The sequence below is a fragment of the Panthera uncia genome, assembly GCF_023721935.1.
Source record: "Panthera uncia isolate 11264 chromosome A3 unlocalized genomic scaffold, Puncia_PCG_1.0 HiC_scaffold_11, whole genome shotgun sequence".
NCBI lineage: Eukaryota > Metazoa > Chordata > Mammalia > Carnivora > Felidae > Panthera > Panthera uncia.
In genome coordinates this window covers 30,699,999-30,840,857 of record NW_026057578.1, presented here as the reverse complement: position 1 = coordinate 30,840,857, position 140,859 = coordinate 30,699,999, and the positions used below count along the sequence as shown (strand labels likewise).

The following is a 140,859-nucleotide window of genomic DNA, read 5'->3' as shown; positions in this document are numbered from 1 at the left end:
CCCCTAAAATTAAAAAAAAAAAAATCTGCTTCCATCCCTTCCATTCAACCTGTAGTAGAAGTCAGCACAATAAGACAAGAAAAAACACGTATGCATTATAAAAGGCCATTGCCCTTGTTTGCAGGTAATATACTGTCTACACAGAAAAACCGAAAAAATCTAATAAAAACACATAGAACTAATAAAAGTGCACAACAAGGTAGTTGGTTACAAGATTCAGAAACAAAAATCAATACTAAACTTGATAAGTTTATTCCAAAATTCAAGCCAAATCACCTTTTTTTTTTTTTTAACGTTTATTTATTTTTGAGACAGAGAGAGACAGAGCATGAACGGGGGAGGGTCAGAGAGAGAGAGAGGGAGACACAGAATCGGAAACAGGCTCCAGGCTCTGAGCTGTCAGCACAGAGCCTGATGCGGGGCTCGAACTCACTGACCGTGAGATCATGACCTGAGCCGAAGTCGGACGCTTAACCGACTGAGCCACCCAGGTGCCCCCCAAATCACCTTTTTGAAGGGACTTATTTTACCAGAGACCAGTATTTCTTACAAAGCTATAGTCGTGAAAATATTGAGGTGTTGGGGCGCCTGGGTGGCTCAAATGGTTGAGCATCCGACTTCAGCTCAGGTCATGATCTCACGGTCCATGGGTTCAAGCCCTGCGTCGGGCTCTGTGCTGACAGCTCAGAGCCTGGAGCCTGCTTCAGATTCTGTGTCTCCCTCTCTCTCTGACCCTCCCCTGTTCGTGCTCTGTCTCTTTCTGTCTCAAAAATAAATAAACGTTAAAAATTAAAAAAAAAAAAACAACATTGAGGTGTTCAGGGGCATGATAGATAAACAGCCCAATGAAATAGAAGATAAAGCCCCAGATACAGATGCATGTATATCCGGAAGTTTGCAAAACATCAAATTGTCTCCAAAATGTGCAAATCAAGACTCAAGAACTAATTTAATCTGTTACAGAGACATAAAGTGAGATTTGACACACTTGACTTTTTTTTACTGAAACTTTACACCTCCAGTCTACTCCTATACTCAGTTGTGGAGGTGCTGAAGGAGATAAGGGCACAGAACAGAAAAGGGAAATGTATTCTGCACCCCCCTTCAGGCCCGTGTGAATGCCTGGGAGAATGGTGTCCAGGCCTTCCTGGGTCACCTGCAGCAAAGTGAGAACAGGTGGGAATGAAGCCATGATGCTCAGCTTACTTCCAGGTAGATTCCTCATGAAGGACTGAAGAGCAACTCCCCTACATGAGGCCAGGAGGCTGGGAGGCTTGTCCATGGATGACTCTACCCAAGTCTAGTCAGTATCATGTATTACCAACAGAATTCCTCTACCATACATAACACACCAGCAACTCACTTCCTAAACAGACTGTGATCTCCCTTCCTGGCACCGGAGAGAGTTGCCCACTTTTATAACAATGCTTTCCTTTCCCCCCTAACATCACTAAAGGGAAAGCCAAAGCTACATAATCATGAGCTATGATTCTGCCACCAGACATTTATCACCATGTAAAACAGAAAGTGTGGGCTTCTGTTTTATGTGTCCTTTCCTACCTGTCCTTTCCTGCCTGTCTCATCCCTACTCAGACTCCTCTAAGACCATGAGAGTAACCCTTAACCTCCCCCACTTTCATCCTTATTACCTATGCCAGTTTCTCTGGTGGAACGGGCTCATGATTCTCAGCCTGTTGCCTGGTTCTGGGCTTATGCCCAGCTCTGGGTTTCCCATCCCATTGGGACTGAGCCTTATTGGACGCAGAAGGATTTCCCAGAGTGAACTAAGTCCCCAATCTCCACTGCCCAAGATCCCTGCCTCTTTCCCCCCACAAGCACCAGCACAGGCCAGGAACAATAACCTATAATTAAGAACCATGTGACCCACTTTGTTCAATTCCTGGGTCCTGTCTCACATGCCCCAAGTTTATTCCACCTCCTCCCCTCTAACCTGCATCACTGCTGCCTCAGAAAATCAATCCCACACAAATTGGGACACTTGGTGCCTTTACTCTTTCTCCAAGGGGCCAGTCAGATGGTTCAAAGGAGAAGAAGATTTTAATGGAGGGGCTATTTATAAAAAAGAATCCAGCTGGCATGTGAACCCCAAAAACTGCCACCCCTAGGGTCAGTCTCCGAGCATAAAGCAGAGCAGAGCAGAAAATGAATCTAGGGTGGACAAACAGCACAAGCATCCTTCCTGTCATGGTAGGTCCTTCATTTCCCCTGTGACGAGAGTTTCAGCTCTATCATGTGGGCTCTTCTGGTCTCTAGAGGGGAGTTTCTCCGACTCCTTCATGAGGTGTCCACCTGGTATTTGCCAAGGCGTTACGGCTCCCACGATGCTACTGCAACTACTCAGCTCTGAGTGAGGCCATCTCTTTGACTTCCCAGGAGTGGCACCACGGATCTCTGGTACTTCTCCGATGCCAGGAGCTACTGCAAATTTACAGACAGATGACAGGGAGGGCATGGCTCCCACCAGAGAGCTCCCAGGGGAAAAGCAGGCAGGTGGGACAGAAGCAAAAGCGAGGAAGAACACAGGACTTCAAAGCTCAAGCCAGGATCCTTTGGTCCGATCCCTTGGGTCATTTGAGGGTGACAGTCCCTTCTCTCCTGCCAGGGGCTGCCCAAAAAGCAACGGAGTAGCACAGGCAGCCTGACAGGAAGGGCTATGGACCATGTAGCAATGCCTTTTCCAAGTTCACACCCTCTGCTCTGTCCAGACCAGGCACAGATTCCCAGCCCCCACTCATACACAGTTGTCCTTTTCTGACTTAGTGTGCATTTTCCTGCATCTCGTATTCCCAGCTCCTTCCTCTCCTTTCTTTCTAGGTTTATTTATGTCATCCCATCACTTCGTGTTGTCACCTAGTCCCAGTTCCATGTTCTTTGCCAGCTTTTAGTGACTTTAAAAAAAATCTGGTTGCCATAACAACACTTGCAAATTCACGGGCTGGCTGCATTATTTAGCAGTTGGTATGTCCCACCTCGGACGACATCCTGGTAAAACAGAGGGTGTGGGCTTCTGTTTTATGTTAACATTGAGACTCAGGGAGGAGAACCAACACTCTCGCCACTGGCTGGCAGGCACATACACTAGCTCATTTGACTCTTCAACTACCCTGTTAGGTACAAACCAATATTAGTCCCATTTTATAGATGAGGAAACTAAGGGTCAGAGAGGTTGAGCAACTTGTCCCAGGTCATGCTGCTAGTGAGGGTCAGAAGTAGGACAGGAGCCCCAATCTGTTCAGCTCTAAGACACATGTTCTTAACCAGTAAATTAAGTCTTCTCTATAAATCACTTCAAAGACCTTGAAGTGATGACACAAACATGAGAGGTTGTGATACAGACCCCCCCAGGAGCCCCTGTTCCTAGCAGGTTCCTCCTGCCCTAAATGAGAATTCTGCTTCTGGTTCATGGCTGGTTAAGGCTGATGCTCCCCTGGTTCCCCTTCTTCCTGAGAACCTGGAGAGTTAACTAGAATGTCCTCCTGGGGTTCAAACACTGGTTGTCCAGCCCCCTGTAATCAGATCAGAATCTGACCCTGAGACTGGAGTTCAGGTGTAAGTGGTCCATTACAAAATAAGTTCCCTAATGAATCAGATGATTAATTAATTAAGGAGAACCCAGTAAGAAAATGAGGGAAGCAGTATATGAAAGGAGAAGAAACCAAGGAGGGGAGCGTTTCTGGTGGGGCCCCAGGCTCAGCCAGATCCCAAAGGGAGATCTGGAGCATACAGTACACCTTGGGCTTTGTCTACCTTGAGGAGCTGAGCTCTGTACTTCCACACTTGTCCTTGGTTATGAAGGGAGGAGTTGGGGGGAGGGACATGGAACTCCCAGGCCCCTCTAGCTCTTGTCCCCGCCCAAGATGATTTTCCGAATGGCACAGGTACCAGCATTCACAGCCATGGAAACTGGAACTACACAGGGAGAGCTGGGCAGAAGGACCTCAGGGGACCTGGGTGGTACAACGACAGGGTCGATGACACACACCAGCTCCCCTCCTAAAACCAAGAGCCAGTACTGTTCTACTCCAGAGCGACAGCCAGCTCCGCCCTCCTGATGCCATAGCCCCGTCTTCCAGGTGGTTCTGAGAATGTGCTGGTTGGATTTCCAGCCCTAGCATGAGCTTTGTCCAACCCCACTCAGTTAATTCTCTATCTTGCTGAATGTCCACGGTGCAAAAGTGAGGGAAAAGAGCAGCCTTTTGAAGGGAGGCACTTTTCTCTCCATTTACTGCTTTCGTTTCTCTGGCTTACCCACAGATTCTGTATATATCTGCCCCTCGTCTTTACCTTATGTTTCAGAACCAGACTGAATGGATGAATAGCCAGGGCTGTCAAAAGCGGCCTCCCAAATGGGGCTACACGAGCCGTAGGTAGCTCTGGTGGGAACTGGACTCCTGTCGTTGGACCTTTTCAAGCTCAACTCAACAGTCTGCCATTGTGTCTTTGTTCCCTTTTATTCCCGGAACAGAGAAAGGAACTTTCATTTTCTCCAGGGAGTGAGGAGAGATGAAGGTGAGGTCATTCAGACAGAGTAAATGGAGACAGAAATGGGGCAGGACCTCTCACTGCTCCTCACCCCCCCACCGTATCTGCCAGTATTGGAGTTGCTTCCACACTACAAAATTGAAAAAGCATGGCTGTTAGCACTTAACAAGCCATTTCCTGCATTACCTAGGGCAGTCTGGGATCTCTCATTCATCCCTCAGCACACACGCACATGCACACACACACACACAGCTCTGGCTGGGTGCAGAGTGGACAAATGACCAAATGCTCCTGTCCTGATTGTACTCGGAAGCTAAATCCATGTGTGATGCATGAGTGGTCCATAGAACCCTCAGCCCTCTTGTTTTCTAAATAGGGAAATCGGGTCCAGAAAGGCACCCTGTCCTATGCAAAGTCACAGAACCTGTTGGGGACAGACCATGATCTAGAACCCAGGTCTCCTGGTCCCCAGTGCAAGATGTTCACACTGGGCCAACCCTACTCCTTTCCCTCCATGGGGGCTAGCTGTGGAGAGTCAAGAGCAGAGTCCAGCTGGGCCCAGCCTGCCATGGCTTACTTCAAGGTGAGAATATTTGTAGGGGAAGAGGCTCTTGAAAAGTGAGAAATGAGTCCTTTGGTCTTTCTTGTGGCAGAGAGAGCCCTTCCCAGGTAGGACTGCCAGATTCACAAATTAAAATACAGGGCATCCAGGTAAATTTGAATTTGAGATAAGAATGAATCGTGTTTTGGAAAAAGTATGTTCAAATATTGCAACTCCGTCTACTCCCAAGGTTCAGATGGGGTGGGGGGCAGGAACACCATAACTGCCACCGAGCCTTCCTTGTTTCCTGGGGTTGGGGGGTGGAGGGTGGGCAGCTCAGGCCCTCAGGGCTCTGACTACAGCAAATTCAATCGGTCCTGTTTTCTAGGTTCAGTTCTGGTCGGAAGTCAACAGAGACTAGGAGGCAACTAGAAAAGTTAGAAAATACAGATTCCGGGGGCGCCTGGGTGGCTCAGTTGGTTAAGCATCTGACTTCAGCTCAGGTCATGATCTCACAGTTTGCCAAGTTCAAGCCCTGCATCAGGCTCTCTGTTGTCAGAGTGGAGCTTGCTTCGGATCATCTGTCCCCCTCTCTCTGCTCCTGCCCCAAAAATAAATTTCTTAAAAAAAGAAAATACAGATTCCAAAACACTTACCCCAAACTACCTGTTTGATTTTCTGAATTCTTCTGAGAGTGAGAAATAGACGTATCATGCCACTCTAAGGGATGTCACTCTAAGAAAGATGCTGAACAGATGACCCTGAAATTAAGCAGAGGCTCTTCACATACTTCTTTTCCTTTAAACATATTTTTAAATGTTTATTTATTTTTAAGAGAGAGAGAGAGAAAGAGCACGAGCAGGGGAGGGGCAGAGAGAGAGGGAGACACAGAATCTGAAGCAGGCTCCAGGCTCTGATCTGTCAGCACAGAGCCTGACGTGGGACTCGAACTCATGAACTGCAAGATTATGACCTGAGCCACAGTCAGATGCTTAACGGACTGAGTCATCCAGGCACCCCAACCTCACATATTTCTTGAATGAGTGAGTGAATAAATAAATGAATGAGCAAACAAGGGCCAGAGAAGGGTGTCAGGAAGGCCGACATCTGAGAGACAACACTCTAATCTTGAATTGACACCCCTTCTTCTCTCCCAACTCAGGCTTGAGCTATCTATCTTTCAGGGCTCAGTGGGCTCCCCTACTCCTCTAAGAGCAAGAAGCTCCTGGATATCAGGGGTCTGGCTCACTCATCCAAGACCCGCATGGCCTATCTCAATGGTAGGCACAAAGTATGAAGCCAATTAAAAGTTGAATGAATGAATGAATGAATGAATGGCAGATCTGACCACAAGGACCTCACAAGTCCAAGACACTAGCAGGATTTGGAGTGCACAATGATAGGAATCCATTATCACCAATTCTGAATCCATTCATCTATTCAATATTAAATATCCTGAGCTTGTTGAGGTGTAAGCAGGAAATAGCTTCATTTATCCATTTTCCTTCAAAATTGCTCAGTCCCTACCCTTAGAAAACGTCCCAGGCTACTTGACCACTTTCAGCAATAAGAACAGCCTCATTTTGATACTGACTCATTGCATAGCTATTGAAAGCCAAGTCCAGTCCATTCCAAGTCAAAACTCCAGTCTTGTGTACAATTCCAAGCACCAATTCTCCTTCTGGCTCATTTATAAACTGTGGCTTAAGACCCTGTAATGAGGAAGGGCGCTGTCAGCTGTCCTTCCCTTCCTCCACTTCCTTCCTCCAATGAAACAAAGCAGAAGAAGGGGGGATTAGAGAAAATGGACTTTGCTAGTGCTGTTTGTGGTTGTGCCTTGACTGTAAGGGTCTTCTGTATGTGGAAGGCTCTCAGCCTTGCTCCTGGTGGGGTACCCTGGGGAATCCTTTGCAAATATCTTTACACAAGCCTCCATGCCGTATCATTCGCTGATGTGGGCAATGACAATGTACTCTCTGAATAACCTGCATGCCTCCTCCTTTCTGATTCTTGCCCAACCAGTTCATCCCCAAATTTCTTCCTGCTGGAATCCCTTCACCTCTTGGGCAAGATCCCATCAAGTTTGCTTACACCTGGTGACAGTCTATCACCCATCCTTGCTTCTCTAAATGAAGTGTGCTATCTGCCTACTGATGCCTTCACTCCTAGCTCTGTCATCCATCAATGCCAATGAACATTTCACCTTTAGCATGACCTGGTAAGTCACGGACACCAAAATGTTTCACATAAATCCCCTAGTTCCAGGTTTGCCCACGAACTCTCACCTCTTTCCTTTCCCATAGCTACACCAAGGTGGATACAGGATTCTGTATCCCAGCAGACCACCAGCAAGGAAGAGGCCAGGTGGGAGAGGGTGAAACAACCATGGAAAGTAGAGAGAAGACACCACAGCAGCTCCCACTAGACTGGGCTCTCCTTTCCCCGTGACTCCCCCATAATAATTTCAAATAGAAAGTTTTCATAAACACTAGAGGTAGGAAGGGGTTGATGGCCACTGAATTTATTCTAATATTTTCTAGTAAGTCTAGCATAGGTATGTCTAGTGTCTTTGTAATGTAGGTAAATACATCTTGCATCGTTCATTCTAGTACCTCTCTTTGGGAAGTGAGGGTGACTTTCATCTACTATCCTCACCTTCAGAGATTCACCAAAATTCCATGACTTCAGGAAAAGTCCTTTTATTCATTCATTCATTCATTCATTTATTCATTCACTCATCCACCTGTTTATTAATTCAACACATTGTTAGAGTCCAGTATTGAGTGTGGCAGAGGGAGACTTGACATAGGAACCTAGATGGAAGATCTCAATGGGAGAGGGCATCTGGTTCCAAGACCACATCAGACCATCAGTAATCGTGGGCTTCAAAAGCAAAAATGAAACAACACAGTATAATCAGTGGCCACATTAATATACGTGAAGTCTGATTCGGGGGACATACCAACCAGCCTTCTCTCTGAACTCACACACTGAGTTTTGGGTTCCATTTGGAACACCACGTTTCCATGAAGGATGTTGACACACTAGACTTGGCTGCCAGAAGTAGCTGCACGGGATGGTGAAGGTCTGACGGCTGTACTCTAGGAAGAGGGGGTAGGTGAGCTCGCCCCCAAAAAAGGGAAGCCAAAGGGAGAAGTGAAAACAGTAGCTGCCTTCAATATTTGAGTAGTAACCAGGCATGAGGGGAGTAAGCTCAAAGAGTAGAACTACAAACAATGACAGAAGTTCTCCTGGAATACAGATTTGAGTTGCGTATATTAAACCACTTGCAAATATTCAGAATCACCTAATTATTTGCCCAGTCTGCCAGTGAAGGTATAAACCAAGATCTGATGGACCATCTGTCAGGGAGTTTCTCTCCTGCAATGGTCTTCAGACAGCATTAGTAGAACATGTTAAGATACGGATTCCTGGACCCAGCTCCAAGCTTGAAACCAAAACCTCTAGAGGTGTCTGTTTCGACCAGCTCCACAGGTGATTCTGAAGGGCCAGCTGAGGACTGAGAACGAGTGCTCTGCGGGGTGGGGAGCCACATTATGGCCACCGCCAATGCCCAGCTTGGACAGTTTTAGGAAATACTCGATAAGTAAGTCAGAGTGTTCTAACTTAAAATGAGGGACTGGTGTGCCTGGCTGGTTCAGTTGATAGAGCTTGCAACTCTTGATTTTGTGGTTGTGAGTTCAAGACTTGTGTTTGGCATGAAGCTTGCTTTAAGAAGAAATTTGGGGTGCCTGCGTGGCTCAGTTGGTTAAGCACACAACTTTTGATTTCAGCTCAGGTCATTATCTCACGGTTTGTGGGATCAAACCCCATGTCGGGCTCTGTGCTGACAGCACAAAACCTGCTTGGGATTCTCTCTCTCCCTCTCTCTCTGCCTCTACGCACCCCCCCCCCCAATAAATAAATAAACTTTTTTAAAACTGTTAGATTTCTCTTAAAAAATTAAATTAAAATAATAAAGGACTGAATACACCAATTATCTCCTAACCTTCCCCAAATCCTACCTGAAAAGTAACAAAAATGCTTCTTAAAAGGCATAAACCACACAAATAAAGACAGCGGGAAAGGAAATGACATACCACGTTTGGAAGCTGGGCAGCAGTAGGATGTGTGGTAACTGAATTAGTAGACTTGAGAAAGTAGAATCCACAGTCAATAGTGGGAAAATCCAAGATGTAATCCACTTTGCTCAGCAGAACCCGCAAAAGCTTCAGGCATTATCAGGGGCAGGGTTAAGGGCAATGCTGAACACAGAATGAGGTTGAGCATCTAGTCACAAAGCAAATAGACACCCAGATTCTCCTTGGTACCACCCAAAGACTAAAGGATTTTTTTCCCCAGGGAGAACAAAATGGAAACACCAGGCACAACAGAGGACAGCAAGTACCATACTGAAAACAAAAACACTGGCAAACATATGTGTACATTCTAACTTTACACCCTTACCCTCTTTCTCCACTTATCCCCTGAATTCTGACAACCAGGGTCACATTCTGAGAACTGGGCAGAGAAGTTTTCTTCTCTGGAAATCGGCCTAGCCCAAAGAGGAAAGACCTAAAGATACTGACGTGACGTTTCCCTAACAAAATGGCCCAGTCAGATCACACTACGGTGAGACCCAAAGATCGACAAGCATCATCCACGAGCACAGACTTCTCATCATTCTCAACGACATGCACTTCAAGGTGAGAAGACAGCCAAACATCTGAGGAAAGCCATGGAGAGGGACAAAACCAACAATTAGAATATATATATTATATTATATTATATGTTATGTATTATATTATACATAATATATTAAAATATATTCTTTTATGTATGCAATAGAAGTTAAATATATAATATTCTCTATATACATCTATAGCAACATAATATATAATGTCTATGGCAATTCCATTCCTCCTACACGTGTGCACTGGGAGGCATAAATAGAATATTCAAAGCAAAATTGTTTCTGATTTAAAAAGGGGAGGAGGCCAGATACAACCTAAACGTCCATTGGCAGGAGAATGGATCAATAAATTGTGGTTATATTCATAAAGTGGAATACAATATGGCAAAGGTTTTCATTTTGTTGTTATATTTATATTTTGGAATCTACAGCAGGAAAATGATTGGAGCTCAGCTATACATGTCACTGGGCAGATCTCAAAATCAATAGTGACCGAAACAAGTAAGTCACAGAGGGACACATATTTCACCATCTGCAAGACTCCCAATGAATTCCTCTGCCTGGAAGAAATGTAACTTTTCTTTTCTTCTTAATTTTTTTTTAATGTTTCATCTATTTTTGAGGGAGAGAGACAGAAAGAGCGAGCAAGCAAGCAGGAGAGGGGCAGAGAGAGAGGGAGACACAGCATCTGAAGCAGGCTCCAGGCTCTGAGCTGTCAGCACAGAGCCCGACACGGGGCTTGAACCCGCAAACCGGCGAGATCATGACCTGAGCCGAAGTCGGACGCTCAACCGATGGAGCCACCCCGGTGCCCCAGAAGTGTAACTTTTCAAGTCTGACTCTGTACTTCATGTTGCCATCTGAGGTGGCTTTGGGAAATCTCTCACCACCGACTTCCAGGGCTTCAGCCCATTCGGCCACTAAAGGGAAGAGGTTAGAGAGGGAAGCTCTTAGGCTTAGCTTCTTAAATGAGTACCTGGAGACTGTACACGACAGGGTTCAGCTCTGTTCCCAAACACAAATCGGGGGTCTAATCCAGAATTCCACTCTTAGGGTGTTTATTTGTACCGAGTCTTTAATGACGTTAACAGGGCCCCACCCTGGCATGGCCTTTAGATACTGAAAGGCAGGGGACAATAATTCCCCCCACCTTTCCATCCATTGTACCTGTGGCCTGTGCCTGGCCCAGACGGCTGTACCTCCCACCCTCACTGCCCCGGACGGGGCTGTGATGCCACATAAGCACTGCCTCATCCCCACCCCTGCCAGCCCCCCAGGAACCCAGATGCACACATTGGGAGAAACATGGGGTGGGTGGTAGGGGTGAGGAGAGCGCATCCTGAATTGACGGAGGTGAAACCTGAAATGACCAAAAATCTTCAAATAACTACATTTGCCTGAAAGTGACTGGATGAAGTTTTATGTATTCAGATGGACAGTGCCGCAGTCTTGCTTTGGCCTTCTCCAGACACAGACCTGGGGGCCAAGATCTAAGTGTCAGTGGCTTAGGTAAGGGTGGTCTCAGAAAAATACTGGTAGGGGAGAGGGGAAATGAGACAGCGAAGGGAAGGAGGCCCACAAAGAATGTGTGGCTGAACAGATTACCGCTGTGGGCAACTGGGGCTCAGCCCGAGAGACATCCGGGGGCCCGCGTACAGCTTCTCTTGGAGTTCTCGCCCGCCGTCGATGGGAACGAGGAAGCTGGTGAAGTCCGCACTCAGGCCAGCCCCTTGGTTCTTCCAGCCCGCGCTGTGCAGCAGGACTGCCAGAGAACACCCCCAGGGGAAAGGTGCAGCAGGAAGCCGTGGGGTTAGCCTGCACGGGAACAGGGAATCCTGAGGCGGACGTGGGGGCCATCGACAGAGTCTGCTACAGAGGCTCCAGACGACGGAGTTCATTTTTAGAAAACAAAGGAAATGTCAATGTTGCCCTTTGGAGTTCCGTGGCCTTGAAATACGGTTTCGGGGCCCCATGAAAAATCAACAGACAATGCAGAGTCCCATAGATCTCCAGAGTGGTACATTTGTTACAGTTGATGAACCAGTCTGGACACGTCAGTGCCGCCCAAAGTGCATGGTCTGCATGAGGGTTGGCTCCTGCTGTTGTATACACTCTGTCTTTAGATAAACGTGTAATGATGTGTATCCACCACGACAGCATGGTTTCACTGCCCTGAAAATCCTCTGTGTTCTTTTTATTCGTCCCCCCCTTCCCTCCAACCCCTGGCAACTACGATCCTCTTGCCATCTCCATAATTTCGCCTTTTCCAGGACGTCACGTAGTTGCAGTCCTACAAAAGGTAGTCTTTTCACATTGGCTCCTTTCCCTCGGTAATACGCATTTGGTGTTCCCCTACGTCTTTTCGTGGCTTGATAACCCGTTTCAATAATATTCCGTTGTGTGCGTGGACCACAGCTGAGCCACTTACCTGCTACAGGACCCCTTGGTTGCTTCCACGTTTGGGCAATGAATCAATGAATAGAGCTGCTGTGAACGTCCACGTGCCGATTTTTGTATGGACTTAAGTTTTCAACTCCTTAACGCCAAGGAAGGAGCACGGTGGCTGGACTGTGTGGTTAGAGTGTGCTCAGTTTCGGAGGAGACAACCACGCTGTCTTCCAAAGCGGCCACACACACCATTTTACAAGCCCGCCAGCAAAGAAATGAGAGTTCCTGTCACTGCACACCTTTGCCAGCACGTCCTGTTGTCGGTGTTTTGGACTTGGGCCATTCTAATAGTTGTGAAGTTGTATCTCAATTAATTTCATGATAATTTTAAATGTAATCATTAATGTCATTTAAGATTTAAAAAGGTTTTTTTTTTTTTTTGAGAGAGAGAGAAAGAGAGACAGTGGGGAAAGGCAGAGAGAGGGGAGACAGATCTGAAGCGGGCTCTGTGCTGACGGCAGAAAGCTTGACGTGGGCTCGAACTCACGAACAGAGACATCACGACTGAGCTGAAGTCAGAAGCTTCAGTGACTTAGCCACCCAGGCGCCCCTGTAATTTAAGATTTTTAAAAATGTTTCCTGACATTAAATGTCTCCTCCATAAAGGGAGGAGAGAGTTGGCCTCTGTTCTTGAGCCTCTGCATCAGAATGAAATGTAAGAAAGGCACATTAAGCCTGAGGGAGGATGGGAAGGGGCAGGAAGGGTAGCCTCCTTGAAGAACAGCTGGTTCCACCTTCTGGCCTCATTCCTCCTCTTCCTCTCTTCTGTCTTCCCTCCTCCGACTGCCACTCAGAGGCTAACATTTATAGAACAGTTGCCATACATCAGACTCAACAGATGTGAAGTATCCCGATTATATTCTTATCCCGGAACATTCCAAAACAGTTGATAACAGCTTTAAATAGAAATTTAGTGTATTTTAAGTGGCTCCATAAGGAGACAGTGAAACCGATGCCATGGGGAGAAAGTGCCGGGTAGACAATTTATTTATTTATTTTTTTAAAAAAACTGTTTATTTATTTTTGAGAGAGAGAGACAGAGTGCAAGCGGGAGAGGGGCAGAGAGAGAGGGAGACACAGAACCTGAAGCAGGCTCCAGGCTCCGAGCTGTCAGCACAGAGCCCGATGCAGGGCTTGAACCCACGGACCGCGAGATCGTGACCTGAGCCGAAGTCGGATGCTTAACTGACTGAGCCACCCAGCACCCCATTGGGTAGACAATTTAGCAACATGATTCCATTCCAGAGTCCTCTGCTTGTGGGTGACATAGAGTCATCAAAATTGCATAGGAAGTGTGCAGTGGTAACACAGACATTCGTGTGCTGCCGAGGACGTTTTCCTGATTTGTGATCCTAAAAGCCCAGAGAGTTCACTGACAGGCTGGTGGGGCTAATCCACCAGCTCCCCCAACTGCAGTTGGGTGTGAATATGTACAGTATCAGAAATGGGAGCAAGTTTGGATAAGTTTTCACCTTGATAACCCTCTCAATTTTAAAAATAATAAGTGTGGGAAAGGACATATACATATGTCCTTATATATGGACATATATATGTGTATGTATATATATATATATGGACATATATATATACACACACATACACATATATATGTATACGTATATGTCAGGAATATGTATATGTCAGGAACATATACAAGGGAGCACTGGGTGGCTCAGTCGGTTAAGTGTCCGACTTCAGCTCAGGTCATGATCTCACAGTTCGTGGTTTCGAGCCCCGCGTCGGGCTCTGTGCTGATAGCTCGGAGCCTGGAGCCTGCTTTGGATTCTGTGTCTCCCTCTCTCTCTGTCCCTCCCCTGCTGGCACTCTGTCTGTCTCTCTCTCTCAAAAATAAATAAACATGAAAAAAAAGAACATATACAAGGATGTGCATATGTGAGTACACAAACAGACACATATACATACATACGGGGCTGCTTGACAATGACTTCATTAAAATGGGATCACCTTATGCATACTTTTCTCCATCTAGGTTTTTTCATTCAACAGTACCTTGGGAAGATACCTCCAGGCCATGCGTGTAACTCTGATCGGCTCCTTTTTTTTTTTTTTAATTTAATTTTTTATTTTTTAAATGTTATATCCAAATTAGTTAGCATATAGTGAAACAATGATTTCAGGAGTAGATGCCTTAATGCCCCTTACCCATTTAGCCTATCCCCCCTCCCACAACCCCTCCAGTAACCCTCAGTTTGTTCTCCATATTTATGAGTGTCTTCTTTTTTGTCCCCCTCCCTGTTTTTATATTATTTTTGTTTCCCTTCCCTTATGTTCATCTGTTTTGTCGCTTAAAGTCCTCATATGAGTGAAGTCATTTGATTTTTGTCTTTCTCTGACTAATTTTACTTAGCCTAATACCCTCCAGTTCCATCCACGTCGTTGCAAATGGCAAGATTTCCTTCTTTGTGATTGCCGAGTAATACTCCATTGTATATATATACCACATCTTCTTTATCCACTCATCCATCGATGGACATTTGGGCTCTTTCCACACTTTGGCTATTGTTGATAGTGCTGCTATAAACTTGGGGGTGCATGTGTCCCTTCGAAACAGCACACCTGTATCCTGTGGATAAATGCCTACTAGTGCAATCGCTGGGTCGTAGGGTAGTTCTATTTTGAGTTTTTCGAGGAACCTCCATGCTGTTTTCCAAAGTGGTTGCACCAGCTTGCATTCCCATGATCGGCTCCTTTTAATGACAGCACAATATTCATCAGTGCGATTCTGCCATATTCAAGCATGCCTCCATTTGTGAGCATTTTCTGTATCCCCAGTTTCTTCTGGCAATAACCAACAACGTTGTGATAAACACCTCTGTTTGGTATGGACTGGTGGTTTTAGTTCATGGAACAGACTTCTAGGAGAGTGTTACTGGGTGAAAGCAGATGTATTTCAGTGAAGTGCATAACTCTTCAGGGCATGACTCAATGAATTTTTAAAGGATAAATACTTTTTAATTGTAATAGATGTTGCCAGATGGCTGTTTATAATGCACATGTCCACAGCAATGAGTGAAAGTGCCTTTTGCCCTCACATCCCTGCCAGTAATGGGTTTTTTTCCCAGTCCGATGGATACAAAGTGATACTTTTTACCTTAATTTGTATTTCCCTGGCTGCTGGTGAGTTTGAGCATCTTGTCACATGCAAATTGACCATCTAAATTTGCTGCTCTGTGAATCATCTCTTTAAATCATTGTCCAAAGCATAAGAGACTGTTAAAAACTGAGAACAAACTGAGGGTTGATGGGGGGTGGGAGGGAGGGCAGGGTGGGTGATGGGTATTGAGGAGGGCACCTTTTGGGATGAGCACTGGGTGTTGTATGGAAACCAATTTGACAGTAAATTTCATATATTAAAAAATAAAAAATAAAAAAAATAAAAAATAAAAAATAAAAAAAATAAATCATTGTCCATTCTTTTCTGGTGAGTGCTTGATCTTTTCCTCGTGAATTGTAAGACCTCTTTGAATTTTAATGAATATTAATATTAAATATCATTATTGACATTTTTCCCAATCTATCATTTATCCACTAACATTTTCTGTGGTTCCTCCTTTCCATATTAGTCTGTTAACAGCAATTAAGGCGGGGGAGAAGAGGGATGTGGATAAAGATCTGAGAAAGAAGAAGGGAAGGGGCAAGTAAAAAGAAGGAAAAAAGACTGCGTTTGAAATAAACTTTGTACATTTATGTAAAATTATGTATACATTTAAAGAAATTAAATACAGGGGCGCCTGGGTGGCTCAGTCGGTTGAGCGTCCGACTTCAGCTCAGGTCATGATCTCACGGTCTGTGAGTTCAAGCCCCCGTCGGTCTCTGTGCTGACAGCTCAGAGCCTGGAGCCTACTTCCGATTCTGTGTCTCCCTCTCTCTGACCCTCCCCTGCTCATGCTCTGTCTCTCTCTGTCTCAAAAATAAATAAAAACTTTTTTAAAAATTTTTAAAAAAAGAAATTAAATACAAAGATAAAAAGACATGAGACTGTTTTTTTTTTTTTTCTTTTTAGAGAGAGAAAGAGAGAGAGCAAATGAGCATGAGTGGGGGAGAGGCAGGTGTGACCCAGGGATCCCTGACCCAGGGATCATGACCTGAGCCAAAATCAAGAGTTGGAAGCTCAATCAACTGAACCACCCACATGCCCCAGAGAGACTGCTTTACTTTTTAATTAAAATTTTTTATTTGAGATCATTGTGGATTCACATGCAGTTACAAAAAGTTCAATATACCCTTTTATCCTGTTTACCCCAATGATAACATTTGGCAAAACTATAGTAAAATGTCACAAGCAGGGGAGCCTGGGTGGGTCAGTCGCCTAAGTGTCTGACTTCGGCTCAGGTCATGATCTCACGGTTTGTGGGTTTGAGCCCTGCATCAGGCTCTGTGCTGACAGCTCAGAGCCTGGAGCCTGCTTCGGATTCTGTGTCTCCCTCTCTCCCTGCCCCTCCCCGACTCACACTCCGTTTCTCTCTCTCAACAATAAATATTTTTTTTAAATGTATCACAACCAAGACATTGACATTGATACAGTCAAGATACAGAACGTTCCCATCACCATAGGATGTTACCCTTTTATTTTTTTTAATTTTTTTTTTAAATTTCTTTTTGAGACAGAGAGAGACAGAGCATGAGCGGGGGAGGGGCAGAGAGAGAGGGAGACACAGAATCTGAAACAGGCTCCAGGCTCTGAGCTGTCAGCACGGAGCCCGACGCGGGGCTCGAACCCACAGACTGTGAGGTCACGACCTGAGCCGAAGTCGGACGCTCAACCGACGGAGCCACCCAGGCACCCCGGATGTTACCCTTTTAGAGTCACACCTGCTCCCCTCCCATCCTTATCCCTTCCTCGGCCCCTGGCAACCTCTCCATTTCCATAATTTTGTCCTTTCAAGAATGCTACGTAAATGGAATTATACCGTATAGGAAGCGGGGTTTACTTTAGGATTGCGGCGTTGTCTGGAGATTCCTCCAGATTGTTGCCTCTGCTGCCTGTCGACCCTTCTTAGAGCTCAGTAGCATTCCCCAACACGGATGCACCGTGGTTTAGTCAACCAGTGAAGGGCATCTGGGCTATTCCATTTTCAGAGTATTACAAGAACAGCTGCCAGGAACATTCATGAGCAGCTTCCTGTGTGAACACGTTTTCATTTCTCTGAGATAAATGCCCAGGAGTGCGATAGCTGGATGCTACAGTAATCGCATAGTTCTCGTAGTTTAAGAAACTACCACACTGTTTTCCAGGACCGCCATACCATTTTACATTCCCGGCAGCAGTGGAGGAACGATCTAATTTTCCTGAATTCTCAGCAGTATTTTGTGCCATCACAAATTATTTTAAGTATTCTGATAGGTGTATAGTGAAATCTCATTGTGGTTTAGGCATAATTTGGGAATAGGGATCCCAGGCTGTCGTTGACTCACGAATCTCCATCAACCCAGCCAGCCTCCCCGCTCTGCCCCACATTCACAGGGTCCCCCACTCAGGCCAGAGACACACGGAGCTCTGTACATCATGGTGGCCAGGAATTGCAGGTCCCTGTCCTGACTCTCCCGGGGACTGGGGATGGGGAGGGGAGTGCTGTCACCTTTCAACACCTTCTTTCTCCTGCACACGTGGTGATGAGGTGGGTCACACTAGACTTAATTCCAGCCAATAAGAGCTCCTTCAAGATTAAATAAAATGGAAATCCCAAAGACACGTTACACACTTCCCTGCTTCTTAACATTTTATGGAAGACTCAGGATCGCTTTGTGTGCTCATCCATGCCACAAATATTTCTTTTATACAAAACTAAGGTCCTAGTGTGGAGCATAGTATAATGTAATGGTTAAGATTACACTGGAATGCCAAAAGGAAGCCAGTCTGCTTAGGTTGAAAGCCTCAATTCCAACCTTCCAGTATATTGCCTTGGACAAAGTACCTAACTTCTCAGTGTCTCCATTTCCCCGTGACTCACAGGATTGCCGCTGGCAGTAAGTTGGGACAATTCTTATGAATTTAGTGCAGTGCATGGCACGTAGTAAGACTCAATAAATGTTCACTATTATGATGACCATTTAAGGCCACTTCCTCTATGCAAAGCATGGCTCTTGTAGATTTATTTAAATCATCTCTCAATTCTCAGAGTGACCTCATGGAGTAAAGGGCAAATTTTCATAGAAGATGGAACTCAATCTTGGGGAGACCCTTCTATGTGCTGGACATTGTGTTAGGTGACGCAAAGAGGGAAAATTAGACACTCTCTCAGCATTGACAAGTTTGTGGAAGAGACAGTAAGAGAACAAAGCAGCGATCATCTGAGTGATGGACGAGTGTGTTTCCAGAGAACCGGTTCCAAACTAAGATTAGCCTGCTTGCAGATTGAAAATCAACACTTGCAAGACAAGCGATGGTGGAAAGAGCAGGGTTGCTTTATTCAGGAGGCCGGAAACCTGGGGAGATGCTGGACTGATGTCTCAAAGACCACCTTCCTCATCCAAGGGAAGCTGGAAGGTTTCAAAGGGGAAGGCGCAGGGAAAGGGCAGGGAGCTATGTGCAGAAGAAGCAAGTGCCCGGGTCGTTAGTCATATGCGGACATGACCCTGAACAGACTTGCTGGCATCCGTGGCAGCTGTTTTCGCATGCAGTCAGGCCTTATCTTCTGGGAACATTTGGTCCTTCGCTCCTCAAGGTCAGTGGGCTGCAAATCGCAGTAAGTTAGTTCTGCTACAGATCAAGGGACTTAGGTTAGCAATCGAGGAGAGCATAAACGTGACGCCAGTTAACCCTCGAGACTGGGTGCACTGCTGTTGCAGGTGTGGCAGTGAAAGCATAGAGCACCAAGTCTTTCGTGGGGTCATGGAGCCATGTGTCAACCGATCTATCCCTTCCTCCTCCTGCGATGGCCCCTCGTGGCACGTCTCCGGTTTCCACAGACTTGTGTTCCTGTTTCCGGCCCTTCCGTCGCGTCTCATGTCTAGTCGTCTCTCCTGTGACAATATCACAGTGCCTTAATGACTCCGACTCTTTAATAAGTCTTGACAGGCAGTAGAGCAGGACCTCCCCATCACCTTGCCCTTCCTCTGTCGAGAGTGTCTTGACTATGCTTGGCTCTTGACTCTTCCACGCAAATTTTCAAATCAGCTTTTTGGGTTCCAGGATGACTTTATTGGAATTTTGCATGGAATTACATGGTATCCATAGCTCCACTCTGGGGAAATGGACACATGTGTGGCATTGCATCTTCCTAGTCATAAACATATGCAATTATTTAGATATTCCTTAACATCTTTCAGTAAAATGTCATCATTTTTCCCATAATAAATCTTGCCTTGACAAATGAAAAATCTGAGTCTACACGGAAATCCTCCTTATCTTAATTTCCAAAATGCTCGCATAGTTAGCACTGATTTTCATTAGTAAATTGGGTGCTGCTAAAAACTCTCTAGAAGAGCTCTTCAGTCTAAGTTCTCATCAGTGAGGAGCAAAGATGGGGAGGTAACATCGTGCCCAGGAAGTTTTTAATCAGTTAATTTTCTCATCCGCTTTGTTCAAGGGGAAAAGAAAATGCTCACTGCTTAGGCAGTGCTCCAGGACTTAAATAGGTTTTCAAAAGTTATATCCTTTCACTTTTCCAACAGACTCTTATACTCCATGTACTTGGCACCATGCTGGAAACTACCGGGACGCAGGCGGGAAATATATCGTACTTGGTCCCTGTCCCCCAAGAATTTACAATGTCCCGAGAGACAACTCACCCCTGAGTTGTTCTAAACTCACAGCCCAGAGCTGCTTCCAGTTTGTTCTTCCCATTTAGCCCAAGGCAAAGTGATGATGATGCCTGAAAATATGGTTCTTCTTTATCCCCACCATATACATTGAAAAAACACTATTGCCATTTGCACCCCTTTTTCTTATTTTAGAGAGAAAGAGAAGGGGAGAGGGGTAAAGGGGGAGAGAAAGAGAGAGAATCTCAAACAGGCTCCAGGCTCAGTGCAGAGCCTGACAAGGGACTCGATCCCACAACCCTGGGATCATGACCTGAGCCAAAATCAAGAGCCAGGGGCGCCTGGGTGGCTCAGTCGGTTAAGCGTCCGACTTCAGCTCAGGTCATGATCTCACGGTCCGTGGGTTCGAGCCCCGTGTCGGGCTCTGTGCTGACAGCTCAGAGCCCGGAGCCTGTTTCAGATTCTGTGTCTCCTTCTCTCTGTGACCCTCCCCCGTTCATGCTCTGTCTCTCTCTGTCTCAAAAATAAATAAAACGTTAAAAAAAAATTTTTAAGAAAAAATCAAGAGCCAGACGCTCCACTGACTAAGCCACCCAGGCGTCCCTGCACCCTTTTTTAAACAGAGCTAATGGTTTCCCTTTTCAGTCCACCTCTCCTTCGTAGGGAAGGAGCTGAGGGCCTCCTCAATTCACTGATTGAATTTTTTTCTTAGCATGTGTGTTTCTTGTATGATGGCAGGTAGTATTTCTATCATACACCTTTATCTCTAATTGGGGAACAAAAGATTTTGCTTGCTGTTAAAGGAACTTTATATCAGCATCTAAGGAGATATCTTTCAGAGGAGGAAGTTTAACAAAGGGGCAGAGAGAACTTGAAATCTAGTGGCCATCTACAGCCCTGAAGAGAGGAAGACTGAAGTTCCTCCATTTGCACTGATGAAATTATGAGCCCAGAGTATGGGGTAAAGGAGAAGATGAGGCACATGTTCCCCCCACCTGCAACTTTGCAAAGGAAAAATAATTTGAGGGGCGCCTGGGTGGCTCACTGGTTAAGCATTCGACTTCAGCTCGGGTCATGATCTCGAAGTTCACAAATTCAAGCCCCGCATCAGGCTCTGTGATGACAGCTCCGAGCTTGGATCAGATTCTATACCTCCTTCCGTCTCTGCCCCTTCCCTGCTCTCTCTCTCTCTCAAAAATAAATAAAACATTAAAAAAATAATTTGAAACTATGAGATATGATTAAAGCGACAAAAAGTGTATCACACACACATTTCGTAGGCAGGTAAGTTGTGACACATAAGTTATATTTCCATTCTGCAACAATACAGAAATTGTAAATCTTTCCTCAAGGTAAAAAAGAAAACGGAAGAGCCCTTTGGTATGACTCAGCCACCTACATCATTCAGATTATGCCATCTCTGCATCCCGGCACCAGCTTACGTCTTCACGTTGACATGTGTGCAGCTCTCCATTGCCAGGCTCCCACATTTCGTATTTCCCTTCAGTCACTAAATATTTAAGGCATGTTTGGTCATGGGTTCTTTCGAGCACTGCAATGTCCAATACAGTAGCCATTAGCCATATGTGACCATTTAAATTTTAATTAAACAGAATGTTTAAATGTTTATTTTTTCTTTATTTTGAGAGAGAGAGAGAGAGAGGATGAATGGGGGAAAGGCAGAGAGAATCCCAAGCAGGTTCCGTGCCATCAGCGTGGAGCCCAACGTGGGGCTCCATCTCACAAACCATGACATCGTGACCTGAACCGAAATCAAGGGTCAGATACTTAATGAACTGAGTCACCCAGGCACCCCTCAATTAAACAAAATTTTAAATCCAGTTCCTCGGGGGGCGCCTGGATAGCTCAGTTTGTTAAGCATCTAACTCTTGCTGTGAGATGGAGCCCTGCATTAGGCTCTGAGCTGAGGGTAGAGCCTGTTTGGGATTCTCCCTCCTCTCTCTCTCTCTTTCTCTCTCTCTCTCTCTCTCTCTCTCTGCCCCTCCCCCACTTGCACATGCATGCACACACTTTCTCTCTCTTTCTCAAAATAAATTAATTAATTTAAACAATTCCATTCCTCAGTCACCATAACTACATTTCAAGTGCTCAGTAGCTACATATGGCTAGTGGCTACTGTATCAGACAGCATAGACCTAGAACATTCCTTCATTATGGAAAGCTCTATAGTGTCGTTCTTAATAATTGGAAGAGTTTGAAAATCAGATTAAAACCAAACTCATTCTCTTTCCTCCCAGACTCCTCTCCTCTTTTCTCTCTCCCTCCTCTTCTACCACAGCCTATTCTTACATCTGGTTCAGAATTCCTGGAAGAGACTGGACAGAAATCTCCAGGATTTGTGAATATTAATAAATTCCTGAACTTTCCAGCAATGACCCCAAAGTTGTTATACATCAGTAAAAATACGGGAACTGTAACAAAAAAAAATTTTAAAGAATGAACTAAACAGGAAATAAATACTTAATAAATATTTTAGAAATTTAGTAATAGGTCAGGAGCCTGGGTGGTTCAGTTGGTTGAGCGTCAGACTTCAGCTCAGGTCATGATCTCATGGTTCGTGGGTTCAAGCCCAGCATCGGGCTCTCTGCTGTCAGCACAGAGCCTGCTTCAAATCCTGTCTCCCTCTCTCTCGGCCCCTCCCCTGCAGGTGGTCTCTCTCAAAAATAAATAAAAAACATGAAAAAAAAGAAGTGTATTCATAGGCCAATTGTTTATTATAATGAATAGTTCTGATTAAAATATTTGTGTTAGTAGTACGTTGAATTATACATAACTCAATTCACTTTAATTTTTTTAAATGTTGACTCAACATTTTGTGTAACATAATTTGAAGGTAGGTCTGTTTCTTTTATTTTGTAATTTTTTTTTAAGTTTACTTATTTATTTTGAGAGAGTGAGCGAGAGCTGGGTAGGGGCAGAGAGAGAGAGGAGAAGAGAGAGAATCCCAAGCAGGTTCCAGGCTCTGAGCTGTCAGTACACCGTCTGATGCAGGGCCCAAACCCATGAACCTTTAGATCATGACCTGAGCCGAAGTCAGACACTTAACTGACTGAGCCATCCAGACGCCCCATAGGTCTGTTTCTTTTAACACTTGCTTTTGATATCTCTTGTAATCGAAAAATATTCCTCATAAGAAGTAAATGTAGTAAGGACATCATTGGGTATGCTCTCCTAAATTGTGATACTTCTTTTTCTCTCTTCCACCAACAATTATGCAAAGACTCTTGTTGACATGTAGACAGTAAATCACTATGTTCCCTGATGTTTTTGCAGACTAATCAGAGGGTGCCATATTCTTATATAATAACAAAGTATTTCATTTCAAAACCTACTGAAATACTTCATTTGGAAGATCTTAAACAGCCCAACCATTCTGTTCCCAAGTTTTTCCCCCAATTTTTTATTGTGGTAAAAAACACATAACATGAAATTTACCATGTTAACCGTTCTTAAGTATATCATTCAGGAGTATTAAGTTTATTCACATTGTTGTGAATGGATCTCCAGAATTTTTTATCTTGTAGATATGAAACTCTATACCCATTAACTCTTCTTTTCCCCTCTCCCCTACTCCTGGGAATGACCTTTCTACTTTCTGTCTCTGAATTTGACTACTCTAGATACCCCATGTAAGTAAAATCATGCAGTATTTGTCTTTTATGACTTGCATAAAGTCCTCAAGGTATATCCTTGTTGTAGCATGTGATAGGATTTATTTCCTTTTAAAAAAAATTTTTGTTACTGTTTATTTTTGAGAGAGAGACAGAGAGACAGAATGTGAGCGGGGAGGGACAGAGTGAGAGGGAGACACAGGATCCAAAGCAGGCTCCAGGCTCTGAGCTGTCAGAACAGAGCCCGATGTGAGTCTCGAACTCACAAACCATGAGATCATGACCTAAGCCAAAGTCAGACGCTTAACCAGCTGAACCATCCAGGTGTCCCAGGATTTCTTTCCTTCCTAAGACTGAATAATGTGTGTGTGTGTGTGTGTGTGTGTGTGTGTGTATCTCACATTTTGTTTATCCATTCAATTGTCATTGGATGTTTGGGTTGCTTCTGTCTCTTACTATTGTGAACAGTGCTGCTGTGAACATGAGTGTGCAAATATCTCTTCAAGATTCTGATTTCAATTATTCTAGATATATACACTCAGAAATGGGGTTGCTACCTCATATGATAGTTCTGTGTTTAATTTTCTGAGGTATCTCCAGACTGTTCTCCATAGCAGTGGGACTAGCTTACAATCGCACCCACTGTGCACTAGGGTTCTAATTTTTCCACATCCTCACCAACACTTACTACTTTCTAGTGTTGTTTTTCATAGTGGACATCTGAATGGGGGTGAGGTGATACTTCATTGTGGTTTTGATTCATGTTTCTCTGATGATTTGTGATATTGGCATCTTTTAATATGCCTGTTGACCATCTCTATATTATCTTTAGAGAAATATTTATTCTCAGTTGGCTGATTTGAATTTTTGTTGTTGAGTTGGAAGCGTTCTTTATATATTCTGAATATTAGCCCCTTATCAAGTATATGTTTTGCATATATTTCCTCCCATTCCATAGGCTGCCTTTTCAGTCTGTTGACTGTGTCCTTTGATGCACAAAAGTTTTTAAGGTTGATGTAGTCACATTTGTCTATTTTTGCTTCTGTTGTCTGTGTTTTTGGTGTCATAACCAAGAAATAATTGCCAATCTCATGAGCTTTTCATCTATGTTTTCTTCCAGGAGTTTTACAGTTTTCGGTCTTAAATTTAGATATTTAATCAATTTTGAGTTAATTTTTGTCTATGGTGTAAGCCAAAGTCCAACTTTATACTTTTACATGTGGATATCCAGTTTTCCCGACACCATTTGTTGCAAAGACTGTCTTTCCCCCATTGAGTGGTCCTGGCATCTTCGTTGAACATCATTTGACCATATACACAAAGGCTTATTTCTTGGCTTTCTATTCTATTCCATTCTTCTATTTGTGTTAATGCCGATACTACACTGTTTTGATTATTGTAGCTTTGTAATGTGTTTTGAAATCAAGAAGTGTGAGTCCTCCAACTTTGTTCCTTTTCAAAATTGTTTCGGCTATGCTGAGTTTCTTGAGATTCTATATGAATTTAGAATGTATTTTTCTATTTCTATGAGAAATGTCATTGGGATTTTGATAGGGAGTGCACTGAATTTGTAGGTTGCTTTGGGTAGAATTGATATCTTAACAATGTCAAGTCTTCTATACATGAATACAAGATCTCTTTCCACTTACTCATCTTCTTTAATTTCTTTCAATAAGTTTTATGGGGCACCTGGGTGGCTCAGTTAAGTGTCCAACTCTTGGTTTCAGCTCAGGTCATGATCTCATGGTTTGTGAGCTCGAGTCCCGTGTTGGACTCTGTACTCCAGTGCAGGGTCTGCCTGGGATTCTCTCTCTCCCTTTGTCTCTACCCCTCCCCTGCTCTCTCTCTGTCTAAAAAATAAATAAATTGTAAAAAATAAAATAATAACGTGTTGTAGTCTTCAGGATAGGAGGCTTTCACCTCCTTGGTTAAGTTTATTCCTAAGTATTTTCTTCTTTTTATTGTTATTGTAAATGAAATTATTTTCTCAATTTCCTTTTTGGGTTGGTCAGTTGTTCTTCCCCCAATTTTAAAAAGTAAGGCAGGAGGTAGACGACCCACTTGTTTTTCTTTGATCAGTAAAATATAAACTTTCAAAATGTTCTCTCCATATATTTTATTCCAAAAAAATATTTGCTTTCTTTCTCAATGCTAAACCATCATTTTCACCTTGGTGGTAGATGTTTTGTTTTGTTTTGTTTTGTTTTTTTACTAATTTTGTTTATTATAAAATTTTTATTACGAACATTTTCAAACATACGGAAAAATAGAAAAAAATAGTGTAATGACCTCCCATATATGCATTACCTAAACTTAACCATTCTTAACATTTCACCAGATTTGCTTCCTATTTTTTGCCAAAGCATTTATAATAAATTACAGACATGACATTTTACTTCATAACACTTTCATATTTCTATTTTCTAAAAATAAGCCTATTTTTAGAAAATAACCCTATACCACTCTACCTAACAAAATGAACAATAATTCTTTCATGTCACCTGGTACCCGATCCGTATTCAGATCTCTCCAATTGTTGCCATAACGTCTTTTGCAGCTGGTCCATCTGAGCCAAGATCCACACAAGGACCACACATTGCATTTGGTTAGTAGGTCTCTCAAGTCCCTCTTAATCCAAAGACAGCTGGACAGCACTAGGTTCAGGAATGTGTCTGGACAAGGCTGTTAGTCTGGAGAAGCAAAGGGGACACAGAAGGCTGTGTTCATGGCGGAGGGTATTGGGACCTATAATAATATTTCATATCATAAACTCCAAGAGTGATGAAGTGCCTCTGGCTCCAGTGCAATATTATGGAAGTCTGGAGCCAAAGAGGCTTCCAGAAGGTCTGTTGGAATCCTTACTTGATCAGATTCTGTCATCTGACAATGTGTATCTCTGGGAGAAGATATAGTGCACAATTTTACTTCTCTGTACGGCTCAGTTAATGTTTCTAATCTCTTTGCAGTGAATTCTGACGACACCAACTTCCTTCCCCATCCACGAGATAAGCGAGTCTTGCTGATTTACTCTTGTCCTTCTGCCAGTCTGACCCTCCACCATCACTTGTCAATGCTATTGATAGTTACTTGTCTTCCCAGAATAGGCTCCCAAATTTGAAACACTCACCTTGTTTTAGAGGAAAACTGTGTAACTTTTAAATTAGATGCCCTTTAACAAATGTTTCCACCAGATAACCCATGAATTCTCGTGTGGTCAAATGATTTTTATGCCCATCCTCTTAGAAACTTCCTTATTCAGCAAGCTATGTCAGTGGAGCACTTCTGATTTCCACCTCTTTGCTGCAATACCTGGACTCTGAAACAATGGTGGATGTGTTTTTTATGGGATGTTCAAGACCCTCACACCAAAATCCTTTCTGATCCCTTCTTAAAACAAAGCAGACGATCCTTCCTGGCTACAGGTTTTTTGGGCTTTCCTTTTCATCAAACACTGGTTTTATTAAAAAACTCATTACTGCTGAGACTCTCTGTCTAGTTCATCTTTTCTTTCATGGCTCATTAAAAACATCTCTTGCATTTTATTACTGCCAGAACCTAACAGGCACTATATACCCTGGGACACGTTAGGAAGAGCTCTCTGTACTTGTACCAAACTGCACTGCCAACTTCCCACCTGAGCCCTTTGTTTTCACATTCTCCAAATCTCCAGACGCATTTTCTAGGTGTCCTCCATTGATTTTCTGACCAAGGACCGCACCGTAATTTTGCTACCATCTTGTTTTTGTTTATTCTTTCAATTGTTTTTATTCCAGGAGGATGAGACGTTTTACACAACGGCATGGAGCCTGCCATCTTTACGCTCCTAGATGGGAAATATTAAAAGTGATAGAAAATATTAAAAGTGGCTTTCCATTTGTCAGGAAGTTTCACAATATTTTGTCGAGTTCTGAATCCCATTGCCCATGATTTCAAAAACAAAGTAATGAAAAAGTGGAGAGCTTTGGATTAGGGCCCACCCTACTCCCGTGTTACTTCATCCTAATTACAACGACCCTATTTCCATGTAAGGCCATCTTCTGAGGTCTCAGGGGTTATGACTTCAACATATTTCGGAGGGGGGGGGGCACAATCCAACCCACCACAGAGCTCTAAATAGATGTTAGAGGAATGACTACAGACCCTCCCAGCACTAACAGCCTATGTATCTAAAAATGAGATGAACAGGGGGCACCTGGGCGGCTCAGTCAGTTAAGCATCCAACTTCAGCTCTGGTCACGATCTCATGGTTCATGAGTTTGAGCCCCACATCGGACTCCATGATGACAGTGTGGAGCCTGCTTGGGATTCTCTCTCTCTCTCCCCCTCTTTCTCTCTGCCCCTCCCCGCCTCACGTGCACACATGCTCTCTCCCTCTCTCTCGAAATAAACCAAAAAAAAAAATGAGATGAACGATGGGAAGTACTGTCCAAGCAAGAAGCGCCAGTTGGGAGAGTGATGACCACGCTTTGTGATGGTTGGTGTGGACGATGCCAACCAGAGACATCATTCTGATCTCTGCCTCTGCCATCAGATCTGGCTTTATTTGGATCTAGCCAGATTGGGTTCTGGCTGCTGTTAAATCAAAATGTGTAATTACACGTGCTAGCCATAAGGGTGCTCTATTCAGGGATATTTCCTCCCACCTGTAGAAATAATCGATGTTCCTAATAAGAGTCAAGTGACCCTGCATGGTCAGGGAGTATCTTCTGAATCATCAAAGAACAACTAAATTGTCTTCTGAAGAATGTTCCTGTTAAATGCATTTGAGTGCTTTCTTTGAAATTCAGTCTCAAGGTAAGTCCCTTAAAAGCAGAGGTTGAGGGGCGCCTGGATGGCTCAGTTGGCTAAGAGTCTGCCTCTTGGTTTTGGTTCAAGTGTGATCTCACCCTCAGATCGAGCCCTGTGTGAAGTCTGCTTAGGATTCTCTCTCTCTCTCTCTCTCTCTCTCCTCTCCCTGGCCCCTCCCCTGCTCTCACGCATGCAGGCACTCTCTCTTTCAAAAAATAAAATAAAATAAAATAATAAAATAAAATAAAATAACAGAGGCTAAGACAGGATTCAGGTGCACGTGATTTATTGAGGGTGAATGGAGAAGAGGAGTAAGAGAAGCAGGAGGGGGCAGGGGAAGGAGCTGAGCAGGGATGTGGTCTCAGCTGGAGTCTAGCGTCAGCCTGGTCCACAGAGAGCTCTAGAGTGTGAATGCACCACGTGATCAGTCCCACCTTAAGGCAAGGGGACTGGCCTTTTGTACCCCTTATCAGTCGTCATTTGCTGTGGGCTGCCGAGGGGGGGGGGGTGCGTAACTTCTCCCAAGGGAGTTCCCAGACAAGGAAAATTCTGTGCAGGAGGGGGCGACTGTGAGCCACTATCTGCCAACAGTCGCAGCAAACGAGAGATGGGTACACCGGCTGGTAAAGGCTGTCTGGCATTTCTGTACACTCGGTGATGTGTATATGGGCTACAGTCACTATTGTGGGGTGAACTGTGTTACCACCACCACCACCAAATTCATATGTTGAGGTCCTAGGTTCCAGTACCTCAGAATGGAATTGTATTTGGAGATAGGGTATTTGAAAAAAGTCAGCTTAAATGAGGTCTTTAGGTGGGCCTTAATCCAATACGACTGGTGTCGTTGTAAGAGGAGATTAGGACCTAGACACTCACGGATGGAAGGCAATGTGAAGACACAGGGAGAGTCTGCAAGCCAAGGACAGAGGCCTCAGGATAATTATACTCTGGTGACGCTTTGACCTTGGACTTCTGGCCTCCAGAACTGTGAAAACACAAATTTCTGTCAGTTAAGCCACCCAGTCTGTGGTACTTTGCGATGGCAAACGAATAGTCTTATATGGCAAAAACAGTCACTCATTTATCTTCGCCAGCTCCAAAGGCCAGGATGTTGGATTCGCTTGGAAATCTCCTCTCCCAATCCTGCTAGAAACCCCTACCATAGTGTTTCATTATCCCCAGTGCCCCGAGGCCACCAATAAAGACAACTTCATCTAACGGCTCTACCTCTGTGGAAACATACTTACATTCAGGCATCTCCTGGGTGTATTTTCCCACACCCGTAAAAGTGGTTTCTACAGCCAGCAAGCAGGCTTTGTTTTGCTAAAAAATTATAAATGTGAGAGTTCCCGCATTAGGGTGGTTTGAATAACAGTGGGAGAGAAAAGCTATTAGACCAGGCACGCTCTCTGTCTTCTGTTCTGTAATGGTGTCAGGGGATATTAAAACGTCCTTGATAGACAAAGGCTTTATAACAACACCATCTTACCCAAAGGCGTATGGGTGGCTGAATTATGATGGAGAAGTTACTCAAATAGCTATCAATCTCTGCTGTGTTGTCTGGGAGAAAACATTTAGTGCTCTGATTTTACCATCTTCTCCTAAAACTTTTTGGTAAGGATTGCTGCCGGCCTGGGTATATGTCACTATTTGGAAATAAAGCTACTTCCTAATTACCTTTTCCATAAGAGGACAATGGCTAAGGAAACTGAAATTCCCACAAAAGCAATTTTGGTTCCTTCCCCCTCCCTTCCCCACCTTAAAGCAAATAACAATGTTGGCTCCCCAGAGTTTCTTCAGTCTTTCTTTCCTCTGTCCGTTGACTGGTGGAAATACCGATGAAGAGGTGAAGTGGCAGGCTCGAGGAGGCAGGAAAGAGAGATGCATATCACGGATGAGACCCTTCAATTCTCACCCTACCCTAGAGCTGAGCTTCAGAGCTCTGTTAGGGCCAGTGGCTCAATGACTCTGGCATTCGGCCCCAGAAGCACCAGCCAGCCTTCCTGACCTCTTGGTGCTGTTCATGGGTCCTTGGACGAAGCTGTCTGAGGCAGCTGCCCCCTACTACCCAGATGTAACCTCCAGAGCCACTTAGAATCTTCTCCTGTAACTCGGTGGGGATGGGGGGTGGTGATTTTGCTCCCCAGGGGACATGTGACAATGTGTGTAGGCATTACTGGTTGTCACACTGTGGGGATCGGGGGGTTGCTATTAGTATCTAGTGTATAGAGGGCAGGGGTGCTGTTAAATATCCTATAATGCACAGGACATCCCCCCCTCCCCCACCGTCCAACACGCACCTAAAAAACAATTATCTGGACCAAAATGTCAATAACGCTAAGTTTGAGAAACCCTGTTCTAACTATTTTTCATCAGAACCCCCACCCCCGCTCCAGCCTTTCATCCTGCCTTGACCTACGTCACCCATCTATGCATCTATCATTCAGCCTATAAACATTCACCATGAGCCTTGTCTCAGCCTGGAACTGTACCATTTGCTTTCAAACACACATGGAACAGGAATGATAAAGATTTAAACTGTAGATTGGCAGCTAATAAGGGCAATCATTCAGATGGTGATTTTACTTGAAGATATGGAGAAATGTGGCCTGTGATAGATGGGCTGGGCCAGTGGGATGGCTGCTCAGCGTGGTGTTGGCAGGGCTCCCTCGTGCACTAGAGTCAACTCATGGCCGATGACCTCACTCGCACATCTGCCGGGTGTCTGCCTGTTGGCAGGGACAATAACAGTCTGTTTATCATCCTGCAGTGGGCTCATTCACAGAGCAGTAGTAGGGTTCCCAAGAGCACCATGAAAGGGCAAGCTCCACTGTGCTAGCACATTCCAAGCCTCTGTTTGCAACACAGAGCAAGTCACATGGCCCTGCACCAATTTCCAGGAGTGAAAAATAAACTCCACCTCTTGATGGAAGAAACCAACAAGTCACATCTCCTAGGGGTGTGGATACAAGGAGAGGAAGACCTGGAGTTATTTTGCAATCAGTTTTGCAATGAGAGTGACTCCTTAATCTTTCTTTCTGGTTCCTCTCCATGGCCGGATACTGAATTCTTCCCCTTGGCTTTGGCTAATGACCATTTCTCATTTTCACTTTACTGAATCCTCACCCCAACCCCATGCGGGTTGGCCAGGCAGGTTCAGTTTTCCTTGTCGCTGTTTTTACTTTATACGTGCAAACCTTGAGTCCTTGCAAGACAGAGTTCTAGCCTAGGTCAAAAGCTAGTAAGTGACAGAAGTAGACCATAATAATGACCATCATGTGTTGACTGACCACCAGATGTCAGGCAATGGACTTTCTTAATCCTCACAATAACCCTTTCACGGATCCTATTTTACAGATGGGCAAAGTGAAGTTCAGAGAAGTTAAGTAATTTGCCCAAAGTCACACAGCACATAGGGTTGAAACTCTAACCTAGGACTTAAATCCAGATTTTTCTGCTGCCAAGTTGTATCTCCATGTAACAGGGTCGTTATAAAAACAGCCTGAGCCCTTGCTGAAGCCACAGGTAACCTCACCTCTGTAGTAAAACAGGGCAATACTATAGTTAGCTGGGGTCATCTCTGTGCTAAAATCAATTTCCCCACCATCTAAGCTGATACACAGGACAATGAAGAGCTTATAACCACGGTCAGCGATGTGGTCTGATGAGACTTCTACGGGATGTCGCTGTTTCTTCATGGTGACAGAGGCCCCATGGGTGAGGAGCCTGTGCTCACTCAGGTCTATTGACCTTTTTTGTTTTTGTTTTTGTTTTAAGTTTATTTATTTATTTTGAGAGAGAGAGAGCACGCACACGCATGGGGGAGAGGTAGAAAGAAAGAGGGAGAGAGAGAATCCCAAGCAGGCTCTGCAGTGTCAGCACAGAGCCTGATGCGGGCGGGGTTCAAATCCATGAACCACGAGATCATGACCTGAGCTGAAGTCAAGAGTTAGACGCTTAACCGACTGAGCCACCCAGGCGCCCCTCAGGTCTACTGACGTTTGACCAGCACGCCAGCCCAGGTAAACCCTGTTAGTATGAATGACAGCGCCACACCTGAGGTTGGAAGGCAACCGCGAGGTGTAGTTCTGCTCAAACTATCTGCATTAACAGGATCAAAGACAATATTCTTTTTCTTGATATATTTTTCTCCTTGCAAAAAGAATATGGTCAACATAAAACACTGTGAAAACGCCAATAGTATCTTTCCCCAAATTCCAAACCACCCCTCCTTCCAATGTACCCATTATGAATACAGTCTTGTCTACTCTCCCTGTGGGTCTGTATATGTGATTTATGTGTGTAAGTAACTTACATGTACAATATAAGCATGTGTCTTGTGTATGGGGGTAATTTACAAATGTACCTATAATTTTTATTTGCCTGTGCAATTTATCAAAATGAGGAGTTCCTGTACATTCTGCCTTGTAGTTTGTAATCTGTTGTGAGCACTTACCCTTGTATGTCAATATTCTTTAGAACATGACTATAAGGGCTATGACATGTCATCACACCTTGATCATCTATCTAGCTGGATCCCGGGGTTGGATGTCTAGAGGGACAGACTTATACCCAGTTGAGTTTTGGGATTTTGGGCCCCTTATCATTGAGGCAAAGAGGTCTGGGGTGACCAAATGGAGACGAGGATGAGAAAATAGGCAAAAGCCTCTCTCCACGCCTCCTTCTCCCAGAACCGCACACAGGGGCCCACAGTCCTTGAGCTCATTAGAAATGCCTGGGGGAAGCACAAGTGATAGAAGCACATTACATCTCTCAGGGCTCCGTGAAGCATGATGTTGCGTGGGATTGTGGAAGGCATTATTTATTTTCAAATGCCCCTTGCCTCCAGGAGGCAGCCCATTCAGTATTTCCAGTGTGTCCATGGTGCTAGTCTAGTTAAGGACTTGGAGGTTAACGTTTGTATGCTAGATATTCAAGAGAAATTATCGGCTCAAGCGTATGCTTGAGGCTGGTTGGCAATTTGAGGCTGTATGCCAATTTTAAAAATAATAATACCCAGAGTCCTCATCGTTCCTCTTTAGAGAGATTCCAGGAAGAAGGAACATTATTTTCTTGTACAATTTGTCTGTATCTCTGCTTGTTATTCATGTGACCAACAGAGACTATGTCTTAACCCTGAACGCTCTGTGAACAAACAGGACTTTCCATCTGTGGCTTTAAGCCTCCTTGGTGTACCTGGACCTCACTTTTTCTCATAGTGCCAGATGTAACGAGGAAAATATATTGTTTTAAACTGCTTGCAGTGTGAGCAACAGCCAACACTCAGAAGTAAGCAAAATGTGCAGGGCGAGACCTCCTCCTTTGTTTAGCCAAGACTCTCGATAGGTAGGGTTACTAGAGGAAGTAAAGATCCCTTGGGCATAGTTTGGGTGAGAGAGATAAGGATAAAGAACAGTTAAATCGCTCTGCATAATAATTTGGGATGTGTCTGCTGGGGCCTGGAGAAAAGGGGTGAGATCGTAGAAGGGAAAGTGAGACCAAAGGGGTCCTAGCAATATGGTGGGAGGGAGGGACCCTAGTGGGAGGATGAGGCCAGTACTGCCATCAATCCCAGAGAAAGGGGGACCCATGGAGGCAGCAGGTGCATTGGGTCACTGAACAGAAGTCAGGGAGCAGCATCTTAGGTGGTTCCCCAGAAGCTGACCTGAGACAGGATTTGAGTGCAAGCAGACAATTAGGGAGGTGATCCCCGAAATGCTGGTAAGGGGAGTAGGGTGAGAGATAAAGGGATGGCAGGAAGTGGCAACAAGCAGGACATCACTCTGGGCAGGTGGGGCTCAGTCTTGGCGGGCAGCTCTGGCAGACAGCACAGAACACACCTGAGTTAGCCCACCGCTGGGGCAAAGGGGCTGGATTGTTTATCTACCAACTCCTCCACATCACCCGCTGATAGGCCCCTCCCCGGGACGCTTACTCCCCAGAATTCCAGCCTCCTCAGTGCGGAGACGGAAGCCTCGGGCAGGAAGGTACAGGGGCTCACAGTGGAATGCGGTCTACATGTCCTCGAATGGTGAGTGCCAAGAGCTGGCCGGTCACTGGTGAGGTCTGCTGTCGGCAACCAAGACTGGGACTCACCGGAAGGACTCATGAATTACCCTGCTACTACAGTTTGGTTGAAGGCTGGCCACATGAAGTTAGAAATGACATAAATAAATAAAATTAAAAATCTAATATTCGGGAGCCCCAGGGTCATCCAGTTCAAACCCATTATTTTACAGGCAGCCATAGCCCAGAGGATTTCAGGGCATCTTTGTCTATACAGCCAGGTAGAAGCAGGGGATTAGGAGGTTAAAACATTTAGGAGGTTAAAAACATTTAACCTTTCACACCCCTGGGAATCCAGGAAGGAAGTGATCCCAGTGGCCAGGTGAGATGGTTGCTAATAAATTCATAGAACAAACACTGCTAGGTTCCCAATGTTCACATCTAATCTGTATTGTAGGGAACTTACCATGGCCCAGCACTGTTCTAGAAGATTAGGACACAACAGAGAACAAAGGGGCAAAATTTTGGCCCTCAGGAATCTCACCCTTGAGAGGGAGAGACAGACAATAAACAAATAAGTAAAATATGTAGTATGTTGGTGACAAGCATATGGGGGAAAAAAGTCATGAATGGGGAAGGAGGTTATCTGGGGTGTAGGTGTGTGTGCTGTTAGATGATTGTCCTGATGAAAACCCACTAAGGAGGAGACATTCGTATAAAGATCTGAAGGAGCTATGTGGACATCTGAGGTAAGGGCAATCCAAAACAGAGGGAACAGTAGGGGCGCCTGGGTGGCTCAGTCGGTTAAGTGACTGACTTCGGCTCAGGTCATGATCTCACGGTTCGTGAATTCGAGCCCCGCATCAGGCTCTGTGCTGATAGCTAGGCCTGGAGCCTGCTTTGGATTCTATGTCTCCTTCTCTCTCTGTTCCTTCGCCACTCACTGTCTCTCAAAAATAAATAAACATTAAAAAAATTTTAAAAACAAAACAGAGGGAACAGCAAGTGCAAAGGCCCTGAGGTGGGCTGTGCTTTCCCAAGGGGCCAGTGTGGTTGGTACAGATCATAAGGGCTCTGTCTTTTACTGAGTGAGAAGAAAGTTCCTGTAGACTTCTGGGCAGACGAGGGAGAGGATCTGAGTGGGCTGGATCACTCTGGAAGCTGTGTTGATACTAGAGTGAAGGAAGGGACAGAGAAAGAGAGACCAGTACCAGTTAGGAGGGTGGCTAATCTAGGTATGACATGACAGTGACCCACTCCAAGGTGATAGGAAGGGGCAAGAAGTGATTGGATGCAAAGTGCATCATTTTTAAGGGAAAGTATAAGTAAAATACACATTTGTGCCAGAAGTGACGTCCCAGATATCCATGCCATACAAACCTAAGAGGCCAAGAAGAAGGCCAGACATGGACACTGCCTGTGTGCGGTATGGGCTTAGAGAGGCGAAGGGTGGCATCCAGTGACTTGGCCAGCACCCCCCTCCTTCCTCCTTGTTCCTTTCCTTATGGCAAAGACCCTCTTTGAACTTTCCCTACTTTCCCCATGGAAGGTCTGTCCCATAAGGGGCCCAAAGCAGGAGTTCGGGCTGCAACTTTCCTATTTCATTATTTAAGGCAACTAACTCACTCTTGTCACCAGATATTGAATTGCAGGGGACTCTGAAGTCAGCATGGTCTTGTTACTGCCACACACCTCCTGAAACTGGTTAATATTGTGGACTTTGTGAGGCCCAAACTGGTAGGCTCCTGTGTTTCTTTCTGCCCTTTTTTGGAAAGTGGGGGTGAGTGGTTATTTGGTATGTGTTAACGTTTTTTTGTTTAGAGAGCGAGCATGAAGCCAGGGAGGGGTGGGGAGAGAGAGAATCCCAAGCAGGCTGCACACCCATGCAGGGCTCGATCTCACTACCATGAGCCAAAATCAAGAGTTGGACGCTTAACCAACTGAGCTACCTACCCAGCCTTCCCTTGCTACTGTTTGGAAGTAAAAGCTGTTCTTAAAGACAGCTGATATGACTTTCCACTTACCCCTTTTCAAGTTAAATGTCCTCAGAAGGGTCGGTGTGCGTTTGGACTGACGTAGGAAGAAACGTGGCAGCTCCCCGAACTAATTATGACTCGTCTTCACGTCCACACGGAACATCAATACTGTGCCTTCATCATGCCCAACAGTTGACTTAATGACACATCCTGGATATAAATCATTGTTTTCTAAACTCACTTTTCCCAGATAGTACTTCCATTAACGTTGACTCATATGGCAAATTTGTATAAATTAGAACAAGATACATCCTCCAGGCAGGTTGCAGATTCCTTGTGTCCAGATGTATCCGGACTGGATACAACTCCTTACTGGATATTGGAGACTAGGTGAGTGTAGCTGTTATGCATTTTGGCCCCCCTCACCTAGCACCCTTGTGCAGCAGGGGTCCGCCCTACAGTATCCAGACTGAGCCCACGTGAGCGAGGCCTCCAAACGTCAAAGCCAGCTAATTACCTAGGTATTATATGCATGAATTCCTGGAAAAGATCTGCCATGACCAGCCCATACTTAATGCCAGTTGCATGGGCTCCATGCAAGCTGGCTATTTTAAAGAACAAAATCATTGGAGGAAGTATCAAACATGGGTGGAATATTTTGGGATGGAACTATCATGGAAATTATTTTGCTGTTGCTTATAATTTGTTGTGAGGTTCTCCAACTATGGAAGTGCCACAGGCGCCCATGGCATCCTTTGTGTTATGCTTGGGAAGACTGTCTGCCTGCCCTCCCGGCCAGGGCTTGAGGTCCAACAGCCAGCTTTTCCCTGAAAGCTGCAGCAGCCGAGGACATCAGTGCCCACCCATGTCCCCTTGGCCCTCACCGTCCCCAAGCGTGCAATGGCTCCCGAGAGCAAGTGCTGGGGACTCATCGCCTGAGAGGTCCCTCTGGCTGCAGAAATGTTCTTGGTCCACTGCACCACGGGTACGGTCTGCTGGAGGATTTGATGTCCCCCGAAGCTCTCCTCGACTGGTGACAAAGCAGGTTGGAGGCCCTTCCTCATCTCTTGGGGGTGACAACTCTGAAGAATGTGCTTTTCATAGTGTCACAAGTTCCTGCAGGGGGACTGAGCCCCAGATGCCCCTGGCAGGAGCTTCTCATTAATACACATCTCTCGGTCTGTTCTCCACACCACCCTGCAGGCTTGTCCTGAACGTACTTCCAAACAACCTCCTTGTCTCGGGGTCTGCTCCTGGAGAAGCCCAGTTGCAAGCAGCTGTTTAAAGGACTAAGTATATTGATTCTTCCTTCAGCTCTTCTAATTCTTTCAGACTCCAGTGTAGACGGGGAGTAATTTTCACAGAGGAATTGAACGTACACAATGACAGTCAAATCAATCCCGCTCAGTGGGCAGAATAAGAACCGCTGTTATTTCTGCAAACCTAAATATGCTGATGCCCGCAAAATGCCAGAAAGAGAGAGGCTGTCAAAACAAAGAAAACAGATACGAACGCACCAAAGCAGTCAGCCCTGGTTAGCGCCATCGACTCCCAGGTGAACGCGACTTCACCATGAGAAGTCCCGATTTGGGAAGTGTTTCAGGTGTTTCTCCTCGGAAACATCCTTCACAACCTTTACCCAGTTATGTTCCCACTCCCTCGGATCTCTCTCCATCTCCGTAACCACCTCTGTCTTATACTAAGTAGTGAGACTCTTACCAGGAAACAGTGGGAGCCCGTCCGCAATTACGGACAAGCCCATCCTTTCCCTGCTGCACTAACCTTGGTCGTAAACCAAGTGGTCATATATGTGCAGGTCTGTTTCCCTGCTCTTAATTCTTTCCCTTTATTCACCAGTTTCTACCTAGGCTGCTAGTTGGTTCGTCTTCATGCGTCGTCAGGTATTTATTCAGATATAAAAAATTTGCTACAGTTTATTTAGAAAAGGCAGGATGAATGCTTGATTTTGCCCCTTTGTTTATAAGTTTCATTTATTTTTAATTTTTTAAAAAATGTGTTTATTTATGGGGCGCCTGGGTGGCTTAGTCAGTTAAGTGGCCAACTTGGCCTCAGATCATGATCTCAAAGGTTCATGAGTTCAAGCCCCGCATCGGGCTCTGTGCTGACAGCTCAGAGCCTGGAGCCTGCTTCAGATTCTGTGTCTCCCTCTCTCTCTGCCCCTCTCCCACTCACACTCTCTCTCAAACATAAATAAACATTTAAAAAATGTTTTTAAATGTTTTTATTTATTTTTCAGAGAGAGGCAGACAGAGAGGGAGATGCAGAACCCAAAGCAGGCTGCAGGCTCTGAGCAGTCAGCACAGAGCCCGAGGCGAGGCTCGAACTCATGAATTGTGAGATCATAATCTGTGCCGAACTCAGACGCTTAACCGACTGAGCCACCCAGGCACCACTGTTTATAAGTTTTAGAAATAGTTTTAATTTACCAGCATCCTTCAGTGGTGATCCATTGACTTTAAGTGTCATCCAGAATTCATGTATTTAAACCTAATTGATACATTTCAGTCAATTGCAGTTATTAATCCCAACCGATGTTCAGAATGTCCTATCTTTGGGAGCCTCTTCTTGTTGAGTCATTTGGACGTGGCCCTATTGTTTTTTATAGCTTCCTTGCTCTCTAATACGTTTGCAGCAATAGGTAATGGGCAGGTAGGGAGCCCTTGGGCAGCTTAAAATCTCACAAGCCTGACTGGGGGCTATGGGGAGTTCAGTGTGAGCAGCCATTTACATACAACAGGTATGTTCGAGAGAGGGTGGCCCAGACCCAACACTAACTCCTCCACTCCCATAGGGTCCTCTCCAGGGTGATATGAAAAGGCCAAGCATACAGATCAGGAAGCAAGGGGGGGTGGGGAGGGAAACACTAAAATAACAATAGCTAATATTTATGAAAACTTACTGTGTGCCAGAAGCTGGTCTAAGGTCTCTCCAAGTCCTAACTCATTTAACCCTCATAACGACACCGCGGGGTGGGCACTGTCGTTACCCCCATTTCACAGATAAGGAAACGGAAGCACAGAAAGGTTAAATAACTAGGTGGAAGCTACCAGGTCATATCAGGTCATGCCAGAAAATGATGGAGCCAGGAGACAAAGTCAGGGGCACTCTCCCAACCAAAATGGAAGAGAAGACCAGCACTCCTCCTTTGTGGATCGTTAAGGATTCTGTGGAGGGAGGGTGGGGGGTTGCAGCACACATGGGAATCTGCGCAGTCAGCATCCAATGAGAGTTTTCGACCTAACTGACCTTGGGATGCCCAAGGTAAGTGATCCAGCCGCTAACCTCAGTTCCCCCTGCCTCCCTCCCCAGCAGTGTCCCTCCTAGTCTGTGCACCAGCCTCAGTGTCCGGCCCTGCTCCCACCTTCCCTGGAGCATGGTGCTAGCTCCTTCCTTCCCCAGCATCCCCCAGAAATTCACTTCTCAGACCAAGGTGGGAATAGCACAAATAAGTTTCTGATGGGGGATTAGGAGGTGCTTTGCACATTTCCTCGAGAATCGCTATTTTGTAGAGGAGGAAGCTGAGTGGTTGAGTGTTTTGTTCAAGCCATGAAGCTAGCGACCTCTGGACCAGATTTCTGCTCAGTTCTATCTCTCACACCACAGCCCTGTGCCTCACTTGTGCCCCACGGCTGCCCTCTGCTGGGCTCATGAGAGCACCTCCCTGATGTGCTGTAACCACGTGTTACCTATGCTTCCAGAACACGGTGTCCAGAGTGATCCCACCTGAGGAGGACCTGGGGGGGGTGGGGCGGGGAACAGGGATGATATTTCTCATTCTCAAAGCCACTGGCAACGCTCCTCAAATCGCATCAGTAGAAACTATATTATTTTGCTATGAAGAACAGTATTAGGATAATTGTTGACGTTTGAATAAGGTTACATACGAGTAAAGGGACATCACGTCTATAACTTTCAAGCAATTTGGAAAAGTGTGTGTGCGGAGAGAGAGAGAATACTTGGGAAAATGTTAGCATTTGGGGGATTTGGGGGAAGTATGTAGGGAATTCTTTACTATTCTTACTCTTCTGTTCATCTGAAATTATTTCAAATAAACTGTACTTTCAGGAAGCCACCCACCACAGCTCCCCTGAGAGTAGTCTCTAGCTACTGATGGAGTCTGTAGGAGACTACAAATTTCTGAGCCACGGGGCTCCCTCCTCGGCCCTTCTTCATGACAATAAGCACAACCACCACGGTAGGTCCGGAGTACAGGGACCCTTGAGAGGAGGAAGAAGCTACCTCTTGGGCAGTAGCTACTAGGGGTCTTCACTTCCCACAGGACCCCATGTGCAGCCCTACTAAGGCACACGCGAATTTGTCACTGTAGGCAACGAGGGGAGACCCTCAAAAAGGATAAGCCTGTGTGTGTCCGGATACCGGTCAGCATAGTGAAGGGGCCAGAAGGCATTTCTCGTGAGGTAGAATGAAGGGCATAAGATGGGGCGCTTGGGAAGAGTAGAGCTGGGTGACAAGGAAAGGAGCTACCTGGGGGCACATAGGGAACACTATGGATCTCTGTCCAGCAAAATAGAAGCAGACTCAGTCTGTGAGATGTGAGAAGACACTATGAGCTCTGAGTGGAGGTGCTGGGAAGCACAGGTCACTCTACACCGGGGCCATGGTGCAGAATGCCATCCAATGATTAATCCAGAAAGCTCACTTCAGGGCACCCTGGGGTGCCCACTGGGGACGCTCCCCCAAGAGGGTGCTGACCATCTACAGGGGGAGGGGGTGTCTGAGAGGGGATGTACTCACTGCAGAGAGTTCCAACCACTGCTTCTCAACCTTGGCCGTACATTGGAATCACCCGGGAATTTCTTTAAACCACCCATGCCTGAGTCCCACCCCCAGAAATTCTGATGTAATTGGTCCAAGGTGCTGCCTGGGCATTGAGTTTTTGTTTTTTGTTTTTTAAGTTCCGCAGGTGATTCTAATGTGCAGGCAAGCTTGAGAGTCACTGGCTTAGAAGGCACTACCTTCCAAGGCTCTTTGAATCTCAGAGAAATCAGGACCACATGAACAAGATCAGAGAGCCCATCTTTGCTGTAGGAATAACAGCTTCAATCACCTCAAAGAGAAATCAGAACGAACCCTGAACCTAGTCTCTGATGGATGTGCATCTGAGCCTGAAAATGCGCTTAGGTGTCTTGTTAAAGTTGAGAAGAGACATTAAGGGAAGGGCGGCATGGTTTTATTGCATTTGAGAGCAACCTGGGTTTGGGTTGATTTTGGAACTGGTACTGTCTTCTGGCAAATATGGGGAAGTAATGGCTTGTGGTTATGTCACCGTGAGGCCATCAGTCCATTCTCTGGGGCTTTCTACTCCAACTGCCAGTCCTCTGAACATCCAAATACGGAAGTCACTCTGGCTTTGTTTCCCTCTGCCACCTTCCCCCGGGAGACCAAAAAGGTAATGGCACCCTTCCTTCTCAAGGAAGGGGCACCCAAGCCTACAAAATTCTGGCCCCCTTCTCCAGAAGGAAGTTAGCAGCCACGGCTGCTGTGGCTGTCGGGTGGGAGTGGGACCACCTGAAGACAAACTCCATCCAGGCCTTTGTCCCATCCGAATAGCTGGATGGTCTGAGGCTCCCTGAGAAAGGAGACACTGTCTCATTGAAGGGATGAGGGGAGAGGCCCTAGGTGAAAAGCAGATCCCCAAGTCCAGAACAACGAACAGAGGGCTTAGCTTTGGACTTCAACTCTTCCCCATCAATGGTCTCATCCTGGCTCCTGGCACAGAATATTATCTACATCTTGGCCACCCCCCTGGACTGGACAACCCCACATGGGTGTTTCACAGGCACATCAGTCCTATTGTGTCCAAAACCAAACGCCTGATCTTCCCTCTCTGCTCCACCCCCCAACCCAAATCTGTTCTCCCTCAGCTTTCTTCAGCCCCCCAAAATGGCAACACCATCCTTCTGGTTGCCCAGGCCAACAGCGTCATAGCCACCCTTCACTCCTCTCTTCTCTCCCATGCCACATAGAATCCTTCAGTCCCACGACACCACCCACACTGAGCCACCATCTCCTGCCTGGACTGCCACTGGGTCCCCCTCTCTGGTCGTCCTCCTTCCAACCCCTCTGAAATCTGTTCTCAGCACAGCAGCTGAATGACTTTGAAAACATCCGATCAAGTTACTCCTTGGCTCCAAGCCCTCCAACAACTTCTCATCTCTCACAGAGTAAAAGCCCATGGCCTTGGCCTCCATAATTACCCCCTATCTCTGGGACCTCATTTCCCACCACCGCCCCCTCCCCATTCACCCTGCTCCACCCCCACTGCAGTTCCTCGAGGACGTGTTGCTGTGCACCTGCCCAAACACATCCCCCACACCCTTCAGTGCATCCAGTTGCCCAAACATCCCTTTGGTAGCAAGGTCTTCCCGAGGGCCCTATTTAAAGCTGTAATCTCTCCCCACCAGCCCTCCCCTCTCCTGGCTATGTTTTCTCCAACTAACATACTACCTTTTCCAGGTGTCTGCCACCCACTCCTAAAATGAACTCCACAAGGACAGGGACTTTGTTGGCTCTGTGGCTGCATCCCCTGTGTCTGGACAGGCCAACTACAGAGCAGATATCCCATGAGCATGTGCTGAATGCGTGGAGATCATCAAGACCAGAGCACAGGGGCTCTGAGGTCGAAGGACACCAGGTGCAGACAACTGCAGGGGGTGTCATGGGGGATGGGCCCTGATACCACTGACTGGGGACCTCCTCAGAGCAAGCAGAAGGACCTCGTGGGCCTGGACGACAAGAGCCTTCAGCACATGGATTGGGGACCGGGGGCCCCACCATTTCTCCAGCACCACATGAGCCTTGGCTCCCAGTACAACAGGGGGGCAGGCAGCCAGGGAAAACAACCAACGCTGGGCTTCTCAATAACCTTGGAAACCCACAGCTTGCAGTGAGATTTTGTTGGATTAAGAAAAGTAAGTAAATACGGGCTATTTTGCACCTTGACTATTGGGCAGCAGTTCCTACCAGAAGATCCCCACTGAGGGTCCCTGTGGGCAAGAAAGGCAGAGGCCCCTTGCAAAATGCAAACACTGATGGTCCCTCCCGCGGGGCTGAGGTGCTAGCCTGGGGGTGGGGGGCGCTGGCCCACATGCTCCCAGGGCTGCAGACTCGGGGTGTCCTCCACCCTCCCACCAGGCCCACAGTCTTGCTGAGACAGCAGAATCTTAGGGTGGGACGGTAAGTAGGGGTTAGGCAGGCAGGGGGAGCCGGGGGAGGAGGAAGAGAAATCTGGCAGAGGATACAGCATGAAGGCAACGAAGTGAGTGCCTGGGACAAAGCGGGGACATGCACGGAGCACGGTTATGAGAGAGCAGGGCCCAGGTGTGGGGTCAGAGGGCATGGCCTTGGGAACACACCAACAAGCCTCAACTTGGACCTAAGGCCACAGGAAAGCACCCACCTGAGAAAGCTTGTCCCTGCCGGAGTGGGCTGGTAGAGCCTGACTGGTGGAGGTGGCCAGACCGCAGGAAGCTGGCTGGCAGGCAGGGTGGAGGTAGGATGGGCAGCTGTGGTTACTGAAAACAGAACACTAGTTACCGGCTGGGGAACAGAACACTGGACTGGGGCAGGTGTGGGAAAGGGGCCAGGGTCTGGGTTTGGTCGTGCGAAGTCCACATGAAGGGGCCTCACAGCCCATGTGGGCTAGCGATGTGGACTTGGGAATCGTGGAGATGAGTGTGGTAATGGGAGCCGTGGGAGTGGGGGAGAATACCCAGGACGGAGTTCAGTTGGAGGGGAAGAGGGCCTGGGACAGAATGCCACCATCTGAGGGACGGGCGGAAGAAGGTACTCAGAAAAGTGGCTGAGGAGGGGCGCCTGGGTGGCTCGGTTGGTTAGGCGACTGACTCTTGGTTTCAGCTCAGTCATAACCCCCACAGTTCATGGGATCAGGCCCCGCGTTGGGCTCTGCACCGACAAGCCCGTTTGGGATTCTCTCTCACCTTCTCTTTTTGCCTCTCCCCTGTTCACTGTTTCTCTCTCGAAATAAACAAACATTAAAAAAAAAAAAAAAAAGGTGGCGTGGAGGAGAAGCTGAGGAAGCCTGAGGAAAGCCAGGAGAGCAGGTTGTGAAGGCCAAGGGCAGAGTGTCTCTAGAAGCAGGCAGTTGTTGGCAGCATCCTGGGAAGGGACGCTGGTTCCACACAACCAGCCCCCCCCCAGCTCGAGCCAAGTGCATCCGCCCCTGCTGCACCCCTGGTCTTCAACAGGCACTCCTCCCCCAACAGAAACCACAAGTGACACAGAATTTAATAGATGTTTATTTGTGTAACAGGAACACTCAGGTATATAAATAAGGTAAATACTTCCCAATGGGCAATATATCATGTTGTGGAACCGTGCTGGAAAAGAATCTACGTGTATTGTTCAACAGGGATCAGACAGCACGCGGAGAAAGGTCAGCGGTGGCTAACACACATGGACTGTGAACCACTAAGTTGGGTAAAGGGCACGGCGGCAGCACATGGGCTCACACCTATTGGGAGAGGCCCTAGGACTGTCAGGTGGGCTCCACACACGCCCAAGAGCTGCTCCAAGGTCACCCGTGTTTGAGGTCAAGAAAACCGAATGTCAATACCCTGTATATCCATGCAAGAATACCAAATCTCACCCACACAAGAGGAGCAGAGAAAGTGACCCTGAGGGGGCAGGGTATATATGGGCTAACCTCTGCGTGGCTCAGACACAGGCAGTGATAGGCAACATGTGACTGCCTGGCACTCCCCAAGGGAGGCCACTTCTGTTTGGGGGAACTTTACCCTGAAACAGATCCTCAGAATAGACAGAATTGAGGAGGAGGCCCATAGCTGTGCCCAACTCACCCAACGGCACAGGGCTCCCAGGGCTTCAACAGAGGGGACTCTTTCCTCTACCACTTTGATCTTCCCCTCCTCTCCTGGAAAGTATAAACATCAATAAAAATTAAAATTTGGCATCAGCATCAGCTCCAGAAGGTAGTCCACAATCCATGAGCTTTGCCTCTCCCCGGATGGGCTTCTGAGCCCTGTTCCTGACCCCTGCACCCACAAAACACACAGCCGGCCTCTGTCAGTCTGCCCTCAGCTGCAGGACTCCTGGCCTCTCCTTGGCTCCTGTGGTCTCTCGGCTGTCCTCTGGCTGGACAACAGCAGCTCTCTGTGTCCTGTCCCTCACCTGTTCTCTTGGCTCCAAGTCCTCTAGTTTTATTGGCCCTGATGTCTGCTCAGCTCTTCCCCTTTCTAACCAGTCCCCAGGCACCCAGCTAGTGTGACTTAAGGCAGGAACACGGTGCTCTGTGTATGGAGGATTTAAACGAAACAGCACACGAAGGGCGTCTTTTAAGAACAGGTATGCACATTCTGCCCGCTAGAACTCCCTTCCTATTCTGGCGTTTCTAGGCACAAAGGCGGCAAGCCCAGTACATGAACCTAATGGAGATGTGAAATAGACGTGTTCCAGGAGCCAAGGACAAAGACAGTGATGCGGACGATATCAGATACAATTTCTCCCGGAACAGAATCACCAGGGGACTAAGCCCAGCTAATCCGTCTGAGCGCTACGTATAGGTAAAGCCCCCAGGAGGCTGTAAGGAGCTAGGCCCTGCCTAATGCCTGGAGACCGACACAGAGGCATCTTCAGCCTAATGTCCAGAGGGCCCTTCTCCCCAGTTTAGACCCCACTTCTCTACAGAAAAAAGCAGCCTGGGTCCATCCAATGCAACAATGAGGGAGGAAGTGCCAGGTCTGGCAAACACAGGTCCGGGAGGGCGTGAGGGCAAGCCAGGATCAGCAGCTGTCACAGCAGCTGCTTACTAAACACTTCCACAACCTTGTTCTCCTGATTCCTGTCATAATCACTCCTTCTTTGGGTAACTGAAGGGGAGAGGCCATTATTTAAATACAACGGGCCTTTGAGTCTGGTCTCCATTCCCCACCAACACCCAGGAAACAAAGGTCAATTGGTAGTCCTGTTACCGTCATTCCCTTGGCTCGAGAATTTCACAGATCCTTGATCCTTCAGGCCTTCACAGATCCTCCAGGGCCTTCACAGATCCTTCACAGATCCTTCAGGGCCCAGAAGAGACCTTTCACTCACCACCACTTGGTCCAAACTGCAGCACCCTCTGTAGATTAGGCCATCAGGCCCTCCCTCAACAAGGGAAACCTAGTCAAGCAGTGGGAGTGGCAAATCTCTTCAAAAACTGGAAACTGGTCAACTGGAGATCGATCGAGGGAAAGGGAAGTTTGTTTTCACCAAGACAAGGACAGAATAACGAGACTGCCCAAGAATTAGCCCCTCTCTGCAGGGAGTGGGAGGTCTGTTCTGGCTGCTGTCACAGCCCCTGCTGCAGACAAGCACAGTGAGTGGGTCCACGCTTATTTTCTTGTGATGTGTCTAGACAGCCACCTGGACATCCTCCTCTAGCCTTTCCTCCCCACCCTGACTTTGGAGGAACAGGAACCCTGGGACCAGGTGAAACCAAACCCCTCCCCACTCCACCCTTATTCAGCACATCATCACAATGCGCAAGCAAGGCGGGCACAGACTGCTACTCCGAAGACTGACAGTGCCTAAGATATGATGAGCACAGGAAGAGGTTCCAGCAAGGACAGATCACATCTGGCAGAGAAACAAAATTCTACTTGCCTAGAAACTGACCTAAGGCAGGCTCCTTATGGAGCAAGGCCATTGTTAATTTTCCAAGCAGTGCCGCTCTTTGCCCTGAGCCATTCACATCCTCCCCTGCCCACCGCCATCAACATCCAGGGTGCTTCTGAGCCTGCTGGGACCTCATGGACACACTGAAGATCTGAATTCAAGGATCCATTCGGATCAGCCTCTGGCCAACTCAGCAACTCGCTTAGACTCAAATCACAGGGTCTGTTTAATCGCCTTTAAAATATATCATACAGGAAGATTCCAAAAATATGAATCAAGTTACAGGAGAAGAAGCCCACTGGGGAAAAATAAATACCATAAGAGTGACTTCAAAGTCCACCTGGGCAAAGTTAAATGTTACATTTCACCCCTTCTACAAGTAAAAGAGACACTAATTTCAAACATACACTGCAGAATTAGAAACCCAGAAAACACTATGGAAAACACTAAGAGTAATATGTTTTAAATATGATTACACAATAGCTACTAATATGCTCAGAACATGAAACAGGCAAATAATAATAAACATAAACAGGACCCAGGCTGCCGTGGACTTTCCCCATGCTGAGGGCAGTTAGGGGTGGCAGTTAGGTGCGCCCGCTCGTAAAGGGGAAAGACCCAGGTGTCCCATGAGCGGTCACAAGTAGGGCTCACAGGGAGGCGGCTCAGGCCCGGCCCTCTGCAGATGCGCCCTGCTCTCCTTGACAGCGTGTCCGTCAGCTCCCTGGGGAAGCTCCAACTTGGTGCACAGGCTGACCTCCTCGGCTTGAGGAACGAATATTCCAGAATTCTTGGAATTTCAGGCACACCTACACCACTTTCACAAAAGCAAGTGGAACTAGGGCTGATTCCTGTCCTGGCAAGCTGGAGTGAGGTCTGCCTCTGCCCCACGACCCTGGGGAAGCGCTCCACGTGCTCTTGCCCTCAGCGTCCTCAAAGGCAAGGCGCTCAGGACTCTTGCCCGAGGTCCCTCAGGAGGCTGCTGTGAGAACCTATAAGATTCAGAGCAGAAAACAAAAACCTTGGGGCACCTGGGCGGTTCAGTCGGTTGAGCATCTGACTTTGGCTCAGGTTGTGATCTCATGGTTTGTGAGTTTGAGCCCTGCATCAGGCTCTGTGCTGACACCTCGGAGCCTGGAGCCTGCTTTCGATTCTGTCTCCCTCTCTCTCTCTGCCCCTCCCCTGCTCATGCTCTGTTTCTCTCTCTTTCTCTCTCTCAAAAATAAATAAACATTAAGAAAGAAAGAAAGAAAGAAAGAAAGAAAGAAAGAAAGAAGAAAAGAAAAGAAAAGAAAAGAAAAATCTTGACATAAGGACTGCATGATATTTATGAAGCAAAACAAGTAGGAAACACATCCACACACAGAAGTAAGAAACTGAAGTCACAAGGGAGAGCATACAGTTTCAGCCACATTTTATTTCTCACACAAAAAATGGATCTGAAGCAAGTTATACCATTCATTAAGAATGCACAGGTATATGTTAAAATAGTCTTTTGAATCTCGTCTGTACAGTGAAATATCTTCAATAAATGGGAGAAAGAAAAACAATGTGCATATATATAGATATAGATAAATACACACGAGGTGGTGTCGCTTTCCCAGCTACTAGGCTAGGAAGCTCCTCTTACTTGACCTGAAAGCACGTGGGGAAATCAGAAGATAAAACCCGAGCTGACCCTCTGGGCTTCTTGCTGAGAGCTCTCATGAGCACCCAGCTTCAGCTTCCTGGGACGCCAGGACCCTCCCCACTTGGTGACCACTTCCACAAAGGAATGTGCCAGTCACCTCGATCCCAAAGATGGCCTTATTCAGGAGTTGCTAGGCCCCAGCCACCAAGCACCCCGCCATATGCCCACAATAAGGCAACAGAGACTACCCCTTCTGTCTCTGGTCTCAGGAACCAAGTTCATTCTTCAATGTGAAAACTGGACTTGTTACTAATTACCTCCACTAAGATTTGTGGGTGAGATACTGACTCATCTCAAGGACCAGCATTTAGAAATGGCCTGAAAGCTGTTGCTTTTTGGGTGCCCAGGACATCACTCGATACCCATAAGTAGCCTCTGGTGACAAGAACTTGCTCAGCCAGAAATCACAGAATACTGGACTTAGGAGAGAGCTCCGAAAACGAGGCCCCGGAGAGTGCTATGTCCTGCCCAGGGTCACAGAGCCACAACAGAAACCCCAAGCAAAAACACATTTTGTTTTTAAGGGGGCCTTGGACCTTTAAAAGAAAAGCCATGTGCTGAAACAGAAGTACACGCTCAGAAGAAAAAGTCACGTAGTGACTGAGAGCTGCAATGTTGAGGGAGGCCTGCCCTGTGCTGCACATGGCAGCCATCTGGGCGGACTGTGAGCTTTCAGGGAAGCAGGAGGGCTGATTTAAACAGAAACAGAATGAACCGGCCGCAGACCAAGGTGCTGAAGCGGGTCTCTGCACTGCATTTGGCAATGAGAACAGCCGTGGCACAGAATAAGCAAACACCTTTGGGCACCAAGTTCTCTCTCCCATTCTCCCCTGCTTGCTGTCCTAACAAAGAACTTGTCTTCCCAAAGTCAACCTCACTCCTATAATCAGGCAGGGGAAAAAAAAATAAATCACAGTTTAAAAGGAAAAAGGTCCCTCAACGAAATACACACTACATTTAAACTGGTCACATTATATTAAAAAAAAAAAAATGTGCACTGAATCTTCAGAAGAGTCAAACCTCTAATCGGATTAGGTTTCCAGAGCTGTAAGCAGGATTCTGTGGTTTCAGTGGAGAAGTCATGGTACAACTGAAATCACCGCAAGGGATAAGTGATTTTTAAACCACACACACACACAGATACACATTTGCCTTAAGAGTAGTATATACACAACACAGCAGCTACGTGGGTGGTCGGTCAGGCTAAGGGTGCGTGAACAGGAAGCCCCCCTGCTCCCTAACAGGAAAGCCCCCAGAAAGGATTCAGCAGCAACAAGTCTATAGCCCAAACGTGAACAGCATCGTCCCTGAACAGACACAGCTAGTCAGAGCCACCAGAGCCTACAGCCTGTGGGAGAGGGCTCAGTTACAGTACATTCTACTGCATACACTTGAGATATTACAGTGTATTTTTTCAGACTATTATAAATAATTTCTCGTGCTTTCTGGGAAAAAAAAAAAAAAAATCAAACGAAGCCTTCTTTCATTCAGTCTGTGATGAAGTAAGGTGAATCCTTCTCGTAACGCACAGCTCAGGCTCCCCAGGGCTTTGTGGGCAGGATGCTCCTCTGATTAATAAGCTTGTGTCCCTCCAGCCTACAGAAGGCAACCGTCCCGTCACTCCAGCGCAGGTGTTTTCAAGACGCCCATGTGAAAGCTCTTGGGTAGCAAAGGCATCCAAGCTGTGCACCTCTTCCCTGCTGGGGGGGCAGCTACAAGGCAGGCAGGGGGTCCTCTGAACCGGTCAGACACAGACGAACGTCTCCACTCTCTGATGGAGCACCGAAACAGAAGCTCTGGCTTGGGAGCTAGAAGTACCCAGCAGAACCACCCCAGGTGGGCACAACACTGCCTTCCAGGTTAAAACTTTTGTATAAAAGACCCAAATGGTCTTACCCTTGTGACTTCTTTCCAACTCAAAGCTATGGTTTACCCACAACCCAAATCATAAGCACATAGACTGTATATATACAGATTGTTTTTAAATCCCACAAATAAAAAACACTCTACAAAAAAACAAAAACAAAAACAAAAACAAAACACCAGTGAGTTGAAGCCTTGTCATAGTCTGAGACACACCAGTGGGGCTTGCCTTGGGGCCCTGCCCCTCGCTCTGCTCACTCTTGCTCTCTCGGCCCTGGGGCCCCTATTCATCCTCTGTGCCGGCTGTCAGCATCCCCTTGTCAGCCAGGTGAGATCTGAGGGTGTTGAAGATGTGCAGTTGTTGATCTGGACGCAAGGTCAGGAACTGCTGAATCAGCTTGCTTGGGTTCGGGCCCCTGGAGGAGAACGTGAGGAAACAGCTCTGAGTGGGGGGACTCAGCAGCTTCTAGGGCCTGATTATACAAATAGCTGCTGTTCCCTGTGGATTCTCTACTCATGGAGGGCAGGGGGCCTCAAAGAATCCATTAAGAGCAGCAACTGAAAACTGCATTCATATTTGGGATGCTTTTCACTTCAACTGAGGTGTAGCTAAAATCCCAGATGTTCACCACACTCAAAAATCCAACAACTGGCTTCAGATGGAAAGGCATCGTACCTGATAAAACTGGCAATGTACACGTTGACAAAGGTGGCCATCAGATACTGGCAGTCAAAGCGATCCATGATGCCGCCATGGCCGGGAATGGTATTGGCAAAGTCCTGTTAGAGGCAGGGGAAGGACTGGTAAGTATGGGCTAGGCCAAGATCAAACCCTGCCCTGTGGTCCCACCTCAGTGTCCAGCTACTATCCTGAGTAGCTGAGGGCAACAGAAAGTAAGAAGTATGGACCCAAATGCTGAGGGTATAATACCACACAATCTTACTATAAAATGTTTCTTTTGAAGAAAGATACAAGGTATATTAACAAATAAACTGAAAATCCAACTACAGTTGACTCTTGAACAACAGGGGTCTGAACTACAAGGGTCCACTTACACATCATTTTCTTCAGTAAATATAGTACAGGAATATAAATGTATTCTCTCTTCCTTATGATTTTCTTAATCACATTTTCTTTTCTCTGGCTTGCTTTATTGTACGAATACAGTATATAATACATATAACATACAAAACAGGTGTGAATCAACCAATAATTCTTCTGGTCAACAGTTACATGTGAGTTTTCTAGTACATGGGAGGATGTGGTAGGGGGGAATGTCAGTGCCTCTAACCCCTGCATTATTCAAGGGTCAAAACTATACTGAATTTTCTTGGAAAGCAATGTATTTTTATTTAACCTACCTAAATCTCATGCACGAGTGAAGGAAAGCACACATTAACAGTCAGGGTTTATAGCCTGGTATTTTGAAGGGGCGGTGGTTGATGGGGTGGGACAGGAGACTGGGCTGGGAGACAGAAGAATAGGGAAGACGATTTTCCTACTTTGATTTTAAAGGCTCGTTTGAATCCACTTGCAAAGAATCCTCCAAAGGGGCCGATGAGCGAGGCAAAAGTGGACAGGGCGATGCTGTGGATCTGGAAGGGGTACATCCAGACTGTTGTCTGAGAAGAACAAGGGAAAATCAGTCAAGATGCCTTGTTGACATAAATAACTCTTTATCAAATGAACTATATTTTCCCTCCAAAATCAAAATGAGTAAGAAAAGTGGATTTTGTGTTTGTAAATCTCGAATATTTGACTTAATGGAGGACATTAAGTATCATACATTCAGTCTGTTGCAATATGTTTTGGCTGACATATGCGGAGAAAGTCCGGCCTTACACAAATTAGGTAGTTGAAAAAAAGGAAGAGTAGGGGCGCCTGGGTGGCTCAGTTGGTTGAGCGTCCAACTTTGGCTCAGGTCATGATCTCACAGTTTGTGAGTTTGAACCCCATGTCAGGCTCTGTGCTGACAGCTCAGAGCCTGGAGCCTGCTTCGGATTCTGTCTCCCTCTCTCTCTGCCCTCCCCCACTCACTCTCTCTCTCTCTCTCTCTCTCTCTCTCAAAAATAAAGACATTAAATTTTTTTTTAAATAAGAAAAAAAAAGGAAAAAAGGAAGAGTATTTTAGCACTGTCTTTCAGATGCTTATGGGTATTCTCCTCTGATACTGCACCAAAACTTGACAAATGGTAGTTTCTTAAAAATTTGTCGAATTTGAGATCCAGGAATGAAATTTTTGTACTCTTAGCATTAGAATCCATTGGTCTGTCTTGAACTTTGAATGGACCTTTTACCCACACGTGACTGCTGTAATACCATGCACTGACTATTTAGGAAACAATAGTTCACTAAGTTATGTAAATCTTCCAAATGTGGACACATTTTGCTATATATAATGTCAAAACATCATTATGTTAAAGTCATCATATGTTAAAATCACTATAAAAATCTTACAAAGAATCACCACAACTCTCATCAGCAAAGCTATGAAGTGTTAAGAGCTCTGGTGGAAACCCTATTACACTTTCCAAAATACTAATTTTCACTTGGCAGGTGAATTTTATCATTGGTAACAATCACCGTTAGGTGTTTTCCTTCGAGTGACAGACTCACTTTCGTCATCTTCAAGGAAAATGTTTGTCAAATACACAGGTCTCAAAAACCATAGCTTGTCGGACTTTTCAAGTAAAAATGATGTCCCTATAAAACAGCAGCTAGTTGAGCTCATATCTCAAACAGGCGCACGCGTGCTTTCCTTTAGGTAAACGCTGTACTTCAGTATTTACCAGAAATCTTTTATGCATCCTTTTCATACACAAGAGTATTAGAAAGATATGTATTCAAGGGTCAGGATTTAATAAAATGAATAGTTTTACTGTTTCATCAAAGACACTCTTCGGAGGAACTCTCTTATTCTCACTGCGTGTGTGTGGCACGAAGAATCCAATGACTCAGTCCAGTTCGGGGCCAGAACCCCCACTCATACTAATGCGCCAGGCGAGTTTACCCATCACTGCTTGTGTACCCTACCATTCACAGCAAATTTCAACAACGTAAACAGGCAAATAATGTCATTATATTGTTATGGAAATAATCGTGACTTCACGGGCCCCCTGAAAGGATCTCAGGGTCCCCCAAGGATCCACAGAGCACAGTTTGAGAACCACTGGTCTAAATGAATAGAAGTCAGATGAAGTGTCTCCTTCTGCTTTCAGCCTGAACTGACCTGAACAATTCTCTGTCCTGGGGCTTGCAGCGTTGTGGAGGGAGGAAGCTAGGTGGTTGTTGTTGCTGTTGTTGTTGTTGTTGTTGTTTTGAGGGAGTGGTCACTATCTAACCAGGGATAGCTTGCCCCATGTGAATGGCACGTACCAAGCCAATGACCGACCGGATCACCTCAGGAATGTTGTACTCCTGCAGACGGAAGAGGTCCGAGGGCTCACAGTCCACAGTGAAGCTGTTGGTGTCATTGTTGTACTCCACGGGGCAGACAAAGCATCTGTACCCGGACATCACATAGGACAGCTGAGGATGAAGAGCAGAGACGGGCAGAGGAGACCAGTCCCAGTCATCCTGCCTGGGTGGCAGACACGGGGCCTGGCTGTGTCCCTCACAGCGCCTAGCCTGCTCGCTGCAAGCTGTGCACTAAATCAGAGGTTCATATTTCCCCACGTGAGTATTTTGCCAGAATCTGGGAAAAAATTTTAAAAGAGGTTCACGGCCTGCTGAGGCTTCACACATACTTACCCCAACATCCAGGCCAAAATCCAGGACAGACCTGAAGGAATCTGGGCAAAGAACTACAAGAAGATTCCCCCCATTCAGGGAAGCTACGGTCCCTTTTTCTCAGCATCTCTTAATTTAATTCAAACGGGAGGCAGGTTGGCAGGGAGCGATATAGTGAGAGACAGTCAGTCCAGAGGAAAAAGGAAGAAGAATAATGAAGTAAGGGAATCAGTACTGGAGGATGGCTGGACACCTCTGAAGAAAGGAGAGAGGCTGGCCTGATGGTCAGAAGCAGGGAATGCTCCAGAAAGGGTGGGAAGATCAACCACCCACAGGCAGGGCACAAATGGGAGAGAACCTTGGCCAGAGTGGCATGGCTCGCCTCACCTCCTACTCTTAGCTGCCAATCACTTGATCTTGAAATATCAAGTGACAAGAACGCTACCTGCTGAGTGTCACCGTGCCTTGACATGGGGGAGTACAGGTTCACACGGCCCTGCTCAACTGCCGAGACCCTGTTTGGAATCTGGCAGATAAAGGACAGCTGGCTCTGCCCGGGCCACTTACGGAGCATGCCAGGCTCATGCCCCTTGCAGGGCAAGGTTACCATTCAGTGGGACAGGGTCCTTGGCCTCGGGAGACAAGCTCTCTAGCCCTGGACAAGCTTTGAAGGTGGGCTGAGGTCTCTGTGCCCTCTCCCACCCAGCGGGAAACCACCACCTACCAGAAGGCCAAACACCACTGTAGCAAAGAAGCCCCCAATGAAGCCTTCCCAGGTCTTCTTCGGGGACAGCTACGGACAGAGAGCAAATCTTAACAAAGGTCATTTTGATAACTGGCTTTGGAACAATGATTACTTGTTTAAAACCTCCCTACTGTTAAAACAAACAAACAAAAAATAAACAAAAAAACCTTCATTCTGTTAACCACCTCCCTTTCTAAAAATAACCCCAAGCTTGGTTTCCTTGTTCCCAGCCTGATATCCCTCAGTTTCCTTTCTGTCCCAATTAGTCACTCAAATAATTTAATTATATTATAAAATAGTATACTAATTAAATAACAACACTCAAATTCAGATCAGAGCCCCCAAAGTGTGCCTGTATAGTCTATACAATTATCTTCTCTAGGAACTTGTTCTTCCTTTCTGAATAGTTGTCAAATGTCTTAGTCTGGCTTTTCTCTTGAGACTAAACTATTGCAAGACTTTCTCCAAGATGACACGAAGAAATACACGCTAGTGAGATTTCTTCTGTGCCAAGCTGATCCTCACCGTTGCCTCACAGTGGTGTTTCATGTTAGGGTGACCCACTTACCTTAATGAGTGGGGTCCGACCAAAGAAGAAGCCAAACATGTAGGCCATAATGTCATTACAGATGACGCAAGAGATGGGGACAATGAACCTAGGGAATAAACCAAAGTAGAAATCAACCTCCTAAGATGACAATACCTCAGATGTCTATAAAACACTGCCATTCATCACTTCTGGCACCAAAATAACCCCTAAGTACTTGTTCTCCACTAACTAATAAGCTAAAAGAAATTAAACAGCAGATAAGCCATACCTAGTACCTGGCACACAGCAGACATTCAAGTGTTTACTGAACGACTCCCGAGTAAACGGAGGTGGTGTTCTCTAAAATGCCATTTGTTCTTTTTATCCTTACAAAGTAATATAGGCACACAATACTACAAATTTAAACTGTAAAGAAAAGAAAGTTTTCCTTGTTTCTCCCATCCCTATCTCCATTCCCCAAAATAACTGCTTTTAATGACTTCTGACTTCTCTTCTTCTAGAGGTCATCTCCATAATTCTATGCAATATGTTTCATAATTTACCTATTTTTTTTTTAACTATTTATGACTAGCTCTGATGAGGCCTACATTTCCTAGTGCTCGGCTGAGTGCACAACCACACCCCATATAGCTGGCTACCTTCTCGACAGCCGCCCCCCCTCCCACCAGCCCCACCATGAAACAGGAGGCTGTTCCCACACTTGTAACATCTTTCTGCCCTCCTCACTCTCCACTCTCTGGCCAGCACTTTTTTAAAATTTCCCCTATTTAAATTTCTGAATTTCACATACAGAAATCTCTGACTTCCTGGCCCCTAAACTACAGGCAGTATTTTCTGACTTCCTGTTTGTTAAGGGAGCATCTGTATCCTCTCAACACCACGCGATATTATTTACTTCGTCGAGGCTTCTAGCACATATTCTCTGCTCAACATATTTTCTACATCTACAATTAAATCTTGTAGTTTGAGTGTGAAAACCAACAACCAGAGATTTTAATATAATTCACTGTAGAACCGAGTGGCACGTTTGGCCCTAAAGATAAGGACTTATCATGAGCCATTCCTCGAAATTACCTGAAACTCTGAAAAGGAAAGATTGTGTGTCTCCCCAGGCCATTGCTATCATTGTTTTAAACGTAATAATGCCTAAGGCTGCCAATTATCTGAGCTAGTCTCTGGTCTAAGCACTTTACATATATTTACTAACTTGGAGGTGGGTACTATTATACCCTCATTCTGAGATCTGGAAACAGACACAGTCTGGGATCTTAACCACAACTCCTCAACACTTCTAATATAAACTAGGATATGCCTTACCTTTTCACTAAGATCATCCAGTTTCCTTAGCCAGCCTGCAGACTTCTATAAATGCTGATAGATTTCCTGCTGAAACCACTGCATTTCTGGAATAATGTCTACTAAGTAACAACTATATCATTCTTTTGACACATTGCCAGATTCTATGTGCTAATAGTTTATTTATAATGGCTTATCTGTAATCATTAAAGAAATCAGCTTAACATTCTTTCTACCTCCCCATGCTTATTAGCTTTAGTATGAAGGGTTAGATAAAACTCTGAGATTATCATTGGTTGTTTTTTTTTTCCTTCCAGGTGTGGATTCTTAGGCAATCAAAAGTTCTTCTATAGTTATTGATCTTTTCAGGTTTTCTTCTTCATGACTTTTGGTAGCTTCCATTTTGCCAAATCATGCAAGTTTCCTTTTGTTTTCAAACCTGTTGCTATACAATTGCATTATCTTTTATTCTTTAAATATCCATGTATAGGGGCACCTGGGTGGCTCAGGTGGTTGAGTGTCTAACTCTTGATTTTGGCTCAGGTCATGATCTCATGATTTGTGGGTTCAAGCCTGGTGTTGGGCTCTGTACTGACAGTGTGGAACCTGCTTGGGATTCTCTCTCTCCCCCTCTCTCTTTCTCTCTCTCTGCCCCTCCCCTACTCACGTGCACTCCGTCTCAAAATAAACTTTAAAAAAGAAAACTTTTAAAAATTAATTAATTAATTAAAAATATCCATATGCTAACAAGCACATGTCTAATGTCTACAACATTAGTTTTTGGGGAACCTAAGTGGCTCCGTCGGTTGAGCGTCTGACTTCAGCTCAGGTCATGATCTCACAGCTCATGAATTTGAGCCCCGCATTGGGCTCTGTGCTGGCAGCTTGGAGCCTAGAGCCTGCTTCAGATTCTGTCTCCATCTCTCTCTGCTCTCCCCTGCTTGCACTTGCTCTCTCTCTCTCAAATGTAAATAAACATTAAAAAAAATTTTTTTTTTAAATAGAACATTAGTTCTCAAAATATAGATCCTGACCAACAGTATCAGCATCACCTGGGAGTGTATTAGAAATCAAATTCTTAGTACTGAATCTACTGAAGTAGAAACTCAGAAGTGAGGCCCAGTGATCTGTGCTGTACCCAGCCCGGCAGGGGATTCTGATGCAGTTCAAGGTGAGAACCCCTGGCTTAGACTGTAAGCGGGGGTTCTCAGCCTACCTGTACATGAGAAAACCCACAAAATAAAAGGGAAAACCTCCCTCACTGACATCACTCACCAGATCATTCCTTCAAACAGGTTGTGGATAACAAGGTGTGACTGGGTTACAACAATGAGTAATGTTACATGTGTCCAGCCAAACTGCAAAAGAAGATATAGATTACATTTTACCTGTATGTTTACCTTGAAAGGAACTTCAAATAACTGCCAGTAACAAATAGAAAACTGCCAGCAACAATAACAAAAACACGTAGAAAAAATGTCTGCTTCTGTACCTGTCTTATTGGAAGTAAAAAGATACAGAACAGGCATTTGGGAGTAACTTTGTGCCCCAGCTACAATCCCCACCAAAAGTAGAAACCACAGGGCCCACTTAGTGAGCAAGTCTTTCTATGCTCCAAAAGCCTGGGTATGTCTCATTTTCTCAATAAGTGTTTACTAGGTGCTTGGGACATTCAGTGACGGGATGTTTTCAAGTTGAGGGAGCGATGTAGCTGGTAGGATATTCGTGAGCATTGCCTGAAGCTTCACCCTGAGCCTTACTTGGAGGCCACCTTCAGGTCCTGGTGGAGAGGTTGCTTGGGGTGTATTAAGTAACAGTGATTGGGTCTAGGTAGAAGCAGAGCCACCTAACTTAAATGGGGACACTCCTTCGTGCTCTAGGTTCTAGATGCAAACACAACAGCCTGCATTCCAGACTGTTGATTTGTCACAGAAAGCATAAAAGGCCTGCCGAGTTTCTGCAGAACTTCCCTTAAGCCAAGAATTCTGACACACATATACATTTTCCTTACCATGTAGAACTGCAGTCGATAATGCTTCTTGACCAGACTCAGTACAAACATGCAGAATCCTAGTTTGAGGAGCAGGAAGAGAAGAAGGGGCAAAATGAATCAGACTCTGCATTATCTTTGTCCTAGTCATTTCCTTTAGACGCATGAAGTGGTCCTCTGGCCAATCCCCTGGCAGCGGTTAACCCGGGTACAACTCCAAAGCCTAGGGGGATAATCCTAGTCATTCCAATGACAGCAGGGATAATGGACTCCCTCAAGACAGTCAGAGGAAGGCAATATTTTTAAATCTTGCAGACTACACTCAATTTAGAACACTGTTCACCAGATAGGAATGTTTTGATCCTAGAGCAAGGGTCAACAAACAAAGGTCAAGCCAGCTGACTGTTTTTACAAATCAAATTTTTTTGGAACACAGTCATGCCCATTTGTTTACATGTTGTCTGGGCTTCTCCTTTCATGCTCAAGGCCAGAACAGAGGAGGTGCAGTGAAGACCCTTTGGCCTCCAAAGACTAAAATATTATCTGGACCTTTAAGAAAAGGTTTGCTGAAGGGAGCCTGGGTGGCTCAGTCGGTTAAGCGTGTGATTTCGGCTCAGGTCATGATCTCACAGCTTGTGGGTTCGAGCCCCTCGTCGGGCTCGGTGCTGACAGCTTGGAGCCTGGAACCTGTTTCAGATTCTGTGTCTCCCTCTCTCTCTCTCTGCCCCTCCCCCACTCACGCTCGCTCGCGCACTCTCTCTCAAAAATAAATAAATATTAAAACAAATTTTTTTTTAAAAAAAGAGAAAAAATTTGCTGACTCCTCCTGTCCAAAGTTATAGGTCTGGCTAAGGGAGACCCACCTGGTGTGGAGTCAAGGCCGCCCCTGCATCTCTCACACTGACCCAAATGGTGGCAAAACAGTCTGCAGCCGCCCTCCCCCTCCTCCTTCAGGAAGGAAAGAGACTTTTACCCATGAGAGTGCTGGGACCCTCAAACACAGCCCTGCCCAGAAGAAAGCATGTGGCTATTCTAGACCCCTGACCTGGCTCTGTGAGGGGTCACTCTCAGGGTCTGAGGCATGCTCTCTGACTGTGCTCAATCCCAGCAGACCTCTTGGCAGTGGATTTTCTATTTTACAGCCAGGTGTCATTCACAGAGACAAGTATTGCTATAAGCTGATCAAAAATAGATCAGACGGAAATTTAGGTCAGAACAAATTTCTCATGTGCCTCAAACTGGCTTTGAGGGCAACTATGAAAAAACAGGAGCATGAACACTTAACACTCAGATAAGACTGAGGTTAGATGGACACAGTGTTTGACTGTTTGTCAACTTCTAATGTATCTGACTAAACCCTCACAGTACCCCTGCTGTTTTAGCTCCAGATTATGAAAGGGATTCAAAGATTAAGCTCCCAGCTCCTATGAAGTCACAGAGTCTTTTTAAACCCAGGTCGGTAAAATTTCCACTACACTGCAATGTCCCCCATGCGGCCACGCCCCTAGCGATAGCCGCTTGTTTTTATACCCAACTTCCTGGACGGTTTTTGTTTTGATCACACCGCAGAATCTCTGCCAACAAGAGAGTCAGGACAGGACCGTGTTATGCTGTCCTCTGACGGAGGCTGGGACACAAGGTCAGATGGCACAGACTGAAGTCCCCACAACTACACAAGGCCCTCGGTCCCATTTCTTAGGCAGGAGCTGCTACAGGGCCCTCAGCTCTGCTGCCCTGAACAGAGTTAACACCATCGAAACTGCGTGAACCAAGAAATTCCCCAACCTCTCCTCCACGGACATACAAACACAAGACAAACACAAGAACCGGTAAACCACTGAATGCCTACCTATTAGATAGAGAGTAAAGGAAATGAACCGGTGGTATTTACTGAGAATCCGCAAAGGCTCCTCTCTCTGGACCAGAGTGAAGAAGTAATCTGTCACGGTTTCACCATAGAAGAAATAATTTACACACAGTAGAAAGTACCTGTAAAGGAAGACAGGTCACTGCTGTGAGGGGCACATGTGTCCGCTCCTTTACAGTGAGGCCGTGAAAAAGTTCCCGGGATCAGAGCGGCAGTCCACCTGCCCCTCGAGACCCTGGTGGCAGCTTGCAGAGGGACAAGCAGACCAGGGTTCCCTGTTTACTGGTGACCCTGTAGGTGAGAAGTTTATCTGGGAATTTGTGGCAGCTTTCACTCCCTCTCCATGTATCACAAATTGGGGGCTCAGTTTTTGCTCCTTTTGTCCAGTTTCCACGCCTAATGTAAGAACACTCAAACCATAACACGACCTTCCAGAGTGTGCCTCAGCCTGCCTCCCCATCCTATTTCCACTCTTCCAGGAACCCTGTGCACCTATCACAATGGTTGACTCTGGCTTTGCCACCGTCTGCTTTGTTCCTGTCTTTCCCAGCCTGGAATATCCTCTTTGCTTACCCATTTTTTTCACTTGTTGCTCAAATACCATTTTCTTCATAAAACCTTTATATAACCTAACATGTATCTGTCTCCCCCACATTTATTTCCATAGTATATAGTATTTCATCATTTCACTAAGCAATTAATTACGCTCTGTCTCAGAACCTTCCTCTGGCCCCTGGTTGGGCTCTGAGCCTGCTTGGGATTCTCTCTCCTTCTCTCTCTGCCCCTCCCCCACTCGTGTGCACATGTGTGTAAGCTCTATCTCAGAATAAATAAAGATTTAAAAAAATATATGCTAGTCTAGAAGTGGGGGGGTCACTGTGCAAAGTCTGACGGATCCAAATACCAAGGCCAACGTGTTCATGGATACAGCCAGTGCGGAAGTTTCCAGATCCCAGGTAACTATTATAAACACTCCTCATAGGCCAACCACATAAAATACCTGGGTCTCAAAGGTACTGTGTGAGCTGGTGACCATCCCTCCCCGCCCACCCAACCACCATGCCTGTAAATACCCACTACAAAACACTTTTCATCCAAATCTGTGGGGCCCCTGTGGGGCTAGACGGCTTACCAGCTGAGGGTTCTAAACCAGGGCAGGTCATAGGAGTGGTAGACGTTGTAGCCAATAGTGATAATCTCATGGAAACACTTAATCTGAACACACATCACCTGCAAGACACAAAAGAATCCAAATACTTGCTGATTCCCCAGTTCTTACCATCTTTGGAAACAGAAACCCACACACAGGTCATGGGCCTTCAAGAAAAACTATCACATTTAAGAATGTCAGTCCTACAGGGCGCCTGGGTGGCTCAGTCAGTTAAGCGTGCGACTTTGGCTCAGGTCATGATCTCGCGGTCTGTGAGTTCAAGCCCTGCATCAGGCTCTGTGCTGACAGCTCAGAGCCTGGAGCCTGCTTCGGATTCTGTGTCTCCCTCCCTCTCTGCCTGTCCCCCACTCATGCTCTCTCTGTCAAAAATAAATAAACATTAAAAAATTTTTTTTAAAAAGAATGTCAGTCCTACAGGGACTCCGCTCTCCTCCTCACTCTCACTCACACCGCAGGACTTGGCAATGTAGTCCTTTATGTCACACAGAGTAGATGCAATAGAAACAAACCCCTGAAGCTTCAATTAACTTTTTATTGTTGCACCTCCCTGGATTCAATCCCTTCCCTTTGACTTTGAATAGGAATACCTGAAAAGCCCCAACTGCTTTGCTCAGCAGTCAGCTGCTAGTCATCTGACCCTGTCCATGACAGTGGGAAGACTGCAAGAGCAGTGCTGTGGACTGGGATTTTTAAATGAAAGTCCTAAGCCCCAGAGTGAGGCCCTAGGAAAACCAGAAACAAACCCGAGAGTCACACAGAGTCACAGCTGGGGTCACAGTTTCATCAAATGGCTGAAATAATATCATCAAATTTTTAAGTGAAGGGAGATCTTTAACCACATACTACTGGCCTATCCCAGTGCCCCTCTGGTTGGCTCCTGACAGGGGAGAAGTCACAGATACTGGAAGGCAGATGTGGTCTGAGGAGCCAGGCCCGCTGCTGATTCCCAGAACCAACCACAAACCCCATACTCAAGATTAAATTAGACAAAATTAAAACAGCATGCAAATGGCACTTACAATGATCATTAAAACCATTGGTCCCAAGTAAATGATGATGAAGAAAAATGCAATCATGGCCAAAGTCAGGATGCCTCTCACCCACCAGTTCTTCCATCTAAGTTAGAGAAGACAGAAAGGAGAAAACATGTTAGGAGCCCAGAAAGAAGCAAAGCACAAACCCAAGGGGGAGGGCTCTTTCTGGCAGGAGAGGTCAATCCCTTCTAGGAACACCTCCTTCACCTTGACAGAGGTACTAGCCACAGGCTGGCAGAAGCAGGGCCAATAGAGCCATCACCTCACTGCCACCAGACTCAGCAGGTGCTCCACGGCCTACAGAAAAATACACCCAGCTTCTATCTTAACGAAGGAATCAGGCAAAAATCCTGAGGGAAATGTGGTGCCTACTTCTGTATCTACTTGGATGGCTTCTATCCAAAGAAAAAACTTCATATTTATCCTGCAGCACAATCCTACATCACTCTGCCCCTGCATCATTATGGTGATAACAATATTAACCAGTGATTAATAGCTATCACAAATATGCATCTGGCACACTTATAAGGATTTTGCATATATTAATTCATTTAACACTCAACACTACTAGCCTTTACAGTGGAAGAATTGGACAAATCATATAGTTGTGATGTGGTTAAACTGATATCTGAATCCTGGGAGTGTAGCTCTAGAACCCATGCCCTTGACCACAACAGAACCTTTCAAAGAGAGACGTGCATGGGACACACACATAGAAACCCTTTTAGATAATGTCTTGGGGTCTTATAGTTTGTGTTTTTAGTCTACACACATAGCTGGTGTTGGAGGACCAGAGTCTCAAGGGACCAACACTTTAACCCTGGATTCACTCAAGTTGAGATTTCTTAATTCTTCCAGAAGAATCTCAGGAATGTCCACAATGGATGTGTGGGAGAGGGAAAACTAAACTTTGACCATGAAACTTGGGTTCCTCTGTGGAAAGCAGTCTGCCCATCAGTCACAAAGCCCTTCACATGCTACGTCAGCAATCTTGCCCACCACCACCCCTTTGTTTTTTGGGGTTTTTTCCATCTTATTTTATATTTTATTTTTTATTTTTTACAGTTTACATTCAAATTAGTTAGCATATAGTGCAACAATTTCAGGAGTAGATTCCTTAGTGCCCCTTACCCATTTAGCCCATCCCCCCCCCACAACCCCTCCAGCAACCCTCAGTTTGTTCTCCATATTTATGAGTTTCTTCTGTTTTGTCCCCCTCCCTGTTTTTATATTTTTGTTTCCCTTCCCTTTTGTTCATCTGTTTTGTCTCTTAAAGTCCTCATATGAGTGAAGTCATATGATTTTTGTCTTTCTCTAATTTTACTTAGCCTAATACCCTCCAGTTCCATCCACGTCGTTGCAAATGGCAAGATTTCATTCTTTTTGATTGCCGAGTAACACTCCATGGTATATATATACCACATCTTCTTTATCCATTCATCCATCGATGGACATTTGGGCTCTTTCCATACTTTGGCTATTGTTGATAGTGCTGCTATAAACATGGGGGGTTCATGTGTCCCTTTGAAACAGCACAGCTGTATCCCTTGGATAATGCCTAGCAGTGCAATTGCTGGGTCGTAGGGTAGTTCTATTTTTAGCTTTTTGAGGACCCTCCATACTGTTTTCCAGAGTGGCTGCACCAGATTGCATTCCCACCACCACCACCCCTTTGTCCACACTTTCCTCCTCCTTGGGCTACTGCACCTCCCAGCCCAGCCTGCAGCACCCTTCAAGGGCCAGATGTAGTTGCTGTTAAGCCCTAGATTACACTCAGTGGAGCCCTGAGCAGAAGCAGGGAGACTGTGGCCAATGCAAGTGAACAGGCCCACCCTGCACATTTTAACAGAAGTGGGTTCGTGCCACAGGACTGCAGGCTGTCTGAGGGCTCCGGGTCTTCCACGGCACTTGGACCCGATGCGAAGCCCCCATGGGCATCTGCAACATTAAGCCAGGTTACCTTGAAGACAAGTTGGAAAGGGCCCTGTTGAGGACCTCTGGGGTATCGTCTGCAGAGGTGGATAAAGGAACAGCTTCCGCTCGGCTCTCAGTGTCCGATGCAGTCTCTCCATCTACCTTTACTTCTGACTCCGATTCCTACGTGGCAGAAAAACAGATGAAAGGTTAGAAAAAGAAAAAAAATGCCTAGTAGCACGCCGAGAAGTACATGCATATCATAGGAGATCTGTGGGAAAAGACCCCCAACAGGGCTCAGGGACATAGCACAGTCAGGTGACAGAACAGATGGCACTCACAGCGATCCCAACACTGTTCCGGCATGTGCTGAGGTGGCCGTCTCTGCTGGAAGTAAGGCATGTGTCTGCACCACAGGGTGGGGGATGAGTGACAGCCACAACCTGCTCAATTTCCCTTGCCTTACTGGGGGCAGGGGAGGGAACAGTCCAGAACAGGGAGAAAGGGGTTCTTTTGCATCCACAGAAGGCAAATGGGAGTCAGGCCTGAATTTCATCAGGACCTCATTCCTGACCCTGCCCTTAATGCCAGGCTCATTACCTATAAGGGCTCGGCTGCTGGCACCCAGGAAAACATATCCACCTCTGAAAACCCCTCTCCCCCAACACCTGAATGATGCAGGGAACAGTCCCTGCTCTGCCACAACATGCCGTGAACTCTCAGAGCCACCGGAGTGGCCCCAGAACCAGGCTCTCTCAGAGAAAGGCTGGATGCGCAGGCTGTTGCTCCCCGCTGGACTCCCCAAAGTCCACAATGTTACTTCCAGACTTCACAAGAGCACCCCAAGAGGAGGCCAGCCCCAACGAGTGTAGAGGCCACACAGTATTGCTCACCAGGACAGGCGTGTTGCTGTCTTTTCCCTGTCACCCGGTCCTGGGCATCAGCAGACCCTGCGATGTCACTCACAGAGTTACCATCCAGGCTCCGGCCAAGTCAGGCAGTCACCCTGCTCGCCAGCCCCTGTGAGGGGACCAGAGCCATGCCAGCAATAGGCTCTCTATCCGAAGTACCAAGGAGCAGGCTGCTCTGAATCCTAGGGACCCTACTGCTACTCAGAGCATTTCTCTCTTACAGAAATTTAGAATCATTGCCGTGAGGAGAGGCGGAAGAGAAATCAAATCACTTCGAATTAGACAGAGTCTAACAACACTGCTCCGTATTTGCAGGGCCCTCAACAGTTGTAAGAATGTTTCCCATACCTGCGAACCTCAGAGTTCTGGAAGGAAGGGAAAGGAGACAGGAAGATCCCTACTTACAAATGAAGAAACAGGAGCTCTGAGAAGTCCAATGGCTGGCCCCAAATCCCCTATTAATCCTGGTCTTCTGACTTCTAGGTGTTCATCCCACTAGACTTCCTTTTATTTAAGTATCTTGGAATCCATTTTTTTCCTGACACCCGACACTTTATGGGTGAGGAGCCTTGGTTTGGGGATGGGGGGAACTGGGATGGACAAGAATCACCCATCTCAGGGGATTTTCCTGGACAAAAAATTTTTAACTTAAAAAAAAAAAAAAAAAAGACAGCTGACTTTGGTAAAGGACGTAGAGATGGTCTCCTCAGTAGGATGTGAGGGACAGAGCCACAGCTTCTGACGACAGGGTCACTGTTCCTTACTCTGCCACAGCTGAGCCTGGTGGCGCTCAGTAAGTCACACTGGTGCCTCTGTACTTCAGTGTCCTCACCTTATAAAAGGGGGCCAGGAAAGGTCCTCCTTGTGAGGGTTCCCTAAAGAGATCCAGCCAAACTCCACCCAGGGCTATGTCTTATTCCACCATCTGAGGTTCCGAAACAGGGCAGTGCCTCCGGGATTACCCCTCTCCAGTTAGACTGAAGACCGAGGCATTCAGAAAAGCTTCCCATTCTTTATGTTAACATTAACACCCACGTCCCAGCAGCAACCATCAATGATACGAAGTAACATCTAGATCTGACCCCCAAGCCCAGGAGCTTCAGCACGTGACCACCTGGGCTCTACCAAGGCCTCCCACAGATGCTCACCAGGAGCATCCAGAAGCCACGGGGACTGAGCTGGAGCCCAGCATGGGAAAGGGCATGTATCCAGGCACAAGCGCATGTGCGAACACACGTGCCCCAGCACAAGGCTATTTTTAACTTATCCATCCTGTTGTCAAGGAGATTCACAAAGGCTGCTGGTCTCCCCAGGCGAGGAAGGGCAGGAAGGAGCTTAGGCAGAGCCTCTGCAGGGGAGGGTAGAGAGACTTGGGTGCCGAGTCTCTCTGGACCTTCCATGCCCTTTTATGAGCATCAGCCCAGCACTGTGTGCTGCAATATAGCCCTGACTCCCCTCCTTCCTTGCTAGAAGGGGTGAGGTGCAGAGAGATACCCTGAGATGGGAAGTAGAACACGAGATAGCTGTTAACTGTCAGGACAAGAAGGGCAAATCCTGTGCAAGGGGCAAGGGCACAACCCAGAAAGACATGGACAGAGAGGGAGCAAGAGAGCCGGCTCTGTGGGCTCCTGAACCCTAGTCCCCATCCCCCCCACTCCCTGAGGTATAGATGTCACAAGAGAGCAGGCCAAGGGAACAGAAGCTTAAGACAACTTGGAAGTTATAGTGTTCTGGCTCCTCCCCACCCCATGGGCAAAAGCCTTTTGCTTGAACCGCTAAGACCACCTCTTTGGCTGCTTATGCCTCTAAGTCAAAGAAGCCCAGTGCTGGTGGTGGCTCCCATAGTGGACAGGGAGGCCGAGGAGGCAGGAACCTGGAGCTCGAGTTCTTGCCCAGGAGAAAAGTGGCACATGTTGGACCAAGAGTCAGAGGTGCTGAGAGGTACACTGCCTTGCTCCTCCAGGGGATGGCAAGATAGGCAGATGGAGAGGAAGACTTTCTGCAGGAGGAGGCGGCAGCCAGTCAGGGAGAAGGGGCCCAGGACCTAGCTGCGATGCTCATTACACTCCTCAGATCTCTGGTATTCCAGTGGAGAGAGGATCCCTTATCCTGAACAACTTGGAATGATCAAATGTCATACCGATGAAAGTCATGAAAACTATAAAGGGACTAAAGAGCAACACCACCCCCACCCCGCCCCACAGTACCCTGACCATGGCTTACAGGACAGGAGCACAAGAACCTTAAACACCTAACTCAGGCGACCTGGGTACCCTGGCCGAGGAGGGTAGAGTGGAAAGCACAAGAGCCATCAGGCCGTGCTGGGGCCTGTGTGTGACCAATTATGTGAGCTCAGCACCAGCCTGCTTTGCTTCCTCTTTCGCACCCTCCACTCATCCAATAGGCGGCCCCTCAACTCAAAAATGATCCACTTCCCAAAGCTACCGTGTTAGGGGGTGGCCTGGCACACGGAGGCAGCAGTACATACTAGTGCTCTCTGAAGTGGGATGTGTGCGACACAATCCACTGAAGCGTGAGAAGAAATATTAGGACTTCCTTCTATCTCCTTTGTATTTTTCTTTCTTGTGCATGCTTTATGATGGACCCAGCAGCACACGTATGTAACTCAGTAAGTCCATGCAAGCTGGCACACGTGGCTAAAACCTCACACACTGTCAGACAAAAGTGTCTCAGCGGCCACAGGCTCGTTTCCCACTGTGCTGAGCAGCGCCTGGATCATAGCAGGCACCCAAAGATTTGTTGACCCAATGAGCTAATGAAGTCTACTTGACCCACCACAGGCCAAGGCATCCGGACTGCACTGAGAGTGTGCAAGAACCCCCCTGCCTCCCAATGGCCCTCACGGCAGGACCAGACTTGCCCAGTCCCATTCTGGCCTTCTCCCTGCAAGGAGGGCAGCAGGGGGAGACCGCTTTGTTGCTTCAGACTGTCAGCCTAGCTCCCAGGCGGCCTCTCCTTCCTTTTCAACCCAAGGGCCCAGAACAAAGGCTAAGTGGAGGATAGCCTATCTCTCCAATTTGATCTCAATCAACAGCCATCCTCCACAGTCCCTTAGCCATTCCCCAAGGGGCCTTTGATGCTGATGTAAACAGGAAGCAAAAGAATGTTTCAAAAGGAAAGAAAAAAAGCTCCCTCCTAGGCCCTTCTGATTCACTTAGACCCTGAAGGGAAAGCAGAAAGCCTGTCTAATGACGGACAGAGGTAATGTCCTGGGTACCAAGGGCTCAGCTAAGACCTGTTGACATTTTTGGAGAAATAGACGCTCAAAAGGCTTCCCCTACCAGCCTTCCAGCACCCACAACTGCTCAAAAGCAACCCCAGTCCTGACCTAAGGCTCAAAACAGCACAGCACAGAACCTTCTTTCAACAAAGGACAAGGCAGTGAGGGAGGGCCTATGGGGAGCTGCGGGGTGGGAGGTGAAGCTCCTTGGGGCGGAGGCCTGGTGTTTCCTGGCCTGGGGAGGGACCAGCACTCAAAAAACTCATTCTCATTGTTATTCTCTAAGTAGACAACCCTACCTCTTCCCACTCCCTCCTAATTCCCAGTATTTCCTGAAGGCCTGCCTTGGGCTTACAAAAGCTTACTAGGCAGTGTCCTTTTGAGGCTCCTTTTTGGTGGTCAGTTAGTGTCAGTGCCCACCCTCTGACGTTGCTATTCCTCAAGACTCCACAGTGACACCCACAAGTGGTGATGGTCAGAGCTTGACCAAAAAAAAAAAAGTGTGGCTGTGGCCAAGCTAAACAGGAGCCCTTGGCATTGTATCGACCAGGCTCCAGGCAGACGGTAGTCACCCCACCTCATACCCCATTTCTTTACCAGATGCCAACTCGGTTTTGTACCTTGCTAAAGAAAACATATTAATATTCTGTTCACATTTGCCCATGAGGAGCAAAAAACTAAGGAAAGAAAATAAGCGGTAACATCCACTAGGCCCTTTCTCCTCTCTTTCATTTTCAGAGAAATTTCATTAAAAGGTAGTGCTCAGTGCACTGGCTGGTTATGCTTCCAACAACCCTGCCCTTTCCACTGGCAATACATTCAGATTCATAAGTTTCATTTACTAGGTGACTCCAAACTCACACAAACTATGTTTTGCACTACTTTAGATGCAAATCGCAAACCTTGCCCTAGAAGAAAGTCATCAGACTGAGCCTAACTTTTCTGCTAAATATTGGGCTTGCCATCGTTTTCAACCCTGTGGCAGCTGCCAGGGCAATCCACTCCCCCACTTACAGACCCATCCCCGGGGAAAGAAACTATCAAAGACAGGTTATCCTTAATATCAGAGACCTAAGTGTCCCTCTCACTGAGAAAGCCAAGTAGCTGGGGGGGGGGGGGGGGGGGGGAGGTGTTAGGAAAAGCAAATATTTCTAGCTTTTTCTAATGTTAATCCTATTTGATAAGTTCAATTGTTTGAACAAAAGATCAAGAAAGAGAAGTCCTACTCTGCAAGTTCACGATCATCCCCAATATGGCTATCCTCTGTCCTCCAAAAGCCTATCAATAATATGATCTACAGGGGCGCCTGGGTGGCTCAGTCGGTTGGGCGGCCGACTCCGGCTCAGGTCATGATCTCGCGGTCCGTGAGTTCGAGCCCTGCGTCAGGCTCTGTGCTGACAGCTCAGAGCCTGGAGCCTGTTTCGGATTCTGTGTCTCCCTCTCGCTGACCCTCCCCTGTTCATGCTCTGTCTCTCTCTGTCTCAAAAATAAATAAAACGTTAAAAAAAATTAAAATAATAATAATAATAATAATAATAATATGATCTACAGAAAATGCACTCAGCTACTCCAGATGGACTGCTTCACCTAAACTACCTCTACAGGTGACTGCACCCCAGACCAAAGACCTCAGAGAAAGGACATGGAACAACGTGTACGTGGGAGACTCAGCTTTTTAAAACCTGACTCTGGCTATGAACCATTTCACCTCCAGACAACACTTCTTACAAGGAGCTCCAGGGACCTTTGCAGAGAACACATCCCTTGAAGGACAGTCGTTCCCAGGACAGCTGCACACACGCCCAAGTATGCAACATCCCTTTTGCTACGGCCTCCTCTGAGACCTCACACCACTGACCTCTCTCCCTCCCTCTTGAGTCCTCTCCTCCCCCTCATCACAGGCCCTTACTTACAACCAGGTGAGCAGGCTCAACAATAAAAAACTTTTGACAGCTCATCCACCCAATGCACTCTCTTTCCTAGTTCACAAATGAACCTTTGGCAAGAGCTGCGGACACCCCATCCCCCTCTCTGACCGCATGATTCTTCAACCATGGCAAGCCACCTGCCTTGCCTGCCCAGCCACTCTGCTGAAGCGCTCTCCCCTCACCAATGACCTAATCACTAAACCCTGCACTCTCTGTCCTCTGCCCAGTCCCTCCCTTCCATCAGCCAATGCAAGAGACACACCCCTTCTTTGCTTCCAGCACATCCTTCCTGTTTCCCAGCTGCCTCTCTAGCCAGGCCTCCTTTAGGCAGTCTTCTCCTTGGCAGCTTCCTCTTCCTGGCTCTTAATTTGGGGGTTCTGCCAGGTTTCTTCTGAGGCTCTCGTTCTTGTACTACCCACTCTCCATGAGTAGCCTCGTTCACTCTGATGCCTCCAACTGCCTCTCCTTGGGCTTCACATTCATTCATCCAAATGTACTAGATGTCTCCCCTTGGATGTCCCCACCACACCTAAAATCCTCCACGTGTCCAAAGCCAAACTACTTCCTTTCTCCTGAATTCTCAAGTGAGAAATGCGACCTTCATCCTTCATGGCTCCCCCCTCAGCCCCTAGAACTATCTATCACCCAGTCTGTTAATGCCAGCTCCAAAAAGGCTTTCTGCTGCATCTACTTCCTGTCGCCTCTGGCACTCCCTTAATTCAAGCCAGTACCATCTCTGCTGAGTACCTGCAGCACCTCAACTGGCCACCTCACCCTCAGTCTTTAGTCCACTCCTACCTCCCCTCTACTCTTTACGCTGCACCAAGAAAATCTGATCATGTCGCTCTCTATTGTGAACTCCCTCTGGAGCACCGGTATAAATGGAGCAATTGCCACTTCTGGTAATCTAAAGAATAGACTGAACTATGGAACAGATCTACACTTTTTTGAGATGGTTGTACCAGCCACTTTGAGATCCGAGTCTTATCCACCCTTCCAGCCTCATTCCTTGCGGCCATTCTGAAGTACAGTCAGCTGTACTTTGTCACCTTTAGGTCTTTTGTTCATTCTGCTCCTACCCAGAGCAGTCTACAAATCACTTCTATGGACACCTATTTCTCTTCTTTTTGGTCAATTATAACTTAGCCTTTGAATCTCGGCTAAGAGATCCCTTTCTCTCCAAACCTTCCCTAACTGCTTATGTGCCCCAGTGGCCCCTGTCATTTCTCAAGAGCACACCATACAGCGTGGTCTCCTGTGGACTTCCTCAACACAGTATCCCAATATCTGGCATGGGGCCCGCAACAGAGAAGACAGTAAGCAGGTCTTACCACATCTGCATAAGGTGTCAGAGAGGATCTGGGGTTTACTGAATTGGCAAATAGCTGGGTGACTCAGCAACTCATTTCCTGTGCTCTTAACAAGCACTACATGAAGTATCACCGGGTTGTAGCCCCACTGTCCATCTTCTCTTCTTTCCTAAGACATTGTAACAGAGGCCCTGATTTTTAGCTGGGCTTAGAACCAGGACTACATTTTCCAATTCTGGCCAATGAGTCATTAGCAGTTGTGTGCACTTCTACTATTCTTCCTTCATGCTGGCTAGAATACAGACAGGCTAGGGGCGCCTGCGTGGCTCAGTCGGTCAAACGTCCCACTTCAGCTCAGGTCATGATCTTGCACTGCTGGGTTCGAGCTCCTCATCAGGCTCTGTGCTGACAGCTCGGAGCCTGAAGCCTGCTTCAGATTCTGTGTCTCCCTCTCTCTGTGCCACTCCCTTATTCACGATCTGTCTCTCTCTCTCAAAAAAAAAAGTTTTTGTGTTTTTTTTTTTTAATTTTTTTTTAACATTTATTTATTTTTGAGACAGAGAGAGACAGAGCATGAACGGGGGAGAGTCAGAGAGAGAGGGAGACACAGAATCTGAAACAGGCTCCAGGCTCTGAGCGGTCAGCACAGAGCCCGATGCAGGGCTCGAACTCACGGACCACGAGATCATGACCTGAGCCGAAGTCGGACGCTTAACCGACCGAGCCACCCAGGCGCCCCCCAAAAAAAAAAAAAGTTTTTTTAATTAAATTAAATTTAAAAAAAAAAAAGGTCACCGCTGAACTGCAAGTGACTTTGAGATATCCAGTACCTCAGCAGAGAAAAGCAACACGGCCTCAATTTCTAACACATGAAGTAAATAGCTTCTATGCTGCCAAATTGGATGGACTTTCCAGTATTAATCTTGCTGTACCTCTTGGCAATATTAAATATTAGATCTAGTTGACCATTTCCTCCTTGAAACATTTCTCTCTTAGCTTCCACGATCATTACCTTCCGGGTTCTCATTCCATCTGACTGGCTGCTCTTTCTCAGTCTCTGTGCTATTTTCCCTCCACATGACCTCTAAATGTTGGACCAATTCTGGTCCAATTCTAGACCCATTACATTCTCTCCCTAAATATTACCACCCAACCCCTTAGCTTTAATTACTAATTCCATGCCAAACATTCTGACATTTATATTGCCAACCTCAACCCCTCCCCCACTGCCAGACCCAACTATTGTTTCCAAATACTTCATGGCATTTCCACCAAAAAGTTCTCATAAGCATCTCAAACGTAACTAGCTGAACAGAACTACAGATGTTGTCCTCAAAACTGTTGATCCTGAGGCCTCACCTTGCTGACAAGTTGATGACACCACAATCTGTATCCTGCATAAGCCAGAAACTTGGGAGTCATGCTTAATTTCTCTCTCCTCAGCCTCCCCTAGTACTGGACACAGCAGTTGGCTCCCTCTGAAAATCCATTCCACTCCTCCTCGATGGCACACAGTAGCCTGTACAAGCTAATTATTTTAATTGCACCCCCCCCCTTTTCACAGTGACAGGTTCCTGAAGAGGCATTTTTACCCCCAGCCTAAGCCATGGTTATTTTATTAGAGTGGGCACTTGGCCTCAGATGGTACAGTCGAATTATAGCTCCAGAATCTGGTAAGAAGACCATGGAGAGCCACTTGAGCTTTCTTTCCCTCCCTAACCTGAGGAAAAAGGAAATCAGGTGCTACCAGCACTGGCTTGCATTCTCCGTGAGAGCCTTGGGATGACCATACACCTGAAAGGCACAGAGAAGTGAGGACAGAGAATGATTTAAGCTAATGAATTTCATGATTATTTGCAACTGAAAGACAATGAACCCAAATCCTGCTGACTCCACAGCCAAAACAGATCTCAAATCTATCCTTCATATCTCAGCAGTCACTCAGAGCCAGGGATCTTTCTAAGATGCCTATCAGTTTGCGAAAACTAATGAAAGGAAACCTTGTTCACAAGGAAGTCAGGAGGCCAGGAGAAGCTCTCATGCGCTACCACTCCTGGTCAAGGGCAGACCCAATAAGAAGAGACTACTTTGCAAGTCAGCAAGTCAAATCACTACTACTTTACTACCTCAGCAGGAGGAAAAAAGGTTCTCTTCCTCCCCGGCAACAGCCCAGCCAATGAGAAAAAGTCCCAACTCAGTCAATGAAAAGCCACCATATTTTGAATCCCCAGTTTACTCCAATGGCCTTTTTGTTTGTAACAGCCTTCCCACCTTCCCTCCATCTCCTCTATAAGAGACCATTCCTCTGGTTTGTTCTGTGGACTTGTCTGTGGTTTTGCCAGTAGCTTGCTTATGTCTGACTGCATGTCTCTGTTATTCCCAAGTAAACCCATTTCTACTGGTAAAATGACTTTTATTTTTAATGTTAACATTACTTGGTGGTAAGAAGTGGGATCCAGAAAAGATCCCCCAAAACTCCAAGGCTGGTGGGTAGAAGATGCCGGTACCCACAGAGCCAAAGGGGCTCGCTGCTCTCTTGCTGACTCTGGAGTGTGAAGGTAAGTTTTTCCTAGATTTCAAGCTCCACTTTGTGTCCAAGCTCTCCAGGCTTTATTTGAGATCAGTTTTAAGGCCTGTTTCTTATGAGAATACTCTTTTGGCCTTCAGTCTGACTCCTTTTCAGAGTCAGACTTCTTGTTGGAACTGTGCTGGCCTCTGGTCTGATTCCTTCTGGAACAAAGCTGTTCCTGTTGAAACTGTGCTTTTAGGAATTTTTTTCTGTGCTCTAGAGAAAAACCTCTAAGAAATGGGATTCCAGTCATCAAAATGCTTTGAGGGTGCCCCCTTTCTGGGACTCCAGTGAGTTTCATATTTAAAAACTATGGTCCCTGCATATGCACATTTATAACCAAATGGACTGACTTAATGGGAAGTAATTTAGGGCACCAATGGCCGCTATGAGGAACTTCCAATCTCCCAAACTCGTTTTTCTTGAATTAAACTAGAAAACTGTGGCTCCCTGGCACAAAAACAGACACTCAGATCAATGGAACAGAATAGAGAACCCAGAAATGGACCCACAAACATATGGCCAACTAATCTTTGACAAAGCAGGAAAGAATATCCAATGGAATAAAGACAGTCTCTTCAGCAAGTGGTGCTGGGAAAACTGGACAGCAACATGCAGAAAAATGAACCTGGACCACTTTCTTATACACAAAAATAAACCCCAAATGAATGAAAGACCTAAAAGTAAGACAAGAAGCTATCAAAATCCTCGAGGAGAAAGCAGGCAAAAACCTCTTTGACCTTGGCCACAGCAACTTCTTACTCAACATGTCTCTGGAGACAAGGGAAAGAAAAGCAAAAGTGAACTCATCAAGATAAAAAGCTTCTGCACAGCAAAGGAAACAATCAGCAAAACTAAAAGGCCACCGACAGAATGGGAAAAGATCTTTGCAAACGACCTATCAGATAAAGGGTTAGTATCCAAAATCTATAAAGAACTTATCAGACTCAACATGCAAAAAACAAATAATCCAGTGAAGAAATGGGCAAAAGACATGAATAGACACTTCTCCAAGGAAGACATCCAGATGGCCAACCGGAACATGAAAAAATGCTCAACATCACTCATCATCAGGGAAATACAAATCAAAACAACAATGAGATACCAACTCACACCTGTCAAAATGCTAACATTAACAACTCAGGCAACAACAGATGTTGGCAAGGATGTGGAGAAAGAGGATCTCTTTTGCACTGCTGGTGGGAATGCAAACTGATACAACCACTCTGGAAAACAGTATGGAGGTTCCTCAAAAAAACTGAAAATATAACTACCCTACGACCCAGCCATTGCACTACTAGTTATTTATCCAAGAGATACAAGTGTGCTGTTTCGAAGGGGCACATGAACCCCCATGTTTATAGCAGCACTATCAACAATAACCAAAGTATGGAAAGAGCCCAAATGTCCATCGATGGATGAATGGATAAAGAAGATGTGGGGTGTGTGTGTGTGTGTGTGTGTGTATACACATACATATATACACACACACACATACATACATATACACGCAATGGAGTATTACTCGGCAATCAAAAAGAATGAAATCTTGCCATTTGCAACTACGTGGATGGAACTAGAGGGTATTATGCTAAGCGAAATTAGTCAGAGAAAGACAAATATCATATGACTTCACTCATATGAGGACTTTAAGAGACAAAACAGATGAACATAAGGGAAGGGAAGCAAAAGTAATATAAAAACAGGGAGGGGGACAAAACAGAAGAAACTCTTAAATATGGAGAACAGAGGGTTACTGGAGGGGTTGTGGGACGGGGGGTGGGCTAAATGGGTAAGGGACATTAAGGAATCTACTCTTGAAATCACTGTTGCACTATATGCTAACTTGGATGTAAATTAAAAAAATAAAATAAAATTTAAAAATCTTTTAAAAAAGATATTCAGATATTAAAAAAAGAAGAAAACGGTGGCTCCTTAGAGACAGAACTCAATGGGATGCTTATTTTATTTTATTTTATTTTTATTTTTAAGTAGGCTTCATACCCAGCACAGAGCCTAACATGGAGCTTGAACTCATGACTCTGAGGTCAAGACTGGAGCTGAGATCAAGAGTGGGATGCTTAATCGACTGAGCTACCCAGGCACCCTGGGATGCCTATTTTAATTGGCATCCCCCAAGCATTTTCAAGATTCTTGAGATCTCCAAACATTTTCAAGATTCTAAGTTTGCCTTTCTGCAAAAACACTATTTCTAAATTAACTGAGGCAACCAAATCATCTAAAGAAGTCAAAATGATTTCTGAGGCTTCTTTTTCTAACTAAATGGACCAACTTAAAAGTAATTTAGAACTTCAATGGCCATCATCTTTCAATCTCCCTAAACTTACTTTCTCAAAACTGAATTGGATAGCCATGGCTCTAAAATTGTCAAAACTGAATAGGCTTTTGGGATTTTGAAGCTTCCAAACATTACCAGGAGTCCCAAATTGCTGCTCTGCAAAATACAATTTCTAGACTAGTGGAAGAAAGCAAAGGGGGTGGAGGGGAAGGGCTTCTGTGGCTTCCTTTTTCCCTTCCTGTCTTTTGTGTCTCAGGATGTGTCTTATGTTCAGTCCCTACCTTCTCTATATCACCCCCCTCCCATACTAACCCTTTTACTGAACTTCCCTTTTCCTCTGAACTTCTCCCCACTCTCTCCTTTCCTGAACCTAATAAAACCTGCTTCTTTAAAGTTAGGTCTTCTTGCTTTGGATTCTGTGTTTTCCCCTTGCTGCCCTTCCCATGCTTATACTCTGTCTCTGTCTCTCTCTCTCTCTCTCAAAAATAAATAAACATTAAAAAAATTAAAATTTAAAAAACAGGGCACCTGGGTGGCTCAGTTGGTTGAGTGCCTGACTTTGGCTCAGGTCATGATCTTACCCTTGGTGAGTTCAAGCCCCACATGGGGCTCTGTGCTAACAGCTCAGAGCCTGGAGCCTCCTTCGAATTCTGTGTCTTCCCCTCTCTCTGCCCCTCTCTCACTCACACTCTGTCTCTCAAAAATAAACAAACATTAAAAAAGATTAAAATTTAAAGTTAAGTCTTCTGAAGATCTGAATAAACCCCAGATTTCTTATGCTGCCTGGACCAAGGCCAAACTGCAAGCCAGAGTTAGAGTTTCCTAAAGTGACTCAGGACCCATGTTTGCTAGAGAATTTAACATAGTTACTCCAACTTACCACCCTGCTTTCTCAGATTTGTATCAGTCAGGCCATGTGCTTGTTGGTGAGAACCAGGCCTAATGTGGGATGAAACTAACCCCATGAGAACATCCTAAAGGATTTAGAGAAATAAACCCCTAACTTTTGGCAAGATGCTAGAACAGTCACTGGAAATCTTCACTGGGAAATTACAGTAGCTTTTTCCAAGCCTGCTGATTGAGGAACAAAACTCAGGCTTGCACACAAAAGCCTGATGAACCTATTCATGACCATTATAATCAGCTTGTCTATAAAGAAGATTCTGGTCTTCCTTTAGAGGCTGAATCCACCTGTGTAGTTTAACTCTGTTTACTGAGATCTTTTAGTTAAAGGACCAGCATGAAATGGGAAATTGTGTCCACTCCAGAATTAGCTAGCTTGGCAAACCAGCTCTCTCACACGCTATAGGAGTCACCTCAAAGAATAACCACTAGGGGCGCCTGGGTGGCTCAGTCGGTTAAGCGTCCGACTTCAGCTCAGGTCACGATCTCGCAGTCTGAGTTCGAGCCCCGCGTCGGGCTCTGGGCTGATGGCTCAGAGCCTGGAGCCTGCTTCCAATTCTGTGTCTCCCTCTCTCTCTGCCCCTCCCCCATTCATGCTCTGTCTCTCTCTGTCTCAAAAATAAATAAACGTTAAAAAAATTTACAAAAAAATAACCACTAATTTTCTCAATTTTCTTTTTTTTAATGTTTTTTTTTAATGTTTTTATTTCTTTTTGAGACAGAGAGAGACAGAGCATGAGCAGGGGAGGGGCAGAGAGAGAGAGGGACACAGAGAATCTGAAGCAGGCTCCAGGCTCTGAGCTGTCAGCACAGAGCCAGACGCGGGGCTCAAACTCACAAAGTGTGAGATCATGACCTGAGCTGAAGCTGGATGTTTAACCGACTGAGCCACCCAGGCGCCCCGTCTCAATTTTCTACTCTGGCAAATGAAGGGCCTAACAGACCAAAACCCCCTGGCTTTCTGCTATCACTGCAAAGGGCCAGGGCACTGGAAAAAAGATCGTTACAAATGTAAGCATTTCAGAAGCCTTCAGCCCTCTAGCCAGCTTTTCCAATGTCTTCTTAATTCCCAGTGACGGGGTTCTGAGGACCTACAGGGGCTCCTCCCAGTCCTCCCTCTTTTTTTTTCCCCCCAGTTCTCCCTCTTAATCAGCTTGGAAAAACCACTCTCCAGACTAAGAATGAATCTCTTTGTCTTAGTGACCCCAGAGCTGCATTCTCGGGGCTCAACAGCACGGCTATAAAGTAGGTCCTGTCTCACAGCATGAAAACAGTTCAAATAGTGGGGGTCTCTCATAAACCTCAACAGGTCCCTGTCTCTGCACCTGTTCCCGTTTAGGCCCTTTGAGATTCCCATCCTTTTTTCCTTAATTTCTCTACCCCATTCATTTACTAGGCCAAGATTTCTTAGGAAAGTATCATGCCAGAATTTCTCCCAAAAGAAAAATAATTCTAGAATCAAAATCACCACGAGGCATCTATGTGGCTCAGTAGGTTAAGGAACTGACTCTTGATTTCAACTCAGGTCATGATCTCATGGTTTGTGGGACTGAGCCCCACATTGGGGTCTGCACTGATAGCATGGAGCCTGCCTGGGTGTCTGTCTGTCTGTCTGTCTGTCTCTCTCTCTCTCTCTCCGCCTCTCACCCTCTCATACTCTCTCTCTTTAAAAATAAATAAACTTAAAAACAAATTGCCAACCAGGTGAATTAAATGACCCTTCAACATCTTTTATTTGCTCCATCCCTAATGTCACTATAAAGGAGTCTGGGGACGCTGAGCACTTATCCCTATTGGATCAGTAGGGATAGATTCCTTTATGGGCAGATTCCTCAACTGATACTGGCAAAATTCACAGTGCACCTCCCATCAATATTCAAACAGATCCCTCGACACCTCTCCCCAAAAGTATATTAAAAAGAGAAACCCTTTAAGGCATCAAGCCCATAATACGGCACCATGGACTCAGGGCCTTATTATCCCCTGCACTAGTCCCTGTGATACCCCAATTTTATCTGTGAGAAGACCCAGTAGCCAAGAATGGAGGTTAGTCCAGGACCTCAGAGCAATAAATAACAACATTATCCCTCGGTGCCCTGTTGTTCCTAAACCCCACACACTGACATCTGTTTACGCTGAAAGCAAATTCTTTACTATAACTGTTCTATACAGTGCATTTTTAGTCTCCAGTTGATAAGGACAGCCAGTATCTTCTTGTTTTCATTTGGGAAGAACAGTACTATACCTGGACAGTAATGCTCCAGGGTTATACAGATAATCCTTCTTAACTTTTTACAAACCTTAAAAACTGATTTGGAAGATATAAAGTTTTCTGCAAGCTCTGGTTGGTTACAACACGTACATGACTTGCTTCTCTGCTCCCTTTCTCAAACCTCTTCACAGGAGACAGCATTCACCTGTTCAAACTTTTGGCCTTAGGGGCACCTGGCTGGCTCAGTCGGTGGAGCATGTGGCTCTTGATCTCGGGGTTGTGTTCAAGCCCCACACTAGGTGTAGCAATTACTTAAAAATAATAATATCTTTTAAAAAATACAAAAAAAAAAAAAAACACTTTGGCCTTAAAGAGACATAGTCTCTCTCTCTCTTTTTTTTTTTTTTTTTTTCGGTTTGCTCAAACTCCAGTTCCATTCCAAAACTACATTTTGCATTCAGATGAAACTCCTCATGACTGCTTAACACTGACAGATTTACCTTTTGATTTCCGTGAAATTTACAGGAAACTCCTCTAACCAATGCAAATTTTTCATGGCTCGCTGATAGTTCTTATTTATAGGGTGAAAATGGTAAATCCTGTGCTGGGAATGCTAGTGCGACTCCTTCTGAAGCCACTGAAACAGCACCTTCACCTTTAGCTACTTTAGCCCAAAGGGCAGAGTTATAAACCCTTACTTGAGCTTATGCCTTAGCCCAAGGTAAAACAGTAAATGTTTATATTGATAGTTGCTATGCCTTTGGGGTAACTCGTGACTTTGGAATGTTACGGAAATAACCAGGTGTCCCTACCTGCAATGGGGACAAAATCAAGTATGGTTCCTATGTCCAAAATTTATCAGATGCCATACTTCTGCTGGTTGCTCTGGCTACTGTTAAGATTACTGTGCATTCCAGATTCACTCCCTGAAGGCCAAATTAAACACCTTGCTGGTATTTCCACCAAAAACACTGTTCTCAAGGAAACTAATGGCCTAACCTCTGTCATGTTCCAAAAGGATGTTCTCCCAAACGATAATTTGGGAAAAGTGACCGGAGATACCCAACAATTGGCCCCAGAGAGGGAAAAACAATATTGGAAATCTAATAATTGTTGGCTCAATACAAAGAGAACCCTGGTTTGGACAAAATAATCATCCATCCCTACCAGCAATTCTCAAATTCCTACTACTTACCACTGTACATGCCTTAAACCACTAGTCTACTGACAAAATGATCTCATTCAAGAGCCAGTATGTTTTGATAATATTGATAAATATGTTTGGGTCATGGTTTGTATGTTTTTCACTGGGCACACAAACTAATCACAGTTATTTCCTGTACTTCTTCTGGAGCCCCAAGGAAGAAGGCATGACTTTGTCCATGGGACTTCCATCTGCTGGGAAATCTTGCAATCATGTGAAGCCTCAAAACAAAAGTAATGTGAAAGACAGCAACCAAGGCTTGGTGACATCTGAGACCCCAGATTAAATTAGACCTGAAGCTAGAATTCCCTTGGTCTTTAAGTTTACATGAGCCAATGGATTCCTTTTTCCATTTTGATCAAATTTGAGCAGCTTCCTGCATTTATAACTAAAACCATCTTAGTTTTCTTCCCCTCCGATCACACCTTTTCTGTTCTTCCTCCCCACACTTCCTAAATGCGGGTTGTATTTCTACACCATATCCTTAATGATCACTCCACTGCCATCAGCCTCTCTTCTATGGACTCAACCTCCATAACACTAGTTGTGTCCCCTCCCCCAAGCTACAGCACTACACTTCAGCCTTCATGTCTGACCAGCACCCCAAACTCAATAGGTCCAAACTTATCACCTCCTTTCCAACCCACACAAGCTCTTCTGTCTTCCTTCAATACCCTAATCAACCTGAGATGTACTCCATGGGAAGCACATCCTCATCACTGTCTCCAACCCCCTGGTGAAAACTACAGACCCCAAATGGTGTCACTTACACCAAGTTCCCATACCAGAGCTTAATACCTAATCTAATTGCAGTTTCAACCTCCCCCAGAAATGTAGTCTTAACTGTGCAGTCAGGAAGTTCTGGTCAGTGGCAGTAAGTATGCCACATGGCCCTCTTCATCCCCCAAATGAAGAAAAGTAATCTGCATGAGAAGACCTTCAGCTTCTCCCCACTTGCCTGGAACAATCCTTTTCTTTAGCTAGTAACTTTCTCCCCCGCACCCCTTCCCAAAAAAAACCTTCCATTCTATACAACTCCTCAGAGCTCCCCTCTATTTGCTAGATGGGATGCTGCCTGATTCATGAATCATTTAAGAAAAGCCAATTCAGTCTTTAAAATTCACTTAGTTGAACTGTTGTTGTGTAACAACCCCCACCCACCCTTCACCTCATCAGTTCTCAAATCGTGTGACCTTCTCACTTACAGGGTCTTCCCTTATTCCCATTCCCACTGCTAGTACCCTTGCTGAAGTCTGCACGTCAACCTCTCTCTACTATGCTGGTCTCTCAATTGCTTTCTCCACCAATTCCTCCTTTCTCTAATTTATTCTGCACACACTCCCAGATTAATATTCATGAAGCACAGTTCTGATCACATCCCGCCTCCACTCATCTTTGCCTAGTGAATTAAAGACCAACTGCCTCCCTTTCCGGGGCCTCCACACTGCACACACCACATGCTCCCACCAAACACAACTAACTACACTTTGGCCCTGATTACATCCCACTCTTCCTTCTTTCCCTCGCTCCTTGCCTTTTCTCCTCCCTGCTCAGCCCTTAAATCCCATCTTAGAAGCCACCGAGACTCCAGGAAGGTCTTCCCTGATTCTGATCTGTAGTAGGAATAAAAAAATGCTCCCTCCCTCAATATAGATTGACTTCCTAGGAACCGGTGGATATTACCTCACGTTGCAGAAGAGTAAATATTCCCTCATATGGCAAACGGCGTGACTGAATTAAGGATCTTGAAAGGAGGTGTATTCTGGCCCCTAAATGCAGTCACTTGTACCCTTATAAGAGGGGGGCAGAGAAAAATCTGAGAGAGGAGGGGCAATGTGGCCAAAAGCCAAGGAACGCCAATAGTCACCAGAAGCAGGGCAGAGGCAAGGCACAGGATCCCCCCTAGATCTGAAAGGGGTGCAGGCCGGCCAACACTTTCATTTCAGCCTGCTGGCCTCCAGAAGTGAGAGAATAAACTTCTGTTGTTTCAGATCACCCAGTTCGTGGTAATTTGTTAGAAGAGCCCCAGGAAATAAACAGCCCATCCTTCCCACCAGCTTTATCTCCTACAAATAAAGTTCCCACAGGATGTTACTTACACCTCTCTCACACCATTTGTTGCCCAAGTGTATTTATGTCAAGAGGGAACTTTCCATAATCTGATTTGATTTCGAACTCCTCAAAAATCAGGACTGCACTATTCATCTTTATCTTGAATGCTCCTTGCCTTGAATTTGGTAAAAGCTACATAAGTGTTTTTTTAAAAACTCACTGAATTTTAATCAAATTCATCAATCTTTATCTACAAAGCCTAGAATCATGGCAGGCCAGCATTTCTTTGGGGAAGACCACCCTAGAGCTACAGCGCTACAAATCCAACTGGTGACTAAAAGGGTTGCATTTTCACCCTTCCCAAAGGTTAAAATGACTGGAAGGCCCCAGGGGGCGCCCATAAAACCCAGGGTGGCAATGAGCTATATTTCCAGACAGTCATAATGTTGCCAGGAATAATGAATAAGTGGGCAGAGTAAAACCTTTTAGGGCCCTGAATGGTTCAGACCTGCCCTACAAAAGGTAGATCTGTGCACATTTCCCTTGAACAATGGGAAATGCTCCAGGAAGAGTAAGAACACATTTGTCCTTTGAGCTGATCGGACTAATTAGTGGAAGGGCCCTTCCAACACTAACACTTCAAAATGCTACCCTCCTATTAAAAAAACACCCACTTTGTTCTTCATAACACTACTACCACCTGAAATTATTACACATTTGTCTGCCTCCGCTGGAGCACAAACTCCAGGTAGAAGGGACTTTGGGGGGCGCCTGGGGGGCTCAATCGGTTAAGCCTCCGACTTCAGCTCAGGTCACGATCTCATGGTTCATGGGTTCGAGGCTTTCATAGGGCTCTCTGCTCTCAGCACAGAGCCTGCTTCAAATCCTGTCTCCCTCTCTCTCTGCCCTTCCCCCATTCACTCTCCCCCCCAAAAAACAAAAGTTAAAAAAAACATAAAAAAAAAAAAAAAAAAAAGAAGGGACGTTGGTTATTCACTGCTACATCCCCATGGCCTACAACACTGTCTGATATATCTGAGGTCCCCAGCACAGGTTTCTTCAGAAAGGGAGGAAGAGTGGGAAGATGACAAGTTAAGGAACAATTAAACAGTTCTCCGTTTCTGACTCTGTAGGTTAAAACAGCAAGCATAACTTCTCACATAACCAGCCGCTCTGCACGAAATGGTCCCGTCTCACTGTGTTCCCCCAGATTTGCACATTCCCTAAGTAGAAGGAATGGGAAATTTTTAAGAATGTCCTAAGGATGAGGCATCAAACATCCAAGAGAATAAAGGTGGTAGGAGAATGAGAAAATAATCTCCAGCAGCTACTGACTGCTTTCCTGTCCAGCAATCTTGCAAAAGGGAAATACCTGCTTCCTGCAGCTCGGGCTTCTAGAAGCTAAGCCCCTGTCCAACTGGTTGTTGCCCCAGACAGATGCAACAACCAAGAAAATCACTCACCATCTTTGCAACAGGTGCAGCTGTGACGGCCACTCCAGTCTCTGCACTGTGGACAGGCTGGCTCTTGTGCCCACCCAATTCTGTCTCAGCTGACAGTTGAGGTTTGATGAAAAAACTCTAACACCTCAGTAATCTGGCATTAAGGAGAAATCTGCGAATCCACAGTGAAACTTCTCAATAACCAAAATGTACCTACTTCATCAACAAAAAATGGCTTTTTATGTTCAGGATTGTAAATCTTCTACCCAAAGATTATTATGCACTTCTGCAACGAGGACACTTATTTAACAGGGCATCATTCTAGGTTTCCTTCGTTAAAAAAAAAAAAAAAAAAAAAAATTCAGCTGAGTAAATTTTAAAGCTCTCATTGGCTTTTTTGAAAGATTCTTGAATAGGGCGGCATCCCTCTAAAAGACAGAAAGGAGCTCTGACTAGCTGTACAAAATGAAAGACTTTTATAGGCAGAAGGGAGTAGGAATAAGGAAGTCCCGCTAGGCCCAAGCAGATTGGTTACTGTGAGATCGTTTTCCTTTAGGGGACAACAGGGGTCTATAAGGCAGATTACCTAACCGGTGCTATCAGATGAGTTCTGACTGGTTTAAGATTCCATTTCTGCCAGAGCCAAAACTAAGTTTCAGTTTGGTGATGTAATGCTTAGCAAAAGTGACTCCATTTTTGGGCCAGCTATGTTGTTTTCAACACCTGAAATCTCTACTGTTCTTTTGGCTGGGCAGGACTCAGGGGCTAGTGAATAAAGATGCCGCCTGCCCCAATAGTACAGACCCTGTGCTTCGTGCTTAAGTTTGAATCCCAGAGTATCCTCCCTCATTATCAGGCCACTGGCTAGCTGCAGACCTGTCTTGAGAGAGTTTCCAAGCTGCCTCTCTCCCAGAGAACTCTATCAAGGATGGAGAACTCAGATGGCCCAGGTTCTTAGAACTAGGCCTGACCTGAGAATGGACACAGGGCGTGAGTAATTCACAGCTCAAGAGGGTCCTCAGGCTCAGTGCCCAATCAAGGACTTCTAGGCACGCGCTGTTAGACACCAGCCCCTGCTGCTCTCAGAGCATTTACTCCAAGAGGTCGTGGCTGGGAGCAATAATCTCTCAATCAGAAAGGCTTGAGAATGACAGGACCACATGACACTTAGGCCCTGCAGGTAGGCTTCCTGCAGCCTGAGGGAGACATGGGGTGAGAAGAATTATCTATCTGTAGGCTTCTACACAGAGAGAAGGAAATGCAGGTCAGCACAGTGCTTTGTGGCAGGTGACAGGGAGGAGCTGTCTACACCTAGTCCAATTCATCTGTCATACCTGCATGCTATCTATACACCAGCAGAGTTTCATTCTATTAGGGGGAGGCAGAGGATGAAAGCCATGACAGCCTCCAAACCACACAACCTCCAAAACAGTGAGCAAATGTATACCATTCATATTCACAAAAACATTTGCGGTACTTAAGAATACTGGAATTCACTAAGGCTACATTAATAATGAATATCAATCCTGTAAACACAAGTAAGAGGGAGTGATAAACTAGACAAAAACAAAAAGGCTGCAACCGACTTTCCAAAGAAACAAGTCTATCTCAAGAAGAGATCTCAGAGGCATGGGGAAAGGGGGAACCAGTATATGCTGTGTGATCTTAGAAGAAATAACGTCACCTTCTGAGCCTCAGCTTTTTCACCTATAAGAAAGAAACAATTCTTGTCTCAGGGGTATTGAGGAGATAAAATAAGGTAGGTGTTTTTCAGACTATGGATTGAAACTTACTGGGTCTTAAAATCAGTTCAGTGGATCACAACTAGCAAAAAATAAAATCAAGGGGCGCCTGGGTGGCGCAGTCGGTTAAGCGTCCGACTTCAGCCAGGTCACGATCTCGCGGTCCGTGAGTTCGAGCCCCGCGTCAGGCTTTGGGCTGATGGCTCGGAGCCTGGAGCCTGTTTCCGATTCTGTGTCTCCCTCTCTCTCTGCCCCGCCCCCGTTCATGCTCTGTCTCTCTCTGTCCCCAAAATAAATAAAAAAACGTTGAAAAAAAAATTTTTTTAAAAATAAAATAAAAAAAAATAAAATAAAATAAAATATGGCGCCAGAAGTCAAGCTACTCCTAAAAGGGGTACACGTCATGTTAACATAATGTGGCACTTCAGTATTAGAAATAAATCCTGACATGCCAATATTTTCTTTTTGCTCTACAACAACTCTAGTCACTACGCTCAACAAATTCTTCCTGCAACCAGAGCCCTGGTTCTCACTGCCTGGCCAGTTGCTAATCTTCACAGCTGACTTAACACCACTCCACCTTCTGACAACCATATGTGCTAGGGACAGCTAAGTCTGACAGCAACCAAGGAGCTTATGACCAAGTCGGCAGGAGAGCTGTGCCTTTACTGAATCTCATGGGACCTGCACAAATCTAAGACAAGGAGTCCAACTCCAGAGACTTTCTTTGCTGATGAGACAGCACCTACCCAGAATTTGAACAATCTCCACAGGAGACTGGAGAAGGAAGGAAGATGAAGAAATGGGGTGCAGGAATAGAGAGGGTGCCACAGAGGAGCTGGGGCTGAGGTGGGCATCAGGGGGTGAGGGCTCTATGCCACGCGTGCTTCACATTGCTCGAGCCTCCTTGCAGCCTGCAGGGCCTGTGCTGAGATGCCCCTGCTTCCAGTATGCAGGCCCCAAGGAACTCTGGGGCCACTGCCCCCACTTCCTCTCTCCAAGACTGTTGCAGAGTGAGGCAAGTACTCTCCCACCCCCATGGGGCCCTGTTGGCCAACGCTGAGACACTCACAGGTCTTCCTGTGTTAGGGCCAATTTGGCCAAACGACAGAAGAAAATGACTGGGGAGACCAGGAAGCCAGGAAGGCAGAATGGCAAAACAAAGTGCATGGAACTCAGATTCAGCCTCCCTGGGTTCAAATTCTCACTGAATTTCAGGCCTTTTAGCTCATCCCTGTAAAATCGGAGTCAATACTTTTTTTTTTTTTTTAAGTTTATTTATTTATTTTGAGAGAGGGAGAGAGAGTACGTGTGTGTGAGCAGGGGAGGGGCAGAGAGAGTGGGAGAGAGAGAGTCCCAAGCAGGCTCCATGCTGTCAGTACAGAGCCAGACGCAGGGCTTGATTCCACGAACTGTGAGATCATGACCTGAGCCGAAATCAAGAATCAGACACTTAACCAACTGAGCCACCCAGGCATCCTGCAACCAATACTTATAATCCAGGAAGCCTGCCTTTAGATATACATACAAGTGGCCAGCTGGTGGCTGCATGATCAGTCAGGCCGTATAATAACATCACAGCCCTACTGAACAGCGCCCCCTGGCCCTCAAATACCTGCCAGGTGATCACTGCACCATGTCTATGAAAAACAAATCATCATTGTAAAAAAAAAAATCCTTTAGGAACAATATCACTTTGGCTCTTTCAGCTCCCTTAACTATTAAAAAAAAAAAAAACTCTTATAATACGGCCATGCCAACAGAAAAAAATCAGGAGAGACAATTTGCCAAATACAAATAACCTGTATACTTATTTAACCTCACTAATAATCAATGACATAAAAAAGAAAATGGCCATAGAAGCCATCTTCTCACATCAGGGTGAATAAATAGATAAAGAGAATATTCACTGTGAACGAGGCTTGGAGAAAACCAGTACACTCACATAGGGCTCACACAAATATAGATTAGTACCACCTTTCTGAAAGGCAATTTGGAAAGACGTATTAAGAGCCTTTAAATGATTCACATCTCCTCTGATCTAGCCATTCCTTGATGAGAAATATATCCAAAATGAGTATCTGGAGAAATGTATCATTTACATGAGGATGTGCATCACACCATTATAAGAAGAAACAATTTATATGATCTACTTAACAAAAATAGGGAAAAACACCAAGCAGCCATAGAAAAAAGATCAGCAGGACGTGATAAAAATGTTAGCAGCAGCTACATTCTGGGTAGTAAAATTAAAGGTAATTTAAATTTTTTAATACTTTCTCATCACCTCCACATTTTCCACCAAACAAGTATTGCTTCCGTAATTTAAAAAAAGTACTAAATGGATACATCTAAGCCTCTCAATTCCTCTGTGCTGACATCTCTACTGGCTTCCCCCTAAACTCTCTGGTCTGGCCCTCAAGGCCTTCCCATTGGGACCCCTGACTCATTCTTGGTGCATCTTTCCAGACACATTCCTGCTCCTCCAGCTCAAATGTCACCACCCCACAAGACTTTCCTCCACCCCCGCCCAGGCAGTGCTGAACACTTCAGAATGATGAGCGAGCCCTAGAATCCCACACAGATGACCATAGGAGGCAACATAAGATTCTTCAAAAGTAACCAAAACAACCAGCCCCTGAGGTCAGCTTCCACAACCACATCACCTATACTGAACTCATCAAAGCTAAGAGAGATCTGTGATGAATGAAGATGGACATCCCAGGCCAAATTTCCCTGGAAAAAAGGGGAGCCCTGAAAAATCTCAAACCATCCTGGTTTCCCATCCCCTTTTTGGTCCCCTGGACACTAAAAGTCTTTGTTTTCAACTTCAAATAGTGGCTCATTCTCGTACTTTGGACATTTTTTTTTTAAATCTTATTAATACAGTATTTATTTGTCTTTCTTCTGTCAAACCCTGAGCCAACCACTTTCCACAGGCTGCCTGGGGAGGTATAGGAAAAGGAACATACAGGGCAGATGAGACTCAGGAGAAAGATCTATGGGAGGTGGAGACGGCTACTTCACATGGCAAAGGAGGTGAGAAAGGCCACCATCAGGAAAAAAAGCCCCTTGGCCTCCAAGAAGGCAAAGCCCAGGACGACACAGAAGAAGAGCTGTTGCTTCAGAGAAGGGTTCCTGACATAACCAACGATGGAAGTACCAAACACTGTCCCAATTCCAGCCCCAGAGCCAGCCACCCCTCCTGCGGCAGCCCCAGCCCCAATGAACTTGGCTACTGTGTGGACGTCCCTTGAAATGGCACTGGTTTGGAAGATGTGGCTGGGAATAAGTAAGGCATGGGACTGCCAAAGCTGATAAGGCTCTCAACTTTCAGTGGTTTTAACACCGCTGCTCAACAGCTGAGAAGTGCTCCTGACAAAGAAGGGGTGGAGACAAACTCTGCCCAGGTGTACATTTTCAGGGGACGAGGGGCTGTGGCAGGAGAGCTGTGCCCAGTGCAGAGAAGACAGAGAGCTCCTATTTTAGATACTTTAAGACCAATGAGAAATGTAAGAGTCGTGTTAGAATGCCAAACCCAACACTCCAGATAATTCTTCCTGAGATCCAGGAAACAGGATGTCTAATCATTTCTCCCAGGACTCAAGCAAGACCCTCAAGCAGAACGATGAGATGCCACCTGTCTGATAAAAAGCCTCTAGGAAAGGCAAATATCTCTGGAAGAAATGGCCCTTTGTCAGAAGTGCTCAAAATAGCTACTCTGCCATGGCGTGTTTTCAGCAGACCACTATGTGAAAACTGAAAATTCTCTGTACAGAGAACTCTATGGAACAGACAGAAGATAGAAATGGCAACTGTTCTGGAAAACTGAGAGTCTGGCTGACATCCCTGTAAGAAAACAAAGCCCATGTGGCTCTTGTTCGCCCAACACTATAGGAGATGACAGACATCAGTCTCAACACAGCACAGAGCAGATTGTAGTGGGAGATTCTATTTAAACTAGCCAGTGAAGAAGGTCCTTGGGCTTCTACAACTACCCTCATACTCAGAGTAGGATGGGACACTATACACCTACAGTGGAAGGGAACAGAAAAGATTCATGATTTATGCCTTCGGAGGTAAGCCCCTGGAAAAAAACTGGCTAGAGGCAATCAGAATGCAGGCTGGCTGGTCAGTCCCCCTGAGCCTGCTTACACATGCGACATAATGGGACCCTTTCTCAACTGATTATTTTTCCACCAATGACCTCTTATTTAGAAGACTATTATTATTTTGAAGACTGAACTTATTAGTAACTGATTCATTTCTCCAAAGAAAACTGCCATGTCGCACTAAGACCCTAACCATGGCATGCTTGTTAGGCCCTTCAGGTAGCAAGACAGCCCTGCCAGGATTTCCAGCAATTGACTGTTCCAACATCTAGGGAACATACATTTCCGCTGCAATGGTGGAAAGAGGCTACATGTGCGATAATCATTTTTCTCTGAAACCATCTTGTTAAAGCAGCACCACCGCTAGCTATCTTGAACAGGTACAACTTCATAAGAATTAAGATCATCATTTTAGGGGCACCTGGCTGGCTCAGTCGGTAGAGCATGCAACTCTTGATCTGGGGTCGTGAGGTCAAGCCTCATGTTGAGGAGAGAGATAACTTAAAAAAAGAACAAGAAGATTGTCATTTTAGGTAACATTTACTGCTCTTCCCTAGAGAGAGATCACAAGATATAAATTAGAGGAGGGATATGAAACTGAGAGCCTGTTTTTTTTCCTCTACCTTTAGAAAAAATGTTGCTGGACATAGTTGGGAACTACTGGGATGCAGGGAGTTTTCTGGATATTACTCTTGTTTGCCAGACATTTATGGACCACTCACCAATAAATACCCAAGGCCTGTGCCTGGACGGTTCTCCCACTAAGCAGCAGGCAGCTCCTTGTGCTTGATCCCCTGGCCCTTCTTTCCCATTCCCACACCTGTGAAACAGCCCCTCTTTTCTCCTTGTCTGGCTGTCAGTGACTCGGCTGTCTACCACCACCAGAGGAGACCCTGAGCCACCAAAACTGGACTTTTCTACTCTCTACCTTCGTCCTCCCACAGCTTTGCTTCTTCACTGCTATGCCAATTTTTCATAGGCATCTTCAGGCCCATGGAAGTGCTCACAGTTCTCCGTTTGTCCCAACATCCATTCTCCTTTCCTTCCATTGTAATAGGAACCCCAAGGTTTAGTCAAGCACACAACCACCAAGAGGGGGCGTTTCCCAGTTTCCCTTGCAGCCAGACAAGGACATGTGAGAGTTCTGGCCAATGGGATAGATGCAGAAATAGTGCATTTCCTAGAAAGAGTCCTTACAGGAAAGGACTCTCTCCTTCCCTTCTTCCTCTTGGAATATGAATGTGATGGCTGGAATTCCAGCAGCCATCCTGTACCAGGGGTGGAAGTCACCCGACTCATGATGGTAAACAGCAAGATGAGAAGAAACCTGAATCCTTGACACTGTGAAGCTGCTGGAATGCCCACCTCCAGACTTCTTTTGTGTGAGGAAGAAGTGTATCTATACTTCTGTCTTGTTTAAGCCACTATCATTTTTGGTTTTCAGTCACGTGTAGCTTAACAGGGCAGCAACTACTTTTTGGTACAGAAGCCAGAGACTTTGTGGTAATGCTTAAAGAAATAGGTTATAAACACACACAGTATTGGTTATTTCATAAGATGATAGAAGCTAATAAATATTATAAAAGTTTAACAAAATCCATTAAATGGGCCACGTATAAAGCTTTTATATTTGTATACATGTATACAAGTTTGCAGTTCAGAAAAATTTAGGCCCCATCACCTTCTGAGATACCATCTTCCATGAAAGGATTTTTGGACCATTGTGGGAAACAATGGTGGCAAGGTAAAACCTTGTCTACTACTCATTCTACTTGATCTACTTGAAAAGCTGTGTTTCTTTTTTCTCAAAAACTTGTTCTTTCAGGATCTGGTAGCACACCTCTCTCCTGACTCTTCCTTGGTCCCCTGCCCAGTCTCATCTCCTCCACCAGCCAACTCCAGTCAAACACAGGCCCTTCCTAGGGTCGCTCGTCAGCTCTTGCCCTTCTTAATGTCAAGAGCAGAAGCCCGGAATTCACAGGTGTCATCAGTCAAGAGCAACCATTTTTATCCTTCGCCCCCAACACAGAACAACAAAGGGTTGCAACAGCCTGCTTCTAATGTAAGATCAACTCAGTCTCTCAAAACTGAAAACTTCCTGTTGGTAAAAGCAGACAGAGCACATGCCTTTTGACCTCAATATCCCACTGAAATGAATGTCATTAAGCACAGTAAGGAATAAAACCATGGCCTTTTAGGCAGAAATAGTAGGGGACTGGGACCATCCATGGATGTGAGATTTTAACAAATTTCTGGATAACAAAGTAAACTGAAGAACAAAGATGGAGGAAATGAAACAAAGTGTAGACAAGAGTATACACTTCAGGAAGGCTGCAGAGAAAGTAGAAGCCCTCTGCCCTCCACCACCCTGGAGGGTTCTGGATTGAGATCTGACATATGGGATGGTGGATGGCATCTAGGAGGTCCCACTCCCTAACTGCTCAACCTAAAATGAAGTCTATCGCGCAACAGGCCCCATCTAAGCACAACAGAGTCTCAGACAAATTCCCAGTCTGGAGAGAGGTGAGCCAAGACATTGCTATGTGTCCTCCTCATCCTCTCCTTGTCCAAATGGGAAAACTTATTTGGATTATCCTGCCTCCTTCCTCCTGTCCCAGCTGTCCTTGAAGAAGAGAGGGATGGAAGATAACCTTTAGTTCGTAGTCACCAGACCCAGTGAGACCATTGGACATCAAATGGTGACACGGAACTCTGGGCTGCGTAGAGGGACTAGCAACTGGATGGGCTTGGTGCCGCCTGTCTTGGGAGGAAGTGAGGTGTTCTGCAGGCCGGAAGAGACTGTACCAAGTAAGCACACCCTGCGAACCCTCCCCAGTTGGTGTCTGCCTGGGAACATAGGCACAGATTGTTAATATGCAAACTTCAAACAATGCACATGATCTTCAACATGAGGTTTTCAGTCAATGTTTATGTAAGAAACAAATGTATATTTATGTCTCAAAAATCCATTTGGCATTTAAAAAAATATTTTTAATGTTTATTTATTCTTAAGAGAGAGAGCGCGCACAAGCGGGAGAGGGGCAGAGAGAGAGAGGGAGACACAGAATCCAAAGGAGGCTCCAGGCTCTGAACTGTCAGCACAGAGCCGAACGTGGGGCTCAAACCCATGAACTGCAAGATCATGACCTGAGCTGAAGTAGGAAACAAAACAATGCATGGGGAAATGTTCAAGTTACATTCCAAATAACACTGGGAGGAGGTCAGAATCATTAGATAAATTTCAAGTCATTAGTCAAAATTCAAAAGGAATGTACAGTCTCCAGAATTACTGGAATTTTAGAGTCGCACTGGCAACATATGCTTTGTGAATATATAAGAGGTTTTCCTTTAGAAAAAAAAATGACATGATGTCTTACAGCATCATACAAAGAAATTTTTAATGTAACAACCAGGAATGTAATGTAGCTACATTCTGTAGTTTTTTCATCCTAAAGCACGGTCCACAAGAAGATGAAAGCTGGCCAGTTTAGGAAGCTCCGCTACAACACCAGGCAAAGGTGAGTGGGTTGCCCAGTTTGACCATCCACCTAATAATGGATCCCGTCATTAGGGTGACCATATAACGTATCCTCCAAACTGGGACACTGGAGGGCAAAGGAGAATGTCACCCACCTCATCTACATCCATTAGCAAAGACTGCTTCAATCCTTCTCTTCCTTGGTGAGTAATAATGCAGTTCATTAAAGCCGCAGTTCTTGATTTTTTTTTTTTGCTTTTTTTTTTTAATTCTCAAGACCTCTTTACACTCTTAATTACTGAGGACCTCAATAGTTCTCTATGTAGGTTATATGCATCAATATTTGCCATTATTGGAAATTAAAACAGAAATCCCTAAAATATAAGAATACACCAATGTGGCGGTTCCTAAAAATATTAAACACGGAATTACAATATGATCCGGCAATTCCACTTTGCAGTCTCTGCCCAAAATAACTGAAAGCAGAGATCCCAACAGATATTTGTACACCCATGTTTATGGCAGCATTATTCCCAATTTGGGTGGTTTGCAGGCTGGGGCTACTACCAAGAACACTGCTTTCGATATTCTAGAATTTATCTTTTAGTGAACATTATATACAGATTTCTATCAGGTAATCACCTAGGATCTATCCTAGGTCGTAAGATTTGTGTATAAAATAGGCATTAGTAAATATCTGCCAAACAGTTTCCCAGAGTAATTGTACCAGTTTATACTATCCCAAACAGTATATGAACTCCACGTACGTGCCGTCCCTTAGTATTTTCAGTCTTCTTAATCCCAGCCATGCTGGTGGGTGTGCAGTGGAAATCTCATTGTGGCTAATGATGTTGGGCACATTTTCATATATTTATTGACCGTCTAAAGAGCCTTTTTAAAACTGAGTTGTCTTTTTTACATGTTCATTTTGTAGAAATTATTTATACAGATTCTGGATATGACTCTTGTGTCAAGTATCTTTTTTATAAATATCTTCTCATCTGTAGACTTCCTTTTCATTTAGTTTAATAAACAGAAGTTCTTAATTTTAAGGTAGCTCTATTTATAGATTGTTTCTTTTATAGTGTTTTCATTAGGGACTTTTAAATATCACTATACCATTATCATACCTATAAAAATTCATAATTCCTTTATATTAAATCTCCAATATTCATATTTACAGAAAATTTTCAATTCTTTTCTTTTCATAGCAGTTTCATTAAATCAGGATCCAAATGAGGTCCAGAAATCATTAACATGCCTCAAGTCTTCTAATCTGTAGGTTTTATCATATCTATTGCTCACACACACACACACCCTTTTTTTAAGTGGGTCAAGATGTCTCTTGCCATGTATTTTTTAAAGTAACCAGGTCATTTGTCCAGTGGTGTTTTTCAACGTGTTCTCCTGTCCTTTGAATTTCCTGTCAACTAGCACTTAGAACTAAAGTCTTGATCAGGCTCAGGTATGATTTTTGGACAAGATTCCTCCATCAGTAGTACTGTGTACTTCCATCAGGAGATCCACAATGTCTGGCTGTCTCTGTCATGGTAGCAGCATTGATGGTTATGGTCTCATTCTATCAATTCAATGGGGAGTTGAATATATTAATATTCTATAACTCCTTTTCCATTTATTTATCCAGTAAAAAGAAACTTTTTTTTTTTTAATGCTTATTTATTTTTGAGAGAGAGAGCACGTGCCAACAGGGAAGGGGCACAGAGAGAGGAAGACAGAATCTGAAGCAGGCTCCAGGCTCTGAGCTGTCAGCACAGAGCCTGACACAGGGCTTCAACTCACAAAGCAATGAGATCATGACCTGAGCCAAGTCGGAGGCTTAACTGAGCCACGGGGGGGGGGGGGGGGGGCTATAAAGAGAAACTTCTAACCAACTATTTGGTTACTCTAAGGTACAGTTCCTATGGGAAAAGCATGATAATGCCTCAAACCCCATTCTAAGCCCCATTATCCAGATGAGAAAACTGAGTCAAATTATTGGGGGAGCCAAGTTATAAACCAAGCAGTCCAACTAGGAGTCAGTGCTTATAATCACTAGGCTATAACGCCTCTTCTAAGATCAAGAAACAAATAAATACTCCGTATGTCTCTGTGGGAGAGGAGAGACCACAAAGATAGACACTCTCATGAAGTTAGGGTGCTACAAATTTACTGCAGGAAGGAAACATTGTGTCAAAAGCTTAGACAACGTACATCCCTTTTTGAAGCAGCAGTTCTAAACATAGAACTTATCTAAGTGCAGAAAGGGTTTTATGCAAGTGCAGAAAGGGTTTTTTGTGTTGTTTTGTTTTAACAAGGGTACTTCCTGCAGCATGCTTACAATAGCAAAAACACTTAAAACAACTTAAGAGCCTGATTGGTTCGATAAGTTAAGGTACAGCCACACAGTGAAATGACACATGGCCAAAGAAAGGACACTGGTTCATTGTTTAAAGACTTGTACAATGTTTACGGCATATTCTTAAGTAAAACGGAGTTATAAAACAGTAGTATATATAATACAGGAAGGTGCAATGTGTATAAAAAGAAAGGCTATACACCAAAACACCAACAGTGGTTGGTTATCTCTGAATGGCAGGTTGAAGGTGATTTCTTTTCTTTTTGGTGCTTCTACAATGAATATCTTTTTATTTCCATCTGTTTCTTTCATAATGAGAAAAAGTTTGATATATTGTTTACAAAGAACTTAATGAACCTTAACGATGTGGGAAAATGCTTCTGACAGCATAAAAAGGGAAGCTATCAGATCATACATGGTAACTACAATTACAGCCATGTGTAGCAACATGCATTTGAACAATGGTTGTTTCTCTGCATTACAGGATTACAGATGGATTTTGTTCTCCTATGTATACATTTCTGTGATTTCTACAATAAATATATGCCTGGTAAAGTATTGAGATGGAGAAGATCCAAAATGGATTTTGAGAAAATAAGATTTAAATAGGTAGAGTGTAGAGAAAGAGCACAATTCAGGGGTCGGAGACAGCAAGAGCCAAGACTGATACCATAGGGTCACCAAGCAAGAGGAGGGACCAGTTAAGAGAGAAGGCTATGAAGGACCAAGTTTAAGAGATCTGAAAAAGGGGCCAGAATTCTTTTTTCCCCTGTAATTTACAGGATGGTTTCAGAGCTGTCAGAGGACAGAAAGGACAGATGGACTAGAACCGACCATGCAAATTCTGGAAGAACGGAGCTCAATTAGAAGGGTTCACAATAGTGCTGAATTATGTGAAATGCACAAGAGCAACAGGTAAGGAATCTGGGTAACATGTGGGTAGAACCTGTGACCTAGATGCGGTGAGGGAGCAGAGACACAGGGACCAACGGGTTTTAAGCTGGAGCAACTCAGAGATAGGATTCTACTTGCACAGGAGACAGAAAGAGGGTCAATGTCTAGAACAAGACAAGTCAGATTTGAGATAGTCACTGATTAAGGGATGTGCACTGGGGAATGTCCTCTAAGCCCCTGGAACCACCAGGACTAGCAGGACACAGATTGTGGGGAGGAGGCTCTGAGAATCACCCACTGAGGAATCTGGGGTCAATGACAGAGATCCTCTCAACATCAGAGACCCAGGAGCAGAGAGCATTGTCAGGAAATCCTAGACTCAAGGGCTCTTTCAAAAACACAGCGGAGTCTCCAGAGAAGCCCCAGACTGGCCCTGTGGTGACCCTAATACAAAGGACATCCGACTTTGGAAAGACTGATCAGGTCCCGCACCAACAGCAGGCATTCAGGAGCCCCACAACCTGGCTCGAGAGGCTGCCTCTGCGGAGAACTGGGTAGGAGCGAAGCTGCAAGTCACAGTGTACCCTTTGCACCTTTTGAATTCTGAACCATGCACTGTCCAGTCAAAATGACACAATAAGGTCTTGAAAAGGTCACTCAACTGAATGGGCCCTATGCCATCCCCACTGCTGGGGCAAACAGCAGAAGAACAAAGATCAGGGACCAGCAGGGCGAGCTGCCTAGTGGAACCAGCCTACCATCACTGGCACTGCACCACCACGTGACAAGGCCTGGAAGGCAAGAACTCTGCCCAATGTCGGGAACAAATTCGTATTTTTCCAAAAAGACCCTGGCAAAAATACCAGTCAAGAGTCAGGGTCTCTATGTCTCTTTCACAAACCAGAGGCAGTACAGCACATGAAAGGCCATGCTTTCTCACACCCAGCAGCCTCCAGCACCAGTCAGGAAAGTCAGGGAGGCTGTCAGAGCACAGGGAACAAGAAGCTGTGTGCAGGAAGTTACTCTGCAAGTTGCAAACAAGTTCAACATACTCCACCTGTGTGGATCCGAGAACGGATGGAAGGGCACACAAATCAGAAACACAGTAGTCCCCTAGTCTGCAGTTTTGCCTTCCCAGGTCCCAGTTACCGGCAGTCAACCAGGGTCTGGAAGCAGGCGATCCTCCTGAGGTATCGTCAAAAGGTCAACAGTAGCCAACTGCCAAGTCACAGTGCCTACATCGTTCACCTCACTGCGCCTCATCACGTTGACGTTTTATCATCTCACATTGTCACAAGAAGGGCAAGTACAGAACAGTATTTTGAGAGAAAGAACACACATAACTTTTATTATAGTACATGGCTATAATTATTCTATTTTAACACTGTTGTTAATCTCTTACTGCACCTAATGTACAAATTAAGCTTTAGCATAGGTATGTACGTATAGTAAAAAACACAGTATATACAGGGTTCGGTGAGATCTGCAGTTGTGGGCATCCACTAGGGTCCTGAAACACGTCCCCTGCAGATAGGGGGTGGGGGGCTACTGTACTGATGCTCACATTCTTTCCAACAGTTTAAAGGAGGATCATTTGCATCCTTTTGCAACTGTGAAATTAGTTACAAGATTCATTTGGGGGCAAAGTTAGATTTCCCCAAATATTTGGAGCCCGAACCGGTATAAAATCCTGAACATTTTCTTCACGAACACAGACACCAGCCCTCCTCCCTCGGAGACAACAAAGACTGAACACAGCAGACCTTGGATTCAGGGGATGTTCTAAGGAGAAGGTATGTTGAATACTGAGTGACTGATTACTGCTGGAACAGACAGTTCCAATACTATGAGTCATCATCCGGAAAGCAGGCTCATAGACAGCTCAGAAGGAGAAACCCGCACCACACCGGGAGCTCCTTCCAAGGATACCCAAATGGCTCCCCCAAAGGATGGGCTTCAAAATCTAGAAATCACGGGGCGCCTGGGTGGCTCAGTCGGTTAAGCAGCCGACTTCAGCTCAGGTCATGATCTCGCGGTGAGTTCAAGCCCCGCATCGGGCTCTGTGCTGACAGCTCAGAGCCTGGAGCCCGTTTCAGATTCTGTGTCTCCCTCTCTCTCTCTGACCCTCCCCCATTCATTTTCTGTCTCTCTCTGTCTCAAAAATAAATAAACGTTAAAAAAAAAAATTAAAAAAAAAATCTAGAAATCACCAGTCATCCAGTAACGGGGAAAACTAGGCCTAATCAACTTTTTCTGCCAATTTTTTTCCCTCAGAATCTCCACATTTGAGAATTTTCATGCATATATATACATATACACACACACATCGAAAAATGTTGCCATTTTTCTGATTTTTATAGCCACATAAGAAAAACAGGTGATATCTGGGCATGTTTTATATCAAAGCCAATCTGTATTGGAGCTTTTAAAGTCTGTAAATTAAGTCTATACCTGTGAAGGCAGCATATGCAACATGAGAAAAAAACAGAAATTAGAAAACCTTCATACTAGGACCCATTCTGCCTCTAACGAGCAGTGTGCTCTTCAGCAAGTAAACCCCCTGGGATGTGGTATCCTCTTGTATAAAATAATGACCCCTGAGATCCTTCTAGTTCTAACACCCGATGAGAATAATTTAAACTTTTTAAAAGATATAAATTCTTCTAATGAAATATCACAAATGTGTGCAAACACAAAACATTTCAAACAAAATTAGCTATTTTTTTTAAATGTTTATTTATTTTTGAGAGAGAGAGAGACAGACAGAGCGTGAGTGGGGGAGGAGCAGAGAGAGAACCCAAAGCAGGGTCCAGGATCTGAGCTGTCAGCACAGAGCCCGACTTGGGGCTCGAACCCACCAATGGTGAGATCATGACCTGAGCCGAAGTCGGACGCTTAACCGACTGAGCCACCCAGGCGCCCCCAAAATTAGCTTTTTAAACAAAAAAAGATTTTAAGTAAATTTCTACACCAAGAGTAGGGCTCAAACTTAACAACTCTGAGATCAAGAGTCACACACTCTACCTACTGAGCCAGCTAAGTGCCTCAAAATTAGCTTTTTAAAAAAAATTAATATTGAGTAGTCATAAAATGGGAGGTAATTGAGCTTTTAAAATTACAGTTTGATCAACATAAATAAGAAACTTAAAATGGCAGGTTATATGACAAATCTTGCACCTTCTCTCCCTGTTTAAGAGCCATAGTCGAGGGGCACCTTGGTGGCTTAGTCAGTTAAGTGTCTGACTTCGGCTCAGGTCGTGATCTCACGGCTTGTGAGTTCGAGCCCCGCACTGGGCTTTGTGCTGACAGCTCAGAGCCTGGAACCTGCTTAGGTTCTGTGTCTCCTTCCCTCTCTGCCCCTCCCCCACTTGTGCTCTGTCTCTGTCTCTCAGAAATGAACGTAAAAAAAAAACAAAAAAAGAAGAACCATAGTTAAAGTTTACTGATTTTTCAATACCAAAGTATTTCTCAATGTTAAAAAAAAGAAAGTTGAAATACAGCATTTCTCCTACATCTGTAGTTTTATAGCTCTTAAAATAAGATATTATTTCAGTAGTTCACTCTTAAAAATCAGAAAAACAGGGGAGCCTGCATGCCAGCTAAGCATCTGACTCTTGATTTTGTTCAGGTCATGATCTCACGGTTTGTAGGATCGAGCCCAGTATCAGGAACTGTGCTGACAACGCAGAGCCTGCTTGGGATTCTCTCTCTCTCCCTCTCTCTGACCCTCCTTCCTTCACCCCCACCCCCACTCAAGGGCGCTCGCGTGCTCTCTCTCTCAAAATAAACAAACATTTTTTTAAAAATCAATAAAACATTTTTAATTACTAACCACTGTCCTAAAACATATTATAGTTAGTGCAGTAAAGGGAAGATAATTGCATATAGCGATGCTGCTTCTACAGCCTGTGTTTCTGAGCACTGAAAAATTCAGCAAGACAATGAAGTCAAAAAGATAGGTCAAGGAAGGCCAAGCCCTGTCTGTAACACGTTCCTTAAAAAGTGATGAATAGGGAAAGACTACTCCAAAAAGTCATAACTTGATGGTTTAATTATCTTACAAGAGTGGAAGGTGAAGATTATTTTTTCTATAAAACTGTATTTTAGCCAAAGACAACATTAGCTAACCCATTATCACAATGTGACAATTCCTGCCCTACCCTACGTAACATGCATATTCATTTAATCCACAGGAATATCCTATGAAGCACATACTCATTTTATCACCCCCATTTTAGGAATGGACAAACTGAGGTGTTTATACAAGTGCCTTGCTCAGAGTTACCCTGCTGTGCTCAAAGTGGCACAGCCCCTTTCCAAATGATGTCACTATTTCCTCCCCATTCTGGTTTCATCCATCAAAGGAAGCTTTGAAACAAGTAAAGCTCTAATTTAAGTAGCACTCTAGCACCTAAATACAGCAGCCTTCACTCTAACCTTCAAAACAAAGTCTCTTGAAATGTCAACCCAAACATAAATTGTAAGATGCCAATCTTTTGGCCCACGTTTCATCCTTTTCATTGGCCCACGTTTCATCCTTTTCTTTTCTAACCTCCATTGGAAAAACGTGGTTGGTCGGAAAGAGGATCATTCCCAAAGCTTAAATTCCAAGTTTCTTAAATTTGGCAACAATACTGTGCTTTTGGGACTTTAAAATTATAAGCACGGCTCCCAGAGGAAAACATTTCCTTTATTAGCAATTGGCTTTGAAAATTCCATTCTAGGATGCTAAATATAACAAAATACCTTCTGACTTCTAATAAACACATTCTCCAGATTATTTTGAAACTAATGATTGCTTATTTACAAAACAATTTTGCCACAACCGTTAAGCAACTGGAACATTTTAAAGAGCCTTTTAAATTTGTTCCAGTTCTTTTAATGAATTGACCTGGTATTATTTTCTGGATTCTTCTACCATGAAATAAGAAAGTCCTCATTTCACAATTCAATTTTTTTTAAAGAGATATACTTGTTTTATTACTTCTAATTTTGTTTTAACACAAGAATGTCAGCAAAGCCAGAGTCACGGAAATAGGTGTTTCAAACTCTGAAATAGAGTAAATATTATTAAAGACTCTACTATATGCATTCATCAAAGGCAAAGAAAACATTTCACAGTTGTTAAACTGTACCTTTATTATTAAAAATACCATACGTGATAGTTCAGAAATACTGAGCGACTGGGTGAGGAGCTGAGTGCCCTGTTCTGGGCTAATGGACTACATCAATCAGCTTTTAACTGAATGCAGTAGCCTCTGTGATTTAGGAACAAGCACTTAGTGGAGCTCACCACCCCAGGCATTGTCATTGTATAAGTGGCTTAAGTGCAGCTGTGAAAATTTAAGGTATCTTTAGCTGGACAGCTCCTCCTGTCCTCCCTACCTAAAAACACGGAAGGAGAAAGTAATTAAGACTCAACCGGCACTTTTTCTCTGGGAGGTGGACCCAAGGAGTTGGGTGGGGAGGCTAAAAACTTTCACCTCATAATCCCAAGGGTCGTGGGTAGGCGGTTTTGTTTTCACCAGTAAGTATGTCTATTACAAATAGCTTTTCAAAAATTATAACCCACTGGCTATCATGCCTTCTTTTTATCTCCCTCTCTTCCCACCTTTTAGGCCACAAAGTCCCATTAACATGAGGTCTGATCTCTCACCCTTAAACAGGGCTACACACCTACAAACATTTGAATATTCACCAACTAGCAGGGTAGCACAGAGTTCTTTTAGGCCCAACCAGAACATTTAATGGGAAGGTAAAGAGACTTCAAAGTACCGTTTCTCTGCAAGTGACTCCTAAACTTCTGATGAAGCCCTAAATTTTCTCCAAAATCTGCCCTTGGACGATCCACTGTCAAGAACAAAAAACTTGTTTAACACCCTATTATCTTTCACCCAAAACACTGCTCCTAGTGTAACTGCTCTGTTAACACTGTCACCAAATCTTGTGTTTTCTTCCTTCCTGGCGTCTCCCTAATGCCCCTTTCCTCCAGTTACCAGGCAAGCAACATACATAAGTGGGTGCTGTAGGCATGGTGTAGGGCAACAGGGATTGGTGGGAACTGCTGTTTCTCAGCTCCAGCCCCACGTTAATCAGGTGGGAATATGACGGCAGACCCTCCAACTCTCCACATAGGCCCGAAGTTCAGAAAGTTGGGAGAAACCTTCTGGTTTTTAAAATAGCACGTCAACCAAAGCAAACATGTGCAGGTCACACACTGGCAACCTCCAAGTTAACCAGTGTCTTCGATTCCGGCCCAGGCTCCCTCGGTCCATTCTACACATCACTGCCAGATGAATTTACCAAATACACTGCTCCTGAAGCTCGAAATACTACCGCGAAGTCCCAATCCTTAGGCTGTCATTCCACCTCCACAGAACAAACCACTCTCCACCTTCCTCAGCTCCCCTACACAAATCTTGCACTTGAGTCGGAGGTGTCTACTCCCCTCATCCCTCACCCCCCAACCAGCTGCATCCCCACCAAGATGGCCTCTTTTTTTACCTTCCTGCTCTAACCCATCAATGCCCACTCTCGAAGGAAGGAAGATATACGGGGAGTATACCTTCCATCCCCTGCTGAAGACGTGAGTCAAGAGACTTCTCTGCTTAATTGAAAGCCACGGGATCCAACTTTCAAGAAAGGATTTAAATCTCCTAAGAAGCAAAGCCCATGGCCTTGTCTTGATAGCCGCCTCCCTGCCCAAATAACATTTTAAAGGAGAGGAGAGAGCCTCAGACGAACTCAGAGGAGTCTCCTGCCAAAGAAGGCTTTACGGGGTCTTGACGTCTCCACACCAGGAAGGCCTCGGGGAGGTGAGAGACTGGAGGAGGACCCCAACCAACCCTGCGAGGCAGGTGGCCGCGCGCAACCTCCCGCGCGCTCCCTCCTGCGCCCGGGAGATGCCACCCCCCCCCAACCAGATCCCGGGGCCCGGACCTTCCGCCCCCTGATGCGCGCTCCGCCGGGGCCCCCACCCAAAGACCCTGGGCGCTACCCAGGCCCGGGGCCGCCGTGGGCCACGACAAAGGGTCAGAGAGCCAGACGACCCCCAGCGCGCCCCCCCGCCCCGCGAACCTGCGGGGGACGCCGCTGCCCGTCCGCGCCCACTCCGACGCCGCCGCTACCTTGTCCTCTGGCGGTGCGTCCGGTTCGCGGACCGCTCTCTGCCTCAGCTCGGTCATGCTTGGAGACCCCGGCGCGACGCCGCAGCAGGCGAGCAGCGCAGCCGCCGGAGCGGGCAGCTCAGTGCGGGCGCGCGCGGACTCCGCTGGGCCGGCCCCGCCCCGCCTGAGCCGCTTGCAGGACCCACCACAGCCCTGCTGCCCGCCGTGGAACTCTGCCCCGCCCAGTGCTGCCGCCGCCCTTTCACCCAGGAGAAGCACGGTCAGCCTGCTCCACCACCCGCCCGCTAGCTCCTCTCGAGAGGGCGGCCCTGGAGCGAGCGCGCACGCGCACCGCCGCCATCACGGCCCCAGAGACCCACCAATGGCGTGAATCCGCCAGGGAGGCGGGGCGGTAGGGGCGGGGCCGAGAGGACCGGGGAGGAGCGGAGAGGCGTGTATTGGACTATCAACGTGAGGAAGCGGGAAAAGGCGTGTGTTTCCGAAGGAGACTAGCCAATGGCAGCTCGGGCCTGACCTTGGTCGACTGGCGCTGGCGCCCAGGATCCTAGAAGTAAAACTAGTAGCCGGGGGCTAGAGGTGGGAGCCTCGAGGTTCTTGTGTGGGTGGTGTTTTGTTGATCTTAGTTTCGCGTCCTCTGTAACCGGGGCGCGTCCCTCACACGTATAAGCAGATACTTGTTAGGCCCTGAGTGGAAAGGCCTGCGGAGCCCACCTGTGTAGGAGAGACTCACGTGATAAGGAAGTGAAACCCAAACTTAAGTCGGCTTTGCCTCTCCAAGCTGTCTCTAGTACTTATTGAGTGTTAATTATGCTAGGCACTGAACTAATAAGTAATCGCCTTATCTATCTCAATCTGCTTGGAAGTGGATATGATTTTCGTTTTACAGAGTTCTTACACGGCTTTTCAAACTTCTGTCTTCTGGACTGTTGAAAGACCTTTTCTTGGACGGGAATGCTGCCTTCTTCGTTCACAGTGCATCCCCGAAGTACCTGACACATCCTTGGTACTTGAATGGATTTAAAAGTTCTAGAGAAAAATGATTTAACCAAGGTCTCAACAGCTAGAAAGTGCCCACTAGGAATTAGAACATAGATCTATTTGTTACCAAAGTCCACGATAACCATTGTACATACTGCCTGCCTTCCTAAATTCATTCATACCTGTGTGGTTCAAACATTTCTTTCAGCGGTTCCTATTTTCTGCTTTGTAAGTGATGTAAAACAAGTATGAAATGGGATGCCTTCCCATAAATATACTGTAATTTAGCGAGAGAAACTTGCACACGTAGGAGTTGCAACTTCGTATTAGCAATTTTGACCTTAGTTTTGGATGAAGTAGCCAAAATTCTGAGAAAGGCGTTGTTTCCTTGATTTGTATAAGTATATTCCCAAGCTCCTGTTAACAGTGCTTGAGAGTGACAGTAAAATAGGTATGGAGGAATACTGAATCCGGGTGTGTTTTGTTTTTTTTTTAATATTTATTTTTGAGAGACAACGTGAGCAGGGGAGAGGCAGAGAGAGACACAGAATCCGAAGCAGGCTCCAGGCTCTGAGCTGTCAGCACAGGGCCCAACTCGGGGCTCGAGCTCACCAACCACGAGATCATGACCTGAGCTAAAGTTGGTCGCTCAACCGACTGAGCCACCCAGGCGCTCCTAGGTGTGCTTTGTTTTCTACCAACAGTGTTGCACAAATACTTGGTGGGGTTTTTTTTTTTTTGGGGGGGGGGGGGGGGGGGGGAAGGGGAGAAACAGACCACTCCTTTTAAGCCATACTTTATAGAAAGCTTTGCTTGGGGCGCCTGGGTGTCTCAGTCGGTTAAGCCTCCGACTTCAGCTCAGGTCATGATCTCATGGTCCGTGGGTTCGAGCCCCGCGTCAGGCTCTCAGAGCCTGGAGCCTGCTTCGGATTCTGTGTCTCCCTCTCTCTCCGCCCCTCCCCTGCTCGTACTCTTGTCTCTCTGTCTCAAAAAAATAATAATAAATACATAAATAAAAACATTAAAAAAATTTGCTTTTGTATTTTGTCTTTTATTACTTATAAAAGTAAATAACATACTAATGGTAATTTTAAAACTCTTTTAATCTGTTGAGGACTGTGTGACCACCATTTTGACCAATGTCAGCGGTTACTTCTTCATCTAAACACCAGACACGTATTGAGTAAATTAACCAAGGTTTATTATCTAAAGGATGTAGAAGGATGTCAACACAGAGAGCCAACAAGGTCATCCTCTGAGACAGCAGGTGTTTGTATCCAGATCATTACTGTTAGGGTACTTACATAATTGAAAGGTCACAACTGAGAAGTAAGCATCACAGCAGTCCTTCCAGCTCAGCTGTTGCCTTTCAAACCCAGCCTAATATAAAGGAGGCTGGAGAGCTGTGCATACAAATCAGAGTTTCAGAATGGACAGTATGATTACTAGGGTAGATAAGCCCCTACAATTTGGCCTGAACAAACTTCTCAGCCATTGCTCTCAGCCCTGCCTGGCTAACTGATCTTAGACCAAGTACATTAATGAAATCAGTGCTGTAGAGAGCAGGGAACAGGTACTCAGACCTCTGAAAGTCATACTAATAGGCCTTTAGGCAAGCTTTAGGGTCTAGCTCTCTCTTAACTGTAGAAAGAAATTTTTAGGGGCGCCTGGGTGGCTCAGTCGGTTGAGCGGCCGACTTCGGCTCAGGTCATGCTCTCACGATCTGTGAGTTCGAGCCCCGCGTCGGGCTCTGTGCTGACAGCTCAGAGCCTGGGGCCTGTTTCAGATTCTGTGTCTCCCTCTCTCTGACCCTCCCCTGTTCATGCTCTGTCTCTGTCTCAAAAATAAATAAACGTTAAAAAAAAAAAATTAAAAAAAAATTTAATAAAAAAAGAAAGAAATTTTTAAAAATCTCCCCTTATCTCCAGCCTGAAGAAAGATTTTGTTCCTTTACATTACCTTACACCTCCTCCTCTATTCCTGATTTTTCTTTTCTAATCCTCATAATAGCTCTTTCCCTAGGGTCATTTCTTCTGGGCTTGTAGCATATCTTGTTTACAGTGACTTTTTCATTGCATTCCTTCATTAGTTCCATTATTTTTAGATGTTACTTAGATTAGTTGAGGTCACTAACAAGAGATTCTTAAACCGCCCCCCCCCCCGAATATTCAGGCTGACTGTGAACTCAGTGTAAGTGGACAGCTATTGCTATAATTATTATTCTACGATAAAAACACCTCCCCCCTTTCTGATATTTGAAAACTACATTGGTACAAGCAAGATAATTCTTCAGTTACCTGAAGAATTTTCTTCTATTACATCGGAAGAATTAATAATTCTTTAAACAGTAACTTCTTTTAAAAATTGTCAATAAACAAATACAGGCTTTATCTGCTTTTTATCTTGCCCTCCATATCGCCTTTCTAGTTCTTAGCCTGACGAGTGTTTTCAGGGAAACCTTACTCAGTATAATGAGGCAACATGCAAAATGGAATTACGAGTGCACTCTGCAGAATTGTCAAACTTCTTAAAGCTTCAAAAATGCAAATCCTGCCCTCCCACAAACTTAGTCAATCATTAGTCCATTTAAACTATAATGTCAGTTTCCTCTCGGCAAATTGTAGGTCTGATTTTTTTCAAACCAACAGTCTACATGGAGGAGCTTTAAGCTTTAAGCAAATATTCATCTATTGATCACACATGGTGAGAGACAGTACTACTCAGGCCTCATTATTTATTAGAATTACCTGGAGAGCTTCTAAAAGATACTAATGGAGGGCCCACCCTGGACCAACTAAATAAGAATCTCTGAGATGGAGCCTAGAGGAAATAGGCTTTTTGGTTGTTGTTAAGCTCCCTAGGTGTTTCTAATGGGCAGCTAGAATCGAGAATCACTCACACATGATACCACCTTGTAAAGAAATTTGCCAGAAATTATATAAAATAGTTTACAGCATTTTTCTCTCCCAACATTCATTAACATTTTCTGATCAACAATACGTATCTGATGAAGAATGCAGAAAAATAAAATGGAAAATGCAGAGACATATAATGAAAAACATTACAATCATTTATGGTATCACCAGCCACACATAATTGTTGTTATTATTTACATTATTGCATTTTCATTCTATTTTCTGTGCACTTATACCTCGATATAACAATTTTAGAAAATTGGAATACTATTTATACCATTTCATAATCTGACTTTTCTCTTTATCATTATATGCCCTTTGAGAATGGTATTTCAAAGACCGTTTAGTATTCTTACAGATTTACCATAACAGCATTTTGTTACTTAACGGTATTTTGTTAGACCTCAAGGTTATTTCCACTTTCAGAGGAATTTTTTTTTTTTTTATAATTTGTTTTTAATGTTTGTTTATTTTTGAGCGTGAGTGAGCAGGGGACGGGCAGAGAGAGAGGGAGACAGAATCGGGAGCAGGCTCCCCATAGCGCAAATCCAGATGTGGGGCTCAAACTCATCAATGTGATATCATGACCTGAGCCCACATCTGATGTTCAACCTACTGAGCCACCCAGGCGCCCCTCAGAGGAATTTTTAATAATTCTACAAGAAATAAACATGCTTCATCTTGGTAAGTACCCCCATTACTTCTTCAGGAAAAAATCCTGGAGTTTGAATTTGTGTGTCAAAGAATAAATAAAATTTGAAGGCTTTCTGTACACATTACCTAATTCCTACGAGAAAAAGTAAACCATTTATACTCCTATTTTCAACGCATGAAAGTGCCCACTTCCTTGATTTCTTCCTATCAACAAATATTAACACAATTTTCATTAATTGGTAGGTTATAATTCTGTCTCCCTTTAATTAACTTTCCTTTGTTTATTAATGTGGGTAACCATTTTTTCCATACACTTACTAAGACTGAGCCTTGGACACTGGAAACTACCTACTTCGGCTTTTGTTTTGATAAAGTCACCTTTTCTCTTGAAAAGTGAAAAGTTTGAATTAGGTTCTCTGCGTGGAAACCAACACAGTGCTCTCACGCATACTGAAGTTTTAAAACTTATGTTTTAAAAAAACATTTTTAAAAATTAAAAAAAACACATTAAAAACATTAAAAATTTTTTTTAAAAAGGGGGGCACCTGGGGGGCTCAGTTGGTTAAGCATCTGACTTCGGCTCAGGTCATGATCTCATGATCCATGAGTTCGAGCCCCGCATCGGGCTCTGTGCTGACAGCTCGGAGCCTGGGGCCTGCTTCAGATTTTGTGTCTCCCTCTCTCTCTCTGCCCCTCTCCCACTCATGCTCTGTCTCTCAAAAATAAATAAACATTAAAAAAATTGTTTTTAAATTTATGTAGCCATTTCTTATGTTTTATGAGGTTTTTCCTTTTATATCTAGAAACCCATAGCAGGATCTCATAATCACCAGAAGACTTCTACACATCTTTTTGGGTTTACATTTATTTGAAATTTTTTTTTTTTTTTTAGATTTTATTTTTAAGTAATCTCTACACCCAATGTGGGGCTCAAACTTTACAACCCTGAGGTCAGGAGTCACAGGCTGTATCAACTCACCAGACAGGCACCTCCATTCATTTGAATTTTAATTCTTTAATCTATTTATTTTGGAATCTATTTTGGTGAAGAGTTATTAGGAAGAGTCTATAGCTTTATTATTTCCTAGACATTTAATGAGTTTGATAATCAATACATTGTTTCTCTCGCTGATTGGAAGAGCATCTTTACCAGATGTTGAAGTGATCCTCTAAAAACAAATTAGATCTTGTCAGTGACCTTCTGATAATTTTCCCTTGCACTTGCAAAGTCTCCAAGCTCTCATTTCTGCTTCCCTTTGCAGCTTCATCTTGTACCACACTCCCCTTTTCTCAATGTGTTCTAGACATATCAATCTTTGAGTTCTATTATATGTCAATTATATCTCAATAAAACTGGGGGAAATTGCCCATAAAAAAAAAAAATCTTTGAATTCTAAAACAAACTACTATGTGAACATCTTCTAAGTGTGCTGTCCTTTTCAACATACTATTCTTTCAGCCTAGAATGCTTTTTTTTTTTAATGTTTATTTTTTGAGAGACAGAGAGAGAGAGAGTGTGTGTGAGTGGGGGAAGGGCAGAGAGAGAGGGAGACACAGAATCTGAAGCAAGCTCCAGGTTCTGAGCTGTCAGCACAGAGCCCAACGGGGGCCTCAAACCCACAAACCCCAAGATTATGACCTGAGCTGAAGTCGCTTAGCCACCCAGGCGCCCCAGCCGAATATACTCTTTCTTCCACTCTCCAAACAGCTAGATTTTGTGTAAAATTCTACTACCTTGGAGGGCCTTCTCTGACCACAGATCGTAGTCATTCATATGTCTTCATTTCATCTGATCACCTGCACTGTGGGTGCGACATGGGTGGAATTTAATTGCCATTTAAAATGCCTTCAAATCCATTACACTTAGATCTGGCATTAAACCAAATGTTACTATGTAAGCAAAAGGCAAAGAAACAGAGTAGCCGAGTTCCTGGAGGGAACACATTCCCCATTTTGCAAAGAATTCTCCATTTTGCAAACAGAATAAGAAAGGAAAATACAAATGAATGAAACTATTACGTTTTGATATTAAAATATATGCAAAAGAATAGTTGATCATACATAAAGTAAGAAGGTGCCAGTATCAAAATTTACAAATGCGAAACCATCAAAAAAATGAAAAGGCAACCTACTGAATGGGAGAAAATACTTGCAAATCATGTAACAGATAAAGGACTATCTTACACAACTCAATAGCAAAAAACAATCCAATTTAAAAACTGGGCAGAAAATCTGAATAGACATTTTCCCAAAGAAGACATACAGATGGCCAACAGGCATATGAAAAGATGCTCAACATCATTAACCATCAGGGAAATGCAAATCAAAACTACAATGAGATATCATCTCACACCTATTATCAAAAAGAGAAAAAATAACAAGTATTGGCAAGGATATGAATAAAAGGAACCCTTGCACATTGTTGGAGAGAATGTAAATTGGTGCAGCCACAATGGAAAACAGTATGGACCTTCCTCAAAATGTTAAAAACAGAATTGCCAGGGGTACCTGGGTGGCTTAGTCGGTTAAGTGTCTGACTTTGGCATAGGTCATGATCTCATGGCTCGTAGGTTCAAGCTCCATTGTCAGCTCAGAGCCTGGAGCCTGCTTCAGATTCTGTCTCCCTCTCTTCCTGCCCCTCCCCTGCTCGCACTATGTCTCTGTCTGTGTCTCTCTCTCAAAATATAAATATTAAAAAATAATAAAAAATATAAATAGAACTACCATATAATCTAGCAAGTCCACTTCTGGATATTAATCCAAAGAAAATGAAAATATTAACTTGAAAAGATGGAGACAACCTAAGTATTCATTGATGAATTTATATAGAAATTATGATACATATATATGTGTATTTACACAATGGAATATTATTCACCCATAGAAAAGAATGGAATCTTGCTGTTTGCAACAATATGGTTGGATCTTGAGGGCTTTTATACTAAGTGAATAAGTCAGACAGAGAAAGACAAATACCATATGATCTCTGCATGGAACCTAAAACAAAAACAAAACCAAGCTCACAAATAGAGAACAGATTGGTGGTTGCTAGAGGTCGGGGGTGGGGGTGGGAGAAATGGGTGAACTGTTTCCTTATTTGTTTTACTTTAAATAAATTGACTTAAACATTTTTATGGGGTGCCTGAGTGGCTCAGTTGGTTAAGCATCTGACTTTGGCTCAGGTCATGATCTTGTGGTTCTTGAGTTTGAGCCCCACATCAAGCTCTCCACTATCAGCACAGAGCCTGCCTGGAATCCTCTGTCACCCTCTCTCTCTGCCCCTCTCCCACGCATGCTCACCTATGTGCGTGTTCTCTCAAAAATAAAGAAACATTAAAATATATATATATTGGGGCACCTGGGTGGCTCAGTTGGTTGAGCACTGACTTTGGCTCAGGTCATGATCTCACAGCTGGTGAGTTCCAGCCCCGCGTCCAGCTCTGTGCTGACAGCTCGGAGCCTGAGGCCTGCTTCAGATTCTGTGTCTTCCTCTCTCGGCCCCTAACCCACTTGCTTTCTGTCTCTGTCTCTCTCAAAAATAAACATTAAAAAAATTTAAATATATATATATATTAAAAACTTTAAAAATTTTTTTCTTTAATTTACAAACGGGTGGCAGAGACTTGGAAGAGATTCCAGAGACCAGAGAGTAGCACTCTTGAGAATGCTGCATCATCAACACCTGTGATAACAGAGTATGCTAGCATATGGAAAAACAGCAGTATTAGCAACTGTGAGAAACTAAATGTGGAGAAATATTAAGAATGTCTTAATTTATTTTGTATTTTTATGTATGCACAGAGTAATATACAACACAAATATTTTAAATAAACTAAAATTTCTTTCAACAATTGCAAAATAGAAATTCTAAATGATAAAGTATTGTGTGACCAGTTAACATTTTATATTTTTTTCTTGTGCTACACAAAATAATGGTGCATTATACTTCGAGGTATCTTACTTTCCATGAAATAGATTCATCCAATAGAATTGCCAGAGGGAGAGAATAGTGTAGGGAAAGGCAATATGTGAAGCCCTAAGAGTTGAGAATATTCTAGATATGATGCAATACATAAATCTTCTGATTCAGGACACAAAACTCCCTGGACAGCATAAATAAAACTAAATCCACATCAAGATATGTAGTAGAAAAACATTCTACAGACCAAGATAGCAAACACAAGAGAAATGCTATAAGCAAAGCAAAAGAAACATGACAAAATGGGGGAGAATATATGAAATGGGGAAATGATTAATATATAAAGTGCTCCCTATAATCAATAGGAAAAAGAACTTATTTTTTAAAATATTTATTTATTTTTGAAAGAGAGAGAGAAAACAAGCAGGGGAGGGAGAGAGAGGGAGAGGCAGAATCTGCAACAGCTCCGGGCCCAGGCTCTGAGCGCTCAGCACGGGAGCCCAGGTGAGGCTCAAACCCACAAACTCTGACATTAGGACCTGAGCTAAAGTCAGACGCTTAACCCACTGAGCCACCCAGGTGCCTCAGGAAAAAGAGTTTAATAGAAAAGATATAAACATACAATGGTCAAGAAATATATATGAAAGATGTCCAATCTATAACAAATTTTTAATTTAGAAATTGGAATTTTCACAAAAATGAGCATAGACTTTAAAACAAGATTGCTAATATCCACTGTTAGGAAAATATGGAGAAAAGAGCATGCTCACAGTCTTGGTTGGAAGGTAAACTGCAGTCTTTCAGTGGTCAATTTAGTAACATTTATCAAAACTTTAATGTGTATGCTACTTCAAGGAGTCGATCTCATAAAAATCAGCTAAATGCTCAAAGGTGTTTGTAATTACAAGAAATTGGTAAATTAGGTTACATGCATTTCTTTTTAAGAAATGCTGATATAAAGATGTTCGTGGCATAAAATTAAATATATCTTACCAAGTACATTGCAGAAGTTTCCTGTATAAATCCACTTTTGTTTTTTAAAAATGTGTATTTGTAGAGAAAAAAAAAAGCCTAGAAAAGTTGTATACAGTAAATGACACGAGCTTGGTGTGCGTGTGTACGGGGCGGGGGGAGCGAGATGATTTTGTAGTCATAACTGTATACCTCTTTACTGACTTTTAGGAACACATCACCTCGATAATAGCAAAAATAAAATGCACATTTAAAACAACTAATTCCTCAGGCTGCAAGGCGCCCTTTACTCCTGGTAGGCTGGATTTGTGTCTTGCTTTCACTTTCGCGGCTAAATTCTTTCTACTCCTGAAGCGGGAGATTGAGGAGGCAACATAAAACTAACTCAAAGCCCACCCCCCACCCCCGAATTGGGCCTGGCCTTCACAGAGGCCTACACTAGCCAAGCGTCCGGGTTTCCAGAACAGGGGAAAAACGCAAGTGGTTCTAGAGGAGGTGGAGGCGCCGCGCTCCTGCCCCGACCCCGCACCCAATCCTCCAATGGGTGTCCGGGGAGGGCGGGCTACCTGCAGACTTGGGGCACTATTGGCCCTGGAGTCTCTCCGCCCGGGCAGTGGGCGGAGCAGCGTGGTGACGTGTCCATACGGGCGCCGAGGCGGAGAGCGCGCGCTCGCAGACGCGGCTGTATTAAACGGTTGCTGGCGCAGCAGGCTGGTTGTTATCTTCCTGGGTCTCCGGCTTTCGCTTGTGCGTTTGCAGGCTCGCTCTTACCTTGTGACGCCCAAGCAGGCTACAACTTCCTCCTTATTTTCGCCTGTAGCCGCGTCGTTGCGACTCTGCCACCATGTTCGAGGCGCGCCTGGTCCAGGGCTCCATCCTGAAGAAGGTGCTGGAGGCACTTAAGGATCTCATCAACGAGGCCTGCTGGGACATAAGCTCGAGCGGCGTAAACCTGCAGAGCATGGACTCCTCCCATGTCTCCCTGGTGCAGCTCACCCTGCGTTCCGAGGGCTTCGACACATACCGCTGCGATCGCAACTTGGCCATGGGTGTGAACCTCACCAGGTGAGCCCTGGGGTTGCCGAGAGCCGGGCTCTGGTGCACCCCCATCTCCTGCTCTTGGCGGGAGCGCCTGCGTGAGCCGGGCCTTCATTGGCCCACATGGACCATCTGCGCCATCTCATTGGCCTGCGACACCGAGGGGCGGGATCTAGCAGAGCGCGCGGTTCGGAAAGCCCGCGCTGGCAGCAGCGCGAACCGGCTCTTTCCGCGCCAAAGTCACAAAGCGGGTGGTGGCGGGAAAATGACGGCTTCTCTGCGGTGGCAGGAAGAGACTTGCACAGTTCTTTGGCCATTTGGTCCTGGCGGCCTTGGATGAGAAATCTATGGCTTGATTGACTTAGAGCGTGCCCTAGTTCTGTCACTCTACCTAGGGACAATTGGTTGGTTCCGGTCTTTTATTCTTACAAAGTTTCAGTGAGCACCCCCAAGTTTCTGGACTTAAAATTTCTCCAGGGCAGTGGCTTGCAACTTTTTGGTCGCTACCTGTCTAGTACATAACCATGTTTAAATCTTAAGGCTTAGGAGAAATACCCGGACTACATGCAGTGTGTTTTAATGGGTATCTTAGATTTTTAATGATCGTAACGACCCAATAATTTGCTTCACCTACCAAAAGGATTTGCAGTTCATAAAATACTGCTCTTTTGTTTATGTCCAGAACTGAAATTGCTACTGGTAGGGTGTGTGCTTGTTAAAGTATAAATACTGCCAAATTGCACTCCAAAATGGCTGGACGGTCTAATGGGTATAAATGGCAACTCCTTGTTTTAATTGCGTCAGCAATTAACGAGCTTGAGAACGTGGTGTCAGTTTTAAATCCTGTGTCTTCTGTGCTCTAGCATGTCCAAAATACTAAAATGTGCTGGCAATGAGGACATCATTACACTAAGGGCGGAAGATAATGCAGACACCCTGGCACTTGTATTCGAAGCTCCAAGTAAGTCATACTCTTCTACAAAGTTAGAGGAAATTTAAATGCAGTGTTAAGTATTTCTCAAAGTTGTGAGAAATTTAAGGTAATGTTTGTAAAACTTTACATCACTGCTATAAACTTACATGCTTTTCTTCAATCTGCTTTCTTTTGGTAGACCAAGAAAAGGTTTCAGACTATGAAATGAAGTTAATGGATTTAGATGTTGAACAACTTGGAATTCCAGTGAGTATGAAATTTCCTGAGTGTACTGTACACAAGTCATGATAGTTATATTTGTTAATACAATTTAAAGCCCAGTTCCCAACAACTATATGTCTGCTGATACATGTTCCAAAGTGGGGTTTTTAGTACTTAGTCATTTGTAATGTCATTAAACTACAGTACTCTAAAATGGATCATTTCATTCCCGCTAAATGAATATTTGCATTAACCTCCATGCTTTTTTTTTTTTTTTTTAAGTTTATTTAATTTGAGAGAGAGAAAATGGGGGCGCGGGACAGAGGGGGAGGGAAAGAACCCCATGAGCCAAAGTTGGACACTTAACCAGCTGAGCCACCCAGGCACCTGTCCCCCTTTTTTTTTTTTAAAGACTTTTTTTTTTAATATTTTATTTATTTTTTGAGAGAGAAAGCAGGGGAGGGGCGGGGTTGGGTAGAGGAACCGAAGTGGGCTCTGTGCTGACTGGCTGACCGCAGTGAGCTTGATGTGGGGCTCAAGCTCAGGAACCACAAGATTATGACCTGAGCTGAAGTCAGACGGTTACCAACTGGGTGATCCAGGTGCCCCTGCACCACCCCCCTTTTTTAAAGAGTATACTTTAGGGCTATACTAACAAATTCATTAAGGTTAGGTTTATCAAAATCAAAAGAGAGAAGAGATGTTGGGATGTTGAAAATGCTTAATATTTTTTGTCTTGTTTTGGAAAGTAGTTGGGCCTGCTTACCATCATTGTTTATATGTCATGGGCTAATGCCCTCTTGATTTAGCCTTGGAGGGTGATTAGGGGAGGCTCTTTTCCCTGGATAGTGCATTTATTATTACAGGTCTAAACTCTAATTTTAGTTTTCTTATGATTATTCTTACTATATACTTGTTTTATATCTGCATTTATTTTTTTGAGTGTTAGAGTGTGTTAAGAAATCACACAATGAGTGATATTTCAAAGTAATCAGGAAATCTTAAATTCTGAATTCTTGTCTACATGCTGAGTCTTCAGAAAGTGAGGATGCCAAATCTTTAATTTCCAGCAACTGACCTTTAAGTTTGTTTGTTTTTTTTTAAATAGGAACAAGAGTATAGCTGTGTAGTAAAGATGCCTTCTGGTGAATTTGCACGTATATGCCGAGATCTCAGTCATATTGGAGATGCTGTTGTAATTTCCTGTGCAAAAGATGGAGTGAAGTTTTCTGCAAGTGGAGAACTAGGAAATGGAAATATTAAGTTGTCACAAACAAGTAATGTCGATAAAGAGGAGGAAGCTGTAAGTTTTTAAGTAAACAAAATACTTTGAAGAGAATTATAACCCTGCTTAACATTAGTCAGTTTGGGCTGCTATAGCAAATACATTGACAATGGCTTATAAACAACTGAAATTGATTTCTCACAGTTCTGGAGGCTGGGAAACTGGCAGATTCAGTGTCTGGTGAGGACCTGCTTCTTGGTTCACGGAAGGGTCAGAGGAGCTGGCCCCTTTTATATAAGGGTACTAGCACAAAGCACCTCCCAAAGGCCCCACCTCCAAGTTCCAACACATTGGTGATTTGGTTTTAACATGAATGAGTGGGGGGGGGTGGGGCACACAAACATTCAGTTTATAGCAAGGTAATTGTAAATCAACAGAAGTATCTACTTGGAGGTAAAAATCTACCTTTTAGGAGCTCTTTATGTGATCTTTATATTAACTTTCTGCATGGAAGGCCCAATAGGGGGCCTAGAGAACTCCCCCCATTTAGCAATAACACTCTAATTACTAAATATCCTTAAATTAAGGTTTTCCTATAAATTGGGTGCTTTTTTAAGATCCTTAGAGTATTTATAAACTAATATTTTGTAATTTACTAAAAAAAAACTTGCTAGCCTTTGAACCAAAGCATCAGTTAACTCTGTAAATGAAAGGACCATCGAAGGTTCTAGAAATCTCCATAGGATTATTAGGATTAAATATGGTAACGTATTCAAAGTGGTTAACACAGTGTCTGACAATGTAAGTTTATAGTAAATATTAGATACTATTTTCTAGTCCCTTGCATGAGTAGTCAACCTTCAGTTTAAATGAAGGTAAAACTCAAGTTTAAATGAAGACTTAAAACTATTACTAACAAAAGTCCAGGGGCTAATTCTGAATTAATAACTCCCCTGCCAATCTGGATTTTTTTTTTTTGTTTTGTTTTAATCTCAAACATGAGTTCTTCTATAAATATGTTTAATATCTGAAGCATAAACATTTTATGACATTCTTTGATATTAAGGAATTTTTCAGTGTTTCCTATTTCCTTGATTATTTCAGGGTTTTTGTGTGTGTGTGTGTGTGTGTGTGTGTGTTTATGTTTATTTGAGAGTGCAAGCATGCCAGAGAGTGTGTGGTGTGGGGGAAGGGCGGGGGGGGGGGGTGGGGAAAAATCCCAAGCAGGATCCATCCATGTTCAGTACATCAGCTCTATGTCTTGAACTGTGAGATCAAGCTGAAATCAGGAGTCGACCACTTAACCAATTGAGCCATCCAGGTGCCCCTAGAAGTTTGTTTGAATCAAGATTTTAATAGGCTGTACACATTATAGTTTGGTTGATGGGCCCACAAATTTATTTTAATCTATTGGTTCTCCATTCAGTCTCTGTGCACCCCCCCATTACAATTTGTTGAAGCAAGTCCTTTGTCATTGAGTTTTCCCAAACTCTGGATTTTGCCCATTGTATCCCTTATGTCAATTAATATGCTCCTCTAACCTGTATTTCCTATAAACTGGTAGTTCCAGCTCTAGAGGCTTAATATTCAGTGTTTGGGAGTAAGAATACTTTATAGATGGTGGTGTGCCTCCCTCTAGTAGGCATGAGGTGTCTAGATACATTGTTTTAGCAACCATAATAATTGTTTAGAATCCTTGTCATTAGGGTTGTAATGTATTAACACATTCCATTCTTCATTTATTAGAAATATTCCCATGAAGAGCAGCTTTCTCTTAACACATAATTGGATTACCTGAGGTACAGTTAATACGAGAAAGGCAGACTAAATACTTGATTCTTTTGCTTTATTTATCAGTCTTCAAAATTAGTTTCATACCACTCTCCAAAGTAACCAATAAAAGTTTTGGTTTTGGGGGCACCTGGGTGGCTCAGTCGGTTGAGCATCCGACTTTGGCTTAGGTCATGATCTTGTGGGTTGTGAGTTCAAGCCCTGAGTCGGGCTCTGTGTTGACAGCTTAGAGCCTGGAGCCTGCTTCTGATTCTGTCTCCCTCTCTCTCTGCCCCTCCCCTGCTCATTCTCACTCTCTCTCTCTCTCTCTCTTTCTCTCTCAAAAATAAACATTAAAAAAAAAAAGTTTTGGGGGTGCCTGGGTGGCTCAGTTGGTTGGGCATCTGACTTCGGCTCAGGTCATGATCTCGCGGTCTGCGGGCTCGAGCCCTGCATCGGGCTCTGTGCTGACAGCTCAGAGCCTGGAGCCTGTTTCAGATTCTGTGTCTCCCTCTTTTTCTGACCCTCCCCTGTTCATGCTTTCTCTCTGTCTCAAAAATAAATAAACGTTAAAAAAAAATTTTTTTTTAAAGTTTTGGTTTTGGTTTGTTTTTAAATGTATATTCTAAACATGCGTGCAATTTTTCTTGATGTTTTTCAATAGGATTAATCTTTTGTTTTCTCTTAGGTTACCATAGAGATGAATGAGCCTGTTCAGCTAACTTTTGCACTGAGATACCTGAACTTCTTTACAAAAGCCACTCCACTCTCTCCTACAGTAACACTCAGTATGTCTGCAGATGTACCCCTTGGTAAGATAAGTTTTTTTGTAGGTAAAACAAGGTACCTTGTTTTGTAGGTAGTATATGTAGTCCTTCCCAATAATTAACTATGTTCCTGTCTTCTTTCAGTTGTAGAGTATAAAATTGCAGATATGGGACATTTAAAGTACTATTTGGCTCCCAAGATCGAGGATGAAGAAGGATCTTAGGCATTCTTAAAATCCAAGAAAATAAAATTAAGCTCTTCGAGAACTGCTTCTGAGATGCCAGCATGTACTTAAGTCTCTTCTGTCACCAAATCTGTACCTCTCAGTACATATGTAGATATTTTATGTAAATAACCTATTTTTTCCTCCATTCTTTACAATTTGTTTAAAGAATAAAGTCCAAAGTCAAATCTGGTCTTGTTAACCTAGAAATATCTCTGCCTTAACCTAGAAATACCCATGATTTTCATAACAAAAGGGCTTTGACTATAAATGCAGTTTTAATTTTTTCAATTTAAATAAACGTTATTTGAATTTCAAACATCACAAGACAGTGCCTTCATTTGGACCATGACTGTTGCAGGTATCCTAGGGAATTCACTTCAAGCTACTGTTTTCTAGAAATGTGTTTATTTTTTCAGTCCAGGGGAGCCTGATAAATAATACATTGATACAGCAATAAAAGTATTCCAAGTACAGTAGCTGACAAGATATTTGGGGGGAGAGGATTTATTTGCCAAAATTACTTTGGTATTCTTCTACCTTTAACTCAAGAAATGAACAGAAGTATAGACCAAATCCTATATATTTAGTTATTTTGCCAATTTTGTTAGCAAAACTAACACTTTAAGAAGCTTTATGAACCCAAAGCCATGTGTGCTTTAGAAGACTAGCAGTGCTATAGGGCAGTGTTTCTTTAGCCTATGGAGCCTTTTGAAAGAATCTTGAAAGATTCAGTAGATACGAGTTAAGGCCCAAGGAGTGTGTTTGTGCAAAAATAATTTTTCTAGTGTAAGTAGCCTTTTTGGGGACTGAATCCCAGCACTTGTGAAACAGACTGTTGAAATGTACCTACTAATGGTGCCACAAGGCCACAAACTGGCTTTCTACATATTGAGAATTGTTTCACTGAAGTCCTTTTTCCCGGTGTATTTTGGGCTTGGCGGTTTAAATGACTGATTTCTTTGGTGTAATACCTGGAAGAACTCACAATCCAGTAGGTTACTGTTCATTACCTTCTGTGTGCCTGCGGGGTGGGGAAGAAGACGGAAAAGGGGCCTGATGGGAGTTGGGAGTGATGTGACTAACTTATCTAGAATGTGGTGATGATTCCAAGCCTATGCACTTGTCAAACTCCTCCAATTGTACTTTATTGTATGTAAATTATACTTTAATAAATCTGACCTTTGAAAAGCTTCATGTGCTGCAAAATGTCCCTTGTCGGCGGGCTTCTTACCTGGGCAAGACCTGATAGGCGAGGAGAGGGAAACTGAAGCACAAGAATGTGGGGGCACTCGAGTAGTGTTGGGGTATTGACTAGCAAAACCGCTGCGCGCCCTGAAGGAAGGCCCGCAGTCCTGGGCAGTGGATAGGCGACCAAACAGTTCTGGTTATCCGGTGCCTCACCGGCTCGGCTTTCGTCTCCCGGGGGGCGCCACCACCACCGCCCGAGGGATCACGGAAAGAAACACGTAGCCTGCTTACCCGGGTCTGACTGTGACCCAGGCGGCCGGTCACCCTAGGCACCCGCACAACCCTGTGGAGGTGGCCAGCAGCAAGCCCAGGCCGCAGCGACTGCCGCCAACCCACAGGGAGGTACTTGCCGCCGGAGAGTTCCGCCTGCAGCACACTCCCACTAGCGTAGAGCTAACGCGGGACGTTCCCGAGCTTGGGATGAGAAGGCGTCGCTCTCGGTGACGCAACTTCCGGCGCGCCGCCTCTCGACGCGCCACTTCCGCCGCCGAGCTGGACGGGAGGGGCGGGTGGCCGTTGGGTGAGGCGTGCCATGAGGCCTCGGGCGCCTCCGCTGCCAACCGTGAGCGAGCTGTCGGCGCGCGGGCGGCCTGGCGCGACGCTCCGGTAAGGCGTGCGTGCGGCGGGACGGGAGCAGAAAGCGCCCCCGCTCAGGCGCTCGGTGGGACCGAGACTGCGCTCCCCGCCGAAACCTAGCTTCGCGCCCTGGGTGTGCAGCGTTCGCCCGCCGCGGCCACGGCTGGCCTCTTTCCAGAAACCGGTTTTGTGTGTTCACCGTCTAAATTCGCGTCGGCTTTTAGTTCTCTTCCCGCCTAGGTCTGGAGACGGGCAGGAAGGTAGTGTCTTTGGATGTGCGTAGTGCCAGGCACTGCGCAAAGGGCTTTGCTGGTGCTTTTCAAGTCTCGCAGCCTTCGGATGCTGACGGAGGTTGGGGGTCTCGGTGCAGCCCGTTAAAAAGAGCCTGTTGGGAACTTGGACTGGTACTTTGAAAGCCTCGGGTTACGTTTTTCCTTCCTCTTACCCTTTGCATCAGTGAGCATTCGTGTCCCTCTTCCTCGCTTCCTCCTCTCTTTTATGTTTCGATGCAGGTGTATGAATAGGTATTGGCAGAGTACGTAAACTTTTTTCAAGAAGACGGTACAAATCAGAGGTGATTAAATGCCCTCAACCTCCACCCCCAAACCCGTAGTTTGGACTTTAAATTTCATAGAATTAAGTTTAGGTTATCGTGTAATCGGGATCGCAACACTTGAAACCTAGTATTTAATGCAGTGTGAGCTCATTTTAGAAAAGCATATAAATTAGCATACTTGATTCAGTACTTGATTTCTGCACTGGTATGTAATTGTTAAAAAGTGACATTTGCAGTTAGCGCAACCAATTCCATCATAATGCTGGTTGTTTTAGGTTGACTGTGGACCTCTTAAAACAGATCATCAATATTTGGGATTAAGTATATAGAAAGCACTTAGAGTAGTACTTGGCACCTAACCAACACTGGGTAATTATTAATTGATATTATTATAATGATGATGGTTATTTGCAAAGTGTCATACCAGAGGAATGCAAAGTCTTTATGGTTTCTGGGTTTTTTGTTGTTGTTGTTGCCCTTATTGTGAAATACTTCGCTTTCTCTTTTTACAGATACATTTCCCCTTTAGAAATAGCTTCACAGTCAAAATAGATTTACTTGTTTTATTCATATAAATTTGATTTTATGGAGGAAAAGCACACAAATTAGAGACGTTTTCCAATTAAAGTGTCATTGTTTTTAATCTTATCTGCTATCTCTTAAACTAGTGACAAAATAGTCATGATTTCATTACTGAAGTTGGTTTTGAATATTTTGGAAAAAACAAGTTTTTGTTTGTTTAAGGGAGCTAGAGAAGTAATTTGGGAAATGAAATCACTACTTTTAGTGCTAGGGGTGGGGCAGAAGGACAGGCAAATCAGAAGGCACTGGTACAGTGCTGATAACCAGAACCCATACCCATAGTGCTGATAGCCACATTTACAAGAAGCTCTACAGATCTTTGCATTAAAAGAATAATATCCGGGGCTCCTGGGTGGCCCATTGGGTTAAACGTGGACTTCAGCTCAGGTCATGATCTCATGGTTTGTAAGTTCAGCCCCAAAGTCGGTTCTGTGCGGACAATGCGGAGCCTGCTTGGGAGTCAGTCTCTCTCTCTCCCTCTCCCCCTCTCCCCCTCTCCCCCTCTCCCCCTCTCCCCCTCTGCCCCTCCCTCTCTCTGCCCCTCCCTCACTTGTACATGCACTGTCTCCCCCTTCTCAATATAAATAAACTTAAAAAAAAAAAAAAAGAATGATACCCATCAGGGGGAATCAGCAAAATGCTAATGTGAGTGTATTCCATATTCCACATTCCACCCTCTCTCCCTTCCTGGCAAATAGGAATATCCCTAGAATATATGCTCCTCTTGCTTTTTCCTGAAGCAGGGACAGGGCCAGGCAGTACAATAGCAGAATGACTGAAAATGTGGACTTTGGTGTCAGATTTAGATTTAAGTCACCACTCTTCCACCTACTCTCTGTGAATTTGGAAAAATTAGGAGTCAGGGGGACATTGGTGACAAGGTAAACATGAGGTCTGCTTCTTGGTAAATGTCTTGGCTCTCATTCCACCAGGACAAACCAAAGTAGATGCATAATGAGAATGTTTTCACTTTGTCAAAGGAATATCAGATTTTAAGTGCAGTGGAGCAGAAATTGCCAGTTGCTTTGTGTGACATCACAGCCCCAAACGCCAGTATATCCAGTATACGTAACACAGTGTTGTCATTTGCAGACAATAACAGTTTTCTTTGTTTTCAGACTGTAGCTGTGTCGGCGTGGGCGTGTTATGATGCCGTCTCGTACCAACCTGGCTACTGGAATCCCCAGTAGTAAAGTGAAATACTCAAGGCTCTCCAGCACAGACGATGGTTACATTGACCTTCAGGTAAATGCAGAAGGGAGCTGATCAGACCAGCTGGCTCTGTTTCTGTTGAGTTAGCAGGAAGGCCTTGCAGGTGGAGGTTTTGCTAAGCCCCTGGGGATTAGAAGGAGCAGCAAGAAAGAAACTAAGCCCTGAGATCCTTTCAGCCATAGTTTGCAGAAGGAAGGACCTTGGTAGAGCAGTTTCAAACCAATATAAATATTGTTCATTTCTAAGAATTTTTAGTTGTGACACATGACACCAGAGCCCAGTAGTTGCAAATTTTATCTAGTGTATCTGGAAAATACTCAGATTATGTTTTGTTAAGTAGAATTTTTCTAAGGACTGTGTCATTGGTTCATTTACACTTTAGTCAAAGCCAGTTCATCTTTTAAGGGAGAAACTAACTGCTAAAGCCAGCAGATTGTGGGAATCTTCCTTCTTTCCTGATGTCATGAGATCCAATTTATTAAAGGTATTTTTTTGTGGCAAACAGTAAGTAAAACAGAATATTTATTAAGTTTGTATCCTACCCTGATCGTTGTTTATAAAATACTTAATGGTGTAACATCTTCTTTTGTCCACTTCCCCTCAGAATACCTTAGGTGGGACCAGGGCCAAGGAGGAAGTAGCAGGAACCCATCCCTTTAAATATAAAAAAATCAATTATTCTTGGCATTCTTTGGACCCACACTTGAAGGAGAGAGATTTTGTTTTGTTTTGTTTTGTTTTAAAGTATACATCTGGGAAGCTTCCAGCCAGTTAGGTCAGATGAAGCACACCTTAGAAAGCTTGTCTCTGATCTTAACTTTGAATCAAACTTATTAAATACAAGTCAGGTTACTTCATGGGGCAGGCAAGTAATGCTTGAGAAAAAGCTATTTTTAAAACCTTTTGACTATATGCTGACTTAACTTTGAATGCCAGACGTTACTTTTTTTTTTTTACTTCTCCAGAGCATGATGTTCACTCTCGAATCCCTGTAGGTTAGTACAGCCTTCCATGTGCCAGGCACCTAATAAACCTATGTCTAATCAGTGAATGACCATGAAGTGTCTTTTGTTTTTGTAAGAAAATATTTTCTTATGGTACAGTGAATGGTATGTGGAATGAGATTAGAAGTGGAAAGAGTAACGTTTTGCCGGGATTCCTTTGAGTGACTGTTAGAGCGATAAGTAGAGCTTCACCTCCTGCTTGTCCCTTTCCTTTCTGTCCCAGAGCTGTACTGAGTAGTAGGACTTCTTCAAGGCACACAAAGCATCCAGATGGGTTCTTATTATCTTCCCTGTTTTAAAGTGTCTGAGTCCTGGTGTTTTCATAACGCTCTGCCTTTTTTTGTTTCTCTTCCAGTTTAAGAAGAGCCCTCCTAAGATCCCATATAAGGCCATTGCACTTGCTACGGTGCTGTTCTTGATTGGCGCTTTTCTCATTATCATAGGCTCCCTCCTGTTGGCAGGCTATATCAGCAAAGGGGTAAGCAGAAGCATTTGTGGGAATGTGCCGTGAAATCTTTAAAGTGTGAGCCTGGGCTCTGTTTTATATTCATATCTAGTACAGCAGATTCCAGCAGTAAGAAGAAAACTATTTTCTTCTAGATTTTGTTCTCTGACCACAAAACACGTGTATCTTTGTTTTGAGCAACAACAAGCTTGTCCCACGGTTTCTATGAGGTGGGTGGGAGCAGGTAGGCAAATTTTCCCTCTGAGATGTTGGGCAGTTTTCCGACTGTCATAATTTGGAACAGCAAAGCCAAGCCTGGCATCGAGGACTCCTGATGGATAAAGGCTGTAACTGGAGTAGAATGTGTTATTATAATTTTGCAGTGCCAGGGTTTGGGGAGAAGCAGTGAGGCTTGTATAGGTCTGGGGCCACTGACCAAGCCAGGACTTGTGACTCGTGAGTCTTATCCTTCTTACACTGGGTTTGGTTGGAGTTCCTGTTACGATTCAGTATTTTATCTTCAAAACCTAAAGTGATATTTGGTGTTTCTTTCTCTCAGGCTACATACAAACACTAATACAGAGTGTCCAGGTTGTTCTGAAGTAATGGTGATCATAAGTTATGTCTACTTTTTTTTTAAGAATTTATTTACTTTGAGAGAGTGTGTGTGTGAGTAGGGGAGGGGCAGAGAGCGAGGGAGAGAGAGAGAATTCCAAGCAGGCTCTGCACTGTCAATACAGAGCCTGTATTGACAGAGCCCAATGCAGGGCTTGAACTCACAAACCCCTGATCTGAGCTGAAACCAAGAGCCAGGTGCTCCAGATTATGTCTATTCATCATTTTTTTTTTTAATTTTTATTTTTTTATTTTTTTATTTTTAACGTTTATTTATTTTTGAGACAGAGAGAGACAGAGCATGAATTGGGGAGGGGCAGAGAGAGAGGGAGACACAGAATCGGAAGCAGGCTCCAGGCTCTGAGCCATCAGCCCAGAGCCCGATGCGGGGCTCGAACTCACGGACCGCGAGATCGTGACCTGAGCTGAAGTCGGACGCTTAACCGACTGAGCCACCCAGGCGCCCCTATGTCTGTTCTTCAACACGCACCAGGCCAGGGGATGATGGTCCTATTACTCTGCAGAGGGAACACAGCCAAGAGCTGAAACCGTGGGCATTAGAGAAATGAGTAATAGCATGTTGCAATAAAGTGGCTGCATGTGGCTTTTTTTTTGGGGGGGGGGGGGGGGGAGACAGAGCAAGGGGGAGGGGCAGAAGGAGACAGAATCTTAAGCAGGCTCCACACTCATACTCAACACAGAGCCCGATTCAGGGCTTGATCCCATGATCCTGGGATCATGACCTGAGCCCCTGCATGTGGCTTTTAAAAAATGTATCTTGAGTGCCTGGGCGGCTCAGTTGGTTAAGCAGCTGACTCTTGATTTCACCTCAGGTCATGGTCTCATGATTTGTGAGATCAAGCCCCAGTCAGGCTCTACAATGAGCATGGAGCCTGCTTAAGATATTTCTCTTTCTCTCTCTCTCTCTCTCTCTCTCTCTCTCTCCTTCTCCTTCTCCTTCTCTCCTTCTCTGTCGCTCTCTGTCTGTCTCTCCCCCTCCTCTCCCTCTCTCCCTCCTTCTCTCTCCCTCTCCCCCCGCCTCTGTCCTTCTCCCTTCCTTGTGCGCGCTCTCTCTCTCTAAAATTAAAGAAAAATAAATGTATCTGATCTGTTTTTGGTTCTTAATCTATTTAAAATTATTAAATGGCTGCCAGATGCTTACTTGCTGCAATCTGTGTTTGAACACTTCACTTCAAGACTGTGCCTTCGGTTAACTTTCATTGCAACATGCAGTATCAGTTTAATTATAAAATTTGAGGTTGGAGGTGAGATCCACATGCAGCAAATATCATTTTACCTTGGATAATTTGTTTGCCTTGTGTGGTTTTTCAAAAGACTGCTTTATAAGTAAGGGTAAAAATGGGTTTGGTTTCTTTTTCAAGTTTGTTCATTTATTTCGAGAGAGGGAGAAAGTGGGGAAGGAGCGGATAGAGAGGAAAAGAGAGAGAATCCCAAGCAGGCTCCACACTGTCTGCACAGAGCCCAACCTGGGGCTCGATCTTGTGAATCATGAGATCATGACCTAAGCTGAAATCAAGAGTTGAAGTCTTAACTGACTGAGCCAACCAGGCACCCCACATTTTGCTGGTATTCCTGAGTGTGCATCTTCAGTATACATCTGTAACAGTTTTTACATAAATCCAAGGGCGCTATCTTATTATCTTTGACCTTGTTCTTCTTCATATTTTTGTTAGCTTTTGGGGTTTGTGTAGATTCGTGTTTAGTTTTGTTTGAGGAAGACTATTTTGTAAGGAGGTGCTGTGTATTTACTATGGCAGATTGGTTCTGAAACTTCAGTGTTAGTCAGAATCAACTGGCAGACTTGTTAACACATGGATTCCTTGGTTCCACTCCCAGAGATTCCAGTTCTGTAGGTAGGTTGTCAGAATCTGCATTTCTAACAAGTTCCCAGTGTTGCTGGTATTGCATCGACCTCATTTTGAGAACCATTGCATTGCATTAGGAAGCACATAATGGTTATCCTGATTTTTAGTTGCTATTAAGATAAATTGGTGTGTTTGAATGTCTTCAGCCTAATTCATTTATTATAAACTTCTCTATCACCCTTTGTACTAATGAATCCAGTTTGGTCATTTTCTGCATTTATCAGCTGAAATTCTGCTATAAAGAACTTTTCAAATCTATCTGATTACCCCAGAATATAATATGTGTAGTGAAGGTAGGAAGAATGTTTATTCCTCTTCCACAACTTTTATAAAAACATACCTTGCAACTTCAACAGGTGATCAAATGGTTAGAATCATTATAAACTCATGTTTTTTACATATTTGTCTCAGTCCTAGTCCATATTCTTTTTAATATCTAAACTGTCCCGTATTTGGCCAGTAGGACCTCTGTGTGTTACTCTTGTGTCTTTTAAACCTGACCCACGTAGTCTTTGATAGCTTTTTTGCTTTCTGGCACAGCAGGTTATCCTAGGCCCATCTGTACATTGCCTGTCCCCCAACTAATAAACAACCAATTCTCTGAGGAGCCCTGGTTTCTTTATAGGAGGTAGATTTAGAGAGGTCACAAATTGGTCATTAATGGTACTCATGCTTTGGTTTTCATAGTTTCTGGGCCTTTTCAGTGACAGAATTAGGAAATAGATTTTTAAAAAAATTTTTTCAATGTTTATTTATTTATTCTTTTTAATTATTATTATTTTTTTTAACATTCGTTTATTTTTGAGACAGAGCATGAACAGGGGAGGGTCAGAGAAAGAGGGAGACACAGAATCTGAAACAGGCTCCAGGCTCTGAGCGGTCAGCACAGAGCCCAATGTGGGGCTTGAACCCACGAACCATGAGATCATGACCTGAGCCGAAGTTGGACGCTTAACCGACTGAGCCACCCAGGCGCCCCAATGTTTATTTTTGAGAGAGAGGCAGAATGCGAATGGGGCAGGGGCAGAGAGAGAGGGAGACACAGAATCTGAGGCAGGCTCCATACTCTGAGCTATCAGCACTGAGCCCAGTGTGGCTCAAACTCTCGAACTCAGGTCATGACCTGAGCTGAAATCGGATGCTTAATCGACTGAGCCACCCAGACACCGTGATACCTTTTTTTTTTTTCATGTTTATTTGTATTTGAGAGAGAGAGAGAGCGAGCCTGAGTACACATGGGAGAGGGGCAGAAGAGAGGGAGGCTGAGGATCCCAAGCAGGCTCCACGCTGACAGCAGAGCCCGGCATAGGGCTTGAACTCAGGAACTGCAAGTTCCTGAGCCAAAGTCAGACACTTGACTGACTGAGCCACCCAGGCGCCCCAGGAAATAGATATCTTTTAGACAATAATTTCAAGTGCAAATTTAAGATTAGAGTTGAAGTCAATTTCTTTGATTTTTATATGTATGCCTGTCCTGATGATCGCGATATCTTGCCTTCCTTACCTTAGTGTATGTTACACATATAATAGCTCTAAAATAAGTGTGAATGTTAATGCTAAGTATAAAAAGGCTGAATGCGCTGTAAGTTTTCTTTGTAATTCTTTTAATCCTTAGGATATGTCCTTTTAGGGTTGTACAGTCAATATCCTGCAAAAGATAAAAGAAGCAGGAAAAACAAGAAAACAAAAGTAGCACCAAGTATGTCATTTGTGAGAGTTGTAGACTTTATTGTTGTTGATGTTCACATAGTCCCATCTTTGGCCTGAGAGAGCCCCTTCAAGTTCTCTTTTCTTGTTTTGTTTGTTTTTTTCCTTCCTGGGTTTTAAGCTTGTTGAGTCATTGTGTGCAGCTGAGGCTGCTTGCCTTACATGTATTACCTCCTTTCGTTTTTCTGTAGCCATAGGAGGCAAATACTCCTGTTGCTGTTTTTGAATGAAGCAACCAAAATTATACTGAGTAGCTAACCTGTCAGTGTACATTGTGTAAGTAGCCCTGTTTAAATGAGATTTTTAGATTGGGTTTAAATCTTTAGATGAGGGAAAGCCTACAAATAATGGGAAAAATCACAAAAGAAAAAGAGGATAGGTTTAACTGTATAAACGTTTAAAACTATACATAAAGACAAGACACAGAGCAGTTTTATAAAGGTGGATTCATTCAATACACTTATATGTTGGGTGCAGCGGGGAATACAGGGATGAACAAAGTCCTTGCCTTCAGGGAACTCCCCAAATATTTGAAGCCCTGCTGATAAAGAGACTAAACGTCATTCCTTCCTCTTTGACCTGGGAATTGTGCTCATGGGAATATACACTAAAGAAATACTCTGAAAAATGCAGATGAAGTTTATTGTGGTATTCTGTGCAGTCGGCCGTGTGTGTGTGTGTGTGTGTGTGTGTGTGTGTGAGAGAGAGAGAGAGAGAGAGAGAGAGAGAGGTGTGGTTGAGTAAAATTGCGGTGTATCCATTACAGTGGAATGATAGACACCATTAGTTGACATATAATGTATCAGCTTCAGGTGTACAACATGATTCAATATATGTATAGATTGGGAGATAATCATCACCACACATAGTTACAGGGTTTTTTTTTGTGATAAGAACTTTTAAGATCTGTGTCAGCAACTTTCTGACATAAAACACAGTATTGTTAATTGTGGTCACATGCTGTACATTGCATCTCCAGAACTTACTTATTTTGTAACTGGAAGTTTGTACCTTCTGACTGTTTTCACCGTTTTGCATATCTCCCAATGAAGAGCTTTTCATAATATTTTGGCAATTGCTTGTGAAAATAGGGCACAGGGTATGGTGTGTTTACAACTGAAAACTAGAATGGAGAAACTAGAAATAAGTTCTTTCTTTATAATATTTACTGCTTTGCAGTTTTTCTACATTTTATAATAAGGAGGAAAAGAGATGTAAACCTGTTCCCTTTGGTATATTTGGGTATTCTACCCAAAGGAAATACCCTGAAGAGTAAAATACTGATATGTGGATTGAACCCATGGCTTTATTTAAAATTTACGATTTGTGTGGTGCTAATGTGTTTGCCTCCTTCTGCCACCAGGGGGCAGACCGGGCCGTTCCCGTCCTGATCATTGGCATCCTGGTGTTCCTGCCAGGATTTTACCACCTGCGCATCGCCTACTATGCATCCAAAGGCTACCGGGGTTACTCCTACGATGACATTCCAGATTTTGATGACTAGCACCTGCCCTCAACCCTGAGGAGAAGAGTCACAGATGGGACTGAGACCAGCTTTAAGATACGGAGCAGAAACTGTGGTTAAGGGCTAAAGAATTCTGCAAGTTGCAGACGTTCAACAAAAGAATGGCCAGATTTTATGGGTCCATCCTCAGGATGTCAACTGAGCTTACAGTTACCAATTAACTAATTAGAGCATGCTCTGTTTTTCGTCTCCTGGCCCTAGCAAAAGCTGACAAGTTTTTCCACACGAATATGTGTCTTGGAAGGGTAGCAGTGTTCGTGGTGTGGGAAAGCAGGAGGTTATTCTGTAGTGGGAAGTGTTACTGCTACCATCCTTTTTAGCTTTCAGCATTTCTTTTACATAGTCTTCATTGTCGGTTTGTTCTGGTGGCAAATGGAAGAATTCAGTGTCTCAGACTTCCTGTTACTAGTAATTTATTTTGAAAACATTGAAGTATCTTGTCCCTACACTCATCTCTAACTTTGTGTTCTAGTGGAAGATCTTGGCAAAATCAAGTGTCAGCGTGGGTGCAGTTTTACTTGGTTTCTTATGAGCAGCAGCCAGGACTTTTTAAAATCTCAGATCAAGTTTCCAAAAGGTAGACACTTGCTCTGTTCATCCATCCTTAGCTCTGATTTGGCCTACCAGTAAGCTGGCCAGCATATAATTTGGGTCATTCTGTTCTTTGTAGATCAAGGTGTTCTGTATACCATGCCTTTAAGGACTGAACTTTTGGCTGTTTCCTAAGGAAGAGGTACAGATAAGTGGTTATCATTTAGAGATTATAAGCCTGTTGTTAGCACCTTATATTATGATGTCATTCTGCTGAAGATCCCAAGACTCGACCTGGATCCCTAGAGGACTATAGACTGCCTTAGTTTGATTCTGTTTCCTAGCTTGCAAAAAGTGACATAATCAAAAGAAATTAAAATGCCAATATCTAAATCCTAGACTTAAAACGTGTTACTTTTAAGTGTGTTTCAGAAAACATTTAAAAAAGAATTGTTTTTAATGTATATTTCCTGAGAGAGAGACAGTGCAAGCAGGGGAGGGGCAGAGAGAAAGGGAGACCCAGAATCCAAAGCAGGCTCCAGGCTCTAGGCTCTGAGCTGTCAGCACAGAGCCTGACACAGGGCTCAGACCCACAAGCCTTGAGATCATGACCTGAGCTGAAGTCTGACACCCAACTGACTGAGCCACCCAGGCACCCCTTACTTCAGAAAACAGTTTAATGATTGTATGTCCCCCTTTTTTCTTTCTTTCTTTTTTCTTTCTTTCTTTCTTTCTTTCTTTCTTTCTTTCTTTCTTTCTTTCTTTCTTTCTTTCTTTCTTCTTTCCACGTGTAAAATTTAGTGATTCATCACTTACGTATAACAACCAGCACTCATCCTAGCAAGTGCCCTTCTTAATGGCCATCACCCATTTAGCCCATCCCCCCAACTACCTCCCCTCCAGCAACCCTCAGTTTGTTCTCTGTATTTAAGAGTCTCTTATGGTTTGCCTCCCTGTCTGTTTTTATCTTATTTTCCCCTTCCCTTCCCCCATGTTCATCTGTTTTTTTTCTTAAATCCTACATGAGTGAAATCATCTGATATTTGCCTTTCTCTGACTGACTGATTTTGCTTAGCATAATACCCTTTAGTTCAGTGATTATATATTTTTGATCCCAGTACCCAGGGCCATCTTCATTTTTAGATAACTGGCATTGTGGGTCGGACTGCTTCTCAGTTGTCCTTTTACCATAAGCTTATGGACGTGGGTGACTAGCAGCCTGGAAGTGCCATCAACTGAGATTTGGAGGGCTGTGGGTGGAACAGGTCTATTGGGGAAGATGAATTCAGTTTGGGATGTGTTCAGTTTTACATGTGTACTCTCCATCCACATGGAACTGTTGAATAGGCAATTGCAAAGCATGGATCTGGAGTTCAGGAGGGAGACTAGGCCAGAGACAGAAAGTGGGTAGTCACTGTTGGAACAGTATCTAAAAGCTGGGTGATACTATCCACAGAGCAAAGTGCACATGGGGAAGAAGAAAAAAAAAAAACCTAGGGCACAGAAAACGGACAAAGCAGGGGGTGGCCTGAAGCAGCCTCCAAAGTTAGATGCATTTGGTAATAGGAGAGGAGGCTGGGGAGCCCAGTACTCTTAATTGAAGTTCCTGGGCCTTGACACTGGAGACTTTGAGATCTATTACACTTTATCCTGGGAACTGTTTGCAAAGCAAAGCTCAGACCAGAAGGTTTTGGGCAGACCAAATTATTTGGTCCTTTTAATAAGGGTAATGATGCTGCTAGTAAGGGGAAAACACTCAAAATGGAACAGAAGGGTATAAAATGAGAACTAAGCATTTTGTGGTAGAAGGTAAATATTGTTCCCCAGAATATTGTTCCCCAGTCTCTAAGGTTGTCTAATACACCTTTCCAGAAGTGTTCTAAGCACATGAACGTACATATCCTTTTTTAAAACTCAAGTTCTCATTGTATAGGTCTATAATTTCCTCCCCCCCCCACTTACTTTGTTTGGCAGATATTTCCATATCCATGGAGATCAGCCATGCTCTTTTAAAAAATCTACACTAGGGGGCGCCTGGGTGGCTCAGTCGGTTAAGCGTCCGACTTCGGCTCAGGTCACGATCTCGCGGTCCGTGAGTTCGAGCCCTGCGTCGGGCTCTGGGCGGATGGCTCAGAGTCTGGAGCCTGCTTCCGATTCTGTGTCTCCCTCTCTCTCTGCCCCTCCCCCATTCATGCTATGTCTCTGTCTCAAAAATAAATAAAACATTAAAAAAAAATTAAAAAAAAAAAATCTACACTAGGGGCACCTGGGTGGCTCATTCAGTTCATGTCCGACTTTGGCTCAGGTCATGATCTTTGGCTCAGGTCAGGTTCATGAGATCGAGCCCCAAGTCAGGCTCTGTGCTGACAGCACGGAGCCTGTTTAGGATTCTCTCCCCTCGCTTGCGCTCCCTCATTTGCGCGCTCACTCTCTCAAAAAAGAAAACATCAGGGCGCCTGGGTGGCTCAGTCGGTTGAGCGACCGACTTCGGCTCAGGTCATGATCTCACGGTTTGTGAGTTCGAGCCCTGCATCAGGCTCTGTGCTGACAGCTCAGAGCCTGGAGCCTGCTTCAGATTCTGTGTCTCCCTCTCTCTCTGCTCCTCCCCCACTCATGCTGTCTGTCTCGGAAATAAATAAACATAAAAAAAAAAAATCTCATAAAAAAGAAAACATCTAAACCTTCATAATAATGGTGAATGTTTCTTGAACACTTTGCCAGATGTTGTGCCAAGCACTTTTATTACATACCCTGTTTCATTTTAATCCTTGGAAAAAACACTTGCATTGGATAATGTTCTTAGCTAATAGGTTGGACATTTGGTACTCATGAAGGCAAAGTCTGAATTCCCCTTACCAAGTATGAAAGCCAGATAGATGCCTTCAAGGCCTGGACAAGTAAAGAAGTGGGGTATGGGGGGTGGGCAGAGCTATAGACAGCAGCAGTGGGGACCAAGGTCAATTGTACACTTTACCTAAAAGCAGCCTTCCTCTCCCCGCTTACAGTGCTGGCCAAACCATGTGCTCTAGCTTTATGAGGATTTTCTTATCTACAACAACTGTTAGGCCTATCTCTTTAGTCACTTCCAATGCTAAAAATCCTCCCGGATTGGATCAGCTGTTCTACGTCTAATGCAGGTTCAGACCCATTGCCTCTGGATGAGCTTCACCTGGGCACGTGGCAGATGCATATTGACTGCTTGCTTTCTGCCAGGGTTTGTTAGATGCTGGAGGCAGCGGAGCAGAAGTTGCAAACTAGTGGCCGCAGGTGTTGGCCTGCATTTTGTTTTCAAAAATGGGAAGGTTCACACGATCTTGCTTTGGGGCTCTTCTTGAAAAATCAACAGATTGTTCTTCCTTATGAGAGGCCCCAACCAACTGCAGCAAGGTAGTAAAGCAGCTTCATCTGAGCAGCGTTCTCCAGTTCACCAAAGTCCCCACCGTTGCTTGGTTACCTTTATACCCAACCTGCTAATTTTCTTCACTAAAGGCTGAGAGTGTCTTAAGGACCCACAAAGTCCAGCCCAGTGTTTGTGGGCACTTTGGTTTATTAAATGGAGAACCACGGGGTGCCTGGGTGGCTCAGTCAGTTAAGCGTTTGACTTCAGCTTAGGTCATGATCTTACACTCTTGTGAGTTCGAGCCCCGCGTCGGGCTCTGTGCTGACAGCTCAGAGCCTGGAGCCCACTTTGGATTCTGTGACTTCTCCCTCTGCCCTTCTGCCTCTCGCGCTCTGTCTCTCTCTCAAAAGTAAATAAACATTAAAAAAACATTAAAGAAATAAATGGAGAACCAACGTTGAGAGTGCATTTGCACGTCAGGATGCAATGTGCCGCTCCTCTGAGGTGTGGACAGTTGGGCTGGTACCGTTTGACTCAGACGTTCCCAAATGACCCTCCCATCGGCTGCCTGGCAGGCCAGCTGCTCTTCAGAAAGATTGGGTGCCGCCTGGTGAGCCGAGTCTCCGCCTGGCACCCTCTGCTCAGGCCATCGAACCCAGTTCCCAGGCATCCCGTAAGTTCCCTCCAGGGTCCTGCCGTGTCCCCTGCCAGCTGGCACAGAAGAGCCTGCTGTTCCTGGTGCGATGAGGGAAGCTGGTAGGGGGACAATAACAGTTTTGACTTTCTGCCGACCTTCCAAGTGCCCTAAACTAAACTCACCTGGGTTGTCTTGTGTCCTCTAAACTCCTATCTTGAGGCCTCTCTCCTAGATAGAGTCCCACAGGCTCCTGGCCTCACATTATGGTTTAATGCCAAGGGTATGAGGGGTAGACCGAATCCTGTTAGCTGGGAGCTATTGGACAAATTACATCTCGAGCTTCAGTTTCCTTATCTAGTGGGGGATAAACCAAGTCCTGTCTCCTAGGGTAGTTGTGAAGATTAGGTTAATGTGGGAGGGGGCTTCAACCATAGCCTGGCACAAAGTAAGCACTCAGTAAATGGAGGCTGCGGTCTGAGAAGGTGAAGACAGTCACCCCTTCCGCTTCAGGGAGCCGTGCCTGGGGTGAGGCTCGGGAGGGGAGAAAGCCCATCCGTATCCCTGGGGCCAACCTGAAGAATCTTCTGTTCCATGGCCGAACTGCCCTGGCATTGGGCAGAGCTGGCGTGGTGGTCGGCCCCAGCTGAGGCAGGGCTCCCCTGACGGAACCAGAGGTGTGACGAGGTCTCCGGACCCTGGCCCCTCTCCAGCATGCAGCTGGGAGGCTGTGTGCTCCAGTCCCGTGGAGCGAGAGGGGAAGGGAAAGGACCAAAGCACCGCAGTGCGGCCAACCGAGGCCCTGCCCGGGAAGGCCCTGCAGAGAGGGCCCTGGAGACCAGAGGGGATGCAGCTGTAGTGCTATCGGACCGTGTCACCCTGGAGCTTGGCCTTCCCTCGCCTTTCTTCCCGTGGTCCCTAGTTTCACCTCCCTCTCCACTGTCCCTCCTCAGTCTTGCCCCTTGCTATTCAAAGTGTGGCCTGTGGACCAGGAGTTAGATATGCAGAAGCTTGGGCCTGCCCCAGCCCTGCCAAATCCAAACCTGCATTTAAACAAGACGTTCAGGGGGTGCACTGCGTGTCAGTACCTGAGAAGCAATGATTTGGTGCCCTGTGCCTCCTAATCTGTTTCCTCCCTTTGGGGCTAGACCTCCCCTTAGCAGCACCAATGGCTGAGGGTGGGGGGGCACCCAGAATTTGTAGCTCCTCCTCCTTGATCCACCATTACTCTCCAGCTGAAACAGTAACTCCCAGTGTCTTGAGGAAGGTTCCTAGAAATGGCCTGAACACGACACAAGAAGGTTTTGTGAAGATCCTTTGTGTGAGCAGTGAGAAATCAAAATGGAAGTCCCGCAGATGGGGAAGGGCCATGGCAGGAGGGGAAGCACACTCTAGTGTTCTGGAGGTAGTGTAATTTAGGACCCAGTGAGAGGCAGGATCTGTTTTCTGGCAGTTTCAATGGAAGCCAGGCCTGGTGGCTTAGTTTACCCTGAACACTGGAGGTGCTGACTTTCCTCCCTGGCTGGGTGGGTCTCCAGTGCCTCCATTCTTTCATCCCTCTCACTAACTGGAGAAGAGCCAACTAGAAAATGCTCCAGTCCTGGCTCAAATGCTCATCTTTTGAGAGGGTTTTCCCTGGGATTAGTATCCACAGAGTTTGCGCTTAGACCAGCACCCTTGGGACCAGTGTCCCCCCCCCCCCCAACTGAAAAGGTGACAACGGTGGGATCACCAACACCGCTAGCAGGGTTTGTGGCCTGGCAGAATTGGGAAGGTGACTGGCACCGGGCAAGAGTTGTAACCATGAGGAGCTGGGGCTGAGTCACGTCTCTGGATATAACTGCAGGATCCTGTCCCCTGAGCCGTGATGTGAGCCTTTTAAGACTTAAGAACATATTGACAGGGTACTTGCTGAGAGTTCCAAGTTTCCCTTTCTTGGGCATGTCAGAATAATGCCAAGTATTTCCCCATTTAATGGCGGAGGGCAGCCACAGTGACACCAAAAGAGCACGGAATGATGCTGGCCCAAGATCAAGGACTCCTGCTCATTCTGAACACTGACTCAAGATGGTCTTCCTCTGTATTGCTCTCCCGGTGTTTACACCCTGCCTCCAGCAAGGGGCCGGGGAGTCTCTCTCCACCAGTCTTATCTCATCGATTGGCCCTAAAAGAAGTTAACTTCTCAAAGCACAGAGATCGGGGTCTTGCAATGTAGAAGAACAAGGCAGGTACAAAGTCTCTAGAGTCGCATAGGTTTGGGGCAGAGCAGATTACATTTACTTTCCAAGGCCCAGGTCACCAAAACTTGAAACCTGAGAGTACATTGGGAGCAAAATATCTCCTTATTAAAACAAGTCAACTTGGAAACATTAACCAAAAAAGTAGACCACAAAGCTTAGAAGGCAGCTCTGTTTTCAGTCCCAGCCTTAATCTAATCTTATTTTATCTCCAGACTTTGTTTTAAATCTGTCTGTTAATTCACCTTGAATTCTACTTTTTTTAAAAGTTTATTTTGAGAGAGAGATAGAGGCGGGGGGGGGGGGGGGGGGGGGGGCGGGCAGAGAGAGAGAGGGAGAAAGAATCCTGTGCAGGTTCAGCACCGTCAGCGCAGAGCCCAATGCGAGACTCGAACTCATGAACTGCAAGATCATGACCTGAGCTGAAATCAAGAGTCAGATGCTTGGGGCGCCTGGGTGGCTCAGTTGGTTAAGCCTCCGACTTTGGCTTAGGTCATGATCTCACAGCTCGTGAGTTCAAGCCCCACGTCGGGCTCTGTGCCGACAGTTCCGAGCCTGGAGCCTGCTTCAGATTCTGTGTCTCCCTCTCTCTGTGCCCGTAACCCACTCGCATTCTGTCTCTGTCTCTCTCAAAAATAAACATTAAAAAAAAAAAATTAAAAAAAAAAAAAAAAGAGTCAGATGCTTAATCAACTGAGCCACCCAGGCACCCCCTGAATACTTTTAAGTTGATTCATGGAATGTTTTTTGGGCACCTACTGTAGACATTTGCCAGGCATCAAAAAAGAATCGTGGACTTCCTCCAGAAGTTTGCAACTTACTTAGGGAGAAGACATCCATACCTGAACTAGCTAACCAAATGTAGTAAGTAATATTAATACATGCTAATTTAGAAAAGTGTTGCTCTGCTAAGTGGATTAGAAAGGAAAGGAGGTTCAGCAGGCTCTGAAGGGCCTGGTGGAGACAGGACTTGAGCTAGACCCCGGACAGGTGGGAAGGAATTTGGGCTGAACCCCAACTGGCAATGGGTGTGCTGTGTCCAGGCAGGGCACTGGGAGAGTGGGGATTAGGTTGCCTAGATTAAGTGGGACTAGGTTGTGACCAGCTAAGGAATGAGAAGCTATGAGAGTTTTCTTTTTAAATTTTGTTTTCTTTTTCTCAAAACGATCAGCGCACATATCTTACGAAGTTAAATAGTTACACCAGGCTTGTTATGAAAATCAGCAGTTCTTAGCAACCCCTTCTGCCTCGTCCTCCAAGGGACAAACCACCCTCCTTCTGTTCTTCCACCTGAATCTCTTTGTATTGACTTTGAGAGTTCCACAAAAAGTGTTTATATTACCCCTTCGCAATTTTTCAGTACTAGGCCTAATCAATTGACCTTATCTGGTAGAAAATGGAGATTTTGCTCTGTTCCCTCCTTGTCTCCCATCATACTCACATCCTTGCAGTCGTCCCTTTCCTCCGCATAATGGCGTGACTCAGATCGGATCAACATTAAATGTTGACGTGACTAAGAATATATAAACCCTATTTGCAGCTTAGCTGGGACACGTATTATGACTTACTTCTCCCCTCTGGCACAACCTTTAGTTTTCCCTGGAGTTAACAATCCTGTTGTTTATTTACTTTCTACGTAACTGTCACTAATCCAAGCCATTCGATCCCACCATTTCCATGTGCATCCCCTGGAATTCTCTCCGTGTCATCTTGAACTCTCTCTGGAGCCTGCTGCCCTGTTCTCTGCCTGCTTATTGTCCCCCAGAGGTGAGGATGTGACTGCAGTGCCTTCAGCTTCCCATGTGACTTCTGTGGAGATGTCTGGTGCCCCTCCGATTCTCGGTTCTTCCTTTTGTTACTGTTTTTCTCCCTGGATGCCTGTAGGATGGCATTCAGTGTTCTGACATTTCACAATGACATGTCTTGTTGATGGCCTGATTTTCTCCAGCACAGGCACTCTGGAAGCTCAAATGTTTTAGTGTTAGGGGATTTTCTGAAATCAATTTCTTTGATAAGCTCCTTCACTCAAAGGCCTCTGTTTTCTGTTTCTGGGATTGTTTCTTTAGCCGTTGGTCCTTACCTTTTCTCTCCTATTTTTCACATTTTTGCCTTTTTTCCATAGTTTGTCTTTTTGATGTCCTTTATGGAAGGTTTACTTAGCTCTGTCTTCCAACTCTTCTGTCATACCTTCTGGTTTTTTGCTATCGTGGTTTTAATGTCCAAAGACTCTCTTCAGTGTTCTGGGTGTTCTTTTTATGGCAACAAAATTTTATTTTGTGGCCATAATATCTTTTCTTATCTTAATATATTATCAACATAAACATTCTGGACACCTGAATCAGGTGAATGAATCAGGGCACCTGGCTGACTTAGTCAGTAGAGCACGCAACTCTTGACCTTGGGGTTGTGAGTTCAGGCCCCACGTTGGGTATAGATCTTATTTAAGAAAAAAAAAAAAAAGACATAAAGATTCACTTATCAGCATGGCAGTCAGAATGGTCCTTTGAAAATATGTTCTATCATGTCATTCCTCTCAAAATACCTC

General features: G+C 44.9%; 3 protein-coding genes and 1 pseudogene across 5 annotated transcripts; 2 read left to right on the top strand and 2 right to left on the bottom strand.

Moving 5' to 3' along the window:
* Nucleotides 1-44,677: 44,677 nt before the first annotated feature.
* CDS2 (CDP-diacylglycerol synthase 2) lies at nucleotides 44,678-104,866 on the bottom strand. Its single transcript, XM_049651098.1, has 13 exons — nucleotides 104,617-104,866; nucleotides 64,883-65,019; nucleotides 62,908-63,004; nucleotides 61,850-61,947; nucleotides 60,700-60,839; nucleotides 58,872-58,930; nucleotides 58,136-58,218; nucleotides 55,583-55,670; nucleotides 54,994-55,062; nucleotides 53,916-54,068; nucleotides 52,043-52,162; nucleotides 51,216-51,319; nucleotides 44,678-50,955 (listed from the first exon to the last, which is right to left on the bottom strand). The coding sequence occupies exons 1-13, from the start codon at nucleotides 104,671-104,673 to the stop codon at nucleotides 50,823-50,825; spliced, it is 1,338 nt and encodes a 445-aa protein (XP_049507055.1). The 5' UTR covers nucleotides 104,674-104,866; the 3' UTR covers nucleotides 44,678-50,822.
* LOC125936789 (ATP synthase F(0) complex subunit C2, mitochondrial-like) lies at nucleotides 87,002-98,532 on the bottom strand (annotated as a pseudogene).
* A 9,848-nt stretch (nucleotides 104,867-114,714) lies between the features above and the next one.
* On the top strand, nucleotides 114,715-121,410 carry PCNA (proliferating cell nuclear antigen). The gene is made up of 6 exons (XM_049651099.1): nucleotides 114,715-115,119; nucleotides 115,956-116,053; nucleotides 116,205-116,272; nucleotides 117,336-117,530; nucleotides 119,911-120,034; nucleotides 120,134-121,410. The coding sequence occupies exons 1-6, from the start codon at nucleotides 114,899-114,901 to the stop codon at nucleotides 120,211-120,213; spliced, it is 786 nt and encodes a 261-aa protein (XP_049507056.1). The 5' UTR covers nucleotides 114,715-114,898; the 3' UTR covers nucleotides 120,214-121,410.
* Nucleotides 121,411-121,835: 425 nt separating this feature from the next.
* On the top strand, nucleotides 121,836-132,510 carry TMEM230 (transmembrane protein 230). 3 transcript variants are annotated; one of them, XM_049651100.1, is made up of 4 exons: nucleotides 121,836-122,070; nucleotides 124,297-124,423; nucleotides 125,750-125,872; nucleotides 131,411-132,510. In XM_049651100.1, the coding sequence occupies exons 2-4, from the start codon at nucleotides 124,325-124,327 to the stop codon at nucleotides 131,549-131,551; spliced, it is 363 nt and encodes a 120-aa protein (XP_049507057.1). In that variant the 5' UTR covers nucleotides 121,836-122,070; nucleotides 124,297-124,324; the 3' UTR covers nucleotides 131,552-132,510. The 3 variants fall into 3 exon arrangements, with proteins under 3 accessions (XP_049507057.1, XP_049507058.1, XP_049507060.1); XM_049651101.1 differs by lacking the exon at nucleotides 121,836-122,070 and adding an exon at nucleotides 122,326-122,614; XM_049651103.1 differs by lacking the exon at nucleotides 121,836-122,070 and adding an exon at nucleotides 124,796-124,874 and having other exon boundaries at nucleotides 124,336-124,423.
* The last annotated feature ends 8,349 nt before the right edge of the window (nucleotides 132,511-140,859 follow it).

Bases quoted from the DNA above. Each gene is read 5' to 3' on its own strand.
- CDS2 (XM_049651098.1), bottom strand. From the start codon at position 104,673: ATGACCGAGCTGAGGCAGAGAGCGGTCCGCGAACCGGACGCACCGCCA. The intron at 63,005-64,882 runs GTAACCTGGCTT...TCTCTAACTTAG, and splicing joins CTTTCCAACTTGTCTTCAAG to ATGGAAGAACTGGTGGGTGA. The intron at 51,320-52,042 runs GTAGGAAAATCG...TGCCTCTAACAG, and splicing joins AACGAGCCTTTAAAATCAAA to GACTTTGCCAATACCATTCC.
- PCNA (XM_049651099.1), top strand. From the start codon at position 114,899: ATGTTCGAGGCGCGCCTGGTCCAGGGCTCCATCCTGAAGAAGGTGCTG. The intron at 115,120-115,955 runs GTGAGCCCTGGG...TCTGTGCTCTAG, and splicing joins ATGGGTGTGAACCTCACCAG to CATGTCCAAAATACTAAAAT. The intron at 116,054-116,204 runs GTAAGTCATACT...TTCTTTTGGTAG, and splicing joins ACTTGTATTCGAAGCTCCAA to ACCAAGAAAAGGTTTCAGAC.
- TMEM230 (XM_049651100.1), top strand. From the start codon at position 124,325: ATGATGCCGTCTCGTACCAACCTGGCTACTGGAATCCCCAGTAGTAAA. The intron at 124,424-125,749 runs GTAAATGCAGAA...TTTCTCTTCCAG, and splicing joins ATGGTTACATTGACCTTCAG to TTTAAGAAGAGCCCTCCTAA. The intron at 125,873-131,410 runs GTAAGCAGAAGC...TTCTGCCACCAG, and splicing joins CAGGCTATATCAGCAAAGGG to GGGGCAGACCGGGCCGTTCC.